The sequence below is a fragment of the Hypanus sabinus genome, chromosome 4, assembly GCF_030144855.1.
Source record: "Hypanus sabinus isolate sHypSab1 chromosome 4, sHypSab1.hap1, whole genome shotgun sequence".
In the NCBI taxonomy this organism is placed as follows: Eukaryota; Metazoa; Chordata; class Chondrichthyes; order Myliobatiformes; family Dasyatidae; genus Hypanus; species Hypanus sabinus.
The window spans coordinates 71443329-71587507 of record NC_082709.1 but is presented as its reverse complement, the minus strand read 5'-3'; the positions used below and the strand labels follow the sequence as shown (position 1 = coordinate 71587507).

The 144179-nt window shown below is 41.5% G+C and overlaps 2 long non-coding RNA genes across 2 annotated transcripts; both read left to right on the top strand.

The window, feature by feature from the left end:
* The first annotated feature begins 49663 nt into the window (after window positions 1–49663).
* On the top strand, window positions 49664–93625 carry LOC132392285 (uncharacterized). Its single transcript, XR_009511483.1, has 3 exons — window positions 49664–49709; window positions 79747–79915; window positions 93269–93625. It is a non-coding gene; the product is annotated as an uncharacterized LOC132392285 (long non-coding RNA).
* Window positions 93626–106963: 13338 nt separating this feature from the next.
* Window positions 106964–107752, top strand: LOC132392284 (uncharacterized). The gene is made up of 3 exons (XR_009511482.1): window positions 106964–107035; window positions 107163–107323; window positions 107462–107752. It is a non-coding gene; the product is annotated as an uncharacterized LOC132392284 (long non-coding RNA).
* Window positions 107753–144179: the final 36427 nt, after the last annotated feature.

The window sequence follows — 144179 nt, the reverse complement described above, 5'->3', positions numbered from 1 at the left end:
AGCCTTCTCTAATTGAAGGCCTTTGCACTCATATTGAATCTCGATCAATTAAGTGCTGTGAAAAATTGTGATATTCTAAAGCTTTGTTGGGAAACATTATCTGATAATCCCAGAATCCAGAAGCTTTCCTTATTGACAGCTACATGATAGCAGTGTTTCGATTCCAGGTTAATTCAGTGCTGTAGTGAAATGCCCCAAATCTAGACTTCTTTAGAAATCCCACGGAAGTGTAAAGACATCCATTATTTTGAAATATTTATATATCTTCCAAGTAACTTATCAAGAGAGTCCAATATTCATAGCACCAAACAGAAAGGGAAGTCTGTCATGTAAGCTCAATAAACTAGCAGCACTCCCTTGGATGAAATATTGATCAACTTTTTCCTAGAAACTGAATCATTCTTGAACAGATGCATTAAACTTAAGTTATGTGATTAACCCACAGCAAGTCACCTCTGTGCATGTCAGGTCAGGCACAGTATTAGATTCCAATGCTGCTGAAAAGATCAATCAAGGCATAAAAGGGAGACACTGCCTAGCGGAGCAGTCATTGATGGCGTGATCTGAGGCAGAGTGCTAGGGGTTTGGCTTATTCGGTGATAGCGGGTCGAGGTGAGGTAGGTTACCTGTGAGGAATAGAAAGAGGAAGTATGTCTGTGAGGCCAATGTTCTGTACTGGGTGTCAGATGCGGAATGTCTGGGAGACTCTCAGTCTCCCGGACGGCCATGCCTGTGCCAGGTGCGTTGAGCTGCAGCTCCTTGGGGACCAGGTTAGGGAACTGGAGATGCAGCTCGATGACCTTTATCTGGTCAGGGAAAGTGAGGAGGTGATAGAGAGGAGCCATAGGCAAGTAGTCACACCATGGCCTTGGGAGACAGGTAAGAAGGTAACAGTCAGAAGAGGGAAGGCAAGGGTCAGTTACTAGAGAGTACCCCAGTGGCTGTCCCTCTTAACAATAAGTATTCCTGTTACCATCCAATAGTAACAGGGATGTCGGGGAACAGATAGGGAGACAGATTCTGGAAAGGTGTAATAATAACAGGGTTGTTGTGTTGGGAGATATTAATTTCCAAAATATTGATTGGCATCTCCCTAGAGCAAGGAGTTTAGATGGGGTGGAGTTTAGGAAGATTTCTTGATACAGTATGTAGATAAACCTACAAGAGGAGAGGCTGTACTTGATCTAGTATTGGGGGACGAACCTGGTCAGGTGTCAGGTCTCTCAGTGGGAGAGCATTTTGGAGATAGTGATCACAATTCTATCTCCTTTACCATAGCATTGGAGAAGGATAGGAACAGACAAGTTAGGAAAGCGTTTAATTGAAGTAAGGAGAAATATGAAGCTATCAGGCAGGAACTTGAAGCATAAATTGGGAACAGATGTTCTCAGGGAAATGTACGGAAGAAATGTGGCAAATGTTCAGCAGATATTTGCATGGTGTTCTGCATAGGCGCATTCCAATAAGACAGGAAAAGGATGGTAGGGTACAGGAACCGTGGTGTACAAAGGCTGTTGAAAATCTAGTCAAGAAGAAAAGCTTACAAAAGGTTAAAAAAAAAACTAGGTAATGATAGAGATCTAGAAGATTATAAGCCTAGCAAGAAGGAGTTTAAGAATGAAATTAGGAGAGACAGAAGGGGCCATTAGAAGGCCTTGGCAATCAGGATTAAACAAAATCCCAAGGCATTCTACAAGTATGTGAAGGGCAAGAGGATAAGATGTGAGAGCATAGGACCAATCAAGTGGGACAGTGGAAAAGTGTGTATGGAACCGGAGGAGATAGCAGAAGTACTTAATGAATACTTAGCTTCAGTATTCACTATGGAAAAGGATCTTGGTGATTGTAGGGATGATTTACAGCAGATTGAAATACTTGAGCATATAGATGTTAAGAAAGAGGATGTGCTGGAGCTTTTGGAAAGCATCAAGTTGGATAAGTCGCCGGGACCGGATGAGATGTAGCCTGGGGTTAAGTGGAATTGTTAAATTTTATGTTGCATCATGAAGGGTGTGACATTCATGGTCAGAAGATGACATCACGTTCTCAGGCTGCATTGGAACAGGATGGTTGGAGTAGAAGTGGAATGGAGAATTAAAGTGATAAACAGGGTCACATTTGTAAATTGAATGGAAGTATTACCAAAAAACCTTAGTCTTTTCTCAGTTTACAGGAGGCTACATTGTAACGGCAGAACGCAGCTGACTATATTGGAAGATGTGCACATGAATCACTATTCCACCTGTCCTTGGGCAGTAAGAATGGAAGAAGTAAACGAGCAGTTATTATATCCCCTTAGGTTCATGATGTTCTTTCAGAAATGAATTAATGGAGATGGAAGAGGGTACTCGAGCATTATGGAGTTAATGGTTTATTTGAGATGCTGAAAATAGAATGGAAGATGTGCGCCAGTGACATTACACTGCAAATGTTGGAAATTATTAGAGAAAATTCATTGAATGCGGAGACTGGTGGATAAGAATTGGAGGGGTAGAAGTATAGGAAATGTTATTGATATACATAACCCCTCAGCTGTGGTGGAGAAAACAGAAAATATTGTTACAACATGCACTCAACCATGCCAGCTTCTGGGGGGTTTAGATGCACAAATTCTCCGGAATATGGATAGCTGGTGTGACTCCTTTAAAGATTCAGGACTGTCCTGCTAATTGGCAGTCATGTTTTGGGTGCCAAGAAATGAGTATTCAAAGAGAACCTGAAAGGAGCCTCAGTACTCGATTGTAAGCCCAATCAGAGATATTGTCTAGCGTTTAGTTTGTGCTCAGTTCTCAATCCAGATTTATTCTGTGTCTCTGTCTTAGACTCGGATACTCCAGCATTTGGGTCCCAACCATTCTCATCAGGGACTCTCGTCACACATATCGGGAGCATTGATGTGGAAGGTGGTATCATAAACATAAACAACAGAGATAGAGTCATCAAGACAGTGGAATGAAGTCCCTTGTAAGAAGTAGGATGGGAGGAAATGTAAATGAAGAAACTGGCTGTGATTGTTGGAGGTCGATCTGCCCAGCACATACACACGGCTGTAGGAGTTCTTCAGTGTAGTGTTCGAAGCCCATTAGCTTCTGCGTTTTATCAATGGCCTTCCATCATAGGATGAGAAATGGGGATGTTTGCTTATGATTGCATAACATTAATTTCTGTTTGCAACTCCTCAGAAAGTGAAACAACATACCTCTGTATGGAGCCCTTTACAAACAACAGGTTGAGACTCAGAAGTAAGGTAACGCTCAAGCCTCAAAAGCCAGCAATAATCGTGTGCCAACAACTTTGTCCTGACATCCATGGAGGTTTTATTGTTGTGCCCTCAACCTCTATATGTTGGGGGTTACCATTGATTTAACTAGACAACTTATATCAAAAACAGGTCAGGCTGTCATTTGCTGAGTGATTCACCTTTGGACATGCCAGAGTTTTCCTCCCAATCTATGAAACACGTTGGAGATAAGATAAACTAAGCAAATCAAAGGCTAACAAAATTAATTTTTTTAAAATTGAAATTCTGAGCCAAAATACACTTAAGTGTCCACCTTTTTAAAAAAAAAGGTACACTTGCTTGCTAAAGCAAATACCTAATTGGCCAATTGTGTGGCAACAACCCAATGCATTAAAAACATCCAGACATGGTTCAGTTGTTGCTCAGATCAAATATCAAAATGGAGAAGAAATGTGATCTAAATGACTTTGACCATGATTATTGGTGCCAGATGGGGTATTTGAAGTATCCTAGAAACTGCTGATCTCCTGGGATTTTTACAGACAACAGTCTCTAGAGTTTTCGGAGAATGGTGCAAAAAACAAAATAAAAAAATCAACGAGCATCAGTTCTGATGCTTTTACTTGCCTTGTTAACGAGAGGTCAGAGGAGAATGGCTAGACTGGTTCAAGCTGACAGGAACTCAGGTAACATCGGTGGTGTGCAGAAGAGCATCTTTGAATACACAACAAGTCAAAATTTGAAGTAGATGTTCTAGAGTAGCAGGAGACCACATTATCAGATACAGGAGATACCTAAAATGTGTCCACTGAGGGTATTTACATCTTTCGATAATCACTGCATAACTTGATCTTTTTCTATATTCTAAGTTTTAAACAGACTTTTTTCTTCTCTTGACCGCTGTTCACTATTTTAGAAGACAATTACGCAAATAACAATAGTGAAATCTTTGCAATTGAGGGAAATGTGATTATCTATAAATATATACTTCCATTTTTCTAAATTTTATTCAATTTCCTTGAGCTCCTGAATGTGAGGCTTGCCTTTTTCACCTATGAGCAACTGAATGAGAGAGGAATGGTAATAGACTAAGACACCTTCAAGGAAAGGACAAGTGGATTTGAGCGTGAAGTAGAGAACTTGATTTAGCTGCTTTGACCATTGTAATGCTGCTGCAATTTATACCAGGAAAAACATTTAGACTTGTATTTTTGTGCACGCAATGTCATGAAATCGGTTCACAATCTTTTTCTCATGTGTAAGGATGTGACTGTCAGAAATCATTTCAGGTGATCATCTTACATAAATTAATGCTGATCTTATAGAGTCACAAAACACGGAAATAGCTTCTATGGCCCAATTTGTCTATACCGACCACAAAGTCAATCTATGCTAATCTCTATCCCTGTTGCTGTAATTACCTCTGCCTCTAGCTCTTAATGGCAGCTTGCTCCATATAACCACCACCCTTTATAAGAAAAATTTCCCACTTAGATCTCTTCTAAATTTCTTCTCTCTCATTTTAAACTTTTGCCCTGTAGTCTTAGACTTCTTCAGCCAAGGAAGAAGACTCTGATTATCTATCTTATTTATAGCCCTTACGATTCTATAACCCTCTGCAAGATCACCTCTCAACCTCCTCCATTCCAGTCCAATCTCTCTGTGAGTAAAACTCACTATTCCAAACAATATCTTGGTGAACATCTTCTGCTCTCTTTCTGATGCTATCACATCCTTCCTGTCGTATGGAGACCAGAACTGTCCACAATACTCCAACTGCAGCCTGACCAATGTTTTTTTTTTCAGCTGCAATATGATGTCTCACCATATCCCTCTTATACTCAATGTCCCAGCCTCCCTCATTATCTGAAACAACTGTGTCACCATTTTCAGGAAGCCAAGAACTTGCACCTCAAGGTCCCTCTGTAATTCAACACTTCCAAGATTCATGCCTTTTATTGTAGTATAGTCCTGTTAGTATTTGACACATAAAAGCATTTCCTTACACTTGTCAGAATTCAATCCTATCTGCCACTGTTCTGCAAAACATCCCAACAGATGTGCCTCAAATCCTTTCGCAATGTTCTTCACTCTCTACCGCTCCACCAAGTTTTACATTGTCATGAAACTGACTCATCACTCACCTATATTCTCATCCAAGTCTATTTATTCATGTGGCAGACATCAGTGGTCCCAGACCCATCCCTGCAGTACATTGCCAGTTGCAGGTCTACAGTGAGAGAAACACAACTTGACTGCTACCCTCTACCTTCAATCCCCAAGCCAATTCTGAATCTAGTTTGCCCAAGTGCTCTAGCCTGTCACATAGGACTCTCTTAAAAGCCTTGCTGAAGTTCAGCTAAATCATTTCAACCAAGCTGCCTTCATCAGTTTTCTTAGTTACCTCCCCAGAAAAAGTCAGATTTGTGAACTGTGTTTTCCCCTTCATAATGCCACATTGACTTCTTTTGTTTTATCAGTCTCGGTATTAACTTTCCTAATCAGTCCCTGTGTTGATTAGAAATGTAGAAAACATTACAAGCCTTCGACCCACAAAGCTGTGCCAAGCATGTCCTTACCTTAGAAATTACCCAGGATTGCCCATAGCCCTCTATTTTTCTGAGCTCCATGTACCTGTGCAAGAGTCTCTTAAAAGTCCCTATCATATCCGCCTCCACCACTGTCACTGGCAGCCCATTCTATGCACTCATCACTCTGCATAAAAAACTTACCCCTGACATCTCCTCTGTACTTACTTCCAAGCACCTTAAAACTATGCCCTCTCACACTAGTCATTTCAGCCCTGGGAAAAAGCCTCTGACTATCCACACGATCAATGCTTCTCATCATCTTCTACACCTCTATCAGGTCACCTCTCATCCTCCTTCACTCCAAGGAAAAAAGGCCACGTTCACGCAACCTGTTTTCATAAGGCATGCTCCCCAATCCAGGCACCATCCTCGTAAATCTCCTCTGCACCCTTTCTATAGTTTCCACATCCTTCCTGTAGTGAGGCGACCAGAACTGAGCACAGTACTCCAAGTGGGGTCTGACCAGAGTCCTATATAGATGCAACATTACCTCTTGGCTCCTAAACTCAATCCCATGATTGATGAAGGCCAATGCACCATATGCTTTCTTAACCATTGAGTCAACCTGCACTGCAGCTTTGAGTGTCCTATGGACTCAGACCCCAAGATCCCTCTGGTCCTCTACACTGTCAAGAGTCTTAGCATTAATACTATATTCTGCCATCATATCTGACCTACCAAAATGAACCACCTCATACTCATCTGGGTAGCACTCCATCTGCCACTTCTCAGCCCAGATTTACATCCTATCAATGTCCTGCTGTAACCTCTGACAGCCCTCCACACTATCCACAACACCCCCTACCTTTGTGTCATCAGCAAATTTACTAACCCATCTCTCCACTTCCTCATCCAGGTCATTTATAAAAATCATGAAGAAACAGGGTCCCAGAACAGATCCCTGAGGCACACCACTGGTCACCGGTCTCCATGCAGAGTATGACCTGTCTACAACTAGTCCTTGCCTTCTGTGGGCAAGCCAGTTCTGAATCCACAAAGCAATGTCCCCTTGGATCCTATGCCTCCTCACTTTATCAATAAACCTTGTATGGGAACCTTATCAAATGCCTTGCTGAAATCCATATACACTACATCTACTGCTCTACCTTCATCAATGTGTTTAGTCACATCCTCAAAAAATTCAATCAGGTGCGTAAGGTATGATGTGCCTTTGACAAAGGCATGCTGACAATTCCTAATCATATTATTCCTCTCCAAATGTTCATAAATCTTGCTTCTCCATCAACTTACCAACTACTAAGACTGATTGGTCTATAGTTTCCTGAGCTATCTCTACTCCCTTTCTTGATTAATGGAACAACATCTGCAACCCTCCAATCCTCTGGAACTTCTCCCATCCCCATTGATGATGCAAAGATCATTGCCAGAGGCTCAGCAATCTCCTCCCTTGCCTCCCACTGTAGCTTGGGTTACATCTAATCCGGTCCTGGTGATTTATCCAACTTGATGCTTTCCAAAAGCTCCAGCACATCCTCTTTCTTAATATCTACATACTAAAGCTTTTCAATCTGCTGTAAGTCATCCCCACAATCGCCAAGATCCTTTTCCATAGTGAATACTGAAGCAAAGTATTCAATAAGTACCTCCGCTATTTCCTCTGGTTCCATGCACACTTTTCCACTGTCACACTTGATTGCTCCTATTCTCTCACATCTTATCCTCTTGTTCTTGTACCAATGACTGATGACAAGAATTTCCTATGACTATCTGGTTTATAATCTGGATTTTTTTTTCCTCAATCTTTTTTATTAAGTTTAGAATTGATAAATGTAATGATGATAATGAAACAAAGAGATCGGGATTACATTAATAACGGTTAACGTATACAGAAACAGACTCCGAGTAACATATGTAATCTAAACCTCCCAATCTCTTAATAACTGAACATGAAAAAGATTCAAAAAATTTTATACAGGAAAAAAGAGTCCCCCCCCAAACTAAAAAAAAACAAACCCCTCCCCCCCAAAAAAAGCAAAAGCTGGGCTGCCATGTTTCATTGGTTAAAATCATTATTTGTCATTAACTCCGCTCCTCTACACATGAACAAAAAGTTATTGAGAAGGATACAGAGAAGGTCAGCATACGTCATATGAAAATGTTGAATAAATGGCCTCCAAGTTTCTTCAAATTTAACCGAAGGGTCGATTGTGCCACTCCTAATTTTTTCTAAGTTTAAACTTGTTATAGTTTGGGAAAACCATTGAAATGTAGTAGGGGGAGTAGAATCTTTCCATTTAAATAAAATGGATCTTCTGGCTATTAATGTAACAAACAGAATTAAATGGCAAGCTGAAGAGGATAATTGACTAGAGTTCATCACTAGTAATCCAAAAATTGCAGTAATAGGATGAGGTTGTAAACTGATAAGCAAAACTACTGAAATAATATCAAAAATGTCTTTTCAATATTTTTCCAAAAGAGGACAAGACCAGAACGTACGTGCCAAGGAAGCTACCTCAGAATTACATCTGTCACAGACGGGATTTATATGGCAATAAAAACGAGCTATCTTATCCATGGAAGTATGGGCCCTATGAACCACCTTAAAGCGTGTCCAGCACACATTGAAGAAGTGTTAACTAGTTGGCGAATTTTCTCCCATTTCTCTATAGGTAAAGATACCTGAAGTTCCCTGTCCCATTCATTCTTAATTTTATCAGATATACCTAGACGTATTTTCATAATCAGATCATAATTGCTATTAAACTCTTCTGATAGGGGTTTAAACCTAAAAATTTTTTCTGTAATTTCAGTTTGACATGGTATCAGAAAAGTAGGTAAACTAATCTGGAAAATCTGTGAGAATTTTCTTTAACCAGTTTCCTTATGTCAGGATGCTTATTGTTTCTGAGGTAAGTTTCCACAGAAAACCAATAATTCCCAAGCATCCAAATGGAGTGGCCACCTCAGGTGTGTTAACCAGAGTGTGAACAGGAGACTATTTGATAGAGGATTATTTCATAATTGAGCTTACTCCAAATCCTATCCATCTCTACGTTATTCATTAACTAGGAAAAAAGACAGTACCTCTATTGCCACCAGCAGAGACTAGTTTTCTGCTGTTTATACAATTGTGCCAATTCTAATATAGACTTAGCAGAAGATAAAGGGCTGGCTGTTTGAAACTGAGAAATGTTAACTTTGTTTCTCTTTATGCATGTTCTGCTTTTAGTTTAGACTTCCAGCATCTACACTTTTTAGTTTTCAGGAGAAGAATATTCTTCACTCAGACAGTTATGAATCTTCAGAATTCTGTGTCCGAGAGAGCAATGATTGCTCGATGAAGTGAATGTCGTCAGGGCTGAGATTAATAGATACTTGGACACAGAGGGAGGTAGAGAAAAAATGGGAAGGTGGATGAGAACAAAATGGGATCTGACTGTGTTGAATGAAGAAGCAGGCTTAATGGGCCAAATGGCTTAGTTATACTTCTTATGAATGCAGGCTTTCAGGATTTATAAACATGGTGTAGGAAGCCTGAAACTAATGCTTCAATAATGCCCTCACAGGACTTGATTTCTTCTGAAAAAGTGATGTAATGGTAGAAAAATACATGGACCGAGAATCATAAACTGGCCTCTATCACACTGTTGCAATCATATCTAAAATCTATTAATATAGAATATTTCATCCTTCTCTCTGGCATTGGGTTTTGTATTTCATTTTTATTTCTCTCTTTTATATGAGCAAAACTGAGTAATAAATCTCGAAGAAAATTCTGCATTAAGTATGCAGCAGATTGAACGATATATAACCAAATCTATTTTCATTTCCAAAGGGATAAGATCAGAGAGCGCACTTACCTATCAAAGTCACTAGAGTGTGCAGACAGGCAGCAGGAGTAGGATTCTTATTACTGTATAACTACAGAAGATAAATATAAACGAAATAACTGAAAAAAGAGTTGCCGCTGCTGATAATATAATTAAAATTGCCTGGTGTCAGGAGTATTTATTAGCAGAGACATAATATATTTGACTACTGAAGTGGGAGTAACGTGGCTGGCAGATGAGAGGTCTGGGAATTCCACTTCTTTAATGCTTGTAAAATGTTAGGCAGAACTTCCAGAATGGCTCATACCATACGTGAATCTGTTCTATTGGTATTGACATCAAAAGAAGTGGTTAGAGTCCACATTTTGAAGTAATTGTTTGACTTTTTATATCTCCTTTTGTGATTTGAATTAGAAACATAAAAAAATAGGAACAGGAGTAGGCCAATTGTCTCATTGGGCCTGCTCCACATTCAATATGATCACGACTGGTTGTTTTCCTTAATGCATTGTTTATGTTTTCTCCCAAATATCCCTTGACCTCTTTTGCATTAAGAAATGAATATATTTAATGAATTGACCTTACCTTCCTTCTGTGAGCAGAATTTCACAGGTTCACACCCTCTGGGTAAAGAAATTTCTCTTTATCTTGGTCTAAAAGCTTTATCCTGAGGCCCTGACTCCTGGTTCTAGATTCCCCAGCCATCTGAAACATCCTCCCCATATCTAACCTATCTAATAGTGTAAGAATTCTGTAGGTTTCTATATTTCCTGTCATTCTTCTGAACTCCTGTGAATACAGGCTTAATCAATCCAGTCTCTCCTTGTATGTTAGCTTTGCCATCCCAAGTACTTGGAAAAACATCCTTCCAGAGACAAGGAGAACAAAATTGCCCATAAAGCCCCAAGGCTTTGTACAACTGCATTAAGGCAACTTAGTCCAAGGGAAGGGCAAGCGCTGATACAGCATGGCATCAGTGTTGTTGCAGAGGTTGCCAGAGTGAAGTTGTAAACAACATCAAACAGCCTTAGGGACGCCAGCTCCGGATTTCTTCCTCAGGGTTTACTCCCAAAGCCTTTCCCAAGGGTGGGTATGGCCGTAAGGCACTGGAGGTTTAAAATCAGAGTTTTCCTTCTCCTAGGCGGGCCGCCATCCAAGGCTGATGAGCCTCACTGCCTGAAGCAATTGGTTGGGAGGCACCAGTGGTCCACCTTTGCCCCTTCTTTTGTCAGTAGAAACAGTTCTGCGGGGCCTGGTGGCTAAGCCACAAGTGAAGGCCAAGAGTTGGACTTGGTTGTCAAAGGCTGTAAGTGATTGACGCCATTTGGAGCACTTTATAAGTAGTGGGAACTTACCCCACTACCACCCCCCCAACTATGACAGCTTTAGGAACCATCAGGCTTTTACATAGAACTTAGGACATTATAGCACAGTACAGACCCACAATGTTGTGCTGACCTACTCAAAGATCAATCTAACCCTTCTCTCATACATAACACTCCATGTTGTTTTTTAATCATCTACTTGCCCAGCAAAGAGTTTCTTTAATGCCCCTAATGTATCTGCCTCTACTACCATCACTGGCAGGGCATTCCACACATCAGCGCTCTTTGTGCAAAGAACTTTTCTCAGACATCATCCCTGTACTTCCCTTCAATCGCCTTAAAATTATGTCCCCTTGTACACTGATCTATTGCTATTCAGATAATGATCTGTCATTCTGGTGTCAAATTGGATAATATCACATTTACCCACATCTGCCATTCATTTTTCCGATCTGCTGCACCTTCTTGTCCAAATCTCTCTGGAGTCTATATGCACAGCTCACATTCTCCCCTCAGCTTTGTATCATCTAGTCCATGCACAGTTCCCTATGGTGTCTACTAGTTACTACCTACAAACCAATGAAAGACCAATTTATTCTTTCCATCTGCTTCCTTTGTGTCAACCTGTTCTTAATCTACGGCATCACACCAGCCCCAGTTTCTGGAGCTTTACTTTTGCATAATTCCTTATTTGGGACCTCATCAAAAGCTTTCTGAAAGTCCAAATACATCACATCTACTCATTGTCTTTTACCCATCTTTTTGAACATTGACTTCTCTAACTTCTGTTAATGCCCCTCCTCCCCTTCTTACCCCATCCCTGATATATTTAGCTTTTTTTCCCCTTCCTCCCTTTTTTTTCTCTCTTTCTGCCCATCACTCTGCCTATTCTCCATCTCCCTCTGGTGCTCCCCTCCCCCTTTCTTTCTCTCTAGGCCTCCCGTCCCATGATCCTTTCCCTTCTCTAGCTCTGTATCCCTTTTGCCAATCACCTTTCTGGCTCTCAGCTTCACCTCCGGTCTTCTCCTATCATTTAGCATTTTCCCCACCCCTCCTACTTTCAAATCTCTTACTATCTTTCCTTTCAGTTAGTCCTGACGAAGGGTCTCGGCCCGAAACATTGACAGCACTTCTCCCTATAGATGCTGCCTGGCCTGCTGCGTTCCACCAGCATTTTGTGGGTGTTGGTTGTGTTATGAATGCACCACGGCTCTGAGGGGCCGAAGGGTGCGGGGTAGCCCCCTCCTTTGTGAGAATTGCAAGAGCATTATTGGGTTGAGTTAGAGGACCCAGGAAATGAGAGAGAGAGACATGGCCATTGTCTCCTGGAGACAACGTTTGTGGATTGGGGACTACGCTACATGCAAGCCCTTGGGCAAAGTGGGCTGGTTGAGAGAGAGATTGCATCACCCCAACCTGATTGACATCTACTACCTGGCGAGTTAAGATAAAAGGGGGGGGGCTGTAGGGACAGCCCCTCAGACGCACCAGAAGAAATGCTAGCGATCCCGTAATAGCGGAAAGCCATTTGAAGGAAGCCACGTGCGTTCGGTTCCCTTGCCTGGGGGCTGGTGGCTGGTACCACGGAAAACGACTTGGAATTAACAACGGGGAACCAACTCCCCCGACTCAACGGATTGGCCTCATAAAAGTCCCGGGCAAGTTTAAAACCGTCTCTCTTAAACCCAAAGAGCTGCAGTTTGAAGGGACAGTGACTTTTATCTTTAGATCGGACAATACAACATCCCCTAGACAAACGATAGAGCTATTGCTTAATTGATGATTATTATTATACCCGCGTTTTTAGATTGAGTATTGACGACGTATTTTATCTGAATGTCTGTATTAATCTTATTTTTGTGCCCCTTTATAAATAAAGACTTTTAAAAATAGTACCATCAGACTTCAACGGTCCTCTCTATCTTTGCTGGTAAGTGACCCAGTTACGGGGTTCGTAACAGTTGTCTTTTACCCATTATGGGGTTAAAAGCCCCATTAACTCCAATGGATTTATTAAACAAGATATTCCTGTCACAAACCCCATGTACTTTGCCTAATCCTGTTAATGCTTTATGATACCATGGGGTGAAGTTATGACGGCTGTAAAAAGTTGTCAAAGAGTACAGCAGGATATTGACCATTTGCAGATATGAGTGGAGAAATGGCAGATGGAGCTGAATTTGGGCAAATACAACGTGTTGCAGTTTGGAATGTTAACTGCAAGAGGAAAGTATAGAATTAGTGACAGGACCACTAGCAGTATTCATGAACAGACTTTGGGTCCAAGTCCATGCAAGTACCAGATCGGGTGGTATCGAAAGCGTTTCACATGCTTGCCACCATTAGTTGCGGCATTTAGATTAAGAATTCGGAAGTCATGTGCAGCTATATAAGGCTTTGGTTAAGCCACACTTTCACTGTTGTGTGCAGTTCTGATTGCCACACTACAGGAAGGATATGGAGGGTTCAGAAAGTGTACAGATGAAAGTAGTTTAATAATGATGAATATTGTCCTATAAATGTTGTTCTGATAAAGAAACTTGGCCCTAAATGTTGCCTGTTTACTCATTCCCATAGATGCTGCCTGACTTGCTGAGTTCCTCCAGCATTTTGTGTTTCTTGCTCTCGATTTCCAGCATCTGCAGAATCTTGTGTGTTACGACATCGCCACCTGGATTAGAAGATATGATCTATAAGGAGAGGCTGACAAACTTGGCTTGATTTCCCTGTAACATCAGGGGTTGAGGAAAGACCTGAAAGAGGCTTATAAAATTACGAGAGACTCAGGCGGAGTAGACGGTAAGGATCATCAGTGTGGTTGGCTCTGAAATGGACAAGAAAACCATTCAATCTGATGGCATAACCTGCTCTGTGCGTGGCATACTTTGTGTTCAGCTGTGATGTAGATACTGCCAAGCTAACTAGCTTACCAAACATAAGATGTATTTAAAAATACTCACTAGTGATCTGTGACAAAATTGGAACCAAATCAACATCCACAATGGCAAAGGGACAAATGCCAGACAGTTCTAATTTTGCAGACAATGCCTTTACATTTTACTTTGTAACTTGGTGAAAATTATTCGACGAGAAATCATATTGCATAAAATGGCACTCTTGCACTTTGCACACTTCTAAAATAATAAAAACAACTTGTCAACTCCATGTGTACAGAGCATACTTTGATAAATTTATAATTTATCAAATTATTTATCACCGTGGTAGTGTAGCGGTTAGTACGATACTATTACAGCTTGTGGTGCTGGTGTTCGGAGCTGATTCCAGTGATGTCTGTAAAGAGTTTATACCTTCTCCCTGTAACCGCTTGGGTTTCCTCTGGGTGTCTGGCTTCCTCCCGCAGTCCAAACATGTACTGTTTAGCAAGGTAATTGGTTATTGTAAATTGTCCTGTGATTAGCCTAGGGTTAAATAGGTGGGTTGGTGTGCTGCACAGCTCGTTGGGCACTGCATCTCTAAATAAATGAACAAACACATAGAAATTGTAACATGGGCCACCAAAATGTTTAAGATTTTATGCAAAAGGACACTAACCAGAGGGCACTATTCTGGTGTGAATGTGTGCTTTGGAAAAGATGTAGGGTCAAACACAAAATCAGGTCTTTACTGGAGGATGAAGACCCATTGCTGCATGAGCCATTTTCAGAGAGCATCTGATTCCCATTTCAGATGTTTACATTTGTCGGCACAATGCCCAGTCAGAACGCTCTTTCACCAACCACCACTTAAAGGTAGGCAAGTCTCAAAGTTGCCCTACATATTGAAGCAACAACTTTCAATGGAGCTCCTGTCACAACCACAGGTTGTGTTGTAATGTTTGTGATTATTGCAAATGGTTACACAGAAGACTCTTGATTTATACCCTTTTTATGTATGTCTGCATTAAGGACAAAACAGTATTTATTGCCCATCCCTAACTGTTCTGAATAGAGTGGCTGTCTTGGCCATTTCTGTGGGGTTGTACTCAGATTCAGGCTGGACTGGGTAGTTCATTGCCCGTAAGAAAATTGGATCAATCTTCATAGCCGACTGCTGCCATCCATTGCAATCACAAGTTAGCTGCAGTCATGTTAGGAGCATTACCTAGAAGTTGTAATCTGAATATCTCAATGTTTCATAAATCATGTTTATAAAACATTTTTATTTTGTATTTTATAATTTGTGCTGGACAGCAGTTCTATAAGATGGCCCTGTTTGTAGAACCCAAAAAACCAAGGTGGGAAGAATCACTCTTGATTCTGAGAGAGTGGTTAACAAAGAAAATAAGTTTATTATGCTAATTTAATTACTCCATGTGTCAAATTTTAGAGTCATGCATCACAGATACAGGCCCTTCAGCCCACTATAATCATGCTGACTAAAAATGACTTATCTATAGTATTCCCATTTACCATCGTTTGGAGATACCTTCTATACCTTGTTGATCTAAGTACTTGCTTCATACTTTTTAAATGCTGCAAGACTACCTGCCTCCATATCCATCAAGGCAACATGTTCCAATTTCCAACTGTTCACTGAGTGTAAGAAATTCTCCCTCAGATCCCTCAAAACCTCTTACCCTTTATCCTAAACTTGTGTCCTCTAGTTTTAGACATTTTTACTTTGGGAACAGTTTGCTCCTAGTTTGTATGTATGCTTCTCATCATTTTGTATTCCTCTATCTAGTCTCTCTTCAGCTTCCTCTGATCAAACACAAAAATGTCAAATTGATTAAAAGAATTAAAAGAAACACTCCATCTTTGTAACATTCTGGTGAACCTCCTCTTCACCTTTACCAGTATAATCACATCTTTTCTATAGTGTGATGACATAATTGTGCATCATACTCCCCTTGTGGCCTAATCAATGTTTTCAGGAAATGTGCCATAAACTTCACTGCTGTATTCAGCACCATAGTCACTGAAGACAAGTATTCTGTATGCCTTACCGCCTTATCTCCATGTGCTGTCACCTACAGGAATATTGGACATATACACTCAGTTCTCTTTGGTCCTTAATACTTCATCATGCCATTCATTGTGCACGTCCTACTGTTACAAGTTCTCTCAAAGAAACACCGCCAACCACTTATTAGGATTAAATAATAATTTATATCAACTAATTTATATCATTCTGTCATGTATGATTATCAAAACATCATTAATGTGTGACAAATGCAAACTTATCAGACTTCCTACATTGATTTCCAGTCATTAATGTATTTGAGAACTAGTAGGGGTTTGGCATCAATCTTTGTGGGACACCATTGCTCACAGGCTTCCGATCATAATAAAACCTCCACGTCGGTCATTACCCATTCATGCCTCCTGGGTTCCAGTAGAGAAGGAAACATAATATTGTTGTAGAATTGCCCATTGTATATTCAACCCTACAAATGGAAGGAAATCTGGAAACTGTCCACATTTGCTGCTGGATATGCAAGGGTCCTACACTTATTTTATGCCCATCTGAAAAAGAACTTGTTGGATGAAAGCCATTTAGGATCTAATGCAACATGAGGTCACGTGATTGATTTAGAACAAGCCCTACCCATAAAACTGTTGAGAAAATCTTCCACAGATGACAAAACTCTATCTTCAAAAAGGTGTCACCTTTAAAAGGTGATGCCTCAAAAAGGCAGCATCCTTCATTAAGGACCCCCAATCTCTGAGGCATGCCCTCTTTTTATGGCTGCCATCAAGGAGGAGCCTGAAGATACACACTCAACAATTCAGGAACAGCTTCTGGCTCTCCACTGTCAGATTCCTGAATGGATGATGAAACCATGTACACTACATCACTATTTTAAAATATAATTTAATTTTATATATACAGTATATTTTCTCATTGCAATTTATAGTTTTTAAAAAATGTATTACGATGAAATGTTGTCACAAAACAACAAATTTCACGACATATGTCAGAGATATGAAAACCAGGTTCTGATTCCAACTTTGCCTGATAGAACTATCAGAATTTACAGGCTTGTGAGCATTTTTGGTCCAGAAGCACTTTAAGATCATGGAAAATAACTGAATGCTTTTGAGAATCCTGCTTCAGGTTCAATCTGCCATGATAATTAAAAGAAGAATTCCATAATTAATTGCTGAGCATCTCCAGCCATCACTTGATCCCATGAGACATCGTGAGAGATTTGCTTTTTCAAAATCATACCCTGGCAGCACCCATTATCTCTCTCTATGCTGTCTTAGCAATTGTATTCATGCTGCCTGCTCACCCATGTAGAACCTGCCAATTTCATTAACTTTGCTACCAACTTCCACTCTGCTCATTTGGCCCATTGCTGATACCTCTCCTCTGTCTTGTTAATCTCTGTTTCTATTTCCTCTCAATCTGTTACTTGTAGGGACAGCATTCCCTTTTCTCAGTACCCCATCTCCATCTTGAGATAGGGCTTATATTCCGGGACATCTGAGAGAGATCATAGAACAGTACAGGAACAGGCCCTTCAGCCCATAATATTGTGCTGAACCAAATAAATTAGCAATCAAATGGTCAACCAAACTCATCCTTTATGCCTACACAACGTCCATATCCTTCCATTTCTTCACATTCATATGCCTATCTAAACATCTCTTAAAAGTTCCTAATGTATCTGCCTCTACCACCACCCTTGATAGTGCATCTCACCACTCTGTGTAAAAAAAAACTTGCTTCTCACATTTCCTTAAAATTACCTCCTATCACCTTAAATGCATGCCGTCTGGTATTAGACATTTCAAGCTTGGGAAAAAGACTGTCTGTCTACTCTATCTACACCTCTCAAACTTATAAACCTCTGTCAGATCTCCCCTCAGCCTCCACTGCTCCAGAGAAAACAGCCAAAGTTTGTCCAAGGGCCTCAGTGCCACTGGCCTGGCTGCTGCTGCTGTACTCTGGTAGGACATTACCTCAGCAGTACCCAAAGGGGTATATTTAATGCTGAGGGGAATGGTCACAAGGGAACTCTGCACTGACTCCTTACTTTTCCTGCTGGTCACCCATCCACTACCTGAAGACTGGACTCTGGATGTGACCACCTCAGTAAAAGTTTCACCTATGAAGTTTTCGGCCTCCCAGATGGTCCTAAGTGCATCCAGCTCCAGTTCCTTGACCTTGTCAGTCAGAAAGTGAAGTTGAGTGCACTTCCTGAAGAGGCAGTCATAAGACCATAAGACGCAGGAGCAGAATTAGGCCATTTAACCCATTAAATTTGCCGATCCATTTAATCATGGCTGATCCTTTTTTCTCTTCCTCAACCCCACTCCCCAGCTTTCTCCCCATAACCTTTGATACTGTGTTCAATCAAGAGCCTATCAATCTCTGCTTTAAATACACCCAACGGCCTGGCCTCCACAATTGCATATGGCAACAAATTCCACAAATTCACGAACCTCTGGCTAAAGAAATTTCTCTGCATCTCTGTTTTAAATGGATGCCCCTCTATCCTGAGGCTGTGCCCTCTTGTCTAAGACTCTCCCACCATTGGAAACATCCTTTCCACATCTACTCTGTCTAGTCCTTTCAGCATTCGAAAGGTTTCAATTAAATCCCCCCCCCATCCTAAATTCCAGCGATTACAGACCCAGAACCATCAAACATTTCCTATATGATAACCTTTTCATTCCTCGAATCATCTTTGTGAACCTCCTCTGGACCCTCTCCAATGCCAGCACATTACTTCTAAGATGAGGAGCCCAAAACTGTTCACAATACTCAAGGTGAGGCCTCACCAATGCCTCAGCATCACATCCATGCTCTTGTATTCTAGACCTCTTGAAATCAATGCTAACATGGCATTTGCCTTCTTCACCACCGACTCAACCTGCAAGTTAAACTTTAGGGTGTTCTGAACAAGGACTCTTAAGTCCCTTGCCATCTTGGATTTTTGGATTTTTTTCCCATTTAGAAAATAGTCTGTACATTTATTTCTACTATCAAAGTGCATGACCGTGCATTTTACAACATTATATTTCATTTGCTGCTTTCTTGCCCATTCTCCTATTCTAAGTCCTTCTGCAGCCTTCCTGTTTCCTCAACACTACCTGCCCCTCCACCAATCTTTGTATCATCTGCAAACTTAGCAACAAAGCCATCTATTTCATCATCTAAATCATTTATATACAGCATAAAAAGAAGTGGTCCCAACACCGACCCCTGCAGAATACCAGCAGTCACTGGCAGCCAACCAGACCAGGATCCTATTTCCACTGATTGTCTTCTTCCAATCAGTCAATGCTCTAACCATCTTAATAACATTCCTGTAATATCACGGGCTCTTAAGTTGGTAAGCAGCCTCATGTGTGGCAGCTTGTCAAAGGCCTTCTGAAAGTCCAAATATGCACCATCCACTGCATCCCCTTTATCTAGATAAACTATCTAGATCAGCCTCTGTGTCAAGAAGTATCCGTATCATAGTTTTTTTGCAATTTTTCTACCAGCTGAAATCAGATCCCACAATACTCGAGGGATCACTCTGTGATTCTCTAATCAGCTCAATGTTCCCTGTAACCACGGCTGTTCTATGCAAGGCTGCCATTCACTGCTGAATCATTCAGTCTTATATAGTGCATATGGTGCTCCTACTGTGGCCTCCTCTACATTGGTGAGACTCAGCAGAGATCAGGTGAATTTTTTGTTAAGCACCTTCATTCAAGTCTGCCATACCCATTGGAGTTCCTGGTCATAGCCATTTTAATTCCCAACCCCATTCTTACACAGATACGTCTGCCCTCGGCCTCCTTCAAAGTAGCTTGTTCCCCTTCCCATCTCTTCAGTTGATTCCATTCTCCACTTTCCTTTCCTATTAGTTTTGCCTCCATCTATCACCTCTCAGCTTCTTCACTATTTCCATTCTGCCCACTTGTTTACCTGTCACCGCTCTTCACCTTTGCTTGATAGCTCTTGCCCCACCCCTTCCTTTCATCTTTTCATACCGGCCATCTCCCTTTGTCTTTCAGTCCAGATGCAGTGTCTTGACCCAAAATGTTGTCTGTCCCTTCCTAGATGCTGCCTGACCTGTTGAGCATCTTGGGTGGGAGCTCCAGGTTTCAGCACCTGTACTCTCTTTTGTGTCTGCTGCAGGGAGCTGATCTCTGTGCTGTGGACGTGCTGATTCTGACAGGGTCTGCCTATCGTGGGAGTTCCAGATTAAGATAAGGGGAGGTCAAACAACTGAAGATTGTAAGAGTAGATGTGTCTACTACATACAGTTGCAAAAGTCTCTGGGTGTTCACATTTAATCTGTCATTTCTAGCATTGTATAAATTCTAGTGCACTACCTTCAGTGAGGCCACATTTGAAGTATTGTGCCCAGTTCTGTTTGCCAAATTATGAGAAGGATACAGGAGACTCTGGAGAGGGTGTAAAAAAAAGGTTATTTTGATGTCGCCTGACTTGGAGAATATTAACTCTAAGGAGACATTGGACAAATTTGGATTTGCTTCCTCCTGAACACTGGAGGCTGAGGGGTTAACCTAATAAAAATATATAACATTATGAGAGGCATAGATGGTATGGTCAGAGCTTTTTTCTCCTAGGATGGAAATTTCAAATACCAGAGGTCAGAGATACAAGGTGAAAGGGGGAAAGTTTAAGGGAGATTTATGAGGCAAGATTTTATACACAGAGTGGTAGGTGCCTGAAATGCACTGTCATGGGAGGAGGTAGAAGCAGATAGGTCAACAATATTTAAGAGGCACTCAGCCAGGCACTTGAACAAGGAGGGGATGGGGGATACTGACCATGAGCAAGCAGATGGAATTAGTTTAACATAGTTTCATGGTCAGCATTGACTTGATGGGCTGAAGGGCCTGCTCCTCTACTGTAACCTTCTATGTTCTATCTGAGACTGATCAATGCAGTGTTGTGGATAAAGCCTAATGATCAATAAAAGTCCAAGTGAAGTGGAAATGTTTGGATTTTGTACCACATTTAGCTTATTATTCTATGTTTTAGATTATTTGATTTATTGGTTGGGCAAGGGTGACTGCCAGACTGCCAGCTGAAATGATGATTGTTTGGAAGGTCCAAAAGGTAAGAATGAATAGAGGAATTATGGAGAAATCGCAAACATGAAATAATTGCACCCTCTTTTAGAAACACACCTGGGCTCTTCCTTGTGCCTCCTAACTCCAGCATGGTCATAACTCCTGCGATCATCTCATCGGCCAAGCTCGTGCCACTTATGTAATGCACGAGTTATGAGCAGGTGTAGGCCTCTGAGCCCTTCAAAGCTGCCTTACCATTTTATTTTATCATGGGTGAATGATTGTATCTTCAATTCCACATTCCTGCCTACCTCTGTCAACGTTTCTCTCCAGCTATGACTCTAAAATATTGAAAAAAACACTGCTTCCCTTGATGTTTAAAGAAAGGAATCTAAAGATTCATAGCTTTTCAAGAGAAAAAGAAAATCTGACATTCTCTACCTTAAGTAAGTGAACCCTTTTTTTTTAAAACATGGCCCCAGTTCTTGATATTTCTACAGGTAGAAACATCATTGCTATATTCACCCTATTGAGATAATCTTAAAAGTATCTGAAACACTTGGCAGGTCAGACTGCAGCTGTATAAATCAAAGCAGAGTTGTTTCAGGTTGAAAGTCCCTCAGGAATTTATATGTTTCGGTCAGCTGGCCTTATAGTCTTGTGTACTTGAGAATATACAATCGTAACCTGCTGAACTTCTACTCAGATGACAGCCTGTCTACTTCAGAGATCAGTTTCAAACTTTCTCAGATCTGCTTCCAATTTACTTTGATCCTTTATTAAAAAAGGCTCTTGCTGTACAGAGTAGCTCACATTTGCCATTACCACATTCCATATAACTGATGTACAACGTCCCTATTTTCACATTTAATTCCATTGGCCCTAAAGAATAGTATTATGCTGGCTTTCCTAATGATTTGCTGCAGCCTCTAATGGATCATACAACAGAGTACCCATAATGCTCTGCTCCACAAAACTCTGCATCTCTCACCATTAATGAAATATATTCTACTTTTCTTGCCAAATTGTAGTCTGACATTTTCCCATATCATACTCCAAATGGCAGTGTGTTGCCTATTTAGTTAACCTATCAATATTCCTTTGTGGCCTCATTCCATCCTCTGCACGACTTACTTTGCTACCTTTGCATTATCATCAAGTTTACATCCATATCTTTGATCCCTTCATCCAAGTCACTAAAGAAGTATTTATTAGCCTGCCAAGTACCCTTAAACAGCTTCTAACAATGACATTCATTTTTTAGGCCAGAGAATTTCATGCTGTGCATTAATAAGTGTTGTATATTTACACAGCATTGAAAAAAGATCTTTAAAGAAATCAAAAGTTAAACTTTTAGATTATTCCAAATACCAAACGATAGGAAGAGTTTTTATTCAGCTTGATGAAAAGAAACTCATATTTGCTGTTACAATGTTCCAGTTAACTGATGTACAGCATGCCTATTTTCATAGAGGGCTATGCAGTAGGGAAATTCTAGGCAGCTTCTAGAGCAGGTTACATGGTCAGCACAACATTGTGGGCTGAAGGGCCTGTAATGTGCCGTAGATTTTCTGTGTTATATGAATAGCACTGCAAAAGACTGCAGCATACAGTGGCAGTAAAGTAGAAACCACTACTAAAGATACCATTGATTTCTATTGCTCGTGTTGGGACATACACAATAAGCGAGAAACTAAATCAAAAATCCCAACCTTTTCCTTAAAAATTTTCAGAAGTCCTTATTTAGAAATCAAGTGGCATCTGTTTGCTCTTCTTGTTAATATTAGTATAAGGAATGTAGAGTGGAGATAGAGAATAATGCAGCAAGGAAAACGGCCCTTTGGCCTCACAAATCCATGCCAACCATGGTGCCCACCCAGCTAGTCCCAATTTCCTATGCTCAGCCAGCCCATATCTCTTTGAGCCCTGCCCCTGCAAGCTGCTTTCTGAGTGCTTCTTAAATGATAATGTTGTACCTATGCATGCAGCTGAAGGAGATGTAGGAGATCTTATGGGAGATGGACACAGAGTCTATAGAAGTGAAGCAAAGTAGCAATGGGATCATGCACCTTATACAGATTACAGAAAAGCAGATGTTTCCTGTCTTGAGGCAAATTAGGGTTGACAATCCCTATGGCCTGACAATATGATCTCTCAAACCCCTTGGGAGGAAAGTGCAGAAATTGCAGGGGCCCTAGCAGAGATATTTAAATCATCTTTAGCCACACGGGAGGTGCTGGAGAATTGGAGGATAGCTGATGTTGCTCCATTGTTTAAGAAAGGATCTAAGAATAAGCCAGGAAATTATAGGCTGGAGAGCCTGGAAAGTTGTTGGAAAATATTCTAAGGGAATGGCTACATACATATTTGGATAGACAGGAACTGCTTAGGTATAATCAACATGGCTTTGTGCATGGGAGATCATGTCCAACCGATCTTATTGAATTTTTTATGGAAGTTACCAGGAAAGTTGATAAAGGCAAAGCAGTAGATATTGCCTACATGGAATTCAGCAAGACCTTTGACAAGGGTCCTGCATGGGAGATAAGTCAAGGAACTTTAGCCCCCTGGTGTTCAAGATGAGGTAGTAAATGGAATTAGACATTGACTTCCTAAAAAAAGGGTGACCAAAACTGTAAACAGTGTTCCAATTTCAAGACTTTTTTGAAACCACTTTGTAGACACAGTTTTGATCATACAACCTGGGCTGGCACTGTACTGCACACAGAAAAATGTGGCTCTATCAGAGTTGTTTTATAAACTGACGGTTTATCTTGCCATGCTGTCTGCAGAAAATTTGTGGCTCCATTTGGTGGGGGGGGGGGTGGAAGAAGAAAATATTTAATCCCTCACCAATATATTTAATACAAATTGTTTACCCTTTTATCTCATTTCTATGTTGGAATCAGAGCAGTAAGTCAGCAGGTGGAGAGATTGAAGAGAAGGTAGAGGGTAGGGTCAGTTTGGGCCAGGTTAATGAATATGGTGCAACTGATAATTTGAAGTACATCTATTTTAATGCCAGATGTGAAACAGATAATGCAGATGGACTTAGCATCTGGATTTGTACATGGATCTACAATATTGTAGCAATTTCATAAACTTGTTTGAGAAAGGGCAGGACTGGAAGATCAACATTCTGTGATTTAGATGTTTCAAATTTGATAGAGAAGGATGTAAAAGGATTGAAGGAATTGCATTACCGATCAGGAGAATGCTATAGCTGCACTTAGATGGGCCATCTTGGAGGGCTCATCCTGTGAATCTAAATTGGTAAAAGTCAGATATAAGAAAGGTGCAGCCAATATGATAGGTTTATACTATAGCTATCTGCAAACCTAAAGGAACAGATATGTAGGCAGTTTATGGAAAGATGTAAAAATAACAGGATTTTACCTGAGGTTATGGGTAAAGATGAGACTGGTTCTTACTTATAGTACTAAATTGGGAAGGCTAATTATAACAGTTTTAGACCGGAATTGGGGAGAGTGGATTGAGAGTGGTTGTTTGGTAACATATGACATGCTGACCTCCTTTAAAGTTTAACTCAGCACCAGCATGTTCATGCCAGGATGAAAGATAAAGATGGCAGTGTTCAGGAACCTTAGATGACAAGAGATGTTTTAAGTTTAGTTGAAATGAAAAAAGCATATGTAAAATTTCAAAAGCTGAAATGGGACAAGGCCTTGAGGAATATAAAGGGAACAGGAATGAATTTAAACAAGGAACTAGGAAGACTAAAGGGGCCATGAAATGTCCTCGGCATACAGTGTAAGGGAAATCCCAAGGCATTTTATGCATACATTTAAAGTAAGGGTGGGGGTGGGGAGGGGAAGGAGTCGTTAAGAAAAGAGTATGTCCATTTGAAGACAAAGGAAGAAATCTATACCTGGGACCAGAGGAAGTAAATGAGGTCCTAAATGATTGGTATTCACCAAGGACGGATGATAGTGAGATCAGGGAAGGTTATGTTGATATTCTAGAGCATATTGATATTAATGTTTCTTGAGAAGCATTAGGGTGGTGAAATCCCCAGGGCCTGATGGAATCTATCCCAGGAGGCAAGGGAGGAGATTGCTGAGGTCTCAGATGAAATTTCTGTATTCACTTTAGCTAGATATGAGGTCTCAGAAGACTGGAGAATCACGAGTGTTGTCCCTTTGTTTAAGGGCAATAGGGACTGGTTTGTTATTATCCTGAGAGCCTTACATCAGAGTAAGGAAATTGTTGCAGAAGATTCTTAGGGACAAGATTATCTGCATTTGGAGAAGTATGGAGTTACAACACCTTCACCATCTTTTTGGGGGATTTTAACCAGACCAGTCTAGAAAAAAAAGCACTAAGCAATTAACATCAGCACATCACTTGCAATACTAGAGTTAACAACACACTGGACCATTGTTACACCACTATCAAGAATGCCTACAGTGCTATTCCATGTCCTCACATTGGGAAGTCTGATCACCTGCCTGTACTTCTACTCCCTGAGTATACGTAGAGACTGAAGACTGCAGCACCAGTAGTGAGGACCAAGAAGGTATGGACAAGGGAAGCACAAGAGCACTTACAGGACAGGTTTGAATCTGTGGATTGGACTGTATTCAGGAATTCATCTTCGAGCCTGGATGAGTATGCTGCAGTTGTTACTGACTTCATTAAAACCTGTGTGGATGAATGGGTGCCTACAAAAACTTACCATACATTCCCAAACCAAAAGCCATGGATGAAGCAGGAGGTATGTCGTCTGCTGAAGGCTAGATCTGTGGCTTCAAGTCTGGTGACCCAGGCCTGTACCAAAGAACCAGGTATGATTTGCAGAGGGCTATTTCAAGGACAAAGAGACAATTTTGAACGAGGTTGGAGATAACACTGGATGTATGACAACTCTGGTAGGGTCCTCAAAATATTAATTCCTACAAAGTGAAACCCAACAGCATAAATGACAGCGATGCTTCACTACCAGATGAACTCAACATCTTCTATGCCTGTTTTGAAAGGCAGAATATAACTATAGCTATGAAGATCCCTGTTGCACCAGGTGACCTTGTGATCTCTGTCTCAGAGGCCGATGTTAGGCTGTCTTTAAAGAGGGTGAACCCTTGCAAGGCGGAAGGTCCAGATGGAGTACCTGGTAAGGCTCTGAAAACCTGTGCCAACCAATTGGTGGGAGTATTCAAGGACGTTTCAACCTCTCATTGCTCTGGGTGGAAGTTCCCACTTGCTTCAAAAAGACAACAATTATACCAGTGCCTAAGAAGAATAATGTGGGCTGGCTTAATGACTATCACCCGGTAGCACTCACATCGACAGTGATGAAATGTTTTGAGAGGTTGGTCATGACTAGACTGAACTCTTGCCTCAGCAATGACCTGGACGCATTGCAATTTGCCTATCGCCACAGTAGGTCAGTGGCAGATGCAATTTCAATGGCTCTTCACACTGCTTCAGACCACCTGGACAACGCAAATACCTACATCAGGATGCTGTTCATCGACTATAGCTCAGCATTTAATACCATCATTCCCACAATCCTGATTGAGAAATTATAGAACCCATGCCTCTGTTCCTCCCTCTGCAATTAGATCCTCGACTTCCTAACCGGAAGACCACAATCTGTACGGATTGGTGATAACATATCCTCCTCGCTGACGATCAACACTGGTGCACATCAGGATGTGTGCTTAGCCCACTGCTCTACTCTCTGTATACCCATGACTGTGTGGCTAGGCATAGCTCAAATATTATCTATAAATTTGTTGTTGATACAACCATTGTTGGTAGAATCTCAGGTGGTGACAAGAGGCTGTACAGGAGTGATATGACAACTAATGGAGTGGTGTCACAGCAACTACCTGGCACTCAATGTTAGTAAGATGAAAGAGCTGATTGTCAACTTCAGGAAGGGTAAGATGAAGGACCACATACCAATCCTCAAAGAGAGATCAGAAGTGGAGAGAGTGAGCAGTTTCAAGTTCCTGGGTGTCAAGATCTCTGAACACCTAACCTGGTCCCAACATATCGATGCAGTTATAAAGAAGGCAAGACGGTGGCTATACTTTATAAAGAGTTTGAAAAGATTTGGCATGCCAGCAAATACACTCAAAAACTTCTATAGATGTACTGTGGAGAGCATATTGACAGGCTGCATCACTCTCTGGCATGGGGAGGGGGTGGGGCAGCTACTGCACAGGACCGAAAGAAGCTGCAGAGGGTTGTAAATCTAGTCAGCTCCATCTTTGGTATAAGCCTACAAAGTACCCAGGACATCTTCAGGGAGTGGTGTCTCAGAAAGGCAGTGTCCATTATTAAGGACCTTCAGCACCTAGGGCATGCCCTTTTCTCACTGTTACCATCAGATAGGAGGTACAGAAGCCTGAAGGCACACACTCAGCGATTCAGGAACAGCTTCTTCCCCTCTGCCATCCAATTCCTAAATGATCATTGAACCTGAGAACACTACCTTGCTTCTCCTTATAGATACTGCCTGGCCTACTGTGTTCCACCAGCATTGTGTGTGTTGTATATATTATTTCTGTTTATTTTTGCACTATTTTTAATCTATTCCATATACTGTAATTGATTTACTTATTCATTTTCTTTTCTTCTCCATTATGTATTGCATTGAACTGTTGCTGCTAAGTTAACAAATTTCACGTCACATGTCGGTGACAATAAACCTGATTCTGATTCTGAATCTATTAGTTAGCATGGCTTTGTGTGTGGGAGGTCCTGCCTCTTAAAGTTGATTGATATGGTTGAGAAGATGATGAATATAGCTGGTGAGGGTAAAGGAGAGGATGTTGTCTACATGAACTTTAGTTAAGCTTTTGGTGAAGTCTCCCACAGTAGGATGATTAAGTTGCATCAGATCCATGATGAAATTGGCTTGGTCATAGCGGATAGAATGTAGTCATGTTTCCCAGATATCACCAGTGGAGTTCCACAAGGGATCTCTGTCATTTGTGATATATATAAATGACCTGGATGATTAGTAAGTTTGCAGATGGCACCCAGATTCATGGAGTTGTAGACAGTGAGCAATGTGGTCAAAGTATGTAGCAAGATATATGGTGTAATCAGTTAGGGGTTTGGCTGACTGAGTATTATCTAGGCATATGTGAAGTGTTGCACTTTGGAAGCCCAGATACAACAGGATAGTATACAGTAAATAATGGGACCATTTAGAGTACTGGCGAATTGATGTACTTGAAAGTATTGATCTTGGGGTGCAAGTCCATAGTACCTTGAAAGTAGATAGGGTGGTAAAGACAATGCATGACCTGTTTGCCTTCATCTGTCTGGGTAGAGTTTAAAAGTCAGGAGATAATGTTACGGTGTATAAAAATTGAATTAGGGTTATGGTTTGTTGTTTTGTGTGTAGTTCTGGTCAACACACTACAGGAATGATGTGGAGAATTTGGAGAGTGTGCAGAAGAAGTTCACAAGAATGCTGTCTAGATCAGAGAATGTTAGCTATAAGAAGAGACTGGACAAACTCATATTATTTTTTCTGGAGTATCAGTAGCTGAGGGGGTACCTGATAAAAGTTAATAAAATTTTGCGAGGCAGTAGACGGTCAAACTTCTTCTCCTAGGATTGAATTGCCAATTATGCGAAGGCATATGTTTAATGTGAGAGAGGAAGAGTTTTACAAAGATTTACAAGACAGCTTTTTGAAAAAAATGGAGAGTGATAGAAGCCTGGAACACACTGGTGGAAGAAACCAATATGATAGCAATGTTTAAGACACATTTACACAAGCACTTAAACAGACAGGAAATATAGGGAATTAGGGCCTTATGTGGGCATAAAGGATTGGTTAGATTAGCATCTTGGTCAGAACATCGTGGGCAAAAGGCCTGCTTCTATGCTATCTTCTATTCCCTGTAAAATTTTCTGTGCATATATTAGCTCTGATGTCGCTGACATTAGAACAATGACTATATTTAAAAATACATCATTAGTTATAAAGTGTTATGCGACATCCTGTGGATCATTAGACACACTGTATTGTTTGAACTATACCCACAGACAGGGGAAGAGATGTTTTATCTTTGACATACAGTGGGTAGAGAATTGGCTTTATTTTACTTGTAACTGAAGGATAAGGTGATATACTGTAGGCAGGAATGTGGTAATGGTTCTGGATTCTTTCATCAGAATTAGATTCAGAATCAGAATTTATTCTCACTGACGCAAGTCCCTTTGAAGCCTCTGACGATCTTGCGCATTGGTTCCTCTATAACAGATGGTGATACAGCCAGTCAGAATGGTCTCCATGGTGCATCTGTAGAGGTCATCATGGCTGGTGTCCTACCCATTCAAACAAAATGGTGAAAGGAAATAGCTCAATATAATTCTGAATTATGTGTACCGGAAAATTTAATTGTTCATGTATTATGTACCCCAAATGTCAGGAGTGATTGCATCATGGACATTTATGTTTTGTTTACAGGGTTTTAAATGGAGTTAAAGGTCAACAAAAGTTTTAAAACTCAAGCCTAACTTTACAGTTCATCCATTTTTTCCAATTCCCTGGTTTTCATATATGTGTAAATCAAGGTTTGCACAAGAAACATTTCAGCAAGTCACGTATACCTTGTACCTTTAACATTGAGAGATGTCACAGTGTGCTATAAACCTGACAAAACTCACCTGCCATCAGAAAATATCAATTCTTTACAACTAATACTAATGATACATCAGCAATTCTAAAAATACTGAATGATAGCATTTATCTAACTCATAAAAATGTGTTGGATGGGTTTGATTTCCATATATATCTTATAAATAAAACAATTTTAAAAAATCTGATTCTGTTTGATGTTATTCCTCAATTATCAGATTGTTGCATCTGACACTAGATCTGCCTATCTTGAAGTGATGGGCAGCCACCCGATGTACAGTAATCATATCCTTGATTTGTGCGAACACAGTCAGATTAACTTTAATCAATCTCAGATAGAGAGCATGGTTCATTAATTTCAGATGGATAGAATTAACCTGTAGTCAATAGGCATACCACATGATAACTGACTGCAGCCTTAAATTATAACGACATCATTTATAGGGCTTTGCAATGAGTTATGATTGTAAACCATTAATAGGCGATTGTGACCATCAATCTGTTTTTACTTAAATTCTCACAGCATTACTTTCAATGTCATCCAACATCACCTTGTGAACAAAGCACCCAGCAAGATTCTGTATGTTGTGATGGAGTCAGAGAGATAATGATTAGGAATCCATTCCGCCGAATCCTTACCCATTTCTATTACATGCACTGAATTTTTGTTTGGAAATAATGTGTCAATTTTCTTGGCTCTATTTTCTCCGAATTGTGTATTCTTCAGACTCCACTTAGCAGTAATCCACAGAGCACTGGTTCATTGGAATATGAATGCTTACAAGAACATATCCTTAAAGCAGTGTTTTAAAGAAGATGTAATTTTGTTTGGGTTGTGTGATACATGCTGCTGTTGTTGGGAGCATGATGTTATTCCCTGCTCTCTGCTGGTCCTCACCCAGCAATGAGACACCTCTGCCAGCTTTGCTGACACCTCCCACAGGTTCAGAGATATCTCTGGGTTTTTTTAAGTGTGTTGCACCAGATAGTCAGCCATTCTTGTCTGGCACGTGGTGTCAGGATTGGGCTCCTTTCAGATTAACTGGGTCGCGATATGACTGTTCCTGACTCGACCCTTTGCACTTTTTTATGAGGCCAAGTGGCTGGCTCGATGCTCAACCCAGCACGGATGGAAAGCGTGCTCAGGGGTGGCTTGACTTGGATTCGAACTCGGGAGCCTTCGCTCCGGAGTCCGGCACTGATGCCATCTCTATGGTAACAATAAGGAGATAATAACTTCCACCATATTCAACAGGAAATACTGAGAGGGAGCATTAGAACCAGGTGGCCAACCAACACATGTAGGAAATGTTGTAAGTCCCCAGCCACAGCCTGTCTTACTGTGCCTGCTGGGGGTTGTCCTGAGTGCCACAACTCAGCCCTCACAGACGGTTTCTCCACGATTCATTGTTAGAATTGCACCAGGTTCCTGGCTCACCAGCATGCAGCATTTGAAAGGGCAGGAGCTTGTGCCCCAGCAGTGCCAATGGTAAGTGACCCTCTATTTATCCTGCCATGACCCCATCAGCACTGTGCTCTCGTTCCTGGGAATGTATCCACAATTACCAGCATAAGTTACAAAACAGAGAAAAGATGTCGGGATCACAGTTTTCAGCAACATTGCCATAAATAGAGAAAAGTTGGACTGTGAATTAAAAAAAAATTAGTTGTTGCAAGTGCGCATTGTAAATTAGCTACCAATGGGAAAGTACACATGAAAATCATTAGCTTGCTCATGTTCCAATGATCATTTTGATATATTGAAAATTACATAACATAAGAAATAGGAGCAGGAGTAGGCCATCTGGCCTGTTGAGCCTGCTCCGCCATTCAATAAGATCACGGTTGACCTCATGCAGGACATGACAAGATTTCCTGACATGTACTCCTGCTGGTAACAATCTCCACTGGTCAAAACATTTATACATTTTATTAATCAAAATGGTAAAGATAAAATGAAAATACTCCAGCCTGGCATTTCCCTTTTCAAACCACCAAAAGAAAGAAGATATTATGAGAGCTTGTGAGAAACACACAATAGTGGTTATATGTTTTCACCTTACGGAAAAATGATGAAAGGAGAAAATTCAAAGGGAAAAACTTTTCTTGAGAAGGTATGGATCTGCTTGAACTTGGTTTTAAGGAAAGTAAGTAACATGAGAATTCACTGTGGTTTTGTCCTTAAGTAGGGGGTCACAGAACTTGTCATTTCCTTACTAATAAGAGATGTAACAAGATTTGACACAGTAAATTTCTGAAAGCAGGCTATTTGCTGCTGTCTGTCGAGTATAAATCATCTTGTTTGATATGTGTGTTCCTTAAAGACACATTTATTGAAAAAAAAACACAAGAAGGTCTGAATCAATATGTTGTTAGCAGCTTCCAGGAAAGGGAAGACATATTAAATGTCATAGCTCAGACATGAGAAGGTCTTCAGAACTTGACATGAGTTTGGGGTTAATATGAAACCTAATGGACTCCTTTTAAGAAAAGGTATTGATCACTCGTGCTTTTCTATACATGATTGTTAAGTATGTTTTAATAGATCTTTTGTAAGTTTCTGTTTCACCTATTGGATTCTTTGTAAACCAAAACGTAACATCTTTGTTTGACTTCCATCTGCAGATTTAATGATAGCATTAGCACATTCTATATAACTGAGTCCTTATCTACATTAGTGGTTAGATGGATGCTACATAAATATGCATAGGTGCCACAGTATCACGGATCATAACTTCTGTCTTTATGCTTTTGTAAACCATCAAATTAATCTTTGATCTGAACAAGTTCCTCAGATAATCACACCACTGTGTTTGTTGTAGTCATTTCTCATACAAGTACTCCAATTTGGTTTGAACTTTAGAATTGGATTCCACTATTTTTCACTTTGATTCAGATGGCTAGCTAAACTTCCAAATGAGCTGTTAGATCAAGATAGACTTTGTACTGAACTTGTAGAAAGTAATTACTCCCATTAACTTCGGGTTTTTTTTTACTGTGTTTCAAGAAAGAAGATAGCATTTTCGTCAAATTCACAGCTCGTTACCCTTCAAAATCTGCAGTCTTTGTCCAGTGTTAGACTTTATTTGTACTTAGGCAACTGAATAAAAAATTTGATTTGCTGTGTATCACTCTCCCACATGACATTCTCCACTGAAACATATACCATGGCTTTGGACGCTGCTGTACGTATATCTTCTATTGTGACTAGGCTCCACCATGGCAAAATAAATGCATTTCATTTCTTCAAATTAGTTAATAATCTGGGCTTTACACAGAAGGTTTCTTCCAGGATTCCAATTAAGTGTCAGAAACTAACGACTAATCTCTAATGCTGTGCTTCCAACAAATAAAATGAATAATAAGATAATTAATGTTTAAAAATTTGTTACAATTCTTTTATATTCCTTATGATGAGAATTGAAATAAACTGACAGACTAAAGGATTAGCCAGTTCATAGGGAAGTCTTTGTTTACTTTCTATTTTGTATGTACTAGTTGCGTCTGGTAGCCAGTAATGAGAGGCAGGGAACAGTGGTTGTGGGTGCAAGAAGGTCATGTGATTGTGCATTTATGGATCCATCAGAAGTGAGAACCGAGTTGCCAAGATGTATCAACATGATAGCTTGGCCTGCTGAGATACAAAAGCTTGAAAAACATGAACCACCTGGCTCAAAAACAGCTTCTGTCCCACTGCTGTAGGACTTTTAACATTTTGCATGTTAAAGATGAAATCTTGACCTCATTACCAAATCAAATTTATTATCGAGGTACATACGTGTCGCCATATACGATGCTGAAATTTATTTTCTTGAAGGCATTCACAGTAGACACAACTAATACAATGGAATCAATAAAAACCACTTAGATTGACAAAGTGCAAAAGACAAACTGAAAAAATAATAATAAAAATGGCAAATAAACAAATAAATAACATTGAGTACATAAATTGTCAAGTCCTTGAAAGTAAGTCAAAGTGAGTTGTGGAATTAGTTCAGTGTTGAGGTGAGTGACCTTTTCCACGTTGGTTCAGGAGCCTGATGGTTGAAGAGTAATAACTGTTCCTGAACTGGGTGATGTTGGACATAATGCTGCTGTACCTCCTTCCCAATGGCAGCCATGAGAAGAGAGCATGGCGTGGATGGTGGAGATCCTTGATGATGGATGCTGCTTTCTTCTGGCTGATTCCTTGTGCTCAACGGCGGGGAAGGCTTTTCCTGTGAAGGACTGGGCTGCATCCACTACCTTTAGATTGGTTTTGCTGTTGTTGAGCTGTGGCACCTCTCAACCAGATTTTCAATCTTCAATGCCGAGTTGAATTGGCCAACAACAGTGATGTCATCAGCAAGCATGGATGTGGCATTGGGGATATAGTCAGCCTCATTGTCATAAGCATGGGGCTGAGCACATATCCTTGTGTGGCGCCTTTGCTGTTGGTTACTGTGGAGATGTTGTTGCCAATCTGAAATGGAATGAGGTCTGCAAGTGAGGAAATCGAGGATACAGTTGCACAAGGAGGTATTGAGGCCTAGGTCTTGAAGCTTATCAATTAGTCTGGAGGGGGATGATAGTATTGAATGCCAAGCTGTTGTCAATGAAGAGCATCCTAATGTATGCATCTTCACTGTCCACATGTTCCAGGGTTGAATGAAAGCAAAGAAATGGCTTCTGCTGTTGACTTGTGATGGTAGGCAAATTTGAGTGGACCGTAGTCACTTCTCAGGCAGGAGTTGATATGCTTCATGAGCAACCTCTCAAAGTGGATGTGAGTGCTACTGGATAACAGTCATTGAGGCAGATTACGGTGTTTTTCTTGGGCACCGGTATGGCTGAAGTCTGCTTGAAGCAAGTGGGTGCCTCTGACTGCTGAAGCAAGAGGTTAAAGATATCAGTAAACACCCTAGCCAGTTAATTAGCACAGGAACTTAGCACTCAGCCACATGTTTAATGTACATTCATTTCTTCCAGTGGTTTCTCCATTCCAGAAAGATGATCTCATGGCGGCCTCAGAAACTGAAATTACAGGGTCATTGTGGGAGTTCATGGAAGTGCCACCCTATTCTGTCAGTCAAAGCAAGCATAAACAGCACTGAGCTGATCTGGGAGTCAAATCTTGTCGCCACATACATCACTTGGTTTTGCTTTGTAAGAAGTGATAGCATTAAAGCCTTGCCACAGCTGTTGAGCATCCTTCTGTGGTTAAAGCTTGGTCCAGAATTGCCATTCTGCATGCGACATAGCCTATTAATCTACCCTATCATGACCCTTGAAGCTTACCGTCTTCCTGAAATACACTATCCCTATCGCTGTAACCATATTCTGCATTGCGCTATTGATTTTCCCATGCACTACCTCCAAATATCTATATTTTGAACTGTTCTGTACGGATGCCCTGCAAAGCGCAAGTTTTCCCACTATACATAGAGAACCAACCAACTAACCTTGGTCAGCTTCCGCTCACCATCGTGTGTCAGAATAGACAATTGAGATGAATTCCATTTCCACTCAAATATTAGGCAGCTATGAAGTAAGTGATATTTAGTTAATCTTCACACCCACTCTCCTGTGCCTGCAAAACTCTTCACAAGTCGTGTCAACACACCACAGCAAATTCCAAATACATATAAATATATTTAGCGAATAAAGTTGAACCTTGATCATATTTGTAGAAACCTAGAAGCTTATTATGGTGAATGCATGAAGCTACAGTGCTTATAAAGAAGCCTCCCCCTTGGAAGTTTTCATGTTCTATTGTTTTACAACATTGAATCACAGTGGATTTAATTTGGCTTTTTTTGACACTGATCAACAGAGCAAGACTTTCATGTCAAAGTAAAAACAGATTGCTACAAAGTGATCTAAATTAATTACAAATATAAAACACAAAATAACTGATTGCATAATTACTTACCCCCTTCAAGTTAGTATTTAGTAGATGCACCTTTGGCAGGAATTACAGCCTTGAGTGTGTAGATAGGTCTCTATCAGCTTTGCACATCTGGACACTGCAATTTTTCCCCATTCTTCTTTACAAAACTGCTCAAGCTCTGTCAGATTGCGTGGGGATCATGAGTGAACAGCCCTTTTCAAGTCCAGCCATAAGTTCTCAATTGGTTTGAGGTCTGGACTCTGATATGGCCACTCCAGGACATTAACTTTGTGTTTTTAATCCATTCCTGTGTAGCTTTGGCTTTATGCTGTGGGTCATTGTCTTGCTGGAAAACAAATCTTTTCCCAAGTTGCAGTTTCTCTTGCAGACTGTATCAGGTTTTCTCTGTATTTTTCTGCATTCATTTTACACTCTATCTTCATAAGCCTTCCAGGGCCTGCTGCAGTGAAGCATTCCCACGGCATGATGCAGCCACCATCTTTTTTTACAGTAGGGATGGTGTGATTTTGATGATTTCCAGTGTTCAGCTTATCCAAACATGGAATTTAGTCTGATGGACAAAACTCAATTTTGGTTTTATCAGACCATAGAACCTTCTTCCAGCTGACTTCAGAGACTCCCACTTACCTTCTAGTAAACTCTAGTTGAGATTTCATGTGAGTTTTTAAAAAACTCAAATGAAAAAAAAACAGGGGCTTTCTCTTTCTCATAAAGCTGCGACTGGTGGAGCAACTGGCAGCAGCTGTTGTATGTGTAGTCTCTCCCATCTCAGCTACTGAAACTTGTAACTCCTCAAGAGTTGTTGTAGGTCTCTTGGTGGCCTCCGTCATTAGTCCCCTTCTTGCACAGTCACTTAGTTTTTGAGGATGGCCTGCTCTAGGTAGATTTACAACTGTGCCATATTCTTTCCTTTTCTTGATGATTAAGTTAACTGTACTCCAAGGGATATTCACTGACTACGAAATTTTCTTGTATTCATCTTCTGACTTGTATTTTTCAATAGCATTTTTGCAGAGTTACTTGGAGTGTTCTTTTGTCTTCATGGTGCAGTTTTTGCCAGGATACTGACTCACCAGCAGCTTCAGCTTCATTTTTTTTACAACAAACAATTGGAACACCTTGACAGCACACAGTGATCTCCATTTAACTAATTATATTACTTCTAAAACCAATTGGCTGCACCAGTGATGATTTGGTGTGTCACATTAAAGGGGGTGAATACTTATTCAATAATTTATTTTGTGTTATATATTTGTAATTAATTTAGATCATATTGTAGAGATCTGTTTTCACTGACATGAAAGTCTTTTCCTGTTGATCAGTGTCAAAAAAAGCAAATTAAATCCACTGTGATTCATGTTGTAAAACAATAAAACATGAAAACTTCCAAGGGAGTGAATACTTTGTATAGGCACTATAGTTCCAGTGAATCACAACTATGATTAAATTTATGGTATAGGAAAACTGGAAATTACTTCCAGGCTGCAATAATAACCCTAATGTAGTCATTTACAGTATCTCCTATGAGTGATTTAAAAATCTCTGAGGAAAACTGGGCAGCCATGGAAAATGCAAATGCAAGCAATGGTGGAAAGATATATTACAATGAGGAGGCCTGCCAGCTAAGTTGGCTAGTACAGGGAGCCTTCCGTGTTTCTGAAGGGCAGGCTTCCAACCATGTCCGTTGGTCCAATGACATAGAAGGCAATTATTTTAGGAATCAGAGTCATAATATTATCACTGACCTATGTTGTAAAATTTGTTCCTCATATCGTGCCTTAGAGGAAGATTAAGATTTTTATCCATTTTCAGCATGTCAAATGAACTTTGAGAGGGTTATATGAAGTAGGAAGAAGGATATTCATGCAAAGTATAAAATCAGACATAGATTATTTAGGCTGAGGGACCTGTAACTTAATGGATGAAGTTAATGGATGATTATTTTTTATCACAAAATCACATACAAGATCTGGGTACAAGTAGCCAAATTTAAAACTGCAAATCAATTTCTTTGTACTTTTTGAGTCTTTTTCCAAAAAAATGACAATAATTATCATCTTTCTGAAAATTTAACCAGAAAGAAGTGCTCACTTTCCAAATGATTTTCCACTGACAAAGAATTGTGTAGGCATATATTACACTTTAACAAAATAATGAAAGATGTTACATGACACAGTACAAAAACTACATAAAAAAAACAACAGAGAAATTATTACCTTTGATTCACTTCACCTGATGACTGAGGGGCAGTAACTGCTCCTGAACCTGGTGGTGTGCATCCTGAGGCTCCTGTACATTCTTCATGATTGCAGCAGCAAGGAGGGAGCATGACCCCGATGATGGATGATGCTTTCCTGAGATAGCACTCCATGTAGATGTGCTCAAAGGTGGGGAAGGCTTCACCCATAATGGACTGTGCCATATCCACTATTGTTTGTAGGATTGTCTGTTCAAGAGCATTGGTGTTTCCATACCAGGTGGTGCAGTCAGTCAATATACTCTCCAACACCATATTACCCACGTGACTTGAACTTGCTCCAGAGCTACCCTGCTGTTCAGCATTGAGTTAAAGAGGAAGACTGGTACTTGCAATTGACTTGAGAAATGACAACCTTAGGGAGGTGTACTTTGCTTTTTCATTCCAGCATTCTTTCTTAGATGGATGAGCAGGATGACTGTCAAGAATATAAACCATCTAATCCTGAAGTCCCCTTGAAATAGCAGACACGGCCTGGTTATCATGGCATGAAGACACTTTACTTAATCAATCATTAACAAATTCATATGCTTTGTTTCCATAAAGGCACTAACTACTCCCTTATTGTTTCTCAGCTATAAACCTCATGCAAAGTAAACCAAAGCTATTTTTTTATTTCATTGTTTCAATGAATGCACATCTCCCAAGGTATTGTCATATCTTGAGGAGATATATTGACATATATTGTCTGAGGTCCTTTGGAGTATGCAGGCCTCTCCTTCACATGTTCTATCAGTTTGTTGTCTCCAGTACAATCTTCTATACAGTGGTGTGCTGGGGCAATGGCATCAACACAGGTGATGCCAACAGGCTCAATAAACTGATTAGAAAGGCAGGTCCTGTTATGAGTCAAACTGGACACACCAGATGCTGTGGTAGAACAAAGGATACCATGGAAAATCCTGGCAACTCTGAACAATGTTTCTCACCATCTGCATGCCACCTTGGTTGAACAGAGGAGAGCTTTTAGTAATAGACTAAGACAACTGCACTGCTCCAAAGAGCACTATATTAGGTCATTCTTACCCTTGGCCATGAGTCTCTATAATGGGTCAACCTATAGCCAGGGAAGTGATGATTTCCACTGCCCCCCCCCCCCCCCCCCCCCGGTTAGACAGTTTGAGGCAACTTATTTTTTTTATTCTTTATTCTTTATACTTGTCTTCTAATATTTATATCTGTGCACTTGTAATGTGACTGTGACACTGTAATTTCCTTTGGGATCAATAAAGTATCTATCCATCTATCTAGCACTTATCGGCCAAAAATCCACAAGGAACTGATATCAGAGCCCAATGTATGCACATTATGTCCTTATTATCCTTTCTGGGTGAGTATCTGTGTACCGTCAATCTGAAATATACCATGAATCAACCAAGACTGCATGTGTATTTCTATGAAGCAATCTTTACTTGGTGAAGGTGCAGTTCAAAGGAAAGGTAACAACATTATTTTAGAAGTCTTATGAAAGTTGTAGCCAGAAATGAGATGTCAAGTATCTCACCTGACTCAGGTACAGAATGCCTCTGCCACGGGTATGGCTGAATAGAGATTCTGACTTATGGCTTTTGGGAAGGATATGTAATTGTTGAATCCTCTGGCTTATATAAGTAGTTGAGTACTGCTATGTAAAGGAAATGCTGTCTGTTTGATAGCTTTCTATGCAAACTTTACAGTACTTTGTAAAGGAAATAGATGTTTTTGACAAACTTACTGGAGTTTATGAAGGATATAATGAGTGCAGTGGATAGAGAGGAACAGATGGACTTAGATTTCCAGAAGGCGTTTGATAAGTTGCCACATAAAAACTTATCCATAAGGTAAGGATGCATAGAGTTGAGAGTGATGTGTTAGCATGAATAGAGGATTGGTTAACCAAAAGAAAGCAGAGAGTTGGGATACATGGGTGTTTCTCTGGTTGACAATCAGTGGTGAGCAGTGTGCCGCAGGGGTCGGCACCGGGCACATAACTGCTCACAATAATCATTAACAATCTGGAAGAGGGTACCGAGTGTAGTGTATCGAAGTTTGCTGATAATAAATTGAGTGGAAAAACAAATTGCACAGAAGATACGGAGAGTCTACAGAGAGATATAGATAGGTTAAGTGAGTGGGCAAGAGTCTGGCAGATGGAGTACAATGTTGGTAAATGTGAGGTCATCCACTTTGGAAAGAAAAGTGACAGAGCAGATTACTATTTAAATGGTAAAAAAACTACAGCATGCTTCTATGCAGAGGGACTCGGGAGTGCTTGTGCATGAATCACAAAAGGCTGGTTTGCAGGTCAGCAGGCTATCGAGAAGGCAAATGGAATGTTGGCCTTCATTGCTAGAGGGATTGAATTTAAGAGCAGCGAGGATACACTGCGACTGTACAGGGTACCAGTGAGGCCACATCTGGAGTACAGCATGGACATACTGGCTTTGGAGGCAGTGCTGAGGAGGTTCACCAGGTTGAATCCAGAGATGAGGGGGTGAGACAATGAGGAGAAATTGAGTCATTTGGGACTTTACTTGCTGGAATTCAGAAGGATGAGAGGATATCTTATAGAAACATAAAACTTTGAAAGGGATAGATAAGATAGTGGCAGGAAAATTGTTTCTACTGGCAGCTGAGTCTAGAACTAGGGGACATAGCCTCATGATTCAGGGGAGTAGATTTACGACAGAGATGAGGTGAATCCCAGAGAGTGGTGAATCAGTGGAATTCTCTGCCCAATGAAGCAGTGGAGGCTACCTCAGTTAATATATTTAAGACAAGGCTGGATAAATTTTTGCATAGTGGGGGAATTAAGGGACATGGGGAAAAGGCAGGTAGGTGGAGATGAGCCCAAGGCCAGATCAGCTTTGATCTGATCAATGATCTTATTGAATGGCGGAGCAGGTCTGACAGGCCAGATGGCCTACTCCTGCTATATGTGGTTTGGTGAGATAGATGACGAAAGTGGAAAACAAGCCCGTAACTAGACTTGTAGATAAACTGCTGTAGCAAACAGGATTGGACAGAAGAACAAAGGAGTTTTGGAAGAAATTGTAAAAAAAAATCATTGAAGACATCAGAAATAGCAACTCTGGAAGTAATCTATTGGAAGCAAACAAATAATACCCCTCATCCAGAACAGAGAGCAAGAAAAATCCCTCCTCATGAGTGTGGCCAATTCAACAAGTATGCAGGCAGTATCTGAGCTTAGTAATAAAAGTTAAATATAATGATGCATGTTAAATCTTAAATATATACAAGAGGTAATAGATCAGTACAGCACAGTACAGGTCCTTCAGCTCACAAAGTGTCAACCTTTCGGCCTTATCTAAAGTCAATCTAAGCTTTCCCTCCACATAGCCCTCCAATTTTCTTTCATCCTTGTCAGGACACTGGAGCAGGGATCCAATCGCAGACCCAGTACTGTGCACACAGTGATATTAATTGAGTAACAAATCCTAAGGTGCAAACAAAGTCAGCGTCAAAGTTCAGGCAGAGATCAAAACATCCAGATAAATCCAAAAACCAGAATCGGGAAACAGGCAGAGTCAAAATTCAGAAGGTTAGAGTTCAGATACAAAAGCTGGAAACACACTGGCACAATCTGGCAACAAACAGGTGAAAACACAGGACTGAAATACACTGAGGAATAAACAGAGAGGCAGATGACAGGTGGAGCACAATGAGACACAGGTAGCTGGAAAACAGGTAATAATGAGAAGCAGATGAGAGGCGGAGTACTCAGTAATACAGGGGCTGGAGTAGAGCAGGAGCAGGGACAGGAGCACATGGCAATACAAAACCACAGACTGACAGCTGGGGGGTAACACAAAAAGACAGAGTTCAACTGGAGGTACTGACGCATCCATGTGCCTATCTACAAGTCTCTTAAGTGTCCTCAATGTATCTACCACTACCATTACCCACGTTCCATGCACTTACCACTCTCTGTGCAAAAAGCCTACCTCTGACATCCTCGCAATCACCTTAAAATTATACACTCTCATATTAGTCATTTCCATCCTAGGAAGTTATCTCTGCCTCATTTCATCTTGTACACCTCTATCAAGTCACCTCTCATCCTCCTTTGCTCCAAAGAGAAAAAGCCCTAGCTCGCTCAGCCTATCCTCATAAGACATGCTCGCTAATCCAGGCAGCTTTCTGGTAAATCTCCTCTGTACCCTCTCTAAAGCTTCCACATAAGGCAATCGGAACTGAAGACAATAGTACAATTGTGTTCTAACCAGGGTTTTATAGGGGTGAGACGTTACTTCGTGGCTCCTGTATTTAATGAAGTCCAGCACATCATAGGTCTTCTTCACCTTTCGATCAACTTGAGCGACAACTTTCAGAGAACTATAAGATCATAAGACCATAAGACATAGGAACAGAATTCAGCCTATTGAGTCTGTTCTGCCATTCCATCATAGCTGATTCTGGATCTCTCTCAACCCCATACACTTGTCTTTTTGCCATAATCTTTGACACCCTGACCAATCAGGAAAGTTATCAACTTTCACTTTAAATATACCCATGGTTTTGGCCTCCACAGCTGTCTGAGGCAGAGTATTCCACAGATTTACTACGCTCTGGCTCTTGAAGATATCCTGGATGGTAGAGAAGGGTTTGTCCGTGATGGAGCTGGATGAGTCTTAGCTCTCTACAGCTTCTTTTGTTCCTCCTTATTGAAGTCTCTGTACCAGTGATTGAGCCAATCAGAATGCTCTCCACTGTTTATCTGAGGAGAAAAGTAGCTCTTTGGTGATATGCCAGATCTCAAACTTCTAATGAAGTAGAGCTGCTGGTGTGGGTTCTTTGTGATTATATCAACATGTTGGACCCAAGATAGATCTTTAGAGATGTTGACACCCAGGAATTTGAAGCTTCTGACCCTCTCCACCACTGACTCCTTAATGATGACTGGAATGTGTTCTGCAAGAGTTTCCCTTCCAGAAATCCTCAATCAGTTTCTTGGTCTTGCTGATGCTGAGTTGCAACACCACTTAACAGCTAATCCATCTTTGCTATCTGAGATTTTCCTAGCGGCAGTGTATATTTAACAAGTTTTTAGATGATGTTTGACTCAGCCACACAGTCATGAGTGCTTAGAGAGTAGAGAAGTGGGCTAAGCATGCATCCTTGAAGTGCACCTATGGTGATTGTCAGTGAGGAGATGCTATTACCTATTCACACTAGCTGCAGTCTCCTGATACAGAAGTCAAGAGACCAGTTGCAGAGGAGTTACAGAAACTTACGTTTTGGAATCTTGTTGATTAGTACTGAGGGGAGGATGGTCTTGAATGCTGAGCTGTAGCTGATAAAGAGCAGCCTGATGTATATGTTACTGTTGTCCAGATGCTCCAAAGCTGAGTGGACAACCAGATGAGATTGTGTCCACTGTCGACCTATTGTGGCAATAAGCAAATGACAGCAGGTCCAAGTCCTTGCTCAGGACGAAATTCTATTTATGACCAACCTCTCAAAGCACTTCATCACAATCGATGTGAGCGCTACCAGGTGATAGCTGTTGAGACAGTTCACCCTGTTCTTCTTGGGTTCTGGTGGTATAATTGCTGCCATTTTGAAGCTGGTGGGAACCCCCTAATGCGGCAGTGAGAGGTTGAAGATAAATGCTCCAGCCAGTTGGTCTGCAGAGATTTGCACTACCCTGCCAGGACCTGACACATTGCGAGGGTTCACTCTTTTGAAGGATGTTCTGACAGCTGCCTCAGCTGATGTGTATCTGTTTGTGTCTCTAACTTCACACGGAATCTCCTTTTCGCTTTTACAATAGCCTTTTATAGGTTGTACCTGGGCTTCTTGTAAGATTCTGGATCAGCTGTTCTGATCCAGTCCTCAGCAGGCAGGGAATCTCCTGGTTTATCCAGTGTTTTTGGCTTGGGAAAATTGGAAATTTCATATTCATCCACACAGATTGTGATGAAGTTGGGGATGGGCATAGCATATTTATTCAAATTCAAAGATGAACCTCTGAATATTGTCCAGTCACGGATTCAAAGCAGTCCAGTAAACACCACTCCCTTGACCTTCATGGTTCTCAAGACTGGTGCTGTGGGCTCTGCCTTGAGCCAAGAGTAGAATTGTGACCAGGTGATTGGACTTGCCAAAGTGCTGGTGCGGGATGACATGGTAATTGTTCTTGATGGATGTATAACAGTGATTGAGTGTATTGACTCTGGTCTGCAGGTGACATTTTGGTGGTAGTTTGTACTATGCTTTCTGCAGACAGACATGTCTTATTTTCTTGCCCCCAAATCCGCAACCTTCTTGAATCATCTGCTTCACCTTCCCTGAAGCTTCCAGTAATGGCCAGCAGTGTTAGCACTGTGGTACCCATCAAAACAATAGCTAGCAGCTGGATGCTGCAGCGAAGACTTCCTGATAGTTTTAGCATACGCTGCAGACGTTAAGGGACCTTACAATTCAGTCTCTTCTGAAATGGCATTGTGAAGTTGTCCAGTGTCAGCCGAATGTTACTTTAAGTTGTAACTAAAGCACGAACATAGTGCACTCCACTTGTTCTTTTGCGGTAGTCTCACAGGAGCCATCAGATGAAACCCTGAGCTCCCATTTATACAATATTTCATTCAAAGTTGTGTTGCATGATGACTTAAGTTATTGGGTGTCCTGCTGAAATTGGGAAAATATCAGGCCTGATGACATGGATTGTGACCTGAAGTGCCCTTTTCAATTTTCCATTTGTTGCAATATACCCTGGAAGTAATTGATAAAACATTTGCTCTGTATAAAATCAATTTTAGTTTGTGTAGTGTTGAAAAGATGGTGTTATATAATTTACAATTACTCAGCAATAGAATTATAAACAATACTTAATCTTCCTGAAAGTTGTTTGGCTCATATCTTCTAATAGCTAGGTCAAACAGTCTTGCTGCTAAAATTATTGCCATAATTTCCTAGCCAAGGCATTGTGGGGTTCTTGCTAATTCTTCCCCTTTATTACCTTTAAAAGTTGCTTTGCTTCTATAGAACACTTTATTTATTAAATCAGACAAAATCTGACAAAATTCACTCAACTGAAAAAAGAATGCTTGAGTTACAGTCAGCACAGGGAATAAAACTCAGAACCTTTGGCTAGAAGCCAACATATGAAACCCTTAGCTGCAGGTGTACTTTACGGCATACTGAAGAGCTACCTTGGGCACCTCATTATTATGATTTAAAATCTAGGTATTCTAGATCATACTTATAGGGCTGATATATCTAATTTGCCTTTATTCTGACAGTGTAAATGCTTACAGTTTGTGGGTAGAAAATCTGCAGGTTAAGCAACAAGTTATTTTGTCAGGGTTTTAATAGTACAGTACTGCCTATATTGGGAAGGATTTAAGATCAATCTTTCACCTAATTCAGTGAATTAACTGATGCACAGAGAATATTATGTATTTTAGTGGATTCTATTGAGATTTCTTTTGCCGTATCATCAACAAATCATCACTCAACTTCAATTGCCCCATCACTGAACTGTTCCTGCAACCTATGGACTCACTTTCAAGGATCCTTCATCTCACGTTCTCAACATTTATTGTTTATTTATTATTATTGTTTCATTTTTGCTCTGCCTGAGACCACAAGAAACTGCAGAGAGATGTGGACACAGTTCAACACATCACAAAAACCAGCCTCCTCTCCATGGGCTCTCCAGTCCTCTGTTTTTCTCCAGTCCTGCAGAAGGGTTTTGGCCCAATACGTGGACTGTACTTTTTTCCATAGATGTGCCTGGTCTGCTGAGTTCCTCCAGCATTCTCTGTGTGTGACTCTGTTTATACTTCTTGTTGTCTCAGTAAAGCAAACAGCATCATCAATGACACCACCCACACCACATGTTCTTTCTTCTCCCCTCTCCTGTCAGGTAGAAGTTACAAAAGCCTAAAAGCAGGCACAATCAAGCTCAAAGCTTCTGCTTTGCTGTTATAAGACCTTTGAATGGTTCCCATTCAATATGGTGTGATAAGATAGACTCTTGACCTCATAATGTGCTTAGTTATGCCCTTGTAGCTTACTGTCTTCCTGCACTGCACTTTATCTGTAGCTGTGGCACTCTATTCTGCATTCTTTTAACTTGTAGTACCTCATTATTGCATATGAACAGAATGCAATTTTACACTCTACCTTGGTACATGTGACAACAGTAGATCAATCCATTTTAAAGAAAATAGCATAGATAAATCTACAAATTGATGAACATATTCACATTATGGACTTTTATCTTTTTTAAGGGACCTTAGATTATTTTTGCAAGTTTCTGGGTTTTCTTGGATTCTTTGTCCCGAGCTTCTCTTTCATTGTGGCTTGCCACCTATTCTACAGAGCACCCTATCTTAGGGGCTTCCTGTAACTGGGTGTCAGATCTCCTTAAGCACATATTCATGAACATCTTAGCAAATGCCTTTATTCTTTTGAAACCTTTTTGAGAAAAAACTTGCACACTTAAGATGGACTCTTGACCTGACGATCTATCTCGTTATGGCCTTGCACCTTATTGTCTGCCTGCACTGCACATTCTTTGTAACTGTAACACTTCATTCTGCAATCTGTTAATGTTTTCCTCTGTACTGTCTCAATGGAGTGCTTTGATGCATGGCATGCAAAAACAGAGTTTTTCACTATAATTCATTTTACAAAAATAAACCAATTTAATGGATTTTTGACCTTTTTAAGGAATATGGAATTCACCTTGTACTTTGACCTCTCATCACTTGTTTTGGGCTGATTCTTTTCATGATTTTCCTTTTAAATCACTGTGTTCTTGGCCATTTCTATTTCCCTTTTGGAAAACTTCCTTCAAAATAAATGAAAGTCAGTTCAGCAGTACTTGAACTACACATGAACTAGACACTAGAAGTATTGCTCTTCTCTTCAAGGAGATGTATATCTTGTTCTAGATCCCTTTGTTAATGAAGTAATGCGATTCATACCTCTCATACACGTCAAAGTCCATTTGCAATCTGTGATCCCTTTTATGAGCTCTACAATCAGTAATTACCCACTGGAAGACAGCTGCCCAGTAAATGGTTGTACGTGCCTTAGATAGACAATCATGATTATTGTGATCTATTTTAAGCTTGCTCTGTGGCCACAATTGGCTCTGTTCATTGACCTTGTTTCTCATGGGGCTATAATTTCTTAGTTACATTTGTTAAAGTCTCATGGAGCTAGCTAAGCCACATGTAAATTGTCACCTTCATTTCTGCTATTCCAAACGTTATAGATAGATTCCAAGAGGATTTTTTAAAGAAATATATGGACACATATTCCTATTTGTCAAATACAGCAAGAGCACTTGTCACCCATGCAAAATTTCTGGCATTAATTCTTACTTCCTGGATGTCAAATGGTTGAAGCAGCAGAAGGAGCAACTTACTCCCTGAATCAAATTGGTACTGGATAGCAAACTGAAAATGTTATTGCACTGGTCTTTTTGCATGGAAGTAGAAAGTTCTGCTGAACAATCAGACCTACCATGTGACACTGAATGAGGTTCTCAAAGCCTTTGAGAACTTTTGCAATCTTCCAGGCAATGAGATGTTAACCAGGCCCAAAATTTTCAAAGGTGCCAGACCAACAGAGAGAAAATTCAACAGCTACTTGACTGAGCCGAAGCTGCTGCCTGCAAGTTGTAATGCGACAGCACAATTCTGTTCAGGAAGTCAAAAAGAAGCACAGATGGAAAGAATAGTGGCATGGACGTCAGAGAAGAAATGCCGAGTTTATGGGAACATTTGCCACAAATATCAAAGATGACTTGCTCTTCACCAGAGTGTGCAGGAAGACTTGTTAAAAAAAAAGAGTATAAACAAGAATTTCACCAGGCTAATTCCTGGAATGAGAGAGTTATCCTATCAAAGGAGGCTAAACAGAACATAGAGCAAAGCATAGTACAATCCAGGAAAAGACCCTTTGGCCCTGATGTGTGTGCAACCATGATGCCAAATGAACTAATTCCATCTGCCCGCATGTTATTTCCTTGCATTCCTTTCACGTTCATGTGTTTGTCTAAATGCTATTTAAATGCCACTATCACGTCAGTCTTCACCTCCACCCTAAGCAGTGTGTTCTAGGCACCTGCTACTCTCTGTGGAAAAACCTACCTCATGCATCTCCCTTGAATTTTCCTCCTCTCACCTTTGAGCTCTGCCTTCTAGTATTTGACTTCTCCACCAATAGAGAAAGAGGCTCCGAGTATTCCTATCCATGTCTCTCAATTTTATTAACTTCTATCAGAGCTTTTGCTGCTCCAGAGAAAATAATTCAAGTTTGTCTATGGCTAATAATCTGTAATTCAGCCAGCATCCTCATGAATGTCCTCCGCTCACTCTCCAAAGTCTTCACACATTTCGTATAATGGGGTAATCAGAATTAAATATAATATCCCAAATGTGGTTTACCCAAAGTTTTATACAGCAGCAGTTTGACTTTCTTACTCTTATACTCAATGATGTTGTATTTTTGATATAGGAGAACGTCATAGTGTTTTAATCAAAAATACAACTCCGCCCTCTCCTCATGCCTCTTTCCTTGGCCCTTATATGACCTAAAGTACCTGGACCCTGCATGTGCCCAGTGGTCCTGCTGTGGCACTTGTTATAACTTTATTTGTCTTTTTTTTTGATTAAGGGGAATGTAATAGTGGGGGACAGGTAAGTCCTGGGCAGGACATCCTGCTCACTTAAGGAAGGTGAAGTATCTTCCATAGCCTCTCCTTTCCAGGTGTAGTGACTGCCATAGGGCCACTGATTGACTTGCCATGCAAGTCACTCCTACACGACAGTGCCCATAGCAATGCCTTCACATGGCGTCCCTGCTCTTCATGAGTTTGCTATGTTATGGTGCAACCAAGTGTTTAGTGGTATATCTGGTTAGGCAGGCTGGGCTCATCAGCCTTGGTAGGCAGTCAGCCTAGGAGAACTCTGATTCCAAACCCAGGTCGATGGGACTCATTAGGAGAAGGAAAACTCTGATACCCTACCTAAAGTTTTGAGGTTGCCGCAGTCACCTCAGCTCGCTGTGCTATGGTGGAACATCCCACGGCCTAAAGAGTGGAATCAGTCTGTGTGCACCGATCCTCACTATAAACCTACACATTGCAGGCTGGAAGAAAAGTCCTACAGCGATGGAAATATTCTCTCCTGATCTTTGCAAGTGAAGAACCAGCCATCAATATCATAGTGGCAATTAGAGATGGAATTTCCAAAGGATCATTCAGTGAGGCTGTATGGTAGCATTGAGAAATAAAAAGGGATGATCACATTGTCGGTGTAATACCCTAGTTTAAGACCATGCTTTATTTTATTAATGCAGTTACAGTGTGCTGTTGGATATTTTATTTTCTGCAAAATTTTCTCAAAACGCAATATGTTCCTTTCATTACATTTTACAATCGGATATTTCATTTTATTTTGTTGTTTAAAATAAAAATTCAATTGATTAATAAATTGGCATGTGGAATTAGCCGACAGGATTTGTCTTGGAGGGAGTGCAGGAGAAAGAACGGGTAGCCATTTTTCTACAGAGAGCACGGGATCAAAGAAGGAGAAAGTAGAAGAATGGAGATGGACAATGAACGTAGCAGCAGAACATGGTGAAACGCTTACAGGACCCACTGGAAGTAAAAATAGATTGAAAATCCTCATGCAGACTATGGTTTCACGGAAAATGTGCAAATAATGTTCAGTTACTTAGCTAGCACATGACATTGAAGAAAGTCAGATGCTTTTTTCCTTGGATGTTGCGTGGATATTTATTTATGTTTCACTTGGATGGGATTTTCAGCGTGTTAGAGTGAGTTTTTGGGTAGATGATTTACACTTAAATGACTTTGGCCACCAATTTTCTGTTCTTTGACGAAGTGCTGTGGATTGAGTTCATAACAACGCATTTTTTAAAAGCTGTGAACCCAGCTCCTTTGTAACAACACTGTTCCTAAAAGCTAAAAGGGAATACTAACCCAGATGCTGCGGATGGAAGTGTGAAATTTACAGGTAGTTTCGAAGACAGCATTATCTATACTTTGTAAATATGAATTGTCCTCTATGTTAGCACGTAAAATACCAAATAAATATATTGTGTATTTAACTTTAACTAGGGGAGATTGTTAATGAATGAATTGCTTCAGTGTTACCATTGAGAGGAACTGTGACGAATGTGAGGACAACATAGAGCAGACTAATATGCTGGAATATACTGACATTAAAAAGAGGATGTTCTGGAACTTCTGAAAAACTAGGATAGATAAGTCCCCAGAGCTGGATGGAAAATATCCCAGGTTACTACAGGAAGTGATGGAAGAGATTGCTGCAACTGTGGCAGTGATCTTTGCATCCTCATTGGCCACAGGATTAGTAGCAGAAGATTGGAAGGTGGCAAATATTATTCCTTTATTCAATCATTGAGGCAAATGCAGAGGAGAGCAAGTGGTCGAGTGATCACTCCCCTCAGAGGGCCCACTTGGAGGGGTCGCTGGGTTTGAGTTGCTCTCCTCAGAAAGACTGTTGAGTTTGAGTCATTCCCCTCGACGGGGCTGCTGAGTTTGAGTCATTCCCCTTGAAGGGGCCACTGGGTTTGAGTCACTCCCCTCGAAGGGGCTGCTGGGTTTGAGTCACTCCCCTTGAAGGGGCAGTTGAGTTTGGGTCTCTCCCCTTGAAGGGGCTGCTGAGTTTGAATCACTCCCCTCAAAGGGGCTGCTGGATTCAATTTGCTCCTCTTGGAGGGGCAGCTGGTTGCGAGTTGCCCTCCTCGGAAAGGCCGCTGGGTTAGAGTGGTTGTTCTCCTCAATGTCCTCGCGATGTTGTTGAAATTCTGAGATTTCTGGATTGGAGTGTAGTTTATATTGGCCTCTTTCAGTTCTATGTTTTTGTGTTTTTGCCCTCTCTTGTTGCAGATTGGCGAGCTGGGGCTTTGGAGTTTGACATTCTTGTTGCTGTTTATCCATGTGGACAATTTGTTAGTTTATCGTGTTCGAGAGAGGGCATTGGGGGCCTGATGTTACTGTCGCTGTTTTTTTTTGTTTGTGGCTGATATGTTAGTTTTTACTTGCAGGTTTGGGATTTGCAGGGTTTGTTTTTTCTTTTTGCATGGAGGGTGGAGGTTGAAGTCTTTTCTTTTAGTTATTTCTATGGTCTTTCTGTATTTCATGACTATCTGGAGAAGACAAATCTCAGAGTTGTATTCTACGTGCATACTTTGATAATAAAATCAACCTTTGACCCTTTGAAGAAGGGCAATAGGGCTCATCCTGGGAATTACAGACCAGTGAGCCCTCTGTCATTGGCGGCCATAGTATTGGAGAGGATCCTTAGATTCAGGATTTATGTGCATTTGGAGAAGCATCGTTGTGAGTCCTGCGGGCCTCTGTGGCTTACCGGAGAGCATTGAGCTTCAGGGTTTATCGAGCACCTGCATTTACTGATTGTTAGAGTTTTTAAGCCCAGGTGTCTTCTGTGTTCTGTCTGGTTGGGTTGATTGTGACGGCATATGTTTCCCAAGCTCTATGATAACTTAAAGGAGACTTTCATTGTGCTCTGAAGCAGAGTCCTAATGTATGTCTGTGGAGAATGATTTGATTCACGGTGTTGCTTGGCAGTGCCTCTGATGCTCTGTTGGTACTCTTATGTCTAACCTCTTGAATCTGCTATTCTCCCGCCAGAGCTCACCGTGACAACGTCTGCCATCCTTCACTCCTGCATTGAGAGGGTACCAGTGACCACCGTGACAGAGAGTCTGCCCTTCCTCTGGACTTGGGTCCAGTCCTGCGAGTGTGCACTGTGACAAGCATAGTCTGACTAGTTGCTGGGCAAGTGATAGGGTGGTTCAGAGGGCATATGGTGTGTTGGCCTTCGTTAGTCAGGGGACTGAGTTAGACCACATTAGACAGTATAGTGCTCAGTCCTGGTTACCTCATTATCAGAAGGATGTGGAAGCTTTAAAGAGGATGCAGAGGGGACTTACCAGGATGCTATCTTATGAGGAAAAAATGAGTGAGCTAGGATTTTTCTCTTGGAGTGAAGGAGGATGAGATTTGACTGATAGAAGTATATAAGATGATAAGATAGTGTGGGCAACCAGCACATTTTTCTCTTGGATAATAAGCGAAAGCACCACTTTAAGGTGATTGGAGGATAATATGGGGAAGTATCAGAGGTAGCTTTTTACAGGGGGTAGTAAGTACATAGAATGCGCTACCAGGTGTGCTAGTAGAGGTAGCTATGTTTGGGAGCTTTAAGAGAGGTTTAATAGGAACTTGAGTGGTATTTTTTTTTACACTAAGTGTGGTACCTATGTGGAATGAACAAATGGTTGAGGCAGGTGCAATAACAACTTTTAAAAGGCAATTGGACATGGATTGGAAAACTTTAGAAGTTTATAGGCCAAATGTTGGCAATCAAGACTACCTTGAACATGGCATCATGATTAGCATATGGGCTGAAAGACCTGCTTCTGTGCTGTATAACTTTATAGCTGTGTGAATGTATGAGTTTCACCAGTCAAGGAACTTGCTGCACTTGCAACACGACCTGGAGCTGCCACAAGACAGCATAAATGTAGATAATTGATTTCAGATCCCTTGTTATATTCCTGAAAGACATTACCTAATGTTATTGTACTTGTATTATGCTTGTCTATGACAGTTTATGTGAATCACCAATCTTAACACCCTACCCTCACGTCACTTTGGACCTAACCTGTTTTTGGACTGGTGTACACTTTGATAAAATACTTTCAAGTTCAGTTTATTGTCATTCAACCATACACACATATACCACCAATTGAACCAATGTTCCTCAGGTCCAAGGTGCAAAACACGTACATATAACTCGCACACCTAACACATAAGGTAATAAGGTGCATTTACGGAACAAGTTTAAAAAGTAAAAAGTAAACAGCATAATGCTAGTGGTGCTTTGTGTATGATGAAACCTAGCTGGTGGCAGGGAGCTCAATAATCCGGGGGGGAAGGAGCAGTTTTTCATCCTAACAGTTCTTGTCTTAATGTTACGGTACCTCCTGCCTGATGGTATGGGGGTCAAAGAGATTTCTGGATGGATGGGAGGGATCATTGACAATGCTATTAGAAACTATTTGGAAAGTAATTTGATCTGCCCTATTTAAGTCCAAGGTGTGAAACTCATATCTGCTGAAGGGGAACCCATCTGCTACATTTCTATCCATTTTCTTAAATAATTCATAATTCTTCATGCTCTAATACTTCCATATTCACCTCTTACTGTATCATTTAAAATCTTGTATATGGGGCTTTCTATTCCAGAATCTGTGTTAATTATAAATGCAGCCGTGAACAGTTCTGACCCTAACACAGATTTTTGCAGGTCACCACTAGTCATTTCTCTTTTCAGGCTAAATGTTAATCGGTGCTTCCTCCTTCAAATAAGACCAGCTCTTGAATTTGGAATACTTCACCAGTCCAAAAAAAAACTTTGTCAAAGTGTTCACCAATCTGAATTGTAGAGTTTCTGATACACCATGCTCTAATTAAATATTTTACTTGGGAATGGTCATTAAGTTTCTACAATTCACTAATTTGTTGATAATGAAATTGGAAGACAAAATAGTGCATAAAGCTTGTCATTTTATTTGATGGCAAGGATTGTGCTCAATTTAATTTCCAGACAAATGTTTCTGATGCACATCCATGTTCAATTATTGCTCAGTCCACACCTTTTTTTTTGTATCTGGGAGCCAGATAATCTTGTAATGTGCCAAAGGTTAAACTTAAAACTATTGTGAATGAATTTTATTTTACTGGTTATTATTTTGTCTATTCTTGTGTTTTTTCTTCTTTTCATAAGGTTGAAGAATACTTCAACACACCTTGAAAAGTTGGAAAGTAACAAAACAATTTTATAAAGCAGAAATTTTGCAATGTGATCATTGACAGTGATACACTCTAGGTGTCAGTCTTGGCTCAGTGGTAGAAATGATCTACCTGAGTCACATGGTTGTGGTATCAAGCACCATTACAGAGCTTTCAGCGCATAATCTAATCTGACAGTTTATATTTGTTTATGGGCTGCAGAATTAATTTGTAATACCTGTATTCATTGTCCATCCACTGCTGCCCTAAATTCCTCACTGTTCAGTATTGTAAGAATTCCGAGCAGTTAAGGATGCTGTTGTTCTGCGCATGCTATACATGCTCTGGTGAATTTACCGTGACTACAAAGGGTATTCACCCTCCCCCTCCCCTGGAAGTTTTCATGTTCTATTGTTTTACATTGAATCACAGTGGATTTAATTTGACTTTTTTGACACTGATCAACAGAAAAAGACTCTTTCGTGCCAAAGTGAAAACAGATCCCTAAAAAGTGATCTAAATTAATCATATTAATATAAAACACAAAATAATTGATTGCATAACTATTCACTCCTTTCAAGTCAGTGGGAGATGGACTTTCCTCAGCCTTCACAGAAAGGAGAGACGCTGCTGGGCTTTCTTTGCTATGGAGCTGGTGTTTGAGGGACCAGGTGAGATTCTCCATCAGGTGAACACCACCAAGAAATTTGGTGCTCTTTACGATCTCTACCGAGGAGCTGTCGATGTTCAGTGGTTGCTCCGTGCCCTCCTGAAGTCAACAACCATCTCTTTGGTTTTGTTCACATTCAGAGACAGGATGTTGGCTCTGCACCAGTCCGTTAGCCGCTGCACCTCCTCTCTGTGAGCTGACTCGTCGTTCTTGCTGATGAGACCCACCACGGTCGTGTCATTGGCGAACTTGATGATGTGGTTCGAGCTGTGTGTTGCAGCACAGTCGTGGGACAGCAGAGTGAACAGCGGTGGACTGAGCACGCAACCCTGGGGGGCCCCCATGCTCATGCTCACCCATGATGGTGTTGGAGATGCTGCTCCTGATCCGGACTGACTGAGGTCTCCCAGTCAGGAAGTCTAGGATCCAGTTGCAGAGGGAGGTGTTCAGGCCCAGTAGTCGCAGCTTTCCAATCAGTCTCTGAGGGATGATTGTGTTGAATGCTGAACTGAAGTCTATGAACAGCATCTGAACGTATGTGTCTTTTTTGTCCGGGTGGGTTAGGGCCAGGTGGAGGGTGGGGGCAATGGCGTCATCTGTTGAGCGGTTGGGACAGTACGCAAACTGCAGGGGGTACAGTGAGGGGGGCAGCAGGGTCTTGATATGCCTCATGATGAGCCTCTCGAAACACTTCATGATGATGGATGTAAGTGCAACGGGACGGTAGTCATTTCAGCAGGACACTGATTAATTCTTCGGCACGGGGACGATGGTGGCGGCCTTGAAGCACGTTGGAATGGTGGCGCTCCTCAGGGAGATGTTGAAGATGTCAGTGAGAACATCTACTAGCTGGTCTGCACATCCTCTGAGCACTCTACCAGGAATGTTGTCTGGTCCAGCAGCTTTCCGTGGGTTGACCCTGCACAGGGTTCTTCTCACATCAGCCACGGAGAGACACAGCACCTGGTCATTCACAGGAGGAGTGGACTTCCTCGCCGCCACATCGTTTTCTTCCTCAAACCGGGCGTAGAAGTTATTCAGCGCATCTGGGAGGGAGGCATCACCTGCACAGTCGGGTGATGTTGTCTGGTAATTGGTGATGCCCTGGATTCCCTTCCACATGCGCCGCGTGTCGCCGCTGCCCTGGAAGTGGCTGTGGATTAGCTGGGCATGTGCATGCTTTGCCCCTCTGTTGGCTTGGGACGCTCTGAAGGCGGAGCCGCGGGACCTCAGCAGCGCACGCACCTCTGCGGTTATCCATGGCGCATCCTCATCACATTCTACAGGGATTGTATTGAGAGCGTCCTGAGCAGCTGCATCACTGCCTGGTTCGGAAATTTCACCATCTCAGATCGCAAGACCCTGCAATGGATAGTGAGGTCAGCTGAGAAGATCATCGGGGTCTCTCTTCCAGCCATCATGGACGTTTACACTACACTCTGTATCCGCAAAGGAAACAACATTATGAAGGACACCATGCACCCCTCATACAATCTCTTCTCCCTCCTGCCATCTGGGAAAAGGCTCTGAAGCATTCAGGCTCTCACGACCAGACTATGTAACAGTTTCTTCCTCCAAGCTATCAAACTCCTCAATACCTGAAGCCTGGACTGACACCTTTCCCTACTGTCCTGTTTATTATTTATTGTAAATGCCTGCAGTTTTTTGTGCACTTTATGCAGTCCTGTGTAGGTCTGTAGTCTAATGTAGCTTTCTCTGTGTTTTTTTTTAAATTACATAGTTCAGTCTAGTTTTTGTACTGTGTTATGTAACACCATGGTCCTGAAAAACGTTGTCTCACTTTTACTATGCACTGTACCAGCAGTTATGGTCGAAATGACAATAAAAGTGACATGACTTGACTTGAGCATTTAGTAGATGCACCTTCAGCTGCAATTCAGCTTTGAGTCTGTGTGGATAGGTCTCTATCAGCTTTGCACATCTGGGCACAGCAATTTTCCCCCATTCTTCTTTATAAAGCTACCCAGGCCCTGTCAGATTGTATGGGGATCTTGAGTGAACAGTCCTTTTCGAGCCCAGCCACAACTTCTCAATTGGATTGAGGCCTGGACTCTGACTTGGCCACTCCAGGACATTAACTTTGTTGTTTTTAAGCTATAAGTGTGTAGCTTTGGCTTTATGCTCGGGGTCATTGTCTTGCTGGAGAACAAATCTTCTCCTCAGTTGCCTCTTACAGACTGCATTAGGTTTTCCTCCAAGATTCCCCTGTATTTTGCTACATTAGTTTTACCCTCTATCTTCAGTAGAGATGGTGTGTTTTTGATGATGTGTGGTGTTCGGCTTATGCTAAACATAGCATTTAGTCTGAAGGCCAAAAAGCTCAATTTTGGTTTCATCAGACCACAGAACCTTCTTCCAGCTGACTCCAGACTCTAGCCAAGATTTCATGTGAGCTTTTTCCACTAGTGGCTTTCTCTTTGCCACTTTCCCATAAAGCTGTGACTGGTGAAGCACCCAAACACAGTTTCTCCTACCTCAGCCACTGAAGCTTGTAACTCCTCAAGAGTTGTCATAGGTCTCTTGGTGGCCTCCTTCACTGGACTCCTTCTTGCACGGTCACTCAGATTTTGAGGACAGCCTGCTCTAGGCACACTTACAAGCTGTGCCATATTCTTGATGAATGACTTAACTGTTTGTTGTTGTTGTTCAGTCGTTAGTCGAATCTGACTCTTTGTGACCTCCTGGACTCCTGCCCACCAAGCCTTCTTGTTGGAAACTGCCTCTCTAAGATCCCTCAAGGTCATATGCATTCTCTGAGTAACACTATCTATCCATCATAGCCTCTGTCGTCCTCTCTTTCTTTAACCTCTGCTTTACCTAATATGAGGGTCTTCTCCAAGTAATCCTGTCTTCTCATGATGTGGTCTAAACATCTGAGCTTTTGTCTCAAAATTAAGCCTCCTAGTGAGTAGCCTGGCTGTATTTCTTCAAGTATTGACTTGTTGGACTTAACTGCACTCCAAGGGATGTTCGGTGACTTGGAAATTTTCTTGTTTCCATCTCCTGACCTGTGCTTTTCAATAACCTTTTTGCTGAGCTTGTTGGGAGTGTTCTTCATCTTCATCGTGTAGTTTTTGTCAGGATCCTGACTCACCAGCAGTTGGACCTTCCAGAAACAGGGGTATTTTTACTACAATCAACTGAAACACCTTGACCGCACACAGTGATCTCCTTTTAACTAATTATGTGACTTCTAAAACCAATTGACTGCACCAGTGATGATTTGGTGTGTCAAATTAAAGGGGGTGAATAGTTACACAATCAATTATTTTGTGTTTTTAATTTAGATCACTTTGTAGAGATTTGTTTTCACTTTGACACAAAAGAGTCTTTTTCTGTTGGCCAGTGTCAAAAAAGCCAAATTAAATCCACTGTCATGCAATGTGTAAAACAATAAATCATGAGAACTTCCAAAGGGGGGGGGGGTGAATACTTTTTATAGGCACTGCACTTTCGATTTAGGGCTGGTGCATTCACCTGGTGTTATGTTTGATTTTTACTACCAAGTCTAGTGTCAGGTCCATTTCTTGCCTTAGTCTCAGGGGTATCAAACTGTTGGATACAGGTGCCTCGCCATACATAGAGGTCTGTCACCAGCTACAGATCCATCACTGTATAACACTGGGAAAGAACTGATGTAAGAAGGTCTGCTTATATTTAGTAATGGGTTCAGTAATGGTGTGGGTTGGATTTGTCACTATGTAGCACCAGGGAACAATACCAGCAATAGCAAGCCTGTTACTACACAGTAGTAATGGGAATATGACTGTCATTACATGACAGCGGGGTATAGACTGTGTAGCAGGTCTGTCAATGTGTAACACTGGGATAGAGTACTGGTGGGGATATGTCTTTCATTGTTTGTCTCAATGATGCATGCTGGTGGCAAACGTGGCTGTCACAGTATAACACTGGTACTCTAGTGATGCGGACTGACCTGTCACTGTACAGTATTGGAGCACAGTACTGCTGAGGCAGATCTCACACTATATTACGTTGAGGTCCAATATTGGCAGGCACAAGTCTACCATTATATAACCCAGGAATACAGTACTGCTGGGGACAGATCTGTTACTATATAAACCTGGAATAGAGTACTGCTAGGGACAGATCTATCATTTTATAAACCCAAGGTAATAGCACAAGCGGCCCATATCTCTCACTGTATTACATCACTACAACTCTGGTGCAGATCTCTCGATAACAATGACTGCAATTGGGCTGAAAATTGCTTTAAATTACCATGACAGCCACAGCCTCTCTTATTGCTTATACTCTTGCTTGAGGCAAGCATATGAATGTCAACTTGAGGCATTGCTAGATAAAGCAATGCTGCCAAAAACAGTGGTTATTGAGAGTGAATAGGGAGAAATGTGTCCCGCTTTCTGACTGAGAGAAATGTGTGTAATCTGAGGAGAAGGTATGAAATGGTAGCTTTCTGAAATCAAGGTGTAATTTTATTTTACATTTTCTTGGGCTGATTCTTTAGGGTTTGCCTCCAGGTGTAATAGCACTCACTGAGAACTGCAAAGCACTTGAAATATGGCCTGCTTCAGAAATGGGTAACTGAACTGATGACAAACTGCATTCACATTTCCCTACTTCACAGTTAATAATAATTTAATATGGTGTCCATGGTTACAGGAGACAGTGTGGCTCAGAATCTCAGGTCTGTCGGAGTCCTGTGGGTGGATCCGCAACAAACCCCACTCAGAAAATCCACTTGGATCAAAGCCCATTCAATACCTATCCCTCCTCATTGTGGAAGTACAACATTGGTAACCCTTTATGAGCCTACAGTGCAACATCCTCTACCGTTAGGAAGATCACCATCCCAGCTAAGGAGATGGAGATGAATTCTACTAACTTGGAATAGAGTGTATGTTTGATGTCTGTAAAGTAACAGTATGTGATTCTCTTCCTCACTCTTCCATCAATTTACTGTGGTCAATATCTCCTTCATTCTTTCCATCAGGTTCAATTTTGCGAGGAATTGGAAACTTGAACAACCATATCTAAAATCAACAAGTTACTATTTCAACTTGAAGAGAAGATGAATTATTTGCTTCTGCTGCACCTTTCTAAACTACCTCATTGTGACTCTTGTTTACCTGCACTGCACTTTCTCTGTAAATGTAGTGCTATATTCTGCATTCTATTTTAGCTTTATTACCTTGATGTAATTATGAATGGTATGATTTATCTGGAGAGCATGCAAAACAAAAAGCTTTTCACTATGTCCATACATATTACTACTATTAACTGATACATGAATGCAGCCAATAAATTCCTCGTAAACACTAAGCAATAGATAACTCCAGTCATTGCTCTTCCAGTCTGCAGCTAACCCGCTAATTGGTAATACTTTTAAAAACAACGTAGAAGCAAGAAGAGGTAGTAAAGGTGATTTCTGCAACTACACATTGGATTCTCCGTGCAAAGTGAGACATCAGTGCGAGGACATTGCTGACAAGGCCAGCAATTACTTCTCAGTGACTTGTCAAGGAGCTTACTGGTGTTCCCATCTATCTGCTGTTAGAGTGGACTGAGTGAGCAAATGTAGGGCATTCTGTAGACAGAGCAAATTGCAGCCACCTTGTGCTGATGTTGGAAGGAATGAAGATTTAGGGTGGAGGGTAGGGTGCCAATCAATTGGACTGTTTTGTCCTGAATAGTGTTGATATTGAATGTTAAAATATAGTCAGGCAGATGGAGAGTATTCCTGACTTGTGCCACGTGGGTGTTAGCAAGATCCTGGCATTTCAGCAAATGAACTAAAGCTTTTGATGTAGTCAAAATATTTATAAGACAGATCCAGATAAGCTTCTGGGCAGTGGTAATACTCCAGAGTAGTGATGGTCATAGACACTGGAATGGCAATGCTTTGAACATGAAGGTAGGTGCTTAGAATCGTTAGGATGGTCTTTCACTGCAAACCTTGTGATGTGAGTGCTATTACTGTCGGGTTCGGTGCAGCATCCTCTCACAATATATAAAAACCACAGAGATCTGCCAGCGCAGCAGAAAAGATCATTGGCTGCCATCTATCATCACTGCAGGACTTGTATGTGTCCAGGACAAAGAAGTGGGCAGAAAAAATCATTGTGGATTCTACCCACCCAGCAAACAGCCTTTTCCAAAAGCTCCCTTCTGGAAAGCGCCATGGGGCCATCATAGCAAAAAAAAATCATGCCATCTTAAAAGTTTCTTCTCTCAGCCAGTTAATCTGATTAGCCCACCTCCGCCTCACTCTATCTATTACCTCAGTCACTGCACTGTAAACACTTTAAATCAGATTTATAATGCTGTTTATATTGTAAACAGATGTTGATATTTATTTTCTTCTAGATCCATATGTCTAACTTTATTTTTATATAATTCCTTATCCTTTATAATTTTTGAATATTGTTGTTTGCACCAATACATCAAAAACAATTTCCCAATACATGTTGATGTATGTGGTGAATAAAGTTGATCACTGAACCTTGATTCTTGTTTGCCACATATCAGCTCTGTTTGAAAGTTTTCCAGGTTTTGCTGCGTGTAGGGATGGATTGTTTCTTCTGCTACACGGTTATAGATGGCATTGAAATTGACTTATCATTAGGAATCTTTTCCAGTTCTCTCTCCTTCTAGTCAAGATGGCGCTTGCGTACAATGCTCCTTTGGTTGACATCTTCTGGAGATATCATGAAACCATCTTTTTCACTTCTTTTGTGTCTTTTGTGTCATTTGTTTCTCAGCTTCAGTGTGATTCTGGAACTGTTGGCGCCTGTGTTTTGCTGTTTGGAGATTGTTGGAATGCTTCAGTGCTCTGCAAAGGGAGCTTGCCTTTTGATCAATTGCTCTGCACTGAAGAAGGCTCTCCCAGCCTGCTGCTGCACCTGGAGACTGTTGCCCAGGTTTTTTCCTGTGCTTTGGATGTGGACTTTGGACTATGAACTCTTTTTTTTAGTCTAATAGCTTTTATATTCTGTGTTTTTTCTTCCAATTTTCTCATTTTTTTTGTGCGTGGAGGGGGATTTGGGGGTCAATGTGCCTGATCTGTTTTGTTTGTTTTCTTTGTGCAGGGGGAGGAGGTGGATGTGACTGATCCATTTATTTTGTTTTCTTGCGGTAGGGGGTAGGGTTTGGAGGTTGATGATTGTGCTGCCTTTCTTTTCTTTTTATTGGTTTCATGAACTGAAGAATTTCAGAGTTGTATATTGTACTTTGATAATAAATGATCATTTGAACCTTTGAACCATTATTTATAAAGTGTCTGAAAATGGTTGGGCCTGGACCAACCCTAAGGAACTCCTGCTGTGATGTCCTGGGAGTGGACGTCTTCCAAAAGCCTCATCCAGCTTTCTTTGTGCAAAGTCTGACTGTAGTCTCAGGATTGCTTTCTTCCTAATACACATTGACTTCATTTTTATCAGGGTCCTTTTGAGACATTTTCACTCAATTGCTGCCTTGGCATCAAGGACAGTCATTCTCTGGAATTCTGATCTTTAATTCAAGCTTAGACCAAGGCTGTGATGAGATCTAGGACTGACTGTTCATAGTGAGGTAGACTGATGAGTGGGTTTTGAAAAGAAAGTGTCACATGGTAGCATTGTCAGCTGTATCTTCTGTCACTTTATTGATGAGTAACATTGGTAGTAGTTAGGTGATTATGTGAACCAACACACCATAGTTGTCACAGAGTCATAGATGAGTGTGACCCCACAAAATCATTCACAGTCTTCCCCAACCAGAAGCCCTGGATGAACCAAGAGATCTACAATCTGCTCAAAGTTCAAAGTCCAAAATAAATTTATTGTCTAAGTACATATACATCACAATATACAACCCTGAGATTCATTTTCCTGTGGGCACACTCAATAAATCTATATAATAATAATAACCATAACAGAATCAAAGAAAGACTGCCCAACCTGGACATTCAACCAGACTGCAGAAGACCACAAACTGTGCAAATACAAAAAGAAAGTAATAATAAATCAGTAAGCAATAAATATCGAGAACATGAGACTAGGAGTCTTTGAAAGTGAGTCCACAGGTTATGGCAACAGTTCAATGATGAGACAAGTGAAGTTATTGCCTTTGGTTCAAGAGTCTGATGGTTGAGGGGTAATAACTGTTCCTGAATCTGGTAGTGTGAGTCCTGAGCTCCTACACCTTCTTCCTGATGGCAGCAGCAAGAAGAGAACATGTCCTGGGTGCTGAGGGTCCCTGATGATGGATGCTACTTTCCTGTGACAGCGTTTCATGTTGATGTGCTCAATCATTGCGAGGGCTTTTCCTATGATGGACTGGGCCATATCCACTAATTTTTGAAGGATTTTCCTTTCGAGGTTTCCATACCAGGCTGTAATGCAGCTAATGAATACACTGTCCACTACACTTCTATAGAAGTTTGACAAGTTTTTAGATGACATGCTGAATTTCCATAAACTCCTAAAGAAGTAGAGGTACTGACGTGGTTCCTTTGTAATGGCACTTGTGTGCTGAGCCCAGGACAGGTCCTCTGAAATAGCAACACCAAAGAACTTCAAGTTGCTAACCCTCTCCACCTCTGATCCTCTGTCAGAACTGAGTCATCAACCTCTGGTTTCCTTCTCCTGAAGTCAATTATCAGCTCCTTGGTCTTGCTGACATTGAGTAAGAGGCTGTTGTTATGACACCACTCAGCCAGATTTTCAGCCTCCTTCCTGTACGCTGATTCATCAGTACCTTTGATTCAGCCCATGACAGTGGTGCTGTCATCAAACTTGAATAAGACATTGGAGCAGTCGTAAGTGTAAAGTGAGTAGAGCAGGGGGCTAAGCACACAGCCTTGTGGTGCACTTGTGCTGATGGAAATCATGGAAGAGATGAAAATCTGAAGGCTAGATCAGTGGCATTCAGATGCGGTTACCAAGTACAATACAAGAGGTCCAGGTACAACCTTAGGAAAACCATCTCACATGTGAAATGGCAATTCCAGACCAAGCTTGAATCATTGAAGGATGCTTGACAGTTGGGCAGGACTTGAATCACCTTTGAATCAAAGTGAAACCAATCAATATAGATGAGCTCAATGTCTTTTAGCTTGCATTCACCACCAAACCATGGAGGCAGCTTCACAAGCTCCCACAACCCCCAACAACCCTGTGATTTCAGTCTCCGAGTCTGATGTGAGAGCATCCTTCAGGAAGGTAAACCTACAGAAAGCATCCGACCCAGAGAGTGTATGTGGCCGGATTCTAAAGGCCTGTGCTGATCAACTGGCTAGAGTTTTCATTGATACCTTTAACCTCGCTTCGGCAATCTGAGGTATGTACCTGCTTCAAGCAGGCTTCTATTATACTGGTGAATTAGAGGACTGTGGTAACCTGACTTAATGACTATTGTCCAGTTGCACTTACATCCATGGTGATGAAGTGCTTTGAGAGGTCGGTGATGAAACTTTTCAACTCCTGGCTGCAGAGCAACTTGGATCTGCTCCAATTTGCCTACCGTCACATCTGGTCCACAGCAGATGCCATTTCATTGACTCTTCACTCAACCCTGAAACATCTGGTCAGTGAAGATGCATGCATCAGGATGCCCTTCATTGACTACAGTTCAGCATTCAATATCATCCTCAAAATTACTCAATAAGCTCCAAGGCCTTGACCTCAATCCTTCCTTGTGCAACTGGATCCTCAATTTCCACACTTGCAGACCCCGGTCAGTTCAGATTGTCAACAACATCTCTTTCACGATCTCCATCAGCACAGGTGCACCACAAGGCTCTGTACTTAGCCCCCTGCTCTACTCACTTTACACTTAAGACTGTGTCTAGGTACAGCTCCAATGCCATATTTAAGTTTGCTGATGACATCAAGAATCAGCATATAGGAGAGAGATTGAAAATCTGGCTGAGTGGTGCCACAACAACAACCTCTCACTCAATGTCAGCAAGACCAAGGAGCTGATTACTGACTTCAGGAGGAGGAAAACAGAGGTCCATGATCCAGTCCTCATTAGGGAGGTGAATAGAAGTGGATAGGGTAATTAACTTTGAATTTCTTGGTGTTATCATTTCAGAGGATCTGCCCTTGGTTCAGGACTTAAATGTCATTATGAAGAAAGAAAAGCAGCACCTCTACTTTCTTAGAAGTTTGTGAAGCCTTGGTATGTCATCTAAAAGTTTGACTGAACTCCTCCATCCTGATCAAAAAGGCACAACAGTGCCTTTATTTCCTGTGGACCATCAAGAAAGCTCAACTCTGTCCCAGGATACTGACAGACTCTTACCGTTGTACCATTGAGAGCATACTCACCAACTGCATCTCAGTGTGGTATGGCAATTGTCCTGTATTGGACCGCAAAGCACTCCAGTGTGCAGTGAAAACTGCCCAGCAGATTATCGGCACCCGATTGCCCACCATTGAGAACATCTACCATAAACACTGCCTGGGCAGGGTGAAAACCATTATCAAGGATGCATCTCACCCTAACCATGGACTTTTAACTCTCCTCCCATCCAGTAGGCGCTACAGGAGCCTCCACTCCCGCACCAGCAGGCACAGGAAGAGCTTCTTCCCCGTGGCTGTGACTCTGCTGAACCTCACATCACAGCACTAAGCAGTATTGGACCCATAATGTACTGTCTCAGTACTTTTATATTTGTGTGCTGTAGCACTTACTTTTTATTCACAGTTATTTTGTAAATAGCACTATTCTTTTGCACTTCTGGTTAGATGCTAACTGCATTTCATTTGGCTTTGTATCTGTACTCGGCACAATGACAATAAAGTTGAATCTAATCTAATCTAATTTAATCTATAGGTGTGTGGTAGAGAGTATATTGGCTGCATTATGGCCTGGTACGGAAACACCAATGTCCTTGAATGGAAAAGCCTACAAAAAGTAGTGCATAGAGCTCAGGCAATCACAGGTAAAGCCCTCCCGACCACATCTACATGAAGCACAGTTGCAGAAAAAGAGTATCCATCATCAAAGACCCCCACCATTCTGGCCATGCTCTTTACTCACTGCTGTCATCTGGAAGGAAGCACAGGAGTCCCAGAACCAACACTGCCAGATTCAGGAATAGTTATTGCATCTCAACCATCAGGCTCTCGAGTCAGTAGGGATAAGTTCACTCAACTTCACTCACTCCAATTCTGAACGGTACTGACCATCTATGGACACACTTTCAAGGACTCCTCATCTGATAGTATTGATATTCATTGCGTATTCATTCATTATTATTATTTTTCTTCTTGTATTTGCAGTTTGTAGTCTTTTGCACATTGGTTGATTGTCCATCTTGTTGTGTGTGGTCTTTCATTGGTTCTATTGTGCTTATTTGTGTTTATGTGAATGCCCACAAGAAAATGAATTTCAGGGTTCTTTTTAAGCATCCCTACTATAGGATAGACACTAGCTATTTACCCTCTCTACACCTCTTATAATTTTGTATTTCTAAACCATGTCCCCTTTCTGCTTTTTTTTTGTTTTGGAGAAACAGGACCCAAGCTCATCCAATCTTTCCTCATAACTCAAGTCTTCCAATCCAGGCGATATCCTTGTGAATCGTTTCTTCAGTCTTTCTGACTTAATCACATCTTGTCATTTGGTGCACATACTATACCAAATACAAGCAAACTGATATGTTGTACAACTGTAGCATGATGATCCAACTCAGTGCCTTGGCTGATAAACACAGGGTGTTGAAATCTTCTTCAATATCCTGTCTACCTGCCACTTTCAGGGAACTATGTACTTGTACCCTAAGGTTTCTTTTTTCAAGAACGCACTTCAGGGTCCTGTCGCTCACTTATATTTCCTGCCCTGGTTTAACTTCTCAAAATTTATCACTTAGCAGTTGTCTGAGTTGAATTCTACCTGATATTCCCTTTGTCACTTTCCCAGTTGATCGAGATCCTTTTGTAACTTTAGCCAACCTTCAATTTTGGTATCATCTGCACACTTATTAACCAGGCACGTGCATTCGCATCCATATTGCTGGGAGGAAATTGTGAGGGGGGGATAATTAGTTCAGTACTTCTGGCTGAGCACTACTGACCCTGCCAGCTCAGTTATTGATGGTGCTACCAATCCACACTTAGTGATGGATATTGAAGTAGCCCACTTGAGTGCATTCTGTGCTCTGGGTACTCTGACTGCCTCTTCCAAATGTTATACATCATGAAAGAGTCTGATTTGTTAGCTGAGGTTGCTGAGGTCCAAATTCACCTGAGACAACATGGAGTCTAGAATCAATTTAAAATATTTATTTCTTGCTGTTTACTACTGTGCTTCCACTGATGCTGTTGCAAGGTATATTGATAGGGTTGTTGCCCCGCATTTTGTACATGCTAGTCCTGACCAACGAGACGTATCTTCCAGCTCTGCATTTCACAGCTCCCATGTTCCTCCATCCATGTTCTCACTCTCTAACTGGCCCATTCACTCATTGACCAGATAGACTGGTTTACAGCTTTATCTTCATGGTCATCCCAGTTTTACACTATTGTAGACACTGGCTGCCCCACCATCTTTGCTGCTGAACAAGCTTCAACTACCAGTTAGTTGAGTGGTGTCAAAGCAACAGCCTTGCACTCAATGTCAGCAAGACTAAAGAGCTGATTGTTTACTTCAGGAAGGGTAGGTGGGAGAACACAAAGCAATAGAGGGATCAGAAGTGGAGAGAGTGAGCACTTTCCATTTCCTGGGTGTTAATATCTCTGAGGACTTAACCTGGACACAACATATCAATGCAGCAATAAAGAAGGGCAAGACAGCGGCTATATTTCATTAGGAGCCTGAGGAGATTTGGTTTATCAACTAAAACACTTGATAACTTCCACAAATGTACTGCGGAGAGCTTTCTGATTTTTGCACCACCGTTTGTTATGGGGAGGTCTATTTCACAAGGAAGGTGGTGTCCATCATTAACGATCACCACCTCCCAGGATATACCCTCTTCTCATTGTTACCATAGGGATGGAGGTACAGAAGGCTGAAGGCACACATTCAGTGATTCAGAAACAGTTTCATCCTCTCTGCCATCTGATTCCTAAATGGACACTGAACCCATGAACACTAACTCACTGCTTTTTATTTCTGTTGTTTTTGCACTACTTATTTTAACTGAGCTATTTAATATATATATATATATATATATATATATATATATAAACTTATTGTAAATCAGTACTTTTTTCTCTATATTTATTTATCATTTATTTCATAGTACTGCTGCCATAACGTTAACAAATTTCACAACATATGGTGCCTACTCCGATCGACTTTCACTGGGACCATAGCCCTCCAAACTATGTACCTATCCAAACTTCTCTTAAATGTTGAAATCAAACATACACCACTTGTGCTCATTCCCCACTCTCACCACTCCCTAAGTGAAGGAGGTTCCCCTCATTTTCCCCTTAAACTTTTCACCTTTCACCCTTAACCCATGAACTCTGGTTGCAGTCCCACTCAAGCTCATTAAAAAAAGCCTGCTTGCATTTACCCTATCAATGCCCCTCATAATTCTGTATACCTTTATTGAATTGCAGTGATGGGAAATTTAAAATTTCCTAATATTCATTGGCATTTTCTTAGCGCAAGGGCGTTAGATGAGGTGGAGTTTGTTAGGTGTGTTCAGGAAGGTTTCCTGACGCGATATGTAGATAAGTCAACTAGAGGAGAGGCTGTACTTGATCTGGTATTGGAAAATGAACCTGGTCAGGTGTCAGATCTCTCGGTGGGAAAGCATTTTGGAGATAGTGACCACAACTCTATATCCTTCACCATAGTGCTGGAGAGGGATAGGAGCAAAATTTAAGAAAACATCTAATTGGGGTAGGGAGAAATATGATGCTATTAGGCAGGAACTTGGGAGCATAAATTGGGAGCAGATGTTCTCAGGGAAATGCACAGTAGAAATGTGACAAATGTTCAGGGAATATTTGCATGATGTTCTGCATTGGTATGTTCCATTGAGGCAGGGAAAGGATGGTCGGGTTAAAGACCGGTGGTGTACAAAGGATGTAGAAAATCTAGTTAAGAAGAAAAGAAAAGCTTAGGAAAGGTTCAAGAAGCTAGGTACTGTTGGAGCTCTAGAAACTTACAAGTTTGCTAGGAAGGAGCTTAAAAATAGAATTAGGAGAGCCAGAAGGGACCATGAGAAGGCCTTGGTGAGCAGGATTAAGGAAAAACCCAAGGCATTCTACATGTTAGTGAAGAGCAAGAGGATGAGCCATGTGAAAATAGGACCAATCTGATGCAATATTGGAAATGTGTGCATGGAGTCAGAGGAAGTACTTAATGAATACTTTACTTCAATATTCACCAAGGAAAAAGATCTTGGCAATTGTGGGGATGACTTGTAGTGGTCTGAAATGCTTGAGTATACAGATATTAAGAAAGAGGATGTGCTGGAGCTTTTGAAAAGCATTACGTTAGATAAGTCACCGAGACCAGATGAGATATACCCTAGGCTACTGTGGAAAATGAGGGAGGAGATTTCTGAGCCTGTTGTGATGATCTCTGAGTCATCAATAGGGACAGGAGGAGTACTGGAGGATTGAAGGGTTGCAAATGTTGTTCCCTTCTTTGAGAAAGGGAGTAGAGATAACCTAGAAAATTATAGACCAGTGAGTCTGACTTCAGTGGTGAGCAAGTTGCTGGAGACGATTCTGAGAGGCAAGATTTATGAACATTTGGAGAGCCATCATCTGATTAGGGGTATTCAGTATGGTTTAGTCAAGGGCAGGTTGTGCCTTACGAGCCTGATTGAATTCTTTGAGGATGTAAGAAAACACATTGATGAAGGTAGAGCAGTGGATGTAGTGTATATGGATTTCAGCAAGGCATTTGATAAGGTTCCCTATGCAAGGCTAATTCAAAAAGAAATGAGGCATGGGATCCAAGGAGACCTTGCTTTGTGAATCCAGAATTGGCTTGCCCACAAAAGGCAAAGGGTGGTTGTAGAAGGTTTGTTTTCTGTGTGAGGTCGGTGAGCAGTGGTGTTGTTCAGGGATCTGATCTGGGACCATTCCACTTTGTGATTTTAATAAATGGATGAAGAAGTAGAAGGTGGGTTAGTAAGTTTGCTGATGACACAAAGTTTGGGTGTGTTGTGAAAAGTCTGGAGGATTGTCAGAGGTTTCAGCAGGACATTGATAAAATGCAGAACTAGGCTGAGAAGGGGTAGATGGACTTCAACCCAGTTAAGTGTGAAGTGGTTCATTTTGGTAGGTCAAATTTGAAGACAGAATATAATATTAATGGTAAGACTATTGGCAGTGTGGTGGATCTGAGAGATCTTGGGGTTCATGTTGATATGACACTCAATGCTGCTGTGCAGAATGGCAAGTGTTGTTAAGAAGGTGTATAGTGTGTTGGCATTCATAAACCGTGAGATTGAGTTCAAGAGCCGTGAGGTAAAGTTACAGCTATATAAGACCTTTGTCAGATCCCACTTGGAATACTGTGTTCATTTCTGGTCACCTCATTACAGGAAGGATGTGGATACTATAGAGAGAGTGCAGAGGAGATTTACGAGGATGTTGCCTGCACTGAAGGGTGTACCTTATGAGAATAGGTTGCGTGAACATGGTCTTTTCTCCTTGGAGTATGAGAGGTGACCTGATAGAGATGTATAAGATGATGAGGGGCATTGATCATGTGGATAGCCAAATGCTTTTTCCCAGAGCTGAAATGGCTACCATGAGGGGGCAAAGTTTTAAGATGACTGGGAATAGGTACTAAGGGAATACCAGGGTAAGTTTTTCACACAGAGATTGGTGGGTGCATGGAATACACTGCTGGCCCCAGTGGTGGAAGCAGATACAATATGGTCTGTTAAGGCCCTCTTTAGATAGGTACATGGAGCTTAGAAAAATAGAGGGCTGTGCGCTAGGGAAATTCTAGGGAGTTTTTAGAGTAGGTTACACGGTTGGCACAAGATTATGGGCCGATGGGCCTAAAGGGTGCTGTAGATTTCTATATTCTATGTTCAATGTAATATCCTTTCAATCTTCTATGTTTCAAAGAATAATATCCTAACCTATTTAATATTTCCTTAATTCTCAGGTCGTCCAGTCCTGGCAATATACTAGTAAATTTTCTCTGCGCTCTTCAAATTATACTTACAGCTTTCTTGTAGACAGGTGACCAAAACTGTACACAATACTACAAAATATGCCTTACCCACTTCTTATACAACTTCAATATAACATCCCATCTTCTGCACTTAGTACTTTGATTTATGAAGACCAGTGTGCCAAAAGCTTTTTTTTATGACTCTATCTATCCGTAACACAACTATTAATGAACTATAGAGCTGATCCTCAGCACTCGTCAGTGCCCTCTCATTCACTGTGTAAGGCTGGTCCTACCAAAGTGCATATCCTTGCACTTGTCTACATTAAACTCCATCCGCCATTTTCAGCCATTTTTCCAGCTGGTCCTGATCCTGCTGCAAGCTCTGATAGCCTTCCTCACTGTCCACTACACTCCTAGTCTTGGTGTTAACTGCAAATTTTCTGGTCCATTTAACCACATTATCATCCAGATCGTTGATATAGATAACAAACAACAATGGACCCAGAAGCGATCCATGCGGCACTCCACTAGCCACAGGCCTCAGGTCAACATCTACGACCACTCTCTGGCTTCTCCCACAAAGCCAATGTCTAATCCAATTTACTACCTCATCTTGAGTGCCAAGTGACCGAACCTTCTTGACCAACCTCCCATGCGGGACCTGTCAAATACTTTGCTAAAGTCCATGTAGATAATATCCATTGCTTTGCCTTCATCAACTTTCATGGTATCTTCCTTGGAAACTCTATTTGCTAAGACACGACCTACCATGCATGAAGCCATCCTGACTATCCCTAATCAGTCCATCTCTATTGAAATACTCATATATCAGGTCCTTTAAAATACTTTCCAATAACTTTCCCACTTCCGACGTCAGGCTCACCTGCCCATAACTTTTTGGTTTATTTTTAGAGCCTTTCTTGAACAAGTGGAACAATACTAGCTGTCCTCCAACCATCCAGTACCTCACCTGTCACTAATGGTGATTTAAATACCTTTGCTAGGACCCCCACAGGGTATTTGCCTCCCACAGGGTCCAGATTCACGGCCACAAATTTCTTTGGGGGGGGTCAAGCCATTGCGGAGGTTGATTGGTTCTTAATGTACAAATTCTTAATGAACTTAATGAATCGTTAATGTACAAATTCTTATCTCTCATCTTTTTGTCAAAGGTTATGGGGAGAAGGCAGGTGAATGGGGATGAGAGGGATAATAAATCAGCCATGATGAAATGGTGGGGCAGACTTGATGGGCCAAATGGCCTAATTCTGCTCTTGTCTTTTGATCTTATCAAGTTAATCATCGATCATGCATGCACATCTATTCAATGAATGTGACACAAATGAATTCTACAGCTTTTTCTTTCTTTAATGGGTACAATGACTGGAAAAATCTGAGCAGTCAATTATGTTTTACCTCTGGATTCTCAGCTAGTGTTTAGTCTGGACAACATTTTACATATTCATTTGCTTGAAGCAACGAGCCTCTTCTTCACATTACTTCCTGTAGAATAATTTCAAAGGTCTGCTTATATGTTATGATTAAATTATGCTTTTGAAAGCTACAGTAAAGAAATTAAAATCTATCTCATTCATGGTCTTCAATTCTATCAAATGACTTAAATTCAGCTGCTTTTAGTCTGTTCACAATATAGCTTCTTTAAAAATGCCTTGAGGGGTAAGCTGTTGAGAAGGGGGTTTATATTGTGAATGTGATAAAGGTGCAACATCTTCGTGGATTTTGTTTCTCCTCTTTTCAAATGAGATTAAGCCATTGCAATCTTTGGATGGGTTGTGAGCAGGAGACTGAAGAAAGTAGTCCTGATTGATAAAAATGATCTTGTCAGGTGAGCGTGTATTTCTGTCCCTACATATGCTTTCTCAAACAAAAATGGTAAACCTAATGCTCAGCTTGTTGCCATTTAAAGGTAATACTGGATAACAAATTTTTTCAAAAGTGTTGCTTCCTCAGAATTTTTTTTTGTTTATCATAGACCACTTGGAGATGATCACAAATATAATTTCAGACTATCTGTATCTCGTAGGAATTTGGAGAAACAAGAAATGAACTTTTATTGAATATATTGTGTTTAGCTGCATAATGGTGCTAACACTTTGCTAAACTAAGCTAAAAATGTTTTGTTGATGATTCTCATTTGTACTCAGCGTTTGAGTCTTCTCGCTTAAGTGTCCAACAATAATCAGCCAGCATTGATGGATTCCAGTTGCCCTGATACTGTCTCTCCATGATTGCAATGATTTGGTGAAACCTTTGACCATGCTTATCACTGACAGCACCAAGATTGGCAGAGAAGTCTAAATGGGAATGCAGAAAATGAATCTTCTGCGACATGTTGCACTTCATGCTTTTATAAGCTTGAAACACATTGTCGACTATAACAATTCTATAAATTCAGGATCAGTTCCTGTGGATTAGAGGGTAGCTAATGTTATCCCACTTTTTAAGAAAGGAGGGAGAGAGAAGTGCTCTGTAGTTGCCAAGGAAATTTTCAACAACATTCCTTCTATATGATTTTCTCTGACCCCATTAGAAGCTCTTTGAATTACCTGTCACTGATGACCTATTTGATTTGTGGAACAGCAAAAATGCTTTCCTTAATCTTGGCATCAGTTATTCTGACTTGAATTATGAATTGAAATAAAAAAAAATCAGCAATTTCAAACAAATGGTCTGTGATAAGGAAATTTCATGGTGATTTTCATGATCAGTAGCCCAAAATCCATAAGATGCACCAGAAGTATTCAGGAAACAAAATCTTTGTTGTCCAGTACAACCTATTTTCTGTATTTTTCAAGCAAACTAACAGTTTAACATGCTTCAGATTGGCCAGAAATTCCCAGTTGTCTGACCACCAAAGCAGGCATGGAGCAGTTGGTAGAATCACACTCTGGCCACAGAATGGTTACTAGGAACTGAATGAATTGCAAAAGAAATCTAATCTTACCAGGTTTACCAAGGAAAATCTCAATCTTAACTTCTCAGGATTCAATCAACAGCTTATCATGATTTGGCCCATGCTGTCACAGAAATAACATTCCAAAAGTGTGGAATCATACTTTTTTTTCCCCTTTGAGGCACATGTAATGGATCTGTGTGGACAGCACAGGGTGTTTATTTGTTTTGTGCCCAGGGTCAGCTCTGCGTCAGCACAACTCTAGTCTGTCACATTTATCAACCAAACGGCTGACCCTAACTGTGTCCTTTGTTCTGTAGTTACAAACATTTCTTTTTGCACCATGTAGGCATGCTACGTTGGCGCTGAAAACATGGCAACACTTGCAGCCAGCCCCAACTCAATCTTTTGATGCAAAATGATGTATTTCTCTGTGTGTGTCAATATTTCAATGTTCTGTTGACAAATAATCTTTAATTCAAGTTCACGTTTATTGTCATTCAACTGTACATTGCCAAATGAAACATCATTCCCCTAGACCAAGGCACACAACACAGAACGTATAACACACAAAGTAGTATTACCACAAAAAATAACAAATAATTAAAAAATGCATAGTCCAGAAAATTGACATTTAGCATGAGGTGTATTTATGACACAAGTTAAAAAGTAAACAGTATAACACAACAAACAAGAGAAAATCTGCAGATGCTGGATTACTGCTGCTTTGTACAGGATGAGAGCTGGGTGGTGGCAGGGAGATCATAGATTCACAGCCAAGGGGAAGGAGCTGTTTCCCATCCTAGCAGTCTTTGTCCTAATGCTGCAGTACCTCCTGCCTGGTGGTACAGGGTCCAAGAGTTTGTTGGACAGATGGGAGGGTTTCCCTGACAATGCTAAGGGCCCTGTGTATGTAGCACTCCTGATAAGTATCTCAAATGGGTGGAAGGGAGACTCCGATGATCCTCTCAGCAGTCCTTGCAATTGTTTGTAATGCCCTGGTTCAGATGGCTCATATTCTTTCTCTCTGGTATGCTGTTATGTTCTGTGTACACTGTTTGCCTGGGTTACTGTTGAAGATAAGAGACAAGAAAATTGTATCCCGTCCAATTAGGAGGTCTAGATTTAGGGGAGGTTTCTCCAATGAGGGACACTAAGGTCAGGCTTGGTGGCTTTGTTGGGAGAGAAGAGAGAAGACTTTGGAGAGAAGTCATAGGAGTCGACCTGGAGCGGGACTGTGAGTTAACAAGGCCTGGGGAGATCAAAGGAGGATTGGAGAAGGGGAAACCATGAGCTCCAACTTGTGCACGTTAAACTGTTTCATTAAAATGGGCTCTTTTCCTTTTTTGCTTTTTCTTCACTAACCCTGTAGTCAAATTAAGAATTATAAAGGTAAATCTTGTACTGTATGCGATGTGCAGTCTGTTATTTCATGGTAATAGGGTAACAAAGCACACAGCCTCCACACAAACAGGGGGATTTGGGGGACTTGCACTTCAATTTCCCATGTTTGGCGAGGCCGGAGATTGTCTTCCCTAGACTTACGCAGCCGATGTAATGCGTTGTTGGGTGGTCAGATGCCTTGCAGTTCTCATATGAAATGCTGATGCAGCTGGTCAGGACTCCCATAAAAATTTGTTAGAATGGGAGCTGGTTGGATGGGGGTGGGGTGGGGGGGGGCTTGCTCATCTCAATATCCTCAAGAAGTGGAGATACTATTGCAGTTTTTTTTAGAGTTTTTGTTGCGGGACCAGGTGAGATCGTCCATTATGTGCAATTTTTAAACTTGGTGCTCCTGACTCTCCATGAAGGAGCTGTGTGTGTACAACGAGCAGTGGTCAGGCCTGCACCTTCCTAAATTCCACATTGAGATTCAAATTGTTGTCCTCACACCATTCTAACAGCTGCTCTACCTCCTCTTTGTGTACCATCTTGTTATTGTTGACGAGGCCAGATGCTACTGTGAACTTGCTTTGGTTTGAACTGGATCTAGCGGCAGAGTTATGCGTCTGTAGATTTTACGGCAGCGGGCTGAGCGTGCAACTCCATGGGTGCCGGTGCTCAGTGTGATGGAGCTACAGATATTGTTGCCAGCTCAGACTGACTGCAGTCTTTCTGATAAGAAGTCCAAGGTCCAGGTACAGAGAGACCCAGGACAATTTACTCACCAGCTTCCAAGGGGTGGGACTCAATATGATCCATAAGCAGCTGCTCAAAGCACTTCATTATTGCTTCTGGAAGGTAGTCATTGAGGTTACTGTCACCTTCTTGGGCATTGGGATGATGGTGCTTCCTCGAAGCCTACAAGGACAGTGGACTGTCCTAGAGATGTCTTTGAAGGTGTCTATGCAAACCTCTGTTAATTGGGTTGCACAGTTCCTCAGTACCAAACAGGTGTGTTATCAGGTCCCGCAGCTCTACATGTGTTGACGCTCGGTAGGGTCTATCTCACATTAGCTGCATCCAGACAGAATTCCTGCTCCTCCGGGGGTGGGGGGGAAGAGCCTTTCTCACTGGTACATTGTGCCGTGCAACAAAATCATGTGTAAAAGCTATCCAGCTTGTCAGGAAGAGAAGATTCCCTGAAACTAACCTTTCTAGTCAGAATATCCGACAGGATGCTTGACATCTTGTCTCTGGCTAAACTGCTAACTTGAGAATTATACATTTATTTTCACACTTTGCTTTCTTTCTATAATCAACTCTCAATCCATGTTACCATGTTATCCTTAAACCCATGTGTTCTCATCTAGATTGTGAATCTCGCGCGCTTTCCAAAAAGCCAAATATAGTACATCCTACTTATCTATTCCACTTGACACATCTTCAAATAATTCCAATTTATTAGTCAAAAATGGTGTTCTTTTCATAAATCAATGGTCTTTTTTCAAGGTTCTTGGTTAACAAAAGAGATTCTGCAACTGCTGAAAATCCTGAGTAACAGACACAATGCTGCAGGAATTCAATAGGCCAGGCAGCATCTATGGAGAGGAATAAAGAGAGGGGACTCTTCATTAGGGCTGGAAAGAAAGGTGTAAGAAACCAGAACATGAAGGTGGGGGAAGGTGAAGGAAGGAGTACAGACTTGATAGGTGAAGCCATGTGAGGGGGAAGATGAGTGGGTGGTGGAGGGAGGAATGAACTAAGAAACTGGGAGATGATAGGTGGAAATTGTAAAGGGCTAAAGGAGAAGGAATATGATAGGAGAGGAGAGTGGACCATGGAGAAGGAGGAAGGGGTAAGAGGGGAACCAGAATGGGGACTGGAAAAGGAAAGAAGGGCAAGGGAAGAGATATTAACAGAAGTTGGAGAAATTGATGTTCATGTCATCAGCTTGGAGGTTATCCAAATGGAATATGAGGTATTGTGCCTTCAATTTGAGCTTGGCCTCTTTGTGGCAGCAGAGGAGGCCATGGACTAACTTATTAGAATGAAAATGGAGAATAGAATAAAATGGCTGGCCTCCAGTAAATCATCCTTGTCATGGACGGAATGATTATATCCTACAGGGGGGTCTTCCAATCTATATCACTAATGTAGAGTAAGCCACACTGGGAACACCAGATACAATAGATGACCCCGTTCCTGGTTTTTGCATTATGTATTCTAGCATTTCCCTGTAATTAACACTAGGCTAAGAGGTTAGTAGTTGACTTTTTTCTGTCTCAAACTTTTTCCTGTGGACTGGGGGGTGGTGTGGGCAGTTCACACTTGTTATCGCCCATCTGCTGCCAATCCAGAGAAACAATTCAATTTAACAATTATTAGAAATTGGAAGATGATGATAGGAGCATTCATTATCTGTAAATCCTCCTCATTCAGAACTACAAATCATTGGCTCTAGCATTTATTAGCACAAATGCTCACTGACTTTTCTGGTACTATTTTTAACTCTTGCTTAGTTCCTACAATTCCTTTTTATCCCTAGACCTTTGATTCTCTAATCTAATCACAGTATTTTCTGGTCTTCACTAAGAGCCTCCAGAATACTTTTGAAGAAGAATCAAGGCTCTGCTGGAGGAAATGTGACAGCCTACTTGCAACTCAAAGTGTCCAGCAAATCCGTACAAACAAAAATGTGATAATTACTTAAAAATGGGTTTTGTCAATGGTGAATCTATGAGTTTTGGCTAAGACACAAGATACAATTCCTTCAAAGTAATGTTTGGAATACTTTAAGTCAACCTGAAAGAGGAGATCGGAGCTTTGTTTACAGATTCTACCAAAAAAAAAAATGACAGAAGGGATTTGGTAAAACTTGCCTCCCTGTAGCAAAGAGTTAACAGGAAGAAAACACATTATATAGTAGCCTGTAGTTAGAGAAAAGGGGTTGCAACTGATAGTCCAGTGTCACCAATCCTCTTAGGCTTTTGACTGACTCCAGTGTTTACTTTGGTATTTCTCTTCCATCTCCCCTGTTATATACCCTTTCTGAGCTTGTTACACTAATCCGTTGCTGCTTTGACTTGCTTTTCTCTAAATGACTGACCACCCATCCTCTCTCATTGTAGATGCAGATGACTCCATCCCGTTTGTTAATGTATGTCTCCAATTCAAATCTTGACCCATGATCCACTTCTTTAAAAAAGCCTCCTTCTCTCACTTTCAGGGATGTATTAGAAATGCAGTCCTAGCGTTTTCTTCATTCCAGAATCTAAGTCCAAGTTTCATGTAATTTTAATGTGATTCCTTCTTTGCTAATGCTCTAGATCAAACCTAAATAATTAATTATTTATTATGAATATTGTGGGTTGTTATTTTTTGACTTTCTTAGTGTTTAGGCAGCTTCTGTTAGCGCACAGTTACATTCATTTATGATTTTCCACTCTGTCTGGGATAGCTCTTACTTGCATTTGCTCAGTTATATCAAAATTTAGGAATAATCTCTGATCTCAGCTTATTACTGTTGTCCCTGGAGGTTCAACGACTAACACCATCTTGTACTCTTTCAACATAGCTCACCACTAAACATCAATTGAATTCACTAAATGAGTTTATACAGCAACATTGCCTTTTCTGCATCTCTTTATTTTCCTGCTGACTACAGATCAAAGCAAGGAAATACCTAGTCCTTTAAAAATTAAATTATAAAAGTTTAACATCCCTGGCAAGAGTGTAGTTGTTATCCTGACCTAATCACCTTTTGTAAGGTTTTTGAGAGCCCCATGTAAAGTCACTATAGTTTGCCTGATGAAGATACTGCTGTAGTTTGTTCTGGCTGATAGACCCAGAATGGAAGTGTAGTATCTGTGCCCCCAATTTACCCCCAATCACCTTGGGTGAACTGCTGTCACCCCCCCAGGGCGATATGTTGGTGTAAATATGGTGTAGTGCCCCCCCAGTACACACTTGCAATACAAATACCAGACAATACACCAAAGGCGAGGAAATAATTACAACTTTATAGTTATTTCTTAGTGATGGGTTAGTAGAAACAGATAACCTAAAGGCGCCAAATCAATAGGTTTATCAGATTGTGCAAATAATATTTTAATATGTTGGAGCTCACACCTCCGGTTCCATCCACAATGACCTTCCGAGCCTTCTGCCACCATCTGAACCGCCGACATTCAGTATCTGCGGCCCTGGAACCGTTGTCCACTCCTCACACATTCATCCTCCTCACTCACCTCCCAAAAGAGACTGCGAACTCCTGTTCAGCTCACACATACAAGATAGCATAACAATACTCTATTGGTTAGTTCCCCTCTTATCTGCAGTTATAACCCAAACATTCCAGCTGCAGAAACCCATTACAGCATTAAGTAACATTACAGAGAAGCCATTTTGTTGGCCTGTAGCATCAGGCTAACACCACAGTTAATGGTACTGAGAGCCCTACAGAAGTATGGAGGCTGATCATCTGAAAATATCCAAGGCCAAGATTATTTTTTGGATTGTTGTGAACCAAAAATTTGTATAGTCTAATCTTGATCCTATTTCTTTACGTTCCGAATGTCATAGTTGAAGGATCAGTGATCTACTTGCAAACCCGGATGGTTTGGGAATTAAGAGGGAACTTGTGATGGTCTCCACCTGCCTGTCACCATTGTCCGATGAGTTCACAGTTTTGGTGGTTACTGAAAAAAATAGGAAGTTGTATATATTCTACACTCTGTAGCAACTGTTTGTCAGTGGAGGAAGAAATTACATGGAATGTGGACGATTGGGAACCACTTTTTTTCTAAAAGGTGACTTAATGAATTAGTAGTAATTCTCTCCATTTTTAAATATTGGGAATACCAACATTTAATAGCCGTTTAGCTCTTCAGTGAACTACATGTTATTCTACCTGTTCCTGTAGGTATTCTTCTTTGTGCAACTCAATCTTTGTTTTCCTTACTTGCAGGCCCCATTTAGTTTGTGTAACATGCTGTAAGGTTTCACTGCTAATGTAATGGTTTCTCTGTAGCAGCACTATTTGGGTTATGTCTAGAGATAATGGGGTTTTGGAATGCGGGGGCTATCCAATGAGAGAAATGTCATTCTTTCTTGTGAGTCTGAAAGAGAGATTTTCATGGTCTTTTGCAGGGAGAGATAAGGAGAGAAGACGCAAATGGAAAGAGTTGGTAGACCGCCGGACAGAGTGGTCTTGGAGTGAGGGTCCGAAGGTCAGCAACGATTGGAGGAGGTCGATGGTGGACAACCGGCAGTTCAGTGAGCTCCAACGTTTGCGCATTAGACTGTTTCATGAGAACAGGTACTTTTTCTTATTTTTGTTTCTTTACTAACCATAGAGTCAAATTAAGAATTATCGATCTCAATCATTTAATCACATATTGTGTACTGTTTGTTATTTCGTGGTACTGATTTGTAACAGAGGATACATCACACAGCATCCACCCAAACAAGATTTCTGAAGTTTGGCCGAGCCGGGGGCTAACACCCCCTATACTAAGCCGCTAGTTGAAGCGAGAGTTACACTTGGATTGGCAACAACATCTCCACAATCACCATCAGCGCAAATGTGCCGCAAGGCTGTGTGCTTAACCCCTTGCTTTACTCACTTTACACTTACCACTGTGAGGCTAAGTACAGCTCCAGTGCCACATTTAAGCTGAAGACACCACTGTTGCTGGCTGAATCAAATGTGGTGATGAATCAGCATATAGGAGGGAGGTTGAAAATCTGGCTGAATGGTACCACAACAGCAACCTCTTACTCAACATCAGCAAAACCAAAGAGCTGCTCATTCAGCACAAGAGGAGGAAACTGGAGATCCATGAGCCAGTCTTCATCAGGGGATCAGAGGTGGAGAGGACCAGCAATGTTTAAATTCCTCAGCATTATCATATCATATCGTTGTCCTGGGCCCAGTATGGAAGTGCCATTACAAAGAAGCCTCCAAGAGAACCATGACCTTGTCATAGGGTTTGGAGGCTTGCATGTCTCAATGAGCCGGAAAGCTATGTTGGCTGGAGTCAGGGCCTTGTGCTTTAGTTCTTGGTAGGGTCACCCATCCCAAACAGGTCAAAGGGTAGAGGCCAGACTAAGAGATATCCACTGGTCCTCCAGGTTTGGGTGTTCAGCTCAGGGCTAAGAACCCTAACTGGTCAAAAAAATTGTCACGGAAACAGCAATGAAGAATTCTATATCTGTGTGTGACAGTATTCTTGACTCTCGACCTGGGACTTGAATGGCTGACAGTAGTGAAAACCAAGAGGCAGCTATTGGCACAATGAAGGAAACCTTGAACATTACCAGTACCAAGACCAAAATTCACTTTTGGAATGTATGAACCATGTACAACACTGATAAGCTAGCACAAATAACTACAGTAATGCGTCACTACAACCTACATATACTGGGCATCAGTGACAGCAGATGGATGGGGTCTGGCAGACTAAAGGCAGCAACTAGTGGAACAGTTTTATACCCACGAAGAGAAGATGATCAGCGTCATGATGGTGTAGCTGTCACTTTGAAGAAGGGCTTTGAGAAGTGCTTGCTGGAGTGGAAACCAGTCAACTGTAGGCTGATGAGAGTCAGGCTGAGAGTGAAGCAAGTGAACATGATAGTGATCCAGTGTTATGCTCCAACTAATGATAGTGACATTGAAGAAAAGGACGTCTTCTACGAACAGCTGCAGTCTGAGGTAGAGTTAACCCCACACCATGACATAATCATCGTCTAAATGCCAAAGTAGGAAACACCAACTCACACTTCACTATGGTCACGGGCATGTATGGATGTGGAATGATGAATAACAATGCTGAAAGACTGGTGGAATTCTGTACCATGACAATCTGGTAATAGGAGGAACCATCTTTCTATACTGTGAAATCCACAAGCTGAGATGGTTTAACACCCAATGGACATGACAAGAAGCAGATTGACCATTGAATGATCAATGGTATGTGGAGACAGTCTTTGCAGGGTGTAAAGGCAAAGGGAGAGCAGATACTTGAAATGATCACCACCTTGCTGTAGCAGTGATGAAACTTAAGTTGAGAAGCACTGGAATTAGAACACTTGTACAAAGACGTTTTGATGTTGAGAAGCTCAAGGACACTAGTGTGACATTTGTCTTCACCATTCAGCTTAAGAAAAGATTTCAGGCCTTGCACGACTTTGACGGGGTTGTATCAGTAGACAAGATTGACACAGGTGGAAATGTATTGCCTCAGTCTTCAAGGAGTCAGTGAGGCTTGTCTAGTACACAGAGCTGAAAAGGATACCAAAGAATGGATACAGCACTAAATATGGACAGCCTTAGAAGAAAGACGAAAAATTAAGAAGAAAATGTTAGATGCAAAGTCAACACATTTAAGTGAAGCTTCAAACAAGCATACACAAAAGCTAACAAAGTGAAGAGATTTGTAAGAAAGGGTAAGGGAAGCTACATGGAAGACCTTGCAGTGAAAGCTGAAGTAACAGGCATTTGAGGTGATCAGGGAAATACAGTATATACAAGATTTCAAGATTGGTATGTGGGAAGTTCCAGGCCAGATCCAGTGGTCCTGTGAGAAATAAGAATGGTCTGCTTTTGACGACTGAGGAAGTGCAAGAACTGTTCAAAGCGGAGCCATCCTGCAACTATAATCGGGAAATGGGGACGATACCCGAGGACCAGACAAAGTGAGTTATTGTGAGAATCCCCATGAAAGGAGAGCAAAGTGATTGCAACAGCTGGAGAGGCATCACACTCTTGTCAGATACCAGCAAGATCCTCACCAAAGTCATTGTCCAATGGATTACAGATGTTGTTAATGTGTGCTTCAGGAAGGGGCAAGCTGGCTTCAGGAGAAACAAAGGCTGTGTTGATCAGATTTTCATGCTGACAACATCATAGAGCAGTGCACAGAGTGGCAGAGACAACTGTCTATAAATTTTGTGGACTTTGAAGAGGCAACTATAGGGAGAGGTTCTGATGAATTCTCACATCATATGGGATCCCTTCCAAAATTGTCCAGCTTATACAGAGCTTCTATGCTAATTTCACCTGCACAGCTGAGGACTGAGCTTTGAGCTCAAGACAGAAGTGAGAAAAGGCTGTGCGATGTCGGCAATATGATTTAACCTGGTGACTGACTGGGTTATGAGGTAAACAAAGCAAGGAAGCATTAGAACGTAGAGCGTAGAAATCTACAGCACATTACAGGCCCTTCGGCCCACAACGTTGTGCTGATCATGTAACCTACTCTAGAAATTGCCTGGAATTTCCCTAGCGCATAGCCTTCCATTTTTCTAAGCTCCATGTACCTATCTAAGAATCTCTTAAAAGACCCTATTGCATCCACCTCCACCACCGTCACCAGCAGTGCACTCTCTGTGTGAAAACTTGCTCCTGACATCCCCTCTGTACCTGCTTCCAAGCACCTTAAAACTATGCCCCTTGTGTTAGGCATTTCAACCCTGGGGAAAAAAACACTTGTGGCTATCCACGTGTTCAAGACCTCTCATCATCTTATACACCTCTATCAGGTCACCCCTCATCCTCCATCACTCAACCTATTCTCATAAGGCATGCTCCCCAATCCAGGCAACATCCTTGTAAATCTGCTCTGCACCCTCTCTATAGTATCTACATCCTTCCTGTAGTGAAGCATTAGGTGGATTCCTAAAACCTTGACGTTGTGGATGACCTCGCATTACTGTCACATACACACCAGCACTTACACAAGAAATCTCAGTGCCTGTGTACCTTTGGCACAGGTAGGATTCAGAGTCAGCCAGAGATAGAATGAGAACATGATCCTCAATGTAGAGTCTTCTCCTCTCATCAAGGTACATGGCATTGACTTACTCAGCACAGGTAGATTCACCTACCTGGGCAGCTTCATTTCACAGGGTGGTGGGACCAGTTCAGACTTAGCGATGCTAGAAATGTCTTCAGATCAATAAGCAACATATGGGGATCGACTGAAGTAGGGTACCAAGGTGAAGCTCTACCCCCAGAGCTGTGTTCTCTCCACTCTTGTACAGGTCAGAATGCTGGCGTATGACAGTCAGCGGCCTTTGCCGAGCTGTCATGGTTCCACACCATGAGCCTTCAGAAGAGCCTCTGTATTTTCTGGCTGAGAAAGATCTCTGACCACACCCCTACTCTTTCAGTGTCATCAAGAGGACACGGCTGCAATCATCAACAGGAAACACTGGAGATGAATTGTGCAAGTCATGACAAGAGAGGTCATGAAGACAACACTTCATTAGACTCCTGGAAGGTAGGGGAAACACGGGAGACTGAAGCCAATTTGACGCCATACCGTAAGGGCAGAAGTGAGGTCCCTAAACCACAATAGGGAAAATCGGCAAGAATGGACAGAGATGGAGAACCTTCATTGCTGCCCTAAATGCCAGCGGCATAACAGCCAATAAGTCAGTGAGTATTACAAGGAAGGCATGGCAGCACCTCTACTTTCTTGGAAGTTTGCAAAGGTTCGGAATGTCAGCTAAATCAGACAAACTTCTATAGATGCACAATGGAGTGTGTACTAACTGTTCTTTTTATCAAAGTAAACTTTATTCATAATAAAAACTATTTACAAAAATAAACCATTCAATGCCTTATCCTTCTTTGCATTGGTAGTCAGTGCTTTCCGTACAGTCCTATTGCATTTATACACATCAATAGCACCGCAGCCACTCATGTTGCACTCTGCCGTGGTAGACTGTTACCATAATCATTGAGGGGATTCCTCCACCAACCCAGACCCTCTCTCTAGTTGGAGAACTGTGGTCTTTCCCCACCGAGTCGTCGTGACAGCTGCACCAAGCCTCAGCATGTACTCCCACAGCCTGAAGCATCCCAGTCGACAGTTTTCCTCCACAGACATCTTGATGTGCTGGCAGAGCAACAAGCTTTGGGCAGACTGAAGAACGTCTTTCACTGAGTTGATTATCTGCCAGCAGCACTTGATGTTCATCTCTGTGTGTGTCCCTGGGAACAGTCCATAGATCGGAGAATCATCTGTCACACAGCTGCATGGGATGAAAAACAACACAGTACTATGGATCTTTCTCCACACTCTCTTTGCAAACCTCCAGTCTGCAAAGAGGTGGTATCTTCCTCACTACAATCGTCCTTGGGCAGCACACTGTAGGAGTGATGCTTTGGGCATGCAGGAAGGATCAGACTAGCAGGGCCCCTCTCAGCCCCAGCTGGGCAAGTTGGTACCTGTTGGTGAGGCCTAGTGGTGAGGCATTCTGCCAGATAGCCTGGACAATCTGCTCAGGAAACCACCCCACTGTGCCCATCAAGTCCTTCTCCTGCAGTGTCTGCCAGATGTTCTGTGCTGACCACTGCCTGATGAACTTGTCATCAAAGGTATTGGTTGGGAAAAAGTTTTCCACGAAGGACAGGTAGTGCGGCAATGTCCAGCTGTCTGGGCCCTGGCATAACAGCAGGACCAGACCCATCCTGAGCAACACTGGAGACAGTTAGACCCTTGGCATATTGTGTTATTTGGTGCCCACGTACAGCCTGATGCAACCAAACACAAATATGGTCATCAGTGTGAGAGTATGTTTTTGCCCCATCATTCAGCGACTTGTGTATTGTGATCCATCTAGCCTGTTTCATCTTGGATCCCCAGATGAACCTAAACGAGTACAGCAGCCCACGCCTGATGACCTGTTTCTTCCCAGTTAACTATAAGAAGCACCCTCACCACAGTCCTAATTTCTGTTTTACCTTCCCAGTGCTCTCTAGCTAATACTTGCTGCCCTTCCGAACCAAATCCCCCCCAGCACCTTCACATAATTAGACCTGATGGTGAAGGGGACACCGGCTCGGTCAGGTTAGTTACTAAAGAGCATGGCCTCTCTTTTTGTGCGGTTAACCCTAGCCCTGAACGCCAACTCAGACTGGTTGCAGATGCTGATCAACCTGAACTCATACCTGTACAGAAGATGATGACATTGTCCATGTACAGGAAGGTTTTCACTATGGTCCCTCCAGTGCCCAGCACCCTTCTTATGCTCTCATCCTTCCTGATATCGACTGGCTGCGCCACGGCCTGGTATTGAAACATGAATGTCCCATGAAAAGTAATGGGTACAGCCCAGTCCATCACAGGTAAATCTCTTCCCACTGTCGGACTAGACTGTGTAATTGTCATTTTCCTTGTAGTTTACCTTTCTTATGCTGGTTTTCAGTTTTGGTTGCAGTTGTGGATATTGCATTAATTGTATGGGGGCTTTCTTATCAGTTGGTTTGAGCAATGGAATTTAAACAGCAAGTCTGTTATGTATGGAACTCAACGGAGTTAGCAAACTGGTATATGAGGAGCAACCAGAGTTTGGTTTGTTCTCTTTACCTTTTGTTCTTTTCCCTTTCACATCATAAGCAACAAGTTTTATGCTTCATTCTTGACTTCTGAAGAACCTCGGATCAAAAATATCAAGTTTCCAATAGCACCACTGAGCACATCTACCAGGAATGTTGTCGCAGGAAAGCAGCATCCATCGTCAGGTACCTCCACCACCCAGGGCATGCTCTCCTCTCGCTGCTGTCATCAGGAAGAAGGAACGGGAGTCTCAGGACCCACAACACCAGGTTGTCGAACAGTTATTACTGCCTAACCATCAGGCACCAGAGGAGATAACTTTACTCACCCCAACACTGAACTGACTCCACAACTTATGGGCTCATAAGTATGACTCATCTTCCTGAATTTGCTCGCTCACTTGCTTGCTTATTTATCTATCTATCTATCTATCTATCTATCGATTTATTTATTATGTATTTGTTTATTTATTATTGTTTTGTTTTCTCTTTTGTATTTGCACAATTATTTGTCTTTTGCACATTGGTTTGTCTATCTTCATTATGTGCAGTTTTTCATTGGTTCTTGTGTTTATTCGTATTTACTATGATGCAAGAAAATGAATCTCTGAGTAATATATTGTGATACGTGTGCACATTGAGAGTAAATTTACTTTGAACTTTGATCCAGTTGTGGTCAAATTATCTTTCGCAGTGGTTTCTTCACCAGTCACGTTTCTGTCGATTCAACATTTGATCATGCTATTCCCGCACTCGGTGTAGTTGCTTCACATTGATGACATTCTACAAATGGTGACACTGTGGCTGTCAGCATAACGCCATCACAGTGTCAACTGTAAGATCAGTGTTCAAATACCTGCTGTCTGAAAGGAGTTTGTAAATTCTTCCCATGACTGTATTGGCTTCCTCGAGGAGTTTCAGTTTCCTTCCAAGTTTTAACGATGCTTGGTTAGGGTTAGTAAGTTGTGGGCATGCTATGTTGGTGGCAGAAACATGGCCACGCTTGCAGACTGGCTCCAGTACAATTTTCGTTGATTTGATTTGACGACAAATAAAGCTAATCTTAAATCAACTGGCCAGACGGCACCTCTCAGACACCTACTCGTAGTCCCCTCTTGAAGTAGACCCCATTCAGAATCATCAGGCCATTGTCTGCTGCACCATTACCAATCTCATCTTTCATCCTCCACCACCATCCTCACAGTTCCCTTATTCAGCACAGCTCGTTTCTACCTTTTACCCAAGATCCACAAGCCAGGATGTCTGGGAAGGCTCATTGTTTCTGCTTCCTCTTGTCCCACTGGACTCGTGTCTGACTCCCTTTGGTTCAGTCCCCTCCCACCTTCATCTGTAACTTTTCACACGCTCTTGATCTCTTCAACAATTTTCAGTTCCCTGTCCCTGACTGCCTTATTTTCATTATGGATGTCCAGTCCCTTTGCGTTCCTACCGTAAAGCTCTTCACATTTGTTTACAGAACAGACCTATCCAGTTCCCTTCCACCACCTCCCTCCTCTATTTGGCGAACTGATTCTCAGGTGCATCTATTTCTCTTCCAGCTTCTGCCACTTTCTCCAGACCCATGGGCAGCTGCATAAGCCCCAGCAATACCTGCCTTTTTGTTGGCAATGTTAACCAGCCATGTCCAAGTCTTCACTGCTAACATCCCCCAACACTTTTTGAGCTGCACTGACAAATTTATTGAGGCTGCTTCATGCTGACCTTGTCAATTTTCTCAACTTTGGCTCCAACTTCCACCCTGACTTTAAATTCACTTGGTTCATTTCTGACACCTCTCTCCCCTTTTTGATCTCTCTGTCTCCATCTCTGTGAACAGACTATCTATTGATATCTTTGATAAAGCTACAGACTCTCAGAGCTACCATATTTTGACTTCCTAATCTGTCAATTGTAAAAATGCCATTCACTTTTCTCAGTTCCTCCATCTCCACCAGTTCTGTTCTCTGGAGGAGGCTTTCCTTTTGAGAACACCTGAGACGTTCTCCTTCTTCAAAGAACAAAATTTCCCTTCCTCTACCACTGTTTCTGTGCTCATCTATCTCTCATCCATTTCCCAGAATCTGCCCTCACCTCATCTCCTGCCACCTTACTTATCCTTACTGTTATGTTTTGTAACTTCAAAACGTTGAACTAATTCAAATGAAAAAAAGAGAACCAATAGATGAGTCTTCACTCCCTACTTTAAGTGAGGTGCGCACTTTTCACATGTAGTTTCATGACATATGCAATTCACATAGTTTTATATATAATCTGTAATGAATTACTTAAACAAATAAATAATGCTTAATCATCAAAATATTTACATTATTACTTGAACATTACTGAAATATTAAGTACTCCCTGCTTTGCTATAAACTCTTAACTCAACAGAGAATGCATTTCCACTATATACACAGCATACTATACACAGTCCTTATACAGATATCTACAGATTGGTCAGTTTTTAAATTGTTCTATTCAGGCCCAAAGCTGTGGAGGATTTCTTACTCTTGTGGGATAACATCTTTCCTGTCAAGGGGATCACTCTGCTTGGCAGGTGAGAGTTAAGGCTGTGAAACAATCTCAGGTTCCAGTGACTCCTCTGTGTTGATTGTAGGAGTTGACTCTGGGACTAAAGGAGGTGTTTCTGACAGCTCTGGACACCTTTCTTCTCAAACAATTGACTCTGTTCTCCTCAACTGATCGGTGTGTCATCCACAGATAACATCAGACGCAATCTCCGCTGTGTAGGAGTCTGGTCCAATTCTGCACTTATTCCTTCAGAGAACTCAGTTTTGATCACCTCTGTAGTCCTTCACCTGGACTGTTTGGTTAGAAATGAAACATTGAACCTTCTTGTTTGAGCAGCCTTCTGTTTGCCTCAGCTGCTCGCCCTGAGATTGGATTTGAGGAGATCCAGGCATGAGTGTTGGGATGACCCATGAATGGCATAGCTGGTGAGTTGTTGGGTGTGGAGTGTGTAGCATTGTGATATGCAAGGAGGAAATTGGTGAGCTTCTGATTCAATATCAATGAATTGTGTTTTTTATTTTTTGGACAAACCTTTTCGCCAAGCCATTTGCAGCTGGGTTGTACAGTGCAGACATAATATCTTGTATTCCTTTCATTTTCAGGAATGACTGAAAATGTTCTACCATAAACTGTGGTCCATTGTCACTGGCTAAGTGTTCTGGAACACCATTCCTTGAGAAGAGGCTTCTCAACCCATCAACAGTGTCTGCGCTTGTAGTGGAGGCAACTGGAAACACTTCTGGATACTTTGTAACTGCATCCACTACTACCAAGAAATTTAGGTCCATGAATTGTCCAGCACAATCCACCTGAATATACTGCCAGGGCATTGCAGGCCATTGCCAGGGATGGAGAGGCTCTTGGCATCTTCAGGACATGTTGGTATGATGCACAGAGCATGGCAAGCTGCTCAATCTGCTGATCTATCCCAGGCCACTAGGCAAAACTTCAAGCCCACACTTTCATTTTAACCACACCTAGATAATCAGTATGTAGCTCACCCAACACTAAAGCTCTCAGCTTGGATGGTACAACAACTGTCAATCATCACATAAAGTAACCTCGGTCAAGGGCAAGTTCATTCCAGCACTGGTAAAAATGGGGGAACTGGAGTTTCTGCTACCCACTCTGGCCATTTTGGGTGGCTATGTAGACTTGAGGAAGTGTGGGGTCTTTTCTGGTTTGGATCATCTCTGCTATAATAGGGAGACCTCTGATTTGCATAAGGAATAGTATATCAAGAGGAATGTCATTTTCAGTAATTTTTTCTGGTACTTCCTTTTCCAAGGGTAAATGGGACAATCCATGATTAGTTGTTCACTTGAATTTCATTTTGTAATTGTGTCCTCCCAGAACTAGAGCCCATCTCTGCATTTGTGCTGCTGCTGTTAGTGGAACACCTTCTGTAGATTGAATATGGAAACTAGTTGTTGATGATCAGTAACGAGGGTAAACGCTCTCTCATACACGTACTGGTTGAAAAATTTTACACCCCATACCAGTCTTGAGGCCTCTCTGTCAATCTGTGTGTAATTTTTCTCTGCAGTGATAATGGAACGTGATGTAAACCCTATGGGGCGCTCACTTCCATCGCTCAGAACAGGTGACATGACTGCACCTATACTGTGAGGTGAGGTGTTATAGGCAAGCTTCACTGGACAACATGGATCACAGTGTGCGAGTACAGTGTCTGACGTCACCATTCCTTTTACCTTTTGGAAAGCCACCTCACACTGCTTTGTCCATTTCTTACTGATCTACAGCAATGAGTCAAGGGGTGGAGAACAGTAGCCAGTTTTGGCAGGAGCCTGTTGTAGTAATTGACAAATCCTAAAAAGGACTGCAACTGTGTTACGTCCATTGGCCTTGGGGCATCCACCACTGCTTGAGTTTTCTCAGCCCACTTGTGTAATTCACGTGTGCCAATGGTGTGACCACAGCAAGTGATGCTTGGTAGGAAGAATTCATACTTGTTGCATCATGCTCTGAATCCATTATCTTCTAATATTTTTAACATTGCCTTGAGGTTTCAGAGATGTTCCTTACCATCCTTACTGGTAACAATAATATCATCCAGGTAACACTGACTGCTTGTGCAGCCTCTCAGTACCTGGTCCACAGCTTTCTGCCAGAGTACAGGGGCAGATACTACTCCAAAAATGAGCCTATTATAGTAATAAATCCCTTTATGAGTTTTAATGATGAGAAATATGTTGGACTCTTCCATCTCCATCTGTAGATAGGCCTCAGCTAAGTCCACTTTGCTGAAGTGTTTTCCTCCAGAAGGGTTTACAAATATATCCTCTATCCTGGGAAGAGGGTATTAATCTACTTTCAGTACTGGGTTGATGGTGACCTTAAAATCACCACAGATCCAGACAGACTCATTCTTCTTGGCTACTGGGACCAAAAGAAAAAGCATTGCCCATGGGTTCCACTCAACCTTGGATAAAATTCCTTCAACCTCAATGCAATTTAACTCACTGGCTACTTTATCACAGACAGTACAAGGAACCAGCTTTGCAACACTTGGGTTTTGAGGGGATGATGGTATTGGGTGTGGCATTTTCATCTGACACTGTTTTACCCTTGATATGTTTGTGGTTTCCAGTGCCATTCTTGAACAATCCTCTGGTATCATCCCGTACTTTTCTTAATTCACTTTCAGTTGGCTTCATTACTGGGGATGTGTCATGCAAACGGTAGATGAATTTCCATCAATTTGCAGTCGTCTCAGCCAATCACACCCCCAGAATGTTGGCTCTCCTGTTTTTACCACATACAAAGCCGCTGTGACTTGTTAGTTACAAATGACACTCTCACAGGAATGATTTTTTTCTCCAGGATAAGTTTTTCATTGGATATCTGCAGACTTGAGTTTAATATCTTTGAAGTACCTTTCAAACTCATTTTGTGGAATGACTGAAATAGCCAAACCAGTGTCCAATCTTAATTAATTTGCTGTTCCTTTCTGGTGTAAGCCATATTGCTTGTCTATTGCTAGTTTTCACATGGTAAATCTCAAGGCTACCTAATTCTGTGTCACTCTCATCAGGATCATCTTACCATACAGGGAGACCATTCAATAGTCACGTGACAGCAGAGTTGAAGCTATCCTTGGTGGTGTATGCTTTGAAGCTTTTGCAGATTCTGCCATTGGAGGTCATAGATTATAGATCAGTTTTTGGGTAAAGAAATGGCATATGGAATTTAATCTGGAATAAATTTGAAGTGTTGCATTGGGGAAGTAAATTCCAATCTTAAAGTATATAGTAAATAGCAAGATTTATAGAGGGACCTTGGGATACTGTCTAAAACTCCCTGAAAATGACAAAATAAGTAGGTTTATTTTCATCAGTCATGGTGTTAAGTATGAAAGTTGGAATGTTAAGTTACAGCTGTATTTTAGCTAGGCCAAATATATGGAACAGTGAGTGGTGTTGGTCAACACATTAAAGAATGTACAGCTTTTGCAGAGGGTGCAAAAGAGCATTACTGGGTCAGAATTAGCTATAAGGATAACCTTGGATAACTTTTCCTGGAGTGTCTAAGGTTGAGGGGTGATATTATAGAAGTTTATAAATTTATCAAAGGCAGAGACAGAGTAGGTGGTTAGAGGCTTTATCCCAGTATGAGGCCCTCCATTGGTCAGGGTTGACCAGCTGAGCAGTCTATGTTCTGCACAAGCCAGGGCAGTACAATGTGAAGAGCAAGCTCTTGCCCATATAGCAGGCTCCCTCTTTCCGCATGACTGATGAATCCAAAGGAAAAGCAGAGACTGATACAGTTTGGCTCCAGCAGCATCGCTGGTCAGCATTGAACTCAATATAGGACTGTCTTAGGGACTCCAGCTCCAGATTTTCCTTAAAGTTTACTCCCTAAGCCTTCCCCATGAGTGGGTGTAGCTACAAGGCAGGGGAGGTTTGAGACCAGAGTTTTCCCTCTCCCAGATGAGCTGCTGGCCACAGCTGGTGAGCCTTGCCTGCCTGAATCCCACGGTGGATATGACAAATACTAGGGAAGTTGTTAATGATGAAAGGGGTTGAGTTTAAAGGATATTTACAAAGAAAGTATTTTACACAGAGAGTTATATGTGCTTAGAACATGCTGCCAGCTGAAGTTATAGAAGGAGATACTAACATTTAAGATGTATTTGGACTGACACATCAACAGAGCAAGAAAGAGGGGATATAAACTCTTACAGATTGAAGGAATCGATTGAGAGTAGCATGCGAGTAAAATGCCATGGAGATGAGGAAAGAACGGAGAATTAGACTTGTTCAAGAAAATAGTTCTGGCACAACAGGTCAGATTCTTTTCTTCCTGACTCAGCTAAACTATTACCATGTAAATAAAAAAAAAATGATTGAAAGAGTGATGGAACTTGAAATAAATAAGCCTTTGGGACCTAATGTGTAGTGGTACTGAAGTAAATACAAATAGGGGTTAGGTGTTTGTCACAATGTTTCGAAGATCTCTTGATTAATAGGAATTGAAGCATTCTTTAAAAAATTGCCAATGCCATTCCATTATTTAAGTATTGTGTGAAGTGGTAACACATGCTTAGTCCAGGTTGTATGCTTATTCAGTTGCCAAAGTTGTAAAAGTAACTGTGTAAACTGCAAATGGAATATCAATCTGAACCATTTGTTTCCTATAGGCTCAAAACTGTGCATCTTCAATCCATTCATCGGTGGATGGGGAGTCACAATGATGCTAAATTGCAACACCTTTGCATTCATCTACAAAAACAGCTTAATTTCTACCTCTGATGTCTTTCCTCTTCCTTTTCAGGGTGGGTGGGGTTCTGTTGAAGACCCTGACCTGGAGTTACACTCAAACATCGGTTCTCTGTGGTGGTGAGACCCGCTCTCAGTGTCTCATGACCGGCCGCTTTTCGATGTCCCAAGGACACGAACACGCCGCCGACTGAAGCATCGTGGGAGAGAACGGAACATCGGGAACAGCGGATCAGCTCTCGGAGGCTGTGTGCTCAGTGAGCCGCGTGCTCTCTCGTCAGTTGGAGAGAGATTGCTGCTGGCTCTCAAGTCACAGAACACCGCCACAAAGGGGCACCTCTTTTTCCCTTTACAATGAAGGGAGACAGCCTGTGGCATCTGGAATTGTCGGGTGAACGATTTGTTCTTGTTGCACTGCTCACCATGGTCTTTATTGAGGGCTTTGCTTTTGCGTGCTTGGTGGGTGGAGGGTACTGATGCTTTTTTGTGGAAGTGGGTGGGGTGGGGGAGGGCATGGCTTTGCAGTTGTTTGTGTGTTGGGGGGTAGTTAGGGAGTCTTTAGGGCTCAAAAATTTTGGCTGTTGCTCATTCATTAGGGCACTTCTGTTTTGTGGATGTCTGTGAGGAAAAAGAATCTCAGGATGTATAAGAACATAAGAGTAAGGAGCAGGATGTATAAGAACATAAGAGTAAGGAGCAGGAGTAGGCCATTGGGTCCATTGAGCCTGCTCCGCCATTCAATATGATCATGGCTGATCTGTATGTGATATACATTTCTCAGATATTAAATGGAAATATGGAAAGACTAAATTATTCATGAGCTGATTAATTCCAGGGCTACAGTTCCACATGGATCTCCTCCTTCCTGCCACAGCTCTGCTGAAAACTGACTGCTATAGGGGCAGCATAGGAGGTGGAAGGTGACCCTTTTCACTTATACATCCCCTCATTTCCTTGTAAATGTGACTGAGAAGAAGAGAGTGGGCTGGAAGCAAGTTGAAGGGGAGGTAGGAGAAGTGGCTGCTGAAGTGATTCAGCTCAAGTGGGGGAGAGGCCTAGGAAGATTTCCAGAGCCTTACTTGAACCAATGAGTTCTGACTCTTGGAACTGCAGCTTCAGAAAAGACTTATTAGCATTTCATCTCACTGTTCAATGCATATACATGTACCCAAATACGCAGACATCTATCTCACAGTGACAACATTTCTTTAATATCTTTGATAAATTCCTCAGTGCCTCAGCCCTCAGGACAACTCCTGAAGTCCATTGCTCACATCACATAACCATGATAATTGGCCTTCTCTTAAATCTCCTTGGTCTAAGGAGAGTAATGACATTGTCACCAATCTCTGCTTACACTCCAATGCACATTTCACTCACTCAATCATATCATTACAACACTTTGATAATAAATTATGCCTCTGTCAGTTAAGGTTTGGGCAGATGGGGCTCGTCAGCCATAGTTGGCAGCTCAACTAGGAGAAGGGAAGCTCTGATTTCAAATTCTGCTGCCTTGCGGCTATACCCACACGTGGGGAAGGCTTGAGGAGTAAACCTCAAGGAAAGATCTGGAACTGGAGTCCACTAGGCAGTCCGACATTGAATTCAAGATTGGCTGGTGACTCCAGCGATGTCGCTGATGCCAAACGGCATCAGTCTCTGCCAATCCTTTGGATTCATCATCTGCATGGAGAAGGGAGCCTGCTGCATAGGCAACAGCTCTCCATACTGTACTGTCCTGGCTTGCGTATTGGCTGATGGCGACAATGTAGACAGTAAGCACACAACATCCATGGTCAACCTTGACCAATGGAGGTCCTCAATCAGTTAAGGTGACTCACAGATGGAAGGTATACTAACTAGACAGAGACTCACCAAGCTGTCCATAAGATCGTGAGACACAGGAGCAGAATTAGGCCATTTGGCCTATCGAATCTGCTCTGCCATTCAATCATGGCTGATTCTTTTTTTCCCCCTCCTCAGCCCCACTCCCTGGCTTTCTCCCCATAACCTTTGATGCCATGGCCAATCAAGAACCTATCAAGCTCTGCCTTAAATAGACCCAACAACCTGGTCTCCACAGCTGCCTGTGCTAACAAATTCCACAAATTCACAGCCCTCTGGCTGAAGAAATTTCTCTGCATCTCTGTTTTAAATGGACACCCCTCTTTCCTGAGGCTGTGCCCTCTTGTCTAAGATTCCCCCACCATGGGAAACATTCCTTCTACATCTACTCTGTCTAGGCCTTTCAACATTTGAAATCTTTCAATGAGATCCCCCCTCATCCTTCTAAGTTCCAGCGAGTACAGACCTAGAGCCATCAAACATTCCTTGTATGATAACCCTTTTATTCTTGGAATCATTCTTGTGAACCTCCTCTGAACCATCTACAATGCCAGCAAATCTTTTCTTAGATGACGGGCCCTAAACTGTTCACAATACTCAAGCTGAGGTCCCACCAGTCCCTTATAAAGCCTCAGCAATTCGTCACTGCCCTTGTATTCTAGACTTCTTGAAATGAATGCTAACACTGCATTTGTCTTCCACACTACTGACTCAGCCTGCATTAACCTTCAGGGTGTTCTACACAAGGACTCCCAAGTCCCTTTGCTTCTCAGTTTTTTGGATTTTCTCCCCATTTAGAAAATAGTCTGCACATTTATTTTTACTACCAAAGTGCATGCATTTTCCAATATTGTATTTCATTTGTCACTCTCTTGCCCATTCTCCTAATCTAAGTCCTTCTGCAGCCTTCTTGTTTCCTCAACACTACCTGCCCCTCCACCAATCTTCATATCATCTGCAAACTTGGCAACAAAGCCATCTATTCCATCATCTAAGTCATTGATATACAGCATAAAAAGAAGTGGTCCCAACACTGACCCCTGCGGAACACCACCAGTCACTGGCAGTCAGCCAGATAAGGATCCTTTTATTCCCACTTGCTACCTCCAACCAATCATCCCATGTTCTAACCATGCCAGTAACTTTCCTGTAATACTATGGGCTCTTAACTTGTTAAGCAGCCTCATGTGTGACATCTTGTCAAAGGCTTTCTGAAAGTCCAAATATACAACACCCACTGCATCCACTTTACCTTAAGAATTTCCCTTAAGGAAATCATGCTGACTTTGTCCTATCTTGTCCTGTGCCACCAAGTAATCCATAACCTCATCCTTAACAACTGTCTCCAACATCTTCCCAACTACTGAGGTCAGGTTAACTGGAATATAATTTCCTTTCTGTTGCCTTCTTCCTTTCTTAAAGAGTGGAGTGATATTTGCAATTTTCCTGTCCTCTGGCATTATACCAGAGTCCAATGATTTTTGGAAGATCGATACTAATGCCTTCACAATTTCTACCGCTACCTCTTTCAGAATCCTAGGGTGCAGTGCATTCGGTCAGGTTGACTTATATACCCTTAGGCCTTTCAGCTTTTGAGCACCTTCTCCCCTCTAATAGTAATTGCACTCACTTCTCTTCCCTCACACCCTTCAACACCTGGCACACTGCTGGTGTCTTCCACAGTGAAGACTGATGCAAAATACTCATGTTATTCATCTGCCACCTCCTTGTCCGCTGTTGTTATTTCTCTGGCCTCATTTTCTAGCAATCATATATTCACTCTTTTATTTTTTTTACATACTTGAAAAAGCTTTTACTATCCACTTTGATATTGTTTGCCAGCTTGCTCTCATATTTCACCTTTCCCTCCTAATGATTCTTTTAGTGGCTTTCTGTAAGTTCTTAAAAGCTTCCCAATCCTCTATCTTCCTGCTACTTTTTGCTTCATTGTATGCCCTCTTTTTATGCTTGCACATTAGCTTTGACTTCCCTTGTCAGCCACATTTGTACTATTTTGCCATTTGAGTACTTCTTCATTTTCAGAATACATCTACTCTGCACCTTCCTCATTTTTCCCAGAAACTCACACCATAGCTGCTCTGCTGGCATCCCTGCCAGCATCACCTTGGGCTCGGATGCAACCCGTCAGTTTGTACAGGTCATACCTACCCCAGGAGAGATCCCAATGATCCAAGAATCTGAAGCCCTGCCCCTGCCCCAGCTTCTCAGCCACATATTAATCTGCCAAATCATCCTGTTTCTACCCTCACTGGCGCATGGCACAGATAGCAATCCAGAAATTACTACCTGCTTCTCAGCTTTCTGCCTAGTGCTCTAAATTCTCTCTTCAGGATTTCTTTGCTTATCCTTCCTATGTTGTTGGTAACAATAAGTACCAGGACATCTGGCTGCTCGCCCTCCTCCTCCAAAATGCTGTGGATGCAATCCGAGATGACCCTGACTCTGGCAACTGGGATGCAATATACTGTCTGGGTGTCCTGTTCATGTCCACAGAATTTCCTGTGTGTTCCTTGACTACTGAGTCCCTTATCACTACTGTTCCTTTCTTCTCACTCTTTCCCTTCCGCACCACAGCCCCATGTCAGTGCCAGTATCCTGGTCTCTGTGGCATTCCCCTGGGAGGTCAACCCCCACAACAGTATTCAAAGCGGTATACTTATTATGGAGAGGAACGGCCATGGGAGTGCTCTGCACTAACTGCTTATTCACATTCCCATTTCTCTTGATAGTCACCCAGCTACCTGCCCCATGCAACTTTGGGGTGACTACTTCCCGGTAACTCCGATCGATGATCCTCTCTCTTGTACAAGCCTAAGGTCATCCAGCTGCTGCTGCAGATCCCTAACACGGTCTTCAAGGAGCTAGACTTCACTCTGGGTCTCCCAGGACTCCCAACAACCGGCGTGAAGAGCATGCAACAGTCATTTACTACACTAGGTACAGCAAGAGGGAAAACAAAAGGGAACCTTAACTGAAACTTACCCAAATCCAATGCCTCTTTTGAGCTGGGGCCTCATTCAAACCAAATCTTGACACCCTTACTCTCACCATTGGCCTACCCCCAACAATGGCTGCCCAGCTTGTCCCTTCTGTACTTCTACCTAATTCACTGTGCACTGCTCCCACTGCTGATTGGGCTGCCTGTCACGGAATGTCATCCTCCCAATGGATGATATTCTACCACAGAATTGAGGTGGTGTTGGTAATTATCCCTCCTGGTGCTATAGGTACTATACATATGAAAGGTATGTGAGTATCCTTATCATGCCTTACTTTTCCTTAAGTGCAAGGAATGTTCTTTATTGTCTGCATATTTGCTTTGTCTATGTGTATCCATACACCTAACAACAGAATGGATCATCATCATAGTGCTTTTCTTTCTGTCTTTATCATTGTAGAATTTCAAAAGATGCTACCTACTGGGGCATCTAGTCAACTCTTCTCTGCTTCACTCTGCAAAGCTCATCAGAACACGACTTCACATAGGACGTTACATCATTGCACCTGACACATTAAGTTCAAGCTCAGATAATGGCACTGTTGTGGTACAAATAGCAAGGTTAGAAGTCCTTTTCAAAAACCGATGATGGCCGTGAGCAATGATAATTGCTGTTGTTGATAAATTTATTGCTGTGGTGGAGTCTATCATATGGACCTACAAGCAGTGATAGTAGCTGTTTCATCTGGACTGCATCAGACAGTATCCTAGTTGCTTGCCCGTTCCTAAGGGAGTGCCAGTAATATTCTGCAGCCACGTGCCACCTCAGGAAGGCAGCATCCCCCCTCTCTGTTATATTAGCTGCTCTTTTCTGAAAGTGAGAGCCACTGAGTGCCTGTCAAGGAACTGTCTCTATGGATTTGTTAGTCCCCTGAGGAAATTTCTGTCTTTTAATGGCTCCTGGTAACCCACCACTACAAGCTTTGTGCAATCATGACTGTGGATATTGGAAGTGGTTTGAAGAAGAAACATAGGTGAGGTCAACTGTATTTGAAGTGAAACTTAAGCGAGGTCTATGGCACCTGAAATGTTGTCAAGGTCTAACAATAACCTCTTGACATAGAATTTCTGCCTTTGAACAGTGCAACTAGGTTCCATAAAGGCAGATCATTATTTCTCAGGTTATTATTTCCCTATTAGATCACAAACCCATGAAATACTGTAGGTTCTCAAGAAAATTTCAAAGTAAATGGGTTGTCCCTGACATCATGCTCTGAGCAAGTCTCCCTCCATCACAGTCTGTCAATATCCTCCTGCCCTGTTACCTGCAGTACCTGCTCTTCTTCTTTCCAAAAGGGGGCCTCGTGCATTGGCTGGTCCAATGATAGCAGTGTTACAGAGCATGTACTCTATGGCGTTGAAGTATCCAGGAACGCTGTGGAGCCTCATCTGGAGAACTTTGATGGAATCCCTAACTGAACTTCATGTACACCTATAGCAAACAATAAAATGCTGTACCCACTGCATGATGGATGGGAGTTAACAATTTATGGAATGTTCATTTTCCTTCAGGTTCTCGCTCTCCCTGTGTTGTAATGGTTGATGTTTTTTTCTTATGGACGATCATGATTTGTACATTCAGGAAGTGAATGGATGAAATGTTCATTGGAAATAAAGAGATAAGATTTTGGCTGTCTAAAGGCACTGGTGGCATATAGTCTATGGACATGAACCACTCTCCACCTCCTTTTTCATGTCTTCTGAGTGTAACCCCCTGGGTCGCCTCAGGCTCGCTCAGCTCGTTCTCATCTAGGGGGAGCAGCCTTCGGCCCCGCCAAACTGGGTAATCAGCTGGTGTGGATGCTGTGTGATGTCCCCGCCTCGCTAAAGAACAGACAGGACATCATATGCGATTAAATGAGTACAATTTATAAAGGTTACTATAGCTAAGTGATTAATAACAATACAGTATATATGAAGGAAAAAAAATAAAGAAAAGGCGCCAAACTTATCAAGGTCCAAACCACTTTGTGCACAGCCGTTGGAGCTCAATTACTGAAGTTTTCTGGCCACCATTCGATCCCCTCTGAACTCCTCGACTTGCAGCTCAGGACCACCCGAAGTGGTCAACCAAGCTCATCTATCGTCATCTCCTCTCCTCAGGGTACCTCCTGGCCTCGGACCCCCACTTGGGGTCCGTCCCTCACCCAGTTTACAGCATCGCATCCTCTCTCTCTCACTCCCTTGTGCCAATCTCCCCAAAGGCCCGCCAACAACACTTTACAGACTCAGAAGAAAGAACAACATTAATCCCAATTGGTTTACAAAGGAATACAATTCTCGTTATCAGTAGATCTTAACCTTAACCTTAACCTTAACCTTAACCCAGCACTATCTCAAAAACAAAGAAGCATTCCTACTTTTAACAAAACAAAGAAGCCATTTTGATTAACATACACAGTAACGAAGAAACCCCCTTTACACTCTCTCCCCAGCAAATAAAAGTCATGCCCTCATGACTATTAAATAACTCGCCACCTTTCCTGCCAATACACCCAAACCCAAGCACAAACAGTGACATCTCCTCCCCACACAGTAAACGTCACACCCTGTTCCTCAGGCGCTACATAGGCCAACTTATCTGGGAGTTTCCTAACCCTCAGAGACCTCTGTACCCTCTCACCTTAACCCTTCAGGCTCGGACACAACTTGGGATACCTGCTACCAACTCCTCTCTCAACCTCTCACTCATGCCCCCCACGGCACACAGCTAACCCTCCCAACTACACCTGACTCAGTGGGAGAAGGGCCAAAGGTCTCTTCCTCAGTCGAGGGAAAGTCAGCAAAAGGCAGCATGTACCACATATCCAGCACATCACTCTTTGAATCCGTATTCTTCCTCCTGACTTCTTCCAGATCAACTTCCAGGTTTTCCACTTCATTTGAAATGCCGATGGTCATCTTCAGGTTCCCTTCCAGCTTCCGCTTCCCTCTGCTGAGATCCGTCCGCAATTGCTTCACCTCCTCAAACTCCCCTTTCTGGGCTCTCGGATTTCTGTTGCCCTCAGTCAGACGACTTTCTTCGTTTTCTCCAACTTGTAAGTTTTCCTATTGGTTCCAGATCACTCTCTCCAGTCTCTCCGTCTTCATTTCAAACTTGATTCTGTAGAGACAGTCACTCACGAGCTGCGACCTTCGTCAGCCCTGGCACGTGTCCAGAAAACACTTTAACTCTGTAGTTCTCAGCCGCTCCTGCAACGACCTCAGTTCATATTCTCCCGAGGCAAATCCAAATGCCAGGAGATCATCCACATACACCAAAACTCCAAACACCTCCACATCCCCCTTGGTCTTCCACATGCCCCACGGGACAGTTGCAAGGGCTCCGGATATGCCCTGTGGCATCTTTTCGGACCACAAAACTCCTAGGGAACTTATAATGGCCGTCTTTTCCTTGTCGGCCCCACTCATCGGGATCTGGCAACATCCACTCCTCAGATCCAGCACCTTAAACCACGTTGCACCACTCAGACAGGCCATCACCTCTCCGGCCCTCAGGGCCATATTCTGGTCACTGAGTGTGCACCTCTTCAGTGCAATATAATCCACACACACACTGCCTACGTCTTCCACAGCTGTAGGGGCCAGTCGCCGCAACCTCTCTCTCACTGAGGTGTCTTCAGCAGTCAACTCCCCTCCCTCGTGGCATTTCGCAGCGTCCACTAAGAGGGTCTTACCCTCAGATACTTCCCCCAGGCCGTACCACCACCGGCTCTTGCTTGAATTCGGTATCGGCCCAATGCTGCTACACACATCCGCACAAGCAGCTCGAAACTCTGGGTGCATCAACAATGCCTCCAAACAGCTCTCACCCGCCTCCTCTGGGCAGGCCCCCAAGCGCACCAGCAGGATATTGGTTCTCTCTAGAACAGAAACGCTGCCTGTCTCAACAGGGTCCGGACACATCAGTATTAACGATTCACGATCCTCAGTCACCTCCACATTTGCCTCTAAGAACTCCATTTTCACTAACCAACAACCATCGTCTGGATAATCACCGGCACTGGTACCCCAAATGTCCAGTGCCCTCAATGTCGTCAAGGGTAAATGCTTCCAATAACGGTTGTAAAATGAACTGTACAGCAACTTAACCGGCGCCCTGGTGCCGAGGATGGTTTTAACTTGGCTTCCATCCATCTGTAATGACACCCGAGTGCGTGGTCCCTCTAAGCCTTCAGGAATAGGGTTTGTTCCTTTTGGGAGTTCCTTGGTACATTGCTGAGAATGTGCTCCCCCAGAGACCCCAAGCCGTTCCCCCACTGGGCCTCCTCTAAGTTTCCCGACACCTCTCGGATCAAGCGAACAACTGAGGGAGGAGCTGATCCCCTTGATAGATCCCCCTGGCACTGCAAGCAATTTATCTGCCCCCCCAGCCAAAAGGGATACCCTAAAAACTTCCACCAATCTCCTGCCACAGATATGATAAACCCCCCAGCTGCGGCATTTGACTTCCAGTCGAACCACATGCATTTTCCCACACTTTCACATAACTGACAGCTGTCACCCCGAGGTAATTGTACCTGACAGTTCTAACAATGCCACCAGCTTGCCTAATCAAACTTCCAACCAATCCCTGTCGCTTTCCCTCAGCCAAGCACTGCCACTCACTCAACAACTAAGAGGTCCGCTCCGCCCACGCCTCCGCCCCTGTAGGGCTGGATATTATTCCAACAACTGGGCGGAGCTTACCACTGCTGAAACATCTTGATCTGTCATTCCTCGCTCTCCTAACAACATGGACAGCCCATGGCCCCACCACCATTTCATCAACGCTAGTCGGAACTCAAACAATGCCCTCTGGGGCACCAACAGCCATCCCACCCAACACACATGCAGAGATAACCAGCAATCGCACACTTGCAAAGGCACACCAGCTCTTCACCGCAAACATAATTTAAAGAGGGTGATCACACAGCTTCCACAGAAATCAATCCCGGACGAGCCCCCACAATATAACCCTCGGTCGCCTCAGGTCCGCTCAGCTCATTCTCGCCTAGGGGGAGCAGCCTTTGGCCCCGCCAAACTGGGTAATCAGCTGGTGTGGATGCTGTGTGATGTCCCCGCCTCGCCCAAAAACAGACAGTACACCATATGCGATTAAATGAGTACAATTTATAATGGTTACTATAACTAAGTGATTAATAATGATACAGTATATATGAAGGAAAAAAATAAAGAAAAGGCACCAAACTTATCAAAGTCCAAACCACTTTGTGCACAACTGTTGGAGCTCAATTACTGAAGTCTTCTGGCCACCATTCGATCCCCTCCGAACTCCTCGACTCGCAGCCAAGGACCACCTGAAGTGGTCAACCAAGCACATCTATCGTTGTCTCCCCTCCTCAGGGTACCTCCTGGCCTTGGACCCCCCGCTTGGGGTCTGTCCCTCGCCCAGTTTACAGCATCACATCCTCTCTCTTACCTCCTCACGCCGATCTCCCCGAAAGCCCGCCAACAGTAGCTTACAGAATCAGAAGAAAGAACAACGTTAATCCCAATTGGTTTACAAAGGAATACAATTCTCATTATCAGCAAATTTTAACCCAAACAAGTTTCCAGCACTCTCTCGCAACAAAGAAGCTTTCCTACTTTTAACAAAACAAAGAAGCCATTTTCAATTAACATACACAGTAACAAAGAAAAAGATACCCCCTTTACATGAGCATTGCCTCTTCTCTGTCAGAGACGTACTAACTGAACACCTCAGCTGAAGTCATTCTGCTGGGGCCATGTCGCAGAGCGAAGTGGTACTTTAAATTCTACAGCTGCAGTGGATGGCATGGCTCCCTATTAGAAGCCAATAATGTTACCAAAGCAGAAGAGCGTGACCCAATTCCAATTACAAATTCTGCAAATGAGTGTTATTTGATGCATGATGTCATTGGCCACATCCTCAATTCTAAACGTCTGAATCTGGTTAATTATCTGCCTTCAATCACAAGGTCAATTTTTTCCAGCTGCACAAATCACGCAGAGTGACTGCATTTTTGGGATATATGCCTGAAAGCATTGAAATTCAAGTGGATGCCACTGAAGAACAAAGAGCCGCAGAGTTCATTTTCTGAACATTTAAGTTTAATATTGGCTACAGGGTCAGTACCAGAATCTGCCACTGGGGACAGTGATCAAAGACAAGCTGATCAGAAAGGTTATTTGGCTTTGTTAAGGTTAAGACATGTTTGACAAATAGAATTTGTTGTGGAGGTCAAGAATAAAGCTGATAATTGCGTATAGACTGATGCTCTTGATGTGGATGTATAAAAGTCATTCAGCAACATCCTAGAGAAGATATTTTGAGTAAATATATGTGTATGGATTTGAAGGTGGTTTTTAGACTGGTAGCAAGTAATGATTGAGGGTAAAAAATAAGTATTCTAGTATATTCCGTTGATCTGGTTCTGCTTCAAGTATCAATTTTTCACCATCTTGATTAAGAATCGGTGAAAGATTAGCAAGTTAGATTTCCAAGCTATCAATTTATACTAATTGAGGAAGGGATGCAAATTGTGGAAGTGTGAGCAGGAAATTGCAAAGAAAGAAGATGAAGGAAGTAGACAAAACTGTGAAGGATGGAGTTGTGTGTAGGAAAGTTTAGAGTACTTTGTAAGTGATGAGTAAGCAATTATGGAAGATCAAAAGAACAAAAGAGAGTACAAGTATAAAAATCATGAAACATCAAAAGGCAGGTATACAAGGGGCTGGTAGAACATTTGTCTCATTTTAAGGAACAGAAGAACTTATAGTTAGTGATTACAGGATGTTGGTTACATTCTTTTTCCCAATTTTTCTCTCTCATTCCTTCTGTATATCTTCCTAAGTGATTAATTGTGAATTCAGTAAGAAGTTTCAATTCAAAACAAATACCTAGAAATTAGAGTATACCATCCTATGATCTGCTGATTTAGCATTAATATCTACTCTGATGTCACAAAAAATTATAATACCAGGAAAGAGTACATTAAAAGGCATTTTGTATACCTTTTCATAAGCTGGAGTGGACTTTGATTCCTGTTGGGAAGCGCATGAAGTTTTTATAACTGTCATAATTTCCTCTTTGCAACTCAAAGAAATATTAGGCCTTAAAGAAAATGTGGGGAAGGGAGAAGTGGCAGTCTCTGATGTGTGTGTGGTCACCCCCCTCTTGATCCAGAGCCGTAATTGTGAACCATGCCATAATTGGTGAGGTATGGAGTTAACAATCCAAAGACGTGACAGCATCTTGCACCGGGATGTGCAAATTGGAGATGCTGTGATCATTAAGGGTTCTCAAGGTGATGCTGACCAACAAAAAATAAGTCTGTAAAAAGCTGTGAGTTAAACAACTGTGTTACATTAGGGATCCTTTGATTCACATCTCTTTTCTGATTTGCTTTGGTGATTGCTCTTTGTTTTTTGAATCTGATAAAGGTAGCATGATACCCTTTGTGCACTAATCTACTTTGTTAATTGTAGATCCTGATGCTTTGACCATGATGGATGGCATCATTAAGCTGGTTGCTGATTCTAAAGCTTGAATATGTCAGTTAGGTTAAGGTGAAACTCTCACACACACACACAAATTGTGTATATTAGTGCATAACGATGTCTGTGAATGAATCCTGTTTTGAGGTTGAATTGTCTTGGCTCATGAAGGTGGAATTTTTGACAGGGTTGGATATGTGGTTTAAAAATGGCAATAATTATTTTAAGTTCATGTAGTTACTTATTAGCCTTTAACTTCCAAAAGAAATTTAGTTTCATATTATAATACACTATTAATCACAAGAATTGTTATCTTTAAACAGATTCTGAGTGATAAGGTTTTTTTTACTAGACTTTAGTTTCATATGCATTTTATTTCAATTTAAACTTAAAGGTCTATTTGCTCAAATTTCGATATAAAATAACTCCTGGTGTCTGTACATCCACATCTTCCAAATTGAACAGACATATAGATGTTATTATCCATCACATTTGATGAAGCTTGGGAAATACACCTGGGAAAAAAAGCAAGTTAAAAGCAGCTTTTTTTAATAGTATTATGTAAGATGGTTAAGTAATGAAGTATCTGGAGAATGGGCATTCGCTGCTATCATTGTTTATCATACCCTGCCAGAGCTAGTGGGTGCCTGGGGTTACAGATCTAAGAGAAGCAGAGTAGTGAAATATGGATGCTGTCTGTCTCTTGTCCTCAACTAGAAGGCTTTGCCTCTGCATTATATCCAACTAGAGAGAAAAATATACTGAAATATGGCAAACATGGTCAAGTGACGTGAGCCTTGGCATTCCAGCTTAAGACCCTTTAGTAGGAACGTGAGTTGTCAGGCTTTTTCATCAAATGCATTTTAAAATAAACTCAAGGACAGAAACATAAAACTAGCCTCTTCAGTGGAATATTAATTAAAATGAAACAACCTTCTGACAAGATCAGGTGAGGAAAAATATTCATAAGATGGGGCTAATTATTACAAGAATAAATGAGTGACTAAGGTATTAGAATAAAACAACAAAGCAATCTTTTTCTCTGGTTACTTATCTTCCTTCTCTTGATAGAAGGTAAGGAAATAAATAACAGAAGCATTTTAAAAATGGTTTGGTAGTGTGTAAGACTAACTGGTTGGTTAAGCGACAGACTGTATTGTGCAGTTAGAGATGTTTATAGATCTTTAATGTCATAAAATTTCATTCAGAGCTTCCACTGGTTGTATGAAATTAATTTAGCTGAGTCTTTGAAATATCAGCAGTGACAATGGTGAAGGTAGTAATAATAGTGGCAGTTATGATGAGAGTGATACCTGTCAGAGCCATGACAACAGTGGTAGTAATGATTTCAGTGAGAGATAATTTTAGCCTGGACATGGAAGATTGAACTACTATGAGATCCAACTGATTCCAGCTCACGTTGTTGTTGAACTCCAAGAAGTTTAAAATTTGGGCTGAAACTGGATATTTATTAGAACTTGGAAATCTATTTACTTGGTATAATAATGAAATCACATAAATACATAAATAATGCATCAAGGGTACATCCCAATCTTACAATTATAGTTTGTACCTGAGTGACCCGACCCAGCCTTGCTCATATCTTCTGTTTAAAACCCAGCAGGTCTGCATGGCACCCAGATATCTATTGGAACAGTACAGGCCACCAGACACTTCCCACATCTAGCCTGGAACTCTTACTCACAAAGGCTCTGCTTGGTTAACCTGTCGGATGTATAAAGGGTCCCTTGAAATCAATGTGAATTACTGGTTTTCGACCAAATGGTAAATAGGCTGTTATATTTGATTTGATTTGTAGTTTAAATATATTTAATTTTTGTAATATAATTTAATATTTTAGTATTTTAAAATAATGAAATAATTTTACTGTCTTATTGTTTTAATAATTCCCATTTTTTTTAGTGAGTCTGGAGCAACTGTTAAAGCTATTCAGAATATAATCAGACATTTACACCAGGAGTGTCCCTGCACTGGATATGCTGAGCTGACCTTTTCAAACCCTTTGGAAGCTGACCTCCCAGTGGAAGACTACATCTAGGGGCATGCTGGAAGAAATAAAATAGTAGTAGGAGAAATGGCTATTAATTTGAGTATCAATAGTGATCTGCCCTGGAACAAAGGACAATGAGGAGGAGTTTGATAGATAAGTATGTGAGATCCCTAGGTATGTTGAATTCCTTCAGCAAAGGTGGTACCAACTGAGCCTCAAGTTATATAGTAGAACGATTTGACAGAAGTTGACAAAAATGAGTTTAAGTGACATTATGGAAGTTCCTGTCTGAAAGGGCATTAGAGGTAGAAATACTCATCAAATCGGAAAGGCATCTAACTTTATACCTAGAGTCACATTCCGAAAGGCCGCAGCCTGAAGAACTAGTAAGAAAGATTAACCTAATGAGAAATAATAAAAATTTTGCAGATGTAGATGTCTTTCTGGCTTCTGTCCGCTTTCCTTTCCAGTCCTAATGAAGGATCTTAGTTGACTGCTTATTCTCCTCTACAGATGCTACCCGACTTGCTGAGATCCTCCAGCATTTTGTGTATGTTGCTTAACCTACTGAGATGCATTTTTGACTGGCACAGATGTGATAGACTGAAATGCTTCCTGTTATGACATACATTTTGAAGCCTCAATGATAAGTAGGCACCTGTAAACATGGAATACACTCGGTCCCTGGATATTTAACAGATAAAATTATAAAGAGGAAATATTTATTAAATTATTGATGATGACACATGTATATGTAAGTGCAAGCAAATGGCTGCACCATACAAAATATTATGGAGGGAAGAATAGAATCAAAGGGTAAAAAAAATTACTTGATTCTGGCATTAGCTATGTGTGTGCAGAACATGGTGCCTCAGGGCAGATGCTGAACTTTGACACACAATCCAGCCCATTGTAACAGTTGGGCAGGCTCTGCTCCTGGTTGCCTGCACATCATTTCTACAGCTTTCACGCCTTCATCCTCCTAAACAGAAATGTGTGAGGCTACTTTGAAAATACTTTCTGGCTTGTATTTTGCTCAGAAGTCTAGAAGATTTGCTAAAAGAAAATCACCTCCTCAGTTTCCCAATCCACAAAGTCCTTGTGGAGATATTAAACTCTACAGGCACCACATCATTGGGCTGGAGTTGAAGCTGGCTCTTAAGTACTTGTAAAAGAAAATGCAAAAATCTTACTTATTTATCCTAAGTTCATGTAAACGAAATAGGAACAATCTATGTGATAAAAATATTGTTCACTAGGTAACAATTAAGTATTTCAAAACAATACATTTTATGAGAAGACTATTCACTTTAACATGATTTATCATCTATTAAGTACAGGATGATAAATTACAGCCTGTTGCTACATTTATGTACTTTGTGAGGAATATCTCCCAAAACAATCTAGCTCTGCTGCACAGGATAATCTGAGTAAATGTAAACTAATGAACCAGTAATGAAGGAGTTGTTGAGGCAAAATGAATTCAACAGATGAGGACGACATGGCCCAAGGCAATTAATTGGAAATTAGAATATGAATTCAAATTAAGATAATGTTCAGCGACAACACTCACCTTGAAATGCACATGAAAATGCACGATTTTCTGAACAATACATAACGTGTATTTACTTTGTTCAATATCCTTTATTTTCAACATGATTGAGCAGTCAGAAAATCATTTTGCCTTTTAAATTATTCCTAAATTTGAAGCCCTGAATACTGTTTGTTGAAGTGCTGTCAGTGCTTCACCCATCTGAGACCACAAGTTGCTGAGATGTACTGTACGAACAAATAAGGTCTTATCTTATGGGAGCATCTTGTAAATGTAGTTCAACATTACAGCAATGCTTGTAGTTCAAAAGATAAAATAAATTAATTGTTCTGAATGCTAATGTATACCTCTTCCTTTAAGTGCATATCTCAATGTCAACATTAGCCATGGCAATGATGTACCCTTCAAACGTGAACTTACTTGTAGTCATTGGTAAGATGGCAGACTGGGACTTCTGCCTGGCTCTGTGATTATGCCAACACCACATTATATCCTCCTTGGTGGGTAGAAAGCACGGACCGTGATGGGGGTATATTCTCATTTAAAATGAAGAGCTTGAATTTTATGGAAATCTCATTCATAATAATTTCAAACTGCCCTGTTACCTGTGGTTTCACTAAAACATAATTTTATTTGGGATTTGGGATTTCAATTTATTTCTCAGCAGTTTATATACCATATTAATTAGCTGTAAATTAAAGGACCATACTACAGTACATATTAGAAATGAATTCCATTAATGAGAGAGCCAGGGGGCAGAACTGCGTGTAGATGCTATTACCAAGGAAAAACTGAAAGATTTGAAGGTAGAGAAGTTACCCAGACCAGACAGCTTTCAACCCAGGGTCCTGAAAGAGGTGGCTGTAGAGACTGTGACTGTGTATTTAATATTTCGGTCACATATTGTTTGATTAAGCATTCCCTGTTTGTTTGCATAATTCACTATGGGTAATATGTAAGAAGTAGGTGAATGGCATACGTTATTACACCACCACATCTTATGTTAGTGCCCCACTAAAGAAAGGCTAAGAAGATATGTTTTCTGGTTCCCATGTTTTACTTTTGATTAGTTTCTGGTATTACAAGATACAGCAATGACTATGAGGAAGTTTTAAAACAAATGAGGTGACTACCTATCTGTTAAAGTACAATATGTTTTTCTTTGGAAGGGGAGAGAAATGTTTGAGTTTTTAAAAAATGCAGCATATTTTTGTTTGGAAGGGGAAAAAGACGGTTGACTTTAAAAAAAAGGGTAGAAAAATGGATGAAATTAACAAGCCACAAGTACAGCCATAAGTTCATAAACAATGAGTACTGGGTGATAATAATAAATTTTACATATTGCAGAAATAGCTGACTACATCAGAAAGATAGATGTGTTCGATTGCAGGCAGATGGCTGAACGATGTGCAGTATACTGAACCAATTAAGCAGAATTTTGAGGCAAATGAAACAGCTGATGAAAAATAAGTGCCAGTGCTGCTCAGTGTTCTAGGTGAACAAGCATAGCTTGCTCAGAAGTCTAACAGCTCAACTAAGCCAGCTGAAACGGGCTTTCCTGATATCATGAACGTAATGCAGGAACATTTAGAACCAAAATCATTATTGATTGCAGAATGCTTTAGGATTCATACACAGAATCAAAAGGAAGGGGAGTCAATTTCAATTTACATGGCTGAATTGAAGAAATCGTCCGAGCATAGTCAGTTCAGTGATGGGTTTAATGATGTGTTGAGAGATCATTTAGTTTGTGGAATCTAACATGAAAGCTTTCAAAAAAGACTCCTAACTGAAGCTCAACTCGCATTCAAAAGAACAGTTACATCAATGGAAACAGCAGCAAGAGATGCAGTTGAGTTGCATTCAGGAATGAAAGTGAGCATAAAAAGAATTGCAACAACTAAACAGAAACCTGCCTGGCCGAACAAATCTTTGTGTTACCTTTGTGATAGAGGCTTACATAAGCATAAGCATAAGGAATGAGATGTTGTGCTGAATCTTTTGAGCATAGGACATAGGAGCAGAATTAGGTACAAGACCAATACAGGTTTAAAGATGAAACTTGTGGAATATGCAACAAAGAAGGACACATACAAAGAACATGTCGGGCAGACAAAAATAAATGGACTCCACAAGGAAGAGAAAGTATATAAAGTAAAGTTACAGTTTCAAAAGAGCACTAATCCACATGCTGTTGATGAAAATCTGATAATGATGAGAGTGACACAGAAGTGTGGCCTTAAGATTTACAATGTGAAAACTAACATGAGACAAACAATATGGCTTACATCAGAAATGAACGGCAAATTAATTAAAATAGAATTGCACACTGGATCAGCTGTTTCAATCATTCCACAAAATGAGTTTGAACAGCATTTCAAAGGTAGTGAACTGAAGCCTGCAGATAATCAACTAAGAACTTATGCTGGAAAAAAGATAACTCCTGTGGGAATGGCATTTGTCACATTGAAATACAACAACCAATGAGACACATTGGGATTTTATGTGGTAAAAACAGGAGTGCCAGCATTGTGGGGCCATGATTGACTGAGAAAACTACAACTTGATTGGAAATCCATCCACCATTTGCATGCCACATCTCCTGCAATAGAGTCAACTGAAATCAAATTAAAAAGGTACTGAATGATGTAGTAGCAGTGTTCAAAAATGGCATTGCAAAACTCAAACTTATCAAGGGTGAAATTGTATTAAATGAAAATGCCATATTCAAGTTTTACAAAGCCTGTCCAGTTCCTTATACCACCCATGATAAAGCAACCAGTGAGCTAGATTGCATGAAAGCTGAGGAAATTCTTTCGAAGGTTGAGTGGAGCCCATGTGCAATGCCAGTGGTCCCAGTAGCCGAGAATCACCAAGAATCAGGATCCGCGGTGATTTTAAAGTTACCGTCAATTCAGTACTGAAAGTAGATCAATACTCTCGGCCCAGGATAGACGATATTTTTCCAAACCATTCTGGAGGGCAACACTTCAGCAAAGTGGACTTAGTTGAGGCCCACCTACAGATGGAGATGGAAGAAGAGTCTAAAGTGTTTCTCACCATAAACACTCACAAAGAGCTTCATTACTATTATACTCATATTCTCGGAGTAGCATCTGCACCTGCACTCTGGAAGGAAGCTATGGACCAGGTGCTATATGGCTGCCTAGGCACTCAGATTTGGACCCTCGGAGGATCCCAGGTACTCACATTCAATTGACTGCTTCTCCCACCATGTTCTAGGTGCCATGCTTTCCACCATGAGGAGTTACCTGGGGTCCCTTTCCCAGTCACTTCTACAATTCTGGGATTCTTTCTCCAATGTCTGCAATGCCATGTCCACTACTTTATCCTCCACCCGATCCACGCTTTCAATCGCTGGTTCTTCGACTTTCTAATGTCCTGCAAGGATCAGAAGATTGCCCGTATATAAACCACAGGCACAGACATGTTCAGACTGTAACCCCTGTTGCCGCTGACTCCGACCTTAACCAACAGCGCTTCCAGGCCGGGTCTTCACATGCTGCCGCTGGAACCCCTCTCCTCTCCTTCCCTGTTGTAGTAGTCTGATTTACTGACCCCCACCTTGCTGAGGTCCAGAAACAACTGTCAGATGCCTCCTCTTATTTACCTCTCGAATAGGGCCCACTAAAGAGTACCAGGCCATTGTCACTGACCTTATTATCTTTGGGGATCTCCCATCCACTGCCACCAACCTCACTGTTCCCTTACCCTGCACCTCCTACCCAAGATCCACAAACCTGCCTGTCCAGGTAAACCCATTGTTTCAGCTTGTTCCTGCCCCACTGAAGTCATACCTGGATCCTTTGACTCAATTTTATCGCCCCCAGTTCAGTCCCTTCCTACCTACATCCATAACACTTCACAGGCTGTTGATCTGTTCAATGAATTCAAGTTCCCTGGCCCCCATCATCTTACTTTCACTATAGATGTTCAGTCCCAATACACTTCCATCCCGACCAGGAAAGCCTCAAAGCTCTTCATTTCTTTCTGGATACCAAACCCAACCAGTTCCCTTCCACCAACCCTCTCCTCTGACTGGCAGAACCTGTCCTCATTCTTGATAATTTCTCCTTTGCTTCCTTCCAGTTCCTTTAAACAAAAGGTGTAGCCATGGGCATTCGCGTGGGTCCCAGCTATGCCTACCTTTTTGTCTGCTATGTGGAACAGTCTATGTTCTAAGCCTACACTGGTGTCACCCCCCCACTTGTCCTACACTACATCGATGACTCGATGACTGCATTGGTGCAGCGTCCTGCACCCATGCTCAGCTTATCGACTTCATTGACTTTGTCTCCAACTTCCACCTCTAACCTCAAATCTACCTAGCCCATTTCCAACACCTCCCTCCCCTTTCTCAAACTCTCTGTCTCTATCTCCAGAGACAGCTTATTCACTTATATCTGTTTACAAACCCACTAAATCTCACAGCTACCTGGACTATATCTCTTCCCACTCTGTTACTTGTAAAAATGCGATTCCCTTCTCTCAGTACCTCTGTCTCTGCCACATCTGCTCTCAGGATGAGGTTTTACATTCCAGAATGAAGGAGGTGTTCTCCTTCTTCAATGAAAGGGGCTTCCTTTCCTCCACCATCAACGCTGTTCTCAACTGCATCTCTTCCAATTCGTGCACGTCTGCCCCTACCCCACCCTCCCGCCACCCCAGCAAGGATAGGGTTCCTTTTATCCTCATCTACCACCCCATAAGCCTCTGCAACTAGCTCATAATTCTCTGTAACTACCACTATCTCCAATGGGATCCCACCAAGCGTGTCTTTCCTTCTCCCCCTCCTACTTTCTGCATCCTGCAGGGATTGCTCCCTAAGCTATTCCAAGGTCTATTCATCCCTCCTAATGATCTCCCTCCTTACTTTTATCCTTGCAAAGAGGAACAAGTTTTACACCTGCCCCTAGCCTCCTCCCTCACTACCATTCAGAGCCCACAACAGTCCTTCCAGGTGAGACGGCACCTCACCTGTGAGTCTGTTGTTGTCTAATGTATCTGGAGCTCCTGATGTGGCCTCCTGTAAATCGGTGGGACCCAACGTAGATTGGGAGACCACTTCACCGAGTATCAGAAAAGCAGGGTTTCCTAGTGGCCACCCATTTTAATTCCACTTCCTATTCCCATTCTGATACGTACATAAATGACCTCCTCCACTGTCATGATGAGGCCACACTCAGGTTGGAGGAACAACACCTTATATTTTGTCTGGGTAGCCTCCAAACTGATGGTATGAACATTAATCACTTGAGCTCTTGATAATGGTGCCCCACCTCCTTCACCATTACCCTCTCTCACCTTATCTCCTTGCCTCCTCATCACTTCTCTCTGGTGCACCTCCCCCTTTTTCTTTCTTCCATAGCCTTCTGTTTATTAGAATCCCCCTTCTCCAGCCCTGTATCTCAATCAGCAATCAACCTCCTAGCTCAGTACTTCACCCTTCCCCCTCCCAGTTTTACCTATCACCTCGTGTTCCTTCCTCCCCTTCCCCCCGCCACCTGATAAATCTGACTCTTTTTTTTCTGCAGTCCTGCTGAGGGGCCTCAGCTCGAAACATCAGCAGTACTCTTTTCTTTAGTCTACCTCAACCACCTACTCTGGCAGTTTATCCTGCACTCAGCAGCCACTTGGCACACTTGCTCATTAATGTAAGTATCATTGGCCAATCATGTGGCAACGACTCAATGCATGAAAGCTTGCGGACGTGGTCCATAGTTTCAGTTTTTGTTCAGAAGAAACACCACAATCTCATCCTGAAACGTTGACTGTACTCTTTTCCATGGATGCCGCCTGGCCCACTGAGTTCCTCCAGCATTTTGTGTGTGTTGTTTGGATATCCAGCATCTGCAGATTTTCTCTGGTTTCAAAGGTACATTTAATGTCAGAGAAATGTATTCAATATACATCTTGAAGTTCTTTTTCTTTGCAACCATCCATGAAAACAGAGGAGCACCCCAAAGAATGAATGATCCTCAAAGCACCCCACCCCCAGCTCCCCCCTCCCACACACAAGCAGCAGCAAAGGAACGATTCCACTCCACCACCAGCAAAAAAACGCATTGACGTCCTCCACCAAGCTCTCAAGCATGTAGCAAAGCATCAATAAAGACACAGACTTGCAGTACCCCACTCGCTCACCCAGTAATTTGACATACCATAGGCTCTCTCTCTCCCTAATAAGGGAAAAAGAGGTGTCCCCGTTTCACAGCGAGAGGGGAGGCTTAACAAAGCAACTCACCGCTTTACGGTGCTAAAAGTCTGTTGCGTCGCTTCTTCTGAGCTTTGTGCCCAAAGAACTTGGGTCTCTGGGCACACAGCCGGTAACCAGCTTACTGCTTTCGATCTTCCGAATGCTGCACCAGGTGGCGGCACTGACCTCGTGTCCGCCTGCCTTCAGAGCCATGTAATCCTGGAACCTCGAAGGTGCGCTAGTCTTCTTGGCTGCATCCTTAGTATGTCGCATATTGGCCAGTTGTGAGACCCTGATTGCAGGCCCCATTCCTGCAAAGAACCAAAGGTAGTGTGTAACTCCAGGTCAGGGTCTCCAAAAGAACCCTGAAAGGGGAAAAAATAGAGATATTAAGGATAGAAGTGGACCAAGCAAAGGAGAGTCACCTTTGGGCGTCATCATCCTCCTAAGCTCCACCCTTCATGGCTCAGAGTTTGTATTTAGTGTTACTTGATTGACTTTATTTTCACTCCTAGGATGGCTACCAACCAAGAATCACTTACTGTGGTCACACCATTGATGCACAAGGTGTGCTGAGAAAATTTAAGCAATGGCGGATGACTCAAGGTCAAATGACATGTCATAGGTGCAGTCCATTTTAGCACTTGCCAATTACTATAACATGTTCATGCTAAACATGGCTTCTGTGTTCCACCCCTTGAACTTATTACTATGGATTAGAAAGAAATGGAAATGGAATAAGTAGTGTGAGACAGCTTTCCAAAAGACAAAGGAAATGTTGGCGTCAGACACTTTGCCAATACATTATGATCCTCATCATTCAGTGACGCTTGCCTTGTTGTGTAGGTGCAGTCATGTCACATGTTATGACTGATTGCAGTGAACTGTCCATAGATTTTACATCAGGTTCCCTTACCACTGCAGAGAAAAAATACACACAGATTGGCAAAGCGGCCTTGTGTCTGGTTTGTGGTGTAAAACGTTTCAACCAGTACTTGCACGGGTGAGTTACTCATTTCTGATCATCAGCTACTGAAGAAAGAAGAAAGCCCTCAACTCAGAGTGGAGTCATCAGGACGCCGTCATGATGGTGTTCTTTATTAGCAGGCTTTCTTATTTTTACGAGGCCAAGTTGCTAGCTCGACGCTCAACCCAGCATGGATGGAAAGCAATGCAAGGGAGCAGGCTGGATTCAAATTCGGGAGCCTTCGCTCCAAAGTCTGGCGCTGATGTCAGTACGCCACCAGCCGGCAATCATCAACTACTAGTGTCCATTTTTAATCTACAGAAGGGTGTTCCACTAATAGCAGTAGCATGAAAGCAGAAATGGGCTGTTTCTTGGAAGACACAATTACCAGATGGAATTCAAGAAGATAACTAATCATTGAATTGCTGATGGATTGTCCCATTTACCCTTGGAAAAGGAAACGCCTGAAAAAAATCTACTCTTGTGATGTATTCTCTCAAATACAAATCAAATGTCTCCCTACTATGGCAGAGATGATCCAAAGGGAAACCAGAAACGATCCCACACTCTCTCAGGTCTGCATGGCCACCCAAAATCAGAAATTCCAGTTCCCCCACTTTTATCAGTGCAGGAATGAACTTGGCCTTGACGAGCATTGCCTTATGTGGGGATTGAGAGTTGTAATCTAAGAGCTGAAGCGTTGAAGAAGCTACATGCCTGTTATCTAGGTGTTGTTAAAACTAAAGCATTGGCTTGAAGCCTTGTCTGGTGGCCTGCACATCAATCTGCTCACCATGTACTGTTGGGATGCCAACATGTCCAGGAGATGTCAAAAGGAGCACCTCTCCATCCCTGGGAATGACCTGACAGAGGATTCAAGTGGGTTTTGCCCGACCATTAATAGGCACAAGCTTCTTTATAGTAGCAAGTGGAGCTACAGAGTAGCCAGAAATGCTGATGGATTGTCCCGTTTACCGTTGGAAAAGGGAATACCTGAAGAATTTATAAAAGAGGACCCTCCTCTTGATGTATTCTCTTTAATGCAAATCAAAAGTCTTCTCATTATAGCAGAGATGATCCAAAGGGAAACCAGAAAAGACCCCACACTATCTAAGGTCTACATGAATCCTAAAATATTTGGAATATGCAGCAGAAATTCCACTTCCCTTTTTCCCCAAAGCACTGGGATGAACCCACCCTGATGAAGGGTTGCCTTATGTGGGGATTGAGAGTTATTGTTCCATCCCAGCTGAGAGCCAAAGTGTTGGAGGAGCGACATGCCAGTCATCTCGTCGTGGTCAAAATGAAAGTGTTGCCCAAGGCTTTGTTGGGTGGCCTAGTGTAGATCAGCAGTTCGAGCAGCTTCTGAAGGATGCCAACATGTCCAGAAGATGCCAAGAGCAGCACCTCTGCATCCCCAAGAATGGTCTACATTGCCCTGGCAGAGGATTCATGTTGATTTTACTGTATCATTTGTTACGAACTATAACGTTTTAGAAACGAACCAGCAGCAATAGATTACACATGGAGTCTGGTTTCGATGTTAAAACTGTTATCTTTATTAGTATCTACTTATAATATAGTAACTCAACCAAGATAAACAAAAGTTAACAGTGTTATGTGTATATATGTACGTAAATATAGCTCCCAAACTATATTGAGCTTGGGGAGGTATAAAGCTTGGAGTCTTGAGATGGTAAAGTAGGAAAGTTCAGTAATCCATGGAATAATTGATGGGAAAGAGACATTTGTAAGAGACATTGTACTGGAGAGAGAAGGTAAGTACAAAGTATTCCACAGGTTCCACGTTAGTAAAATGAGATAACAGTCACCGTAGACCTTGTCCGTTGTGTTGTTCCAAATCCACTTATGAATAATCACCAAAAGTGACTTGTCACAGGAATGTCATCTTCCAGTGGTTACCAAACAACATACCCAGGCAAGGGACAGTGGAAGGCTGCAGTGGGCATAGGAGAGTTCCAAGCCCCAGTTGTGACAAGCTGTAGCTACCGGCTTCCCCAGTCTCTCTTACCCTCTCTCTCTCTCTTGTACTGTGTCTGTATTTTAATCTACACAGACCGCGACAGCCTGTGACTGATGTCATAGTCCCGCCCTGCTCAGGCGCTTAAAGTGACAGTCCACAGTAAGTGAAACCTGCGGGTTCATAACACATTCATGAGCACTAATTTCTTAGTAGTAGTGGATGCAGCTACAAAGTGGCTGGGCGTGTTCCCAAAAGCTTCCACTGCAGCTTTGCACACTGTTGATGAGTTCAGAAGTCTCTTCTCTAGGACTATGTTCCAGAACACTTAGGACAATGGACCACAAATTGTTGTGGAGCCGTTTCAGATATTCCTAAAAATGAATGGATTATATCTGCAGCATATCATCCAACTACAAATGGCTTGGTGGAAAGGTTAGTCTAGAGAATGCACTGCAAGCTATGTCAGCAGAACACACTACATTGACACTGAGTGAGAAGCTCGCTCATTTCCTCCTTGCATATCACAATGTAGCACACTCCACAACCAACAACCCACCAGTTATGCTGTTCCTTGTGCTCATGTTTGAATCTCCAGCTGTGACAAATTGAGGGTTCCTCAAACAAGGAAGTTCAAAGATTCAATACAGGACAAGCAGTCCTGGTGGGGGACAACAGAGATGATCAAAAGGTGGTCCTTGGAAAGTTTAAGGACAGAACTGGACCACTTTCCCACACAGTGGAGATTGCATCTGATGTCATCTGGAGACGACAGATTGATCTGTTGAGGAGAACAGAGTCAATTGTTGGAGAAGAAAGGTATCCAGAGCTGTTAGGACCACTTCCTGCAGTCTCAGAGTCAACTCCTACAACCACCACCGAGGAGGCCCCAGAACCTGAGATTGTTTCACAGCAATGAATCTCAGCTACCAAAAGGAGTGACCCCTCCCCCCTCCCGGGCTAGAGAAAGGGGAGTCCAATAGAAGAAGGCAGTAGGCATGGAAGAAAGAAAAGTGGGTAGGAGCCCCAAAGGAACGTGATTGGTGGGTAAGGAGATAAGGTGAGAGAGGGAAAGAGAATGGGGATGCCTTTCCATCAGGAGATTATTGCACAAGAGTAAGAAATCCTCCACAGTGATAAAATCCTGTAGGTCTGAATGGAAGAATTTAAAATTTACCGTGCTCTGGATGTCAATTTGGAATTGTATTATAAAGTATGCTGTGTATTCGCCCAGTCAGTAAGCAGTAGCACGAGAGGAAGTGGGCCTTTCACTTAGCCACACAGCTGAAGATGAAGAAAAGCAGCACTTTGCAGTTTTTGGAGTTGGATTGCCGCCCGATCGGTGAAGGGGATTAATTTGAAAGGCTGAAAAAGATAAGGCGGAGGCAAGCGGCACAGCCATTGTTAGAGTGGCCACTGTGTGAGTGACCTTGGCTCATCAGGCATGAGTGAGATAAATGCCTGATGGGCTTCTTTTTCTTCTTCTTTATTCTTCATTCCTCATCTGTTAGGGCACAGTTACTGCAGGGAGAATGATTCCAGGGGCTGTGTTTTGTTCTGTGTGTAAGATGTGGGAACTTTGAGAGACCTCCAGCCTCTTGGATAACGACACCTGCACCATGGTGCACTGAGCTGCGGCCCCTCAGAGAACGTGCTAAGGAACTGGAGCTGCAGTCGATGACCTTTGGCTCACATGGGTGACTGAGGAAGTGATAGATAGGATCTACAGGAGAAGGTCACCCCTAGGTTGCAGGAGGCAGATAACTGGCTGACTGTCAGGAGAAGGAAGGGAAGTGGGCAGCCAATGCAGAGTACCCCTGTGGCCATTCCCCTCAATAATTAGTATGCCACTTTGGATAATGTTGTAGGGGATGACGTACCAGGGCTCAGGAACTGAGTCTGGTGCTGAGGCTCAGAAGAGAAGAGAGGAGAGGAGGGCTGTAGAAGTGGTAGGAGATTCCACAGGTAGAAGAATAGAGACAAGATTCTGTGGGAGTGATAGAGATACCTGGATCATATGATGTCTCCGAGGTGCCAGGGTCAGGAATGTCTTGGATCGGGTACACGACATTCTAAGGGGGGATGGGGAGCAGCTAGAAGTCTTGGTACATAGTGATACCACGTCTGCTCCGTCCACCAGATCTCCCAGTGGCCACCCACTTTAATTCCACTTCCCATTCCTATTCTGACACGTCAGTCCATGATCTCCACTAATGTTGCGATGAGGTCACCCTCAGGATGGAGGAGCAACACATTATATTCCATCTGGATAGCCTCCAACCTGTTGGCATGAACATCAATTTCTCAAAATTCTGGTGATGCCCCCCCCCCCCCACACCTCTTCTTCACCATTCCCCATTCCCATTTTTCCTCTCTCACCTTATCTTTTTACCTGCCCATCATCTCCCTCTGGTGCTCCTTCCTCTTTTCTTTCTTCCAAGGAGTTCCATGGCCTTCGATCCTCTCCTACCAGATTCCCCCTTCTCCAGCCATTTATTTCTTCCACCTATCAACTTCCCAGCTCTTTACATCACTCTTCCACCCCTCCTGGTTTCACCTATCCCCTTGTGTTTCTTCCTTTCGTCCCCCACCTTCTTACATTGACTCCTTTTTGTCTCCAGTCCTGATGAAGGGTCTTGGCCCAAAACATCGACTTTACTCTTTTTCATAATATGATAGAATTCATTCTGCTATTTCATAAGGAGAAGCTAAAGTCAGATTTATTACAGTTGAGTAAAGGGAATTACAGACATGAAAGAGAAGCTGGCCAAAATTGATTGGAAGGGGACGTTGGCAGGGATGGTGACAGAACAGCAATAGCTGGAATTTCTGAGAGCAATTTGGAGGACAGAGGACAGATACATCCCAAGGAAGAAGAAGAATTCTAAAGTCAGGATGATGCAACTGTGGTTGACCAGTGAAGTCAAAGCCAACATGAAAGCCAAAAAGGGGGCATAAAATATAGCAAAAATTAATGGGAGGATTGGGAAGCTTTTAAAAACCAACAGAGGGCAACTAAAAATTCATAAAAAAAGGAAAAGATGGAATACAAAGGTAAGTTATCCAAATAATATTAAAGAGGATATCAAAAGTTTCTTCAGATATATAAGGTATAAAAGAGAAGCAAGAGTAGATATCAGCCCATTGGAAAATGATGCTGGAGAGACAGTACTGGGGACAAGGAAATGGTGGATGAACTGAATAAATATTTTGCATCAGTCTTCACTGTGGAGGACAGTGACTGAAGTTGCCATTACTAGAGAGGAGGCACTTGAGAAACAGAAAGGTCTGAAGGTAAAGATATCACATGGACTAGATGTTCTACACCCCAGGGTTCTGAAAGTGGAGGCTGATGAGCATGTGGAGGCATTAGTAATGATCTTTAAAGAACCACTGGATTCCAGAGGACTGGAAAATTCCTGTTGCTTCACTCTTCAAGAAGGGAAGAGACAGATGAAAGGAAATTATAGGCCAGTTTGATCTCAGTGGTTGGGAAGATGTTGGAGACGATTGTTAAGGCTGTTGTTTCAGGGACTTGGAGATACCTGATAATGTCAGTATGGTTTCCTTAAGGGAAAATAGTTCCTGACAAATCTGTTGGAATTATTTGAAGACATAACAAGCAGGATATGCAAAGGAGAATCAGTGCATGTTGTGTATTTGGATTACAGGAAAGGTACTAGTATGGACAGAGCATTGGCTAATTGGCAGGTGACAAAGAGTGGGAATAAAAGGAGGCTTTTCTGGTTGGCTGCCGGTTACTCATGGTGTTTTGGGACAAAATGAAGATAGGTGAAGGGGCAGGTAGTGTTGAGGAAGCAGAAAGGCTACAGAAGGACTTAGACAGATTAGGAGAATGGGAAAAGCAGTGTCAGATGGAATACAGTATCGGGGAGTGTATGGTTATGCACTTTGGTAGAAGAAATAAAAGTGTAGACTATTTTCAATTGAAAAATCTGAGGTGCAAAGTGACTTTTAGAGTTTATTTAAATCTTACATCCATCCCACAACGTGAGGGAGTAAAAATCTTTGCATTATGACTCCGTCGCAATGTACAGACATGTGAATTTATAAGTCTAATGGCCTGTAGAAAGATGCTGTTCCATAGCCTGTTGGTCCTGGCTTTAATGCTGCAGTACCATTTGCCAGATGGAAGCAGCTGAAGCAGTTTATGGTTGGGGTGACTGGTGTCCCCGATGATCTTCCAGGCCTTCTTTACGCATCTGCTGCTGTAAATGTCCTCAATGGAGGGAAGTTCATGTCCACAAATGAGCTGGGCTGTCCATACCACTCTCTGCAGTGCCCAGCGATCAAGGTTGGTGCAGTTCCCGTACCAGGTGATAATACAGCCAGTCAGGATGCTCTTTATGGTGCCTCTGTAGGATTTGGGGGACGGGGTGGGGGGTAAGGTTTAAGCTGAACTTATTCAGTTGTCTGAGGTGGAAGAAATGCTGTTGTGTTTTTTTTGCCACGCAGCTGGTGTGTACAGTCCAGGTGAGATCTTTGGTGATGTGTATACCGAGGAACTTCAAACTACTCACCCTCTCAACTGCAGGCCCATTGATGTTGATCGGGGTGAGCCTGTCTCCGTTCCTCCTGTAATCCACAATCAGCTCTTCCGTGTTTTGGACATTGAGGGAGGTTGTTATACTGGCACCACTGTGTCAGGGTGTTAACCCCTCTCTGAAGGCTAACTTGCCACTGCCAGAAATAAGACTGATCAATGTCATGTCATCTGATATATGATCATCAGGTTGGAGCAGATTGTGACATTACAGTTGTGGGTGTAAAGGGAGTAGAGGAGGGGATTCAGGACACAGTCCTGGGAGTCCTCGTGCAAGATTCCCTAAAGGTTACTTACAAGTTGAGAAGGTGGTGAGAAAAGTAAATGTAAGGTTAGCATTCATTTGAAGAGGACTAGAATATAAAAGCAAGAATGTAATCCTGAGGCTTTACAAGGCACTAGCAAGGCCTCGCTTAGAGTATTGTGAGCAGTTTTGGATTCCTTATTTAAGAAAGGATGTGCTGATATTGGAGAGGGTTCAGAGGAGGTTCAGAAAAATGATTTTGGGATGGAAAAGTTTATCATATGAGGAGAGTTTGATGGCTCTTGGCCTACAGTCACTGGAATTCTGAATAATGAGTGAGGATTTCATCAAAATCTATTGAATGTTGAAAGGTCTTGATAGAGTAGATGTAGAGAGTATGTTTCCTGTGGCGGGGGAGTCTGAGACACAGAATGGAGGATGTCCATTTTCAATGGAGTTGAGGAGGAATTTCTTTAGCCAAAGTGAAGTGTCACAAGCGGCTGTGGGTATACTTAAAGACGAAGTTTATAGATTCTTGATTAATCAGGGCATGAAGGGATATGGGGAGAAGGCAGCTGAGAGGGAAAATGGATCAGCCATGATGAAATGGTGGAGCAGACTCAATGGGCCAAATGGCCTAATTCTATTCCTATATCTTATGGTCTTTTATATACAGTATTCTAGAGAGCAATACATTACATATCTGAATTGAGAGGCATTCCACTGCGTATTGAATCGGAATTTATAGCTAAGCAGGGAGGAGTGCGGTGTATTCAATATTTCAGTAATATTTGAGTAATATTGTAAACATATTGTTTGACTAAGCTTGTTGATATAATTCATTTTGGGCTATATACAGTATAAGTACATGAATGGCTTACGTTATTAGACCACCACGTTAAGAGTGACTGACTCACTAAAGAAAAACTGAGTAGACATGTTTCCAAGTTCCCATGTTTTTCTGGAATTACAAAGCTTAACAATGGAGATGGAGGCATTAGTAATGATCTATCAAGAACCATTAGAGTCAGGAATGGTCCTGGAGGATTAGAAAATCACTAATCTCACTCCTCTCTTCAAGAAGTGTTGGAAGCAAAAGACAGGAAATTATAGGCCAGTTATTCCTGACTTCATTGGTTGGTGAGATTATTTATCTAGAAATGTTTCCAGGCACTTGGAAGCAAATGTTAAAATAGGCCAAAGTCAACTTCCTTAAGGGGAGGTCTTGTCTGACAAATCTATTGGAAATTTTTGAGGAAATAACAGGCAGGATAAACAAAGGAGAGTCAGTGGATGCTGCTTAGATGGATTTTCAGAAGGCCTTTGACTGCTCATGAGGTGCCAAACAAGATGGGAGCCCATGATATTTCAATAAAGGTACCATCATGGATAGAAGATTGGCTGACTGGCAGAAGGCAAATAGTGGGAATAAAGGGGGACATTTCTGTCAGTGAATACTGGTGTGTCCCCAGAGGTTAATGTTGGGTTCTCTACTTTTTGTGGCCAAATTTGCAGATTATACAAAGATAGATGGAGGGACAGGTAGTATTGAGGAAGAATTGAGTCTGTAGAAGGACTTGGATAGTTTGGGAAAATGGCAAAAAGTTGTTAGATGGAAAATACACCAAAGATAAGAGTATGGTCATACATTTTTGTAGAAGGAATAAAATGCCTACTACTTTACAAATGGGTGAAAATTCAGAAAAGAGCAGAGCAAAGAGACTTGGAAGTCTTTGCGCAGGATTCCCTAAAAATTAAGTTGCAAAAAAAAAGTTGAGTTGATTTTAAGGAAAGCAACTGCAATGCTAGCATCCATTTTGAAAGGATTAGAATATAAAAGTAGGCATGGAATTGTGGGGTTTGATGAGGCATTTGTCTCATGTTATTCAGAGTATTGTGAGCAGGTTTGTGTATCATAGCTAAGAAAGGTTGTGCTGGCATTAGAGAGGGTCCAGAGAGGCATTAGTGAAAATGATCCTGGAAATGAAAGAGTTAACATAAGAAGAATTATTGATGGCTCTGTGCCTGTATTCACTGGAGTTTTGAAGAATGAGGAAGATCTCATTGAACTTATTGAATATTGACAAAGTGTCCTGCTGAAGGGTCTCGGCCTGAAGCGTCGACTGTTTATTCTTTTCCATAGATGCTGCCTGACCTGCTGAGTTCCTCCAGCAATTTATACGTGTTGCTTTGGAATACCAAAATCTGCAGACTTTCTTATGTTTATGAATATTGAAAGGCCTGGATGGAGTGGTTATAGAGAGGATGATTCCAGCCATGGGAGAGTCTAGGACCAAAGGTCATAGTCTCAGAATAAAAGCATGTGCCTTTAAAACAGAAATGAAGAGGAATTTCTTTAGCAAGAGGGTGGTGAATTTGGGGTACTGTTTCCCACAAGCGGTTGTGTAGCCAAGTTGTTAGGTATATTTAAAGTGAAAGTTTAATTAGTAAGAGTATCAAAAGTTACTCAAAGTTTCAAAGTATCAAAGCTGGAGAATGGGTTTGAAAAATAAGTCATCTGTGATTGAATGGTGGAGCAGACTTAATAGGCCAAATAGCTTCATTCTGGTTTTATGTCCTATGGTCTTAATGGTCTGAGCTGCCAGACTGAGCCTGCAGCAAGCCTTGCTTAAGCCAACTCAAGGGATACTTCCACTCAGCCTTATCTATACTTACTTATCCTTGCAGATGCATTATTCCCAACAGCACTGATTGGAGTAACCTCCACAAGACCTTCTATGCAAACTATTACGCTAAATGAAACTTGAGTATTTCAACACCATTCATGATAAAGCAACCTTTACTGTGTCTTCCAATCCATACCCTTCAATCACCCATGGACCAGGACTACCTTGCAAACTATCTACAGTTACCTAGATCATTATATCTAAACCCACAACCTCCAACAGCAAGAGGGAGGAAGCATTTTATAATGCCACTATCTGCACGCTCCTCTCTAAGTCACCTGCTATCTTTACTTTGAATATATCACTGATATTTTTTCAGCATTACTGGGTCTAAATCCTGAAAATTCCCACCCAAGAAATTCATATTTTTGACTCCAAGTGTAATTAACAAGGCCAACAGCTATCCATTCATAATTCCACTTGAGAAGACCGTGGTGACCATTTTCTTCAATGGTCCTTCTGCATGTGCATAGATACACACATGTCTGCAAGCTCACTTCAAGTCAAGTCAAGTCAACTTTTATTGTCATTTCGACCATAACTGCTGGTACAGTGCATAGTAAAAATGAGACAACGTTTTTCAGGACCATGGTTTACATGACACAGTACAAAAAACTAGACTGAACTATGTAATAAAAAAAACACAGACTACACTAGACTACAGACCTACACTGGACTGCATAAAGTGCACAAAAACAGTACCAGCATTATAATAAATAATAAACAGGACAGTAGGGCAAAGTGTCAGTCCAGGCTTTGGGTATTGAGGAGTCTGATAGCTTGGGGGAGCGCCTGACGAGTGGTCTGTATGCTGGGATTAACATAACAGAGATGTGGTCCGAGTATCCGAGGTGGGGGCGGGGGTCTGCCCAGTACGCGTCGGGACTGTTTGTGTAAACCAGGTCCAATGTGTTCTACCCCCTCGTTGCAAAGTCCACATACTGATGGAATTTGGGGAGCACTGACTTAAGGTTCACGTGGTTAAAATCACCGGCAACAATAAACATACCATCAGGGTGTGCGTTCTGCAGTTCGCTAATAGCCCCGTACAGTTCACAGAGTGCCTCCTTAGCATTAGCGCGGGGGGGAATGTAGACACCGAATACAAGGACAGAGGTGAATTCCCGTGGCAAATAAAATGGTCTGCACCGAACTGCCACAAACTCCACTAATGATGAGCAGTGTCTGGAAACCAGCACAGAGTTCTTACACATTCTGTGTCGATGTAAACACAGACACCGCCACCACAAGCCTTACCAGAGACAGCTGCATCTCTGTCTGAACAAAACAAAGCTAGCCCGTCTAGCTGGATGGCAGCGTCCGAAATCCTATCAGTGAGCCATGTCTCTGTGAAGACATATGTGGAGCAAACTCTGTACTCCCGCCGAGTATTACGTTGGAGTCGGATGTAGTCCATTTTATTGTCCAGGGATCGGACATTGGAGAGTAGAATGGACGGGAGAGCCGGCCGGCTAGGGTTTGCTTTTAGCCTGGCACGGACCCCTGCCCGTTTGCCTTGCTTCTGCTTCCTCGCACATCGCTTTCGACGTCTCCATCTCCGGCTCCCAGCATCAGGCAAGTCCGAGGATTGTAGGCCCGTTCCCCTCAGCAAGTTGACGTCACGTAATTCAGCCAGCAGATCTTTGTGGAGGTTTGTTTTTGGGCGATCTCTGTATTGTAGTAGTATCTGGCGATGGTAGATAGCCGCTCTGTTATCCATGTGCCCTAATCGAAAATAGTGTATCAAACTTAAAATAGAAAATTAAATTAAAGTAACACCAGGTCTGAAAGGCCGCTGCTGCCGTGCTGTGCCACTTGCATGAATACGCAGAGTCAGGCCTCCATGGGAATGCTTGGTCTTTTAAAATTGAACTCAACTCACAAATTGTCCAGTGTAAACTATTACATGATGCTGCCACCATTCTTGTCAACACGATACTTTCGGGTTGAAGACAACAGCAAAGTAAAGTCAGCCAAAGAATAATTAAGGCATTGTAGCCAGACTTCCGGAATATTGGAATAGACACTATGTTGATTAAGAGTTTGGTTAAAAATTTTGTCTGTAAGATTCTTGAAACTTGGCTTCTGAGTGCATTAAGTGATGGAAAATTAATAAAAGTAGAAAAATAAATAAAAATAGAAACAGTACTAAGATTAAAAATAGCACCCCTGACGGGGGAGTTTCTAAGGGGGTGATAAAGATGAAAGGAGCAGTAGAGGAGAATTCAGTAGCAAGGGGGGCAGCTGAAGGATTATTGGCTTAACTTAAGAAATTAATTAATCATTTATATGCATTTGATCCTTTGTGCCTCATAATTGATTACAATGATCACATAGTCACCTCATCTCTTGCTAACCCACCGTTCTCTCAGACTTTGCTCAAAGTGTGTTATAGTTGTTGAAAAATGCAGTGACACTTCTGTGTTTATCATATCATAAAAAATACGGACTGAAGAAGTCATGTTATTTCCGGGCCCATTATTGCTGGTCTCTACTGTAGTAACTGTAATGTTAGCTGGTACAATTCCCATACTCTAATCACACAGTGACACAATTCCTGTGAATTAGGGGATGGCATTCAATGAGTTAAAATTCAGAATCTGCTCTTTCTGATGGCCTAACAGAGCTACTGTTACCCCATTGAATGTACCTTCAGGTAGAGAGCCAGGTTTTGCCTGAGCTATGATGATGTCATAACACTCCCCTTTATTGATCACAGCACTTGTGGCCAGACTTAAACAATTGGTGAATGACTGTGGTCATTATTCTACAAGAAATATGGCAGAAGCAGAGCAAATAAAAAAAGTGTAGAGAGTACAATGCGGAGTATCTGAAATATGGATTTGTACCTACACAAAGCAACTAACAACAGCCGATGTGTCTGTTGTATGAAAAAAGTGTTTTCAAATGAGGCAATGAAACCATGCAGGCTCCTTGAACATTTGAAGAGAATACACTCTGATAAAGCAAACAAGAACTTGGCTTATCTTCAATCACTGTATGAAAACTTTCAGAAATTGAAAACATTTTAAAACATGTTTGCCAGAACTTCACAACAAAACAGTGATGGTTCACGTGTTTCATACAACGTTTCATTGCTCATTGCTAAATCTGGAAAGCCACGTACAATTGGAGAAGAACCGATTCTGCCAGCAGTAAAGTAAGTTCTGTGTATGGTTTTGTATAAGTCAATAGACCAAATAATTAAAGTGATTCCACTCAGCAACATCTCTGTTCAAAGACAAATAGATGAAATGTCTGAGAATGTGGAAGACACGTTGTGCAACGTACTTAGGATGACAGAATTTGCTCTGCAGTTGGATGAGTCAATGTTGCCAGCACTGAATCTTTGCTTCTTGGTTACGTTCACTTCATAAAAGATGAAAGTGTGATTCAAGAGTTGTTATTTGCAAGGAGACTAGAAACAGATACGAAGGGGAAGTCAATATCTTGGGCTGTTGAGAAAATTTTCAAAGAAAAGGATATTCCACTTGGTTGTATTCTTTCTTGAGCAAAAGGTGGGACACCATCAATTACGGAACACCTCTGTGAGGTTTTTACTTTCTTGGTGGGGGGAGGGGAATCGGTAGATAACATATTTACCATTCACTGTGTACTTCACAGACAGCATCTTGTCACAAAAAAATCTAAGCAATCGGCTGCACAAATCATTAAATACTGTTATCACAGCGGTAAATAAAATTAAGCCCCGTGCTCTTAATTCTTGACTATTTCAAGATTTTTTATTGAGAATGATGAACCTGGAAATATTTGATAGATTATTGTAAAAGGAGCATTATTGGACATGTATAGCATGTCGCACACAACTTGTTCACATGCTTATTAGCTAGATTACCTTTAGCTGGAAAGGCTTGAAGAAATAGAATTGGGAGATTTGTAATATACTTAACTGAAAACTTAAAACTTACAGTTACATATTGATGCTGTATAATGGGGGCAGATTTCTTTGCCAAACCTTTGGAATTTTCTACCATGCTTATTCACACTCACCCATTCATTCATTGATTCTATTCAAATCTGAAATCATTTAATGTTTGGACACCAAGAGAATCAGTGATTATGGGAACTGGGAAAAAAAGTGGATGCTATTCAGGATCAACCACTGTTTCACTAAATGGGAAGAACTGTCTCAAAAAAGCATGGGCTATTTCTGATTGATTTTCTTATTCATGATGTTCTTAAAATATTCCTGAATTAATATTCTTTGATAAAATTCTTTAAGAAATAGCTTCTGCCTCTTGATGCACTTAGGCTGAATACTCAGTTGTTTACATGAAAATAGAAAACGTTTCATTTCAAGGTTCACATTTCTCACTATAAGAACAAAATACTGTACTTAAGATAATATTCAGTTCTTTCATTTTAAGCAATGACACAATTATATTTTGCACATGTCAAGTTATGCACTGCAGCAATAAGATATAGATACAGACCCAATAAATCAATACAGCATGCTGAACAAGAGAAAATCTGCAGATGCTGGAAATCCAAGCAACACACAGAAAATGCTGAAGGAACTCAGCAGGCCACACAGCGTCTATGGAAAAAGTTACAGTTGACATTTTGGGCCACGACCTTTCGACAGGACTGGAGATAAAAAACTGAGGATAAAGTGGGTGGCCACTTGGAGACCCCACTTTTTCTGGCGGACGGAGCATAGGTGCTTGGCGAAGTGGCCTCCCAATCTGCAATAGGTCACAACAACGTACAGGAGACCACAGTATATGACCCCAATGGGCTCGCTGGTGGAGTGTCACCTCACCTGGAAGGACTGCTTGTGGCCCTGAATGGTAGTGAGGGAGGAGGAATAGGGGCAGGTGTAACACTTGTTCCGCTTGCAAGGTTAAGTGCCAGGAGGGAAATCAGTGGGGAGGGATGAATGGACAAGGGAGTCCTATAGGGAGCTGATATCTTTTCTTTTACACACTGATATCTCAAATGCAATAGAAAAATCTGGAATCTGATCCTGTCTGATATAATCGTGAAAAAAAACTGTCAGACATGCCTCTTGCTTTAATATTGGCACAAGCTTAGCTTTAGCATAGCAGGGATTATGATTTCCTATTTATTCTTTTGGTTTTCAGTTATATCTTTGAGTCTTTCAGTTCTGTTCCATATGTCAATTTAGGTGCAGAAATGCTCTTTGATGGCCAAATCTTTCCCAGACTTACCCAGAAACTGGACAGCTGGAATTTTTCCAGAAGGGGGCTTTGCAGTAAGTTTTTCTTTGTGTATGTGCACGTGTGGGACGGAGAGTATTACAGACTTTGTCCAGCCTTTGTGAAATATCCATAACATCTTATGTGACTATGTGCTGTGCTCTGGCAGGGGAACAACTTAACTGTGATGACTCTTACACTTCAACAGTTGGATTGTCATCACTCAAAGAAAATTTCCACCTGGAAGAATGCCTCCAGACTCTCTGATGTAAAGTAATTTATTGATGAGCAAATGATTAGAAATGGATGTGAATGATGTTCATGCATGAAGGCAACATGAATTCTCTCATTTGTATAGTTTATACCTGTACTGAAGCAGACATCATCAAACCTATATTACAACACTTCAGAAAACAAGTACTTGTTTCAAGCTAGGCGATGATTAAAGATCATAGTTTGGGTTGTTTAATAGAATATATGGAATTTAAATTACTGGTGGGTGAGCCTAGGCAATTTTCCAAAGGTTCCAATGTAAATTGTTTTCAAATTTTCCAGAATCATTTAAAACTTCTTTGTAATAAGACATGGACATTTTATCTTCAATACTGGACCATAGAGAGAGAGGCATTATCAAAAGTTTTATCTTTCGGTTGAGATATGTAACCGAAACCTCTTGCACTCTTATAGTACAATTTTTTTTCAAAGTTCGAAATTCAAAGTAAATTTACTATCAAAATACATTAGTGTCACCATATACAATCTTGAGATTCACTTTCTTGTGGGTATTCACAGTAAGTACAGGAAACACAATAGAATCAATGAAAGACTGCAACCGACAGGATGGTCACACAACCAATATACAAAAAAAGACCACTTCCCAGAAACAGAAGGGTTCTTTGTTCCAATACAGGACCAGGTGGTTAACATAAAAAATTATGAAAAATGCATAATAAAAGACCAACAAATTCAAAATGCTAAATGTAGAAAATGCCAAGAAAAAACAGAAACAATTCAGCACATTCCAGGATCCTGTAGCAGTTTAACACAATCTGATTACTTGCACAGGCACAATCAAAGATCTTGCTTTAAAACACAAGCTCATAAATGAAATAACACCTTACTATAAATATAATCCTGATCCAGTTTTAGAGTCAGAATACCACAAATTATATTATGACCGATCAGTTATAAACAGATAGGACAATCCATAACATCTGTCTGGATATAATAATACATGATAAATAAGCAAGAACAACTTATTTAGTGGATATAGCCATATCTTGCAGAAATCAATAAGTGAAAACACCAGAGATATGCTGACTTAAAAGAGAAAATTGAAAGACTTTGGAACATGAGCAAGGTATACATTGTCCCAATAGTAATATCTACAATTGGTCTCATCCCAGAGGCACTACACTATAGTATTAAGTGATTAGGGCTACAGAGTAATATCTATGTAAATCTTCAGAAAGCCACAATATTGAACACCATGAGAATAGTCTGAAAATTCCTAGCAACTGACAAATTAACATGCTTAGTTATGCTCGTACCTCAGGTTTTACCAGCTTGAGCAGAGAAAAATAAATAATAATGACAATAGAAATAAATAAACAAATAAATAATAAATATTGAAAACATATTGAGGATATGTGTCCATAGGTCATGGGGACAATTCAGTGATGAGGCAAGTGAAGTTATCTCCTCTGGTTCAAGTGCCTGATAATTGATGGTTGATAAGGAGGAAGAGGAGAGATACTTGAGGCTTGATAAGGCTTTCTTAAAGAAGTGAGAGTTGTTATAATGTCTTGGTTGATGTTATTGCCTCAATCCGCATCAATACAAATTAATTTGGCATAAGTTGCAGTCTGCAGAATCATCTGTCTATAAAATGGCTGTTCTATTCCTCTTTGTATAAAGATGATAAAAATAACAGCTGGCCGATTAAGCCTCACCCACAATTGATGTCAGAGTATCACAATACTTTCTTCCTGTTGACTTTTGCCCTCCCTCAACTGCAATCATGCTTGATTCTTAAAGATACACAAAGAAACAAAGGCAAAACTACCCATTGATAGTTACTAGATTGCAAAGGATTTAACTGAATATGCAGCTTTAAGATACATCGACATCGCCATGTAACAGTCCTAACTTTAACATATATATGCCACTTTTTCTTGCTGGGAGACATAGTCAATGTTTGCTCTTTTAAATTAGTAGAGCTATTAGCTCTTCAGTTCTGGTCCCGTTAAGTCTGGTGGTTATTGTACGAGTAAAGTCTTGTGCTTCCTCTCTCTGCATTTCTTTCATTAATAGCTTTGATTACTTCTTTGTCTACAGCAGTTGGGAATTCTTGTAGAACAGAAATTCCCAAATCCAGTTAGCAGAATCAACAGTTTCAAAACATACTAAGGAGGAGGTTAGAGAGAGAGGCAGAATTTCATGAAAATCAGCAATTAGACAGAAAGCAGTGGGGAAACATCTGACAAGAGATAAAGTCAAATTCTGAATGAGGTAGAAACAAACATAGAGCAAAAGGAGGGAACTATAGGATAAATATAAAAGGGGTTGGTTGTTGACATGGAGGGGCAGAGAAAAAATGGCATTGGAAGAGAAATGACTAGAGTGTAATGGAAAAAGATGTGTGAAAGTTAAGTTTGTATTAAAAGATGACCAGAAAATGGTTGATATTGCATTCACTCAACAGTTTTCAAATGCAGAACTCTGAATAAAAAGATAAGTGATTGAATTTCTAGTGAATGATATCAGCCTTAATTATCAACGGATCGGTGAATTACTTAGAGCCTTGCTGAGATGACACCAGATGAACTATGTAGTTTTGATCGGCAGATACTAAAATGAATTCATGCCAGCCTTTTGTAACCTACAATAACTTTTCACAAGACTCTTCCAGTGATGAAGGATTTTCCTTTGAGAAAGGAGTGAAGAGACTGGACTATTATTCCATAGAAGTTAGAAGGATAAGATCTGATTTCATTGAAACATAATTTGTAAGTAGTTAATAGATATCTAGAAACTAAGAGAAGCAAGAAATATGGAGATAATCTGGCATGACAGAGATAGAAGATCAGACTTGTAATTCAAAAGCCATCAGTCTTAGCAATAGGTAGTACATATGGATCTAATTTAAACATTACTTTGGTCTTCTTTAAACAAGATTCGGTCATCAACTCAAACCATCACACATCTCTATGAAAGAGACCAATTTGTCTCTACACATTTACAGTTATCAAGGTACAGATATTAACTAATAACAAATCTCAGATTATTGTAATAAGCAGCTTCATCTTCACTCTCAGAAGTTAAAGATCAAACAAATGGAACTCAGTATGTAATTTTGGAAAGTGATCGGCAGCATAATTAGAAAAAAGCTACTGAATTGTGACATCTCATATTCGATGAAGTCTGGAGTTTTCTGCATTGAAAAGGACAAAAACTGACCAGTGGACTAACTATTGTTTTATAAAGTTAATCCATGAGCTTCCAGTTGCAATATTCTATGCCTCAGTTCATAGAATATCTTGTATGTCTTTTTTACTATCATGTAAGTTATCTTGCTTGGCAGCCCCAGGCAGTTTGTATTTCAGAGTATGATGAAGTTTGTGGGTTCCGACTGAAACTTGAATTGGTGTTTAAGCTGAAAATTTATTTTTTTTTCTGCCAAATAGTCAAAATTAGAAAAGATCCTCTATCACAAGAATCTTGAATAGTAATGTTTATATTTAACTTCTGTTCCAGTGCTAGGAGAAGGAGAAAGTTTAAGGAAAAGTTTGGTCTCTGCTACTCCCTGAATGTAAACTGCTCAGAAATGTCTGTTCTTAGATTACATAAATATCAGAGATAACTCTTTTGGTGCCAGTTGACCAATTCTGGTTTCATCTCCCAGGCCCCTTGTTTTTTTGGTTGGGTAATTGACTGGGATGATAAAGTCAAGATGCAGAGTTAAAGTCATAGAGTGTCTCATTTTGGCAATCTCCCTGTCTTCATTTCCCTAATTCCTGCTTCAAGTTGCAATTGGAAATTAAATGCTGTAATGCCAGCATTCCATGGCTTAATTTCAGACACTCAGTCATTTTATTTGTAGTTTTCACACATATTTTAATGGTTCATTCACTCATTGATCAATCTGTGTGAAACTGTTAATGACTCATCAACTTTATGCTACATTTTATTGCATGAAAAAAAAAGCAGGCACAAAGCAGTGTACCAATCACCTTAAGTGTTCAGCAAAAAGAGGTGTTCAGGTCGTTGCTGTTAACTCAGTTATTGATTCCTAAGTGCATGTCACCTTTTCTTAAGGCTGCCAACAGCAAAAACCTCAATGTCCATCTGTATTCTCATATTTCAATGTATTTGTGAAATGTCTCCTTGGAAATTCAATATGTTAAAGTTTACAAAAAGCAATTTTGGTAGAGCAGAAAAATTGATCACTGACGTAAATATTTTACTCTGGAAATATCAAGTAAAGTTCCAATTCATTCCCTACCAAGTATGTAATGAATTATTTATAATTATGGATTTATACTTTTGTCCAGCCTTCTTTTTTTGAGAATTTTGCTGGAAGGTACGGTACATCAAAAGATGCTGTTTTTGTAGTGTACTCTTGTTTTTAAAGAAAAATATCAAAATAATATTTATATAAATAAAGTTATGGCCACAGACAAATAAAAAAATCTCAGCCCTTCTCATGTCTCAAAGGGCTGTGAGTACTGAATGATTTTGTATTTTCAAGATGGAGATCAATTGTTTTTTGGATAGTAAGATAACCAAAACTTTGAGGGTTATGTGGGGAGCTGGAGTTAAGGTAGAAGAACAAAGGCTGAAGTAAGATTAAGTTGGATCTGCTGCTTAATTCTTAGATTAGACCGTTTAATTGTAGTTTAACAATTAATTATCTGCTTATATTTTAAGTAGTTCCATTATATGCATATAACAGTTTAATATGCCTCTAGTGGTTATACAAATTATAATTCTGAAGAGCTCTGGAAGCTTCTTCGTACCTCATTATTTGAATAGTAACTTAGCTATTATTCATGAATTTGAATGGAGATTTTCTTTATCTGTGGTTACGAAATAACTGAACACAAAGCAGCATCATCTTCTTAGCGTCTGAGTTCTTCTGTCTCTCTTTGCTTAGTCAACCTCTAACACTGCCTGTTCAACTTTCCTCTGTTCAACTGCTAATAAAACAATGGTAAAAGCATCAGGTTATGGGCCTCTTTCCAGACTTCTGAAGGAAGCTTCGATTTTAACATCAGAATCCAACAACTGACATAGTCAACAGGATTTTGAAGTTTCTAGGAACAATCAAAGACAAAGGGTTAAGAACTTCCGTTAATGTGTTGTCTGAGAGAAAAGTGGGTTCTGGCTTTGGATATCAAATGGGAGTTAGGAGTGAGGAGCTGCTATGATTCTATTTTAAAAACAGATCTGTAAAAAAGATATGCAAACCTGAAGAACGTCAAAAAAATTAAATTAGATTAAATTCGCTGGAGCACGGATAAAAAGATAATAAGTTTGTGCAAACCAGTGGAGTGAGTGAGAAAACTCAAACACGTGCCAGCTAGCAGAGTATGAGGAAAAAGAATTAAATTCAGGTTGCAGGACAACTTATTAAAATTTTGTCTGCAAACTATAAATATCTTGAGTTTGCAGTCAAAGTAATAAAAAGTATGTACGAATTAAAATTGTTTCAAAACAATAGCCAAAGTCGTGAAACCAACTACAGAATCTCCGCTTACATGGGAACAGAGCTTGAGTAAAACATTCTGGTTTGATAAGCTTACTGAAAGAATCTGGACAAAATATACCATCTGATGTAACTTGGCTCCTGTGTGATATTTTGAAAGTATGGAGTAAGATCCAGAAAATGCCTGCTACTGATTTAGAGATAAGACCACATGTCCGGTTTGATTGAATGTGTGAGCAATTGAAAGAGTTAACATGATGAATAAAGACTTTAACTAATGGAAAGAAACATGAAACTTACAGTAAATGAGTAAAGCAGCATGATAAAGAAAATAAAAAGCCTAAAGAGCAAATCTTTGTATTAACCGAAAGAGGAAAATAACAACATGTAGTTCAATTGAAGTGCATTGTGCAGAGCTCAGAAGGAAACCAAAAAAAAAAGGAAAAGTGTAGCTGCGACTTCTAGTTGGCGGTCCTGCTAGTGATGCTGATAGGGACGTTAGTACTCTGTCCTGGCAAAGACCTACTTCTGAAGCTCTGCCCGAGGAATTGCAGCCCACATCAAACAATCAGAAAAATAGAGGGCTATGGGTAGCCCTAGGTAATTTCTCAGGTAAGGACATATTCGGCACAGCTTTGTGGGCTGTATTTTTCTATATTTCTAATCCCTGGAGACAGCAACACCTTCCAGACTCCAAGGAATAACAGGGTGGACATGAAATAGACTCTACAGCTGTCCCTAGCAACTCAAGTGAGGATGACAGTGATGAAACAATAAAACTGATGGCTATGTCTCAGCTTGCTCCAATAAAGATCAAAGGAGTGAAAACCATTACCAAGCTCATGGTAGGTCCATCAACTATTGCTCAACCACTCAACAATCTGCGGAAAGACAGTAAGTCCTCAGATGGCCCTGTGACTTTTAATGAAGAACACGGATAGCATCTCAAACTTTAAAAGTGGCATCATGTACTGCACGTGCATTTAGAAACCCTGATACAGGTAGACCATTCATGCTGTACACCGACAAGAAACACATGATGGCAGTCTTAACTCAAGAACAGCGTCCTGTTGGTTATTACTCTGCCAGGGAATTTGAATGGTTGTTTCTGGAACTGAAGCATTGGCATTAGGAAATGTGGCTCCTGGTGCCTCTGTACAACAGACAGAACTAAAAGTTTTGATTAAAGCCTGTAAGGATGGAAGATTAGCAAATATCTCCACTGATTTACGATATGCTTTTGGAACTGTTCATGATTTCTGAAACCTATGGAGACAAAGAAGATTTCTTACAGCTGCAGGAACCCTAATCAAGAATGGTCAACTAGTACAAGAATGTACTGATGTCATACAACTGCCATCAGAAGTGGCTGAAGCGAAATGTAAAGGTCACTCTAAAGTGACTACAATGAAAAGCCATGGAAATCCATTTGTGGATGGAATTGCAAAAAGGGCAGGCCATGAAGAAGTAAAACAAATACCAAGAATATAAAGTGAATCCATGACTGGAAAAATGTAAACAAAGTTGAACTCTGTATTACAGATGAACATACAGGATATTTGAGAGATGCATGTTCAATGCTCTAGACAGGAAAAGTGGTTCTGAATGGAGAATGGTTAAATAATGGGAGGTTAAATAATGTTGCAGTCTGGAGGTATACTATAGTTAGATACTGGTAGCTTCATCTACATTGATTCCTTATCTGGCACAGTAAATGCACTCCCTAGGACACACTGGAGTGAAAGAGGTGATCAGCAGATTCTCCCAATGGTGGAGGAATCCAAAGTTTAGGGCACAAGCTTGACAAATGTTTGAAAGATGCATTATGTGCCAGAAAACAAATCCTGGAGCAGCTGAAAAGCTACCACAATTGAGTGTTCCTGCCCCACCTAGTCCATCTTTACACTTAAGAGTGGACTACAAAGCTTTAAGGATAGGTATAAGTACTGGTGATAGTGGACAAGCTTTGAAGATGTGTGGAAGCTATTCCAGCAAGTAAAGGCACTGCCACACTCACAGTAAAAACTATGATTAAAGACTGCATTCTTAGGTGGGGACTGCAAAGCCAATTCAACTTTGACCAAGGAACACATTCCATTGGGAGCGTTTATCAGGAATTATGCTGACTGACGAATAGTCTTTCCATTGTCCACATCACCCAGAGTCATCAGGACAAGTTGAGTGAATGAATGGAATCATCAAACGATGACTAAGTATCATGAGGAAGGACTACCATAGCCTACGTCTCTTCCTAAGTTCGTACGAAGCATCGGAGCAACTCAAACAATAAAGCTAAACTAAGTCTAATCAAGGTGGTAACAGGACATCCTTTGTCATGCTGGGAGCCCTTGATCTCAGTGAGTCTCATATAAACATTGGGGCAGCGAGGTTAATTAATTATTTGTGAAATTACGCAAGTTGTACAGTCTGCTTCTCAACACATTTCTGCCGCTTGGAGTGATCCAACCAAAGGAGGACGTGTTCTGATTCCCGGAGAGTGGGTCCTGATTGAGAAACCGCATAAGGAACCATTGGGAGCTCAATGGGAAGGTCCTTATCAAATGCTGTTAATCAGTGGTGAAAGTAGAAGGTGGATATACACCAACCACTGCAAGTGGGTTAAAGTGACAAGGACAATGTGCTGTAGTCAACATGCTAGAAACCTCTTGGCCACACTGCTGGGCTACACTGTGCAAATCACTAACTAGCTAGAAAACTTTGAACAAGTCGGCAACTGAGAACATTATGACATTTATTCTCTTATTATTTGTTGTTGTTATATTTTTGTTAATTTTCCCTACTCATAATGTGCCCATTTGAGATGACTCAATGTATGCTTGTGACTAAATCATGAACTTGCTGATGCTGTTATCAACTCTAGCTGTTGGGTATGTTAATCTACACTGCACACTTGAAAATATTCACCAATGCTAGGCACTTCTGCAGATCCAGTACAAATGCTCCCTCTTTATTAAGCAAATGCTCCCTCTTTATTAAGCATTCCACTAATGTGATTCATTACTCCCAAAGGGGGCGTAAATATACGATGATCATGGCCCCCACATGCCATCTTAAACTGGATCATTTATGTAAATATATCAGCATAATTTAGAGAATATAATATCTGATCCTATTCATGTCTTACCCACATCTGATGTTCATGACAAAGCTATTAAATCTCTTCATGTGTTCACTATAATATCTACCTTTTGCTTGAGTTCAGAAGGCATCACTCCAGTATGGCACAGTTTATGCAATAATGCTCTACATTGTCCTAAATGGGGTAATGATTCTGGAATTTTCATTGGCAATCAGAAGCTCCTGTCAAGTAATAAGGAAAGGTCTACGTTCATGGAATGATATGTATTTTATGTGTGGAACTGAACCTTATACCTACTTGCTATTTAGGGTATGATTTTCCTGCTATGAGACATACACACACCTTACATTTACCACCTGATTCTCGAAGTAAACAAGACATTTCAGAAGGAGATCATTTTGCATAAGTTTTATTCCCACTTTATGATGCTGCAATGAGTATGAGAGAGATTAAAAATGTTGCTGCAGCCTTAGAAAGAGGTAAGCTATTGCACTTGGGAAGCCTTGGGAATGGTAACAACAGAAATGGTCGACATGATGGTCCTTTAAAGTTGTGTGGCGTGAGATCTTCTCTTAGCACTTAAGGGGGGATCATATGGAATTATAGACAAGGAATGTTGTACTTACATACCTGACACATCTGAAAACTTAAGTGATTTGGCTGATCATATTCATAAAGAAGCAGCCAAACTACATTAATCTGATGGATGGGATTTCTTTGACTGGTTTCACTTCAATTTCGGAAGCTGTGGTTTCTCAATATTACCAGTCTTATTATTCATGCCTTATTATAATTTATATCATTTTTACTTGTTTAAAGGTAATCATTAATAGTGTATTTCACTCTCACATAAGTGTGCCTATTAATCTGCCTAACCATGACATAATCCTATGAATATCTTGAAGAAGAACTTATACCACTTGATATTTCATAGCTTAAGTAGTTTTTGGTTATTTTGTACTTAATGTAGATACTGCAAGTTTTCTTGCCTCTGAATTTTCAGATGTTATGATTCTAAATGTGTGATTTAGAATCATGGGGGGGGGGAGTTGTTGAATCTGACTCTTTACTTCTTAGACTGTTTAATTGTTTTTTTGTAGATTTACAATTAATTATCTGCTTGTATTTAAACAGTTCATATATACATATAACAGTTTAATATGTCTCAGAGGTTATACAAAGTATAACTCTGGAAAACTCTGGGAGCTTCTTTGTACTGCGTTATTTGAATAATGACTTTCTAATTGGTTAACTCTGATCATTAATTTGAATGAAAGTTTTCCTTATCTATGGCTATAAAATTGCTAGACACAAAGAACGCCATCTGCTTAGCACCTTAGTTCCTTTGTCTCTTTGCCTAGTAGACCTCTTTCACTGTCTGTTCAGCTCTTCATTCCTTTGTTCTGTTAACTCATAATAAAATGATTGTGAAGTGACAAGTTTTACACTTCTTTCCTGACTTCTGAATGAACCTTGGATTCAAACATCAGAATCCAACACTTAATAATGAACACTTATTAGCTGCCTTCACAAAAGTGAGGGACAATACTAGCACTATAGTAAAAGCTGAAGTGTATGAAGAATTGGAATTTTTTTTGAACGTAGTTCAGAGGTGAGACCCATTTGAAACATACCCTGTGTAGTTAAAATAATTAAGCTAAGAAACTGAAGAGGTTCTGATCATCATTTTCCAGACTTCACTGATTATATGTGATATTCCACCTGATTATATGATTATAGAGGACTGTGAAATGGCTGACATTATTCTCATTGTATAAAAAGTTAAGAAAAGATGAAATAATAATCAGCCAGTGTCAGGAAATGTAGAGGTGGCTTGACCCAAAAGCAGAGCAATGGAGACGATTTAGCAGTAAACAATATTTTATTAAAACACTGCAAAATAACAAGCCATGAGGGGTCACAAAACAAGAGGGAACAGAGAGATACTTAATACGACAAGGCAACAAGGTAACTGAAGGCTAGGAGTGACTCCTGCTTCAATGTGTGAACAAGGATGAGAGTTGGGTTTACTTGGCTATAGATGATGAGTTGGGAACAAGTGGCAAGTGAGTCCTGTTAGCTAAGTGAAGACTAGAAAGGTGCCTGCTTGTGCAGACCTGACATACCCCACCAGGACCCCGCACCCCACCCCTCCTACAGCTGACATGATGATCTGGATGGGTCAGTTAGAACTGCTCAATGAGCGACAGATGCAATATGAAATTGGACAGCACTCAAGACCTTTCCTCTGGGGCGTACGCTTCCCAGTTGACCAGGTATTATACATCCCATCCATGACAACAAGAATCCATCAACCAGCAGAGCATTTACATAGGATCACCTTCTACCATACTCAACCCACCTGCAGGCTCAGGTGGGTTGAAAGGTCCATGGACAATGGGCTTAAGTTAGGGCATCTGGAAGGTAGGTGTGATCCTGAGGGACTGTGCCAGCTGGAGATGGTAAGTAATTGAATTGGTGTGATGGGTAGTCTTAAAGGGAGCAATGAATTGGGTCGAGAGCTTGTGGGACTCGGTGATAGGTGCAGACCTCGGGTGTCCCCAGGCTGGCGTAGTCTGGCTGGGTGCTGAAGGTGGTTAGCCTGGTGGTATTAGGCACAGTTGGCAGCTAGAATGCACCCCCCCCCCCCCCCCATGCCCTCTTCCTAGCATTTCAGCATCGGCAAACCAGGACGTTGGCAGACAGGCCTTCCAGGTTGGCTCCTCTGCGGGGAGCCACAGGGATTAGTAGCCACAAAGCACTTCAAAACATGACATACATGGACCAGAGGTGGTATGTTGATTCTGGTGCAAAGCAGATACTTTTTCCATATGGAAGGGTTAGAAGCAGAAGCATCGCGGAAACGGCTTCACTTGCTGACCTCCTCTTTCTGATTGACCATTGGTCTGCGGATCATAGCCAGGGTACACATTCACTGAGGTGCTGACGAGGGAGCAAAAGGTTTTCCAGAAGTGGGAGACAAATTGTGGGCCCTGGTCTGACACAAAGTCGTGAGGGAAACCTTAGAGGTGAACTACATGTTGGAGAACAAGGTCCGCCAACTCAGCGGCTGATGGAAGTTTGGGGAGAGCAAGGAAATAGGCCAATTTGGAGAACCGGTCCACCACTTCATGATCACCATAGCTCCATCGTAAGGTGGCAAACCCGTGATGAAGTCCATGGGAATGTGGGACCACGGGTGTCGGGGAACCGGTAAGGGCCACAGGAGCCCAGAGGTAGACGAACACATACCTGTGTAGCATATCTCAGAGAATCTCCATAAAAGCATAAGACTAGGAGTAAAATTAAGCCAGTTGGCCCATGACATCTGCTTCACCATTTCATCACGGCTGATCCAATGTTCCTCTCAGCCACAATATTCTGCCTTCTCCTTGTATTCCTTCATACCATGACCAATCAAGAATCTATCAACTTCTGCAGTAAAAATACATAAAGACTTGGCCTCCACAGTTGCCTGTGGAAAAGAATTCCATAGATTCATCAGTCTCTGGCTAAAGAAATTCCTCCTCATCTCCACTCTAAAAGAACATCCCTCCTATCTGAGGCTATGTTCTCTGGTCATAGACTCTGCCACCATAGGAAATATCCTCTCCACTTTCACACTATCAAGGCCTTTCACCATTTGATAGGCTTCAATAAGGTCACCCCTCATTCCAAATTCTAGTGAATACAGACCCAGAGCCATCAAACACTCTTCATATGACAAGCCATTCAATCCTGGAATCATTTTCGTGAATCTCCTTTGAACCCTCTCCAGTTTAAGCACAACCTTTCCAAGATAAGGGGCCCAAACCTGTTCACAAGTGATGCTTCACCAGTACTTAATAAAATCTCAACATTACATCTTTGCTTTTATGTTCTATCCCTCTTGAAATGAATGCTAAGATTGCATTTACCTTGTTCACCACAGCCTCAACCTACAAATTAACCTTTAGGGAATGCTGCACAAGCACTCCCAAGTTTCTTTGTACCTCCGTTTTTTTTTGTATTTTCTCTCCGTTTAGAAAGTAGTCAACCCTTTCCTTTCTTCTACCAAAGGGTACAAACACACACTTTCTAACACCGTATTCCATCTGCCATTTCTTTACCCATTCTCTTAATCTGTCTAAATCCTTCTGTAGCCTCTCTACTTTTTCAAACCTACATGCCCCTCCAGCTATCTTCATATCGTTTGCAAAGTTTGCAACAACTCCATCAATTTCATTATCCAAATCATTGACATATAATGTTAAAAGAATTGATCCCAACACAGACCCCACTAGTCACCACCACAACACCACTAGTCACTGGCAGACAGCCAGAAAGGACTCCCTTTACTCCCTCTCTTTTCCTCTTGTCAATCAGCTATTGCTTTATCCATGCTAGTGTCTTTCCTGTAATACCATGGGCTTGTATCTTGTTAAGCAGACT